This window comes from Ahaetulla prasina, chromosome 3, assembly GCF_028640845.1.
Source record: "Ahaetulla prasina isolate Xishuangbanna chromosome 3, ASM2864084v1, whole genome shotgun sequence".
NCBI lineage: Eukaryota > Metazoa > Chordata > Lepidosauria > Squamata > Colubridae > Ahaetulla > Ahaetulla prasina.
The window spans coordinates 191,335,422-191,479,600 of NC_080541.1; the positions used below are offsets into that span (position 1 = coordinate 191,335,422).

Sequence of the window (144,179 nt, forward strand, 5' to 3'; positions counted from 1 at the left end):
CATGCCCACCAAGCCACACCCACAGAACTGATAATAAAAATTAAAACCCAAGATAAAACCCACAAACTAAAATCTAACTCAGTCCTGCAATTAAATAGATATGTTTTAAGCTCGCGGAAGGTCCAAGGTCCGAAAGCTGACGAAGTCCTGGGGCAGTTCATTCCAGAGGTGGGAGCCCCACAGAGAAGGCCCTTCCTGGGCGCCGCCAGACGACATTCCCACGCTGACGGCACCCTGAGGAGTCCCTCTCTGTGAGAGCGCACGGGTCGGTGAGAGGTATTCGGTAGCAGCAGGCGGTCCCGTAGATAACCCGCCCTATGCCATGGAGCGCTTTAAAGGTGGTCACCAAAACCTTGAAGCGCACCGGAAGGCCACAGGCAGCCAGTGCAGTCTGCGCAGGATGGGTGTTATACGGGAGCCACGAGGGCTCCATCTATCACCCGCAGCCGCATTCTGGACTAACTGCAGCCTCCGGATGCCCTTCAAGGGAGCCCCATGTAGAGAGCATTGCAGTAATCCAGGCGAGACGTCACGAGTGCGTGGGTGACCGTGCATAGGGCATCCCGGTCCAGAAAGGCGCAACTGGCGCATCAGGCGAACCTGGTAGAACGCTCTCCTGGAGCGGCCGTCAAATGATCTTCTAGAGACAGCCGCTCATCCAGGAGGACGCCTAAGTTGCGAACCCTCTCCATCGGGGCCACTGACTCACCACCGATGGTCAGCCGCGGATTTAGCTGACTGTACCGGGATGCCGGCATCCACCCCCACTCTGTCTTTGCGGGATTGTGCTTGAGCCTGCTTCTCCCCATCCAGACCCGACGGCCTCCAGACACCGGGACAGCACTTGATAACCGTTGGGGTGGTCCGGTGTGAAAAGTACAGCTGGGTGTCATCCGCATACAGCTGGTACTTCACACGAAACCACTGATGATCTCACCCAGCGGCTTCATGTAGATGTTAAACAGTAGGGCGAGAGATCGACCCCGCGGCACCCCACAAGTGAGGCGCCTCGGGGCCGACCTCTGCCCCTGTCAACACCGACTGCGACCGGTCGGAGAGATAGGAGGAGAACCACCGATAAACGGTGCCTCCCACTCCCAATCCCTCCAACCGCGCAGCAGGATACCATGGTCGATGGTATCGAAAGCCGCTGAGAGGTCTAATAGGACCAGGGCAGAGGAACAACCCCTATCCCTGGCCCTCCAGAGATCATCCACCAACGCGACCAAAGCCGTCTCCGTGCTGTAACCGGCCGGAAACCGGACTGGAACGGGTCTAGATAGACAGTTTCATCCAGGTGTAAGGGAAACTGATATGCCACCATACTCTCTACAACCTTCGCCGGCGGGTTGGAGACCGACGATAATTACCTAAAACAGCCGGGTCCAGGAAGGCTTCTTAAGGAGGGCCTCACCACCGCCTCTTTCAAGGCGGCCGGAAGACGCCCTCCACCAAAGAAGCGATCGTAATCGCCTGAGCCAGCCTCGTGTCACCTCCCGAGTGGCCAGCACCAGCCAGGAGGGGCACGGGTCCAGTAAACACGTGGTGGCATTCAGCCTACCCAACAACCTGTCCATGTCCTCGGGAGCCACAGGGTCAAACTCATCCCAAACAATATCGCCAAGACCACCCTCGAGCATCTCACCCGCGTCACCGCAATCTTGGTCCAGACCATCCCGAAGCTGAACGATTTTATCGTATAGATAACCGTTAAACTCCTCAGCACGTCCCTGCAACGGGTCATCCCGCTCCCCCTGATGTAGGAGGGAGCGAGTCACCCGGAACAGGGCGGCTGGGCGGTTATCTGCCGATGCAATGAGGGAGGAGGCGTAGCTACCTCAATGCCACTAGGTAAGTCCTAGTATAGGACTTCACTAGTGTCCGATCAGCTTCCGAACGGCTAGACCTCCAGGAACTCTCTAGGCGTCTTCTCCGGCGCTTCATCCCTCTCAGCTCCTCGGAGAACCAAGGAGCCGGTTGGGACCTGCGCCGGGTCAGAGGCCGCAAAGGCACGACACGGTCTAAGGCCCCCGCCGCGCCCGCTCCCAGGCCGCAACAAGTTCCTCAACCGAGCCGTGAGCCAGACCCTCAGGAAATGGCCCAAGCTCCGTCCGAACCCATCCGGGTCCATCAGGCGCCTGGGACGGAACCAACGACGGCTCCGCCTCCCGCGGTGGTGAATGGCGGTCAGAAAGTCCAGGCGAAGAAGAGAGTGATCTGACCATGACAAAGGTTCAGTGACTATTTCCTTTAAGTCCAGATCTCTCAACCACTGACCAGAGAGAAAAATCAGGTCCAGAGTGCCACCCCCAATGTGAGTAGGGCCATCAACTACTTGGGTCAGGTCCAAGGCCGTCATGGAAGCCATGAACTCCCGAGCTGCCGTCGATGACGAGCCGGAAGATGGCAAGTTAAAGTCCCCCATGACTAAAAGTCTGGGGGTCTCAACTGCCACCCCAGCAAGCACCTCCAGGAGCTCGGGCAGGGCAGCTGTCACGCAGCAAGGAGCCAGGTACGCGACCAGCAAGCCCATCTGACATCTATGACCCCATCTCACAAAGAGGGATTCACACCCGGCAATCTGAGGTACAGTGGTCTCCCTCGGCTCCAGACTCTCTCTAATCACAACCGCCACCCCACCACCCCTACCCTGGCCCCTCGGCTGATGGAATGCCCGGAAACCCGGCGGGCACATTTGAACAAGGGGCACGCCCCCTTCTGTGCCCAACCAGGTCTCTGTAACGCCCATAAGGTCCGCGGCACCCCCCTGGATAAGATCGTAAATCAGGGGGGCCTTATTGACCACGGACCGTGCGTTGCACAACATCAGCCGAAGACCAGGGCTCTGAGGGTCCTGACCATCCGGGGAACGGGAGAAGTTTGAGGGCTCGGGACGCGCGATCGCCTGCAAACATCGAGCACGCGTCCCCATAACACGATATGAGCCCCCACTTCCGCCATATCTGCCCCTCCCCCTTACCGTGGAAATAGCACCACCTCAACCGATGGAACACAAACACCCCCCGTGACCCTCGGACCTATTAACTTACCGCCACGAGCATGCGCAGGAACTGGATCCCCACCCGACGGGTTTCCCCCAACACCCGCCCTTTCCCTCCCACCCCTTAAGAATGCCCTATCTAAAAAACCCCAAAGGCTCTTCCTCTTCGCATGCCACCTCTGTGGGTCCCAAAACCCGTCATAGTGGCCGGCCCTCGTAACGAGCGGGCCATTCCTGCGAGGCGGGGCACTGCAGGCGCAAGAGTTCTTGTGCAGCGAACGCATAGAAAAGTACGAATCGGTGAAGGATGATAAGATGGCAAAATCCCAGGTGGTAGGACATTGGGGATGGTAACGCCCAAGGGATGTCCAGATGTCAAGTGGGACAAATAAAAGCCGGAACTGGATAATAAGGATGATACAGCCAAATAGGTAGCACAAAGGCCTCCATGATTAAACCTATGGATAAAGTCCCTGCAAAAGGTCTTAACAAGGCAGAAACTACCATCCATAGTCACAGTCTGTAGTCCAGTCCAAAATCCCATAAGATGAAAATAGATGGCATCACAATCCCCCACCATCGGTGTCCGTTGTCGGTTTCTCCACCAGGCCCATCATATCACCCCCCCCAACTCCTCCGAGAATGGGCTGCGGACTACTGAGGCCCAAACCTGCCCACGGCCACTACTGACTCCAGAAGGCCACAGGTCCCAACGTGGACTTATTTATTTATTGGCCACCCATCTTACCATAAGGTAACTCTGGGCAGCTTATAGTTACATATAAGCTAAAACATAAAAAGTTAAAACCAAAGATACACGAGGGAGGGCAGAGGTGGAGTTGGTGGGGAGATGTGATCTGTTATTACTCAACCACCTCCATTGAGCTGTTCCCCCACTGGAGCCCCAAGCCAACTGGCAAAGCCATGTCATTATTAGGCCCTTACGGATAGGTAGGAGGGTTGGGGCAAACCTCACATTGGGGGACAAGTTATTCCAGATAAATAATATATTAGAGCAAGTAATTATATTTTCAAAATTTACATTTTAGCATCAAAATGCTTGTATAAAATTATGTTATATTTTGTTCTGTACAAGTGCTGCTATTACTTAGAATAGGAATATTATTAATTGAAAATCTTCCATTTTTTCTTTTTAAAGCAATGTTATGCAAGTTTCATTATTTCTAAGTTTGTCTAATAATTAAAAGAGCTTCTCAAATGGATAAACAAGCAAGATAAGCAGAGCTTATAAATACAAGGCCTAAACTTTGCCTTACAATTACCTGCTAAACCTCTGGTCTTACTTTGGTGTTTTAATTGTTTGAAATTAAATCTCTCTCAAGAAGAAAGACTGAGAGTCATTAAACAATTGTTAACTACAGGCTTGTAGCATGTATAAGGAAGAAACATTTATAAATAAGTTCTGTATGAGTAAGTATGAAATTTAATTGATGGAGTAAATTAATGGATATAGGAGAACAAAGAGTTCTGAAGTAAAATGTGTCTTTCAGATGAGAGGTGAGGTGGACCACATACAGATGTTCCTCATGTATGAGAATGTATGGGGGAAATGCTCTTTTAGAACATTTGATACTTTAGTTTCAATACTTACCTGGCTTATGTATTTTATATGAACACGAAATGATACTCTAAAATAACTACCTGCCTTATGTATTTTCTACTCTGAAATACGAGGCACATACAGCAGTGTCTTTGCTGATCTTAATGGTTGCCCAGGTCTATAACAGGGAAGGTCATCTAGCATGGATCTTTGGGGTTTAGATGTCAAAAGTAAAAGCCAGATCCTCTTTTAGTTTTAAGATAAACTTACAAAGCTCTTTGGTGGTGGAAGCTTTCTAGGATTTCAGAGAGTGTTTTCACAGCCCTTTCTGGAGATGCCAGGGATTTAACTGGAGACCTACATGCAAAACTGATAAGCTGCCAGGGAACAATAAAATGTTATTCTAAATGTGTTAGTTTCTAGTTCTTAATAAGTCATCCAGATCAAAGAACAGTAGATTATTTATTTAAAAGTAAGTAAATAACTATAAGATGTATAAGCCTCTCTCCCTAATTATGTGCATCTGAGCTCTTAACTATGTTTTTAACTACTAGACATTGCTGCCTCTATAAGCTACTACCGACAAGACTGTTTTCTTTTCATAAGAGTAGCAACATTTCTTAAATACAATTCATTCTAATCAGGCACAGTCACGTAATATGATAGTTATTTTAGTTCTTGGGTTTATAGAATTATATACTTCAGCTGTTTATCTAAATATCACCAAACCTTCCTGTTTGAAACTCTGCAGAATATTATTTTGTTTAGGTTATATTTATCCACACAAACCCACAATGGCGGCAGCCTCATTATACCATGGGAGCAACTCAGGGGTGGGTTCTACTTACCTTTACTACTGGTTCGCAACGGGAGCGTGCGCACGCTTCTGTGCATACGCAGAGTACCGATGATGACGTTGTGGCAGGTGGGCGGAACCTCCCGCCGGTTGTACTACTGGTTCTATAGGCAACCCACCACTGGAGCAACTGCATTGTAATTCAGGAGCCATGGCAAGATTTGACTACTCAGTTCTTAAAGACTCTGATCCTGAAAGTCAGTGAGAGTTACTCCCATGTAAACTGATATAGGATTGGGTTGTTAGTGAATGCCTCATCAACTACTATTCTGCCTTCAAATATTTCCAGTCTAGCATTGGGGATATAAAATTAATATAAAACGATTCTTTGAATTCTTTGGAAAGAGAAAAAGGAGAGAATCTCAAATGTAGCACGGGCAGAATGAGACAATATTTAATCCATTGAATCAAAAGCATGTCCATTTCCAAAGCAAGCCTTAACATGGGGAGAGATTTAAGCCACCAATATACAACAAAACAATGCATTGCCCTCATTTCTACTCTGTAGTCTGGCCTGGAAAAAAAATATTGCGGTTGGAAGTTCCAAATAAAACTGTTCTGCCAGGCAATTATATTTTGAAAAGTTATGCCCATTTATTTGATTTCTTTTTGTGTCTAGTACTTTTTGAATACTGGACAGTATTTCCCCCTCCCCCCAAACAGATTCTTCCTGTTTCTTGGCATTCATGAAAAAAAAGATTCGGCAATTTTATCTATAGGCATTTCTTTCTTTTAATTTGTAATGAAGAAAATTTTAACAAGATAAAAGCAATACCAATATTAGAAAAAAGAAAATAAATAATAGTGAATAAGTAATAAGGGGAAAAGAAAAAAAAGATTATTAAGAAGCAGCTTGTGATCTTTTTGATAATGTAGTTAGTGATTTTTCTCTAATCAAATGTTAATTTTGCTATCTTTGCTAGTTCTGTCATCTTCACCCATCATTCTGCTGTTGTGGGTATTTTAGAATCTTTGGTTTTTTTGCACATATAATAGTCTATCTGCATTTCTTTCTAGAGTCAAAAAATTCTTACAGTGCATTTATTTCTAAATACATAGCCTATTTATCCACTATTTTGTGTAATTAACGTAATACAATCTTCAACATATTTGAATCCTGGAAACATTTTGTTTCGTTTATGTATGTTTCACTTCAATCTCAATTTATCTGGATATCTAGGAATCTTGGGCAGTACCCAGCAGTAGCAGATATGAATCCGGTATCCAATGGGATCCACAGCTGGAGCCAAGAAAACTTAGAATGATCCAAGCACTATCACAACACAAGCCCTCCTCTTTTTCTAAATGGATTGTGACAAGGATCAGAGTTAAACCACTACACTATGGTTTAGAGCAGTGGTCACCAACTGGTGGTCCGTGGACCACTGGTAGTCCACAAGAAAATTTTGGTGGTCCGCAGAAAAATTATTTGCATTTTTTCTATTGCACTAAATACTATTTATCTTTTTAAAAAATTCATATCAGTGGTCTTTGGGATTTAAAATTATGAATTTAGTGGTCCCTGAGATCCGAAAGATTGGTGAGCCCTGGTTTAGAGTCTGCTCCATGAACAAACTGGATTTCTGAGAGCCATACGTTCCCCCACTTCATTTGTTTATTGTAATAGCATATCATATCAATATGATATTTTGATATTTTCCTTGAACACTGAGATTCCATAATATTTACAATGAGAAATGTGTGGCCAATAAAGAGTTCTGTTCTGTTCTGATCCATTCGGTTCTTTATTTAATTTGCTATTATATTTTCTAACTAACTTAATTTCTGCTCTTGTTTAATAACACGTTCTGCTAATTATTAAAATTTAGATTGTTAGTACTATGTAAGGATTGAGAAACATTTATGAATTACTCTTTAGTTGAAAGTTTCCAAGGTAGTCTTGGGACCCAATAAAAATCACAATAGAAATAGTAAAGACAATGCTGAAATTTATCATAATAAGATATAAATGTCAAAATGTTATCATGTCTTAATGAATAGATTTGTGGATTAGAGGCTACTTCATCAATTAATAGCCCCATTGTCATGTAAGTTATGTGATTTAACAGTTGCATGCTAGATCCTTAAGGATTTTTTTGAGCTTATGGATCAGTACATAAACAAAATAGGTTCTTGTATTTTCATCAAACAATTTGTTTGATTCCTCTAGACTCTTGTGGTTAAAGAAGATGATATTCAAGCTATGAATCCTCCAAAATTTGACATGATTGAAGATATGGCTATGTTAACTCATCTCAATGAGGCTTCAGTCCTGCATAACCTAAAAAGGCGTTACAGCAAGTGGATGATCTATGTAAGTTAGAAGACTTACACTGTTCATTACACTGTATTGCATCCTGTGTGTGAAACATGTTTTAGATTTATTCATTGTACCAAATAGTAAGATTGTGTGCTACAAAACTCCCAACTGCTAACTTTAATTTCATTAGAAATAGTTATTTTTTAAAATATTACATATTTAAATCCTAGATGAATTCGAAATACGGTACTAGAATTGAAACATTTTACATTACTTTTTCTTTTTTAAACTACATTTTAGTTTTAGTGGGGTCTTGAGCAACTTTCTATCTTTGGACATTTTCCCAGAAAAGATCAACCTTTTCCTTGTTGCTTTCACTGCTACCCCTTCATTTTTGCACCCTCTTTAAGCAAAGGAGATAATAAAAAGAATATGTAGTATTTTCTCACTTACTATTGTTTATTTGAAGAAACAGATGAACTGAACTAAGAGGTGGAACAGAGAGAATAAAAATCTCTTAAGAGTTGGCAATGTGCCCTCTACTGGAGGATGACCCTTGCATTTGGTTAATGAACTGTACTATTGGGGTCAGCCTGGTTTACTTTTCTCATAGCTATGCTGTTTCTTTCTTCTCAGACCTATTCAGGCTTGTTCTGTGTCACCATAAATCCATACAAATGGCTTCCAGTCTATACAGCTCCTGTTGTAGCAGCTTATAAAGGCAAGCGGAGGTCTGAGTCCCCGCCCCACATCTATGCCATTGCAGATAATGCCTATAATGACATGCTGCGCAGTAAGTGTCTAATCCAATTGTTATAAAAAATTGTGGGAAAGGAACTGAGCACCTGATTTACTCCTGTTCTTCACACTTCCCAGTCGGAGTCAATATGAAGGGGATTATGTACCAACAACATATGAAGAGCTATGAATTTTGCACAATTGTTTTTCAACTTTTAATGCTTTTTAATATTGGCGGAGTTGTTCATCTCTTCATATGTATCTAGCAGATCTAGTTATTTGAAAATAAAAATTCAGAAAGAAGAGAAAATGGTTTTTAGAGGTAGCACAGACTTGCATAATAATTTATCTAAAGCAAAAACATGCAGTAGAGTTCAGCAATTACTTCTATGATTTAAGAAAATCTTTGCCAATGTGAGACTAGCTGTTGAATTTTGGGTCTCCCTGTGTCACAACCTATACTACTGACAAGTATAGTCCTTGACTTACAACAGTTCGTTTAGTCACCATTCAAAGTCACAACGGCACTGAAAAAATGACTTATGGCCATTTTTTCCACTTATGACCATTGCAGCATCCCTATGGTCATGTGATCAATATACAGACGCTTGGCAACCGACTCATATTTATGACGGGTGCAGTGTTCCAGGGTCATGTGATCCCCTTTTGTGACCTTCTGACAAGCAACGTTAATAGGGAAACCAGATTCACCTAACAACCATGTTACTAACTTAAGAATTGCAATGATTCACTTAACAAGTGTGGCAGGAAAAATCGTAAAATGTGGCAAAATGCACATAACAAATTACTTACTTAACAATATAAATTTTGGGCTGAATTGTGGTCATAAGTCAAGGACTATCTATATAGGAGTGGAATAAGTTATGTATCATTCCAGCTTCATTTCTCTACCCAAATGTTCTGAAGAGACTATATACCACTTCAGAATCTATTGAGAGGTTGGTGGAAAGTGGCATACAACTGTAACAGAAACATTAAACTAGAATCCTTCTTTTGGATGTGCTATAGACATATTTTGGTTTTGATTATCTATAGTTAATCAAACTTAACATAAGCAGTCCTATATAGATTCTGAATCTAATATGCTGCCAGTGTATCAAAAAGACTCCTTTGAAAGAAGCTCAATGCATGAGCAGATCTATTTAGTTTTACTTAAAAAGTATACATTTTTCTGTTTTCTTCTTCCAAGAAGTTTCTGACTTTTCTATCTAGCCTACAGTCCTTGGATTTCCCAATTTTTTTTCTTTACCTTACAGATCGAGAGAATCAGTCTATGCTTATCACGTAAGTGCTGTCTCTTATCTGTGCAATTGATGTTTCATTTGTATGTGCTTTTGAATTAAGTTCTTTTTGTCCTGTGGTTTCTATATGAAATCAATTCTAGGTAGATCAAGTTTACCATATCATCCTGTTGAGAAAAGAAAGCTGAATTGTTTGGGCAGGCTGCACAATCTTTGAGGAACATAATGATCTCTTCCTGCAACTCCCTATCCTCTTTCAGTTTGTTATCTCAGATTTTCTGGCTATTATATGTCAGCGAACAGCTGCTACTATTGTCTCAGGGGGTATACAGCCAACCAAAAGTGGGACAGCAAATAACCCAGTCTGCATGGTTGATCATCCTTCCTATGTGCATCGTTTGTTTTGAGGGCACCATGTCATTGAGGTATTCTAGGGAAGCATTTTCTGTGAAAAACCCCAATTAAGGCAATAAAATTTCATTTATATTATTCCATTTTTCATATTCTATTTGGACATACTGCCAGAAACATTGTGGTGGTCTATGATGAGTTCAATTGGAAGGTACACTGTTGGGGAATCCGAATTAGAGCAAGTCCACATCACTTTTGTTTCATTAAATGGAACTAGTTCAATGGCCATATCTTACCTGTTGCTTTCATCAACCATGATAAAATCCATTGCACTAATGGACTACTAGATATGCCTTGGATATTTGCACATTTGCCTTCCATACATGAACAAGAGCTTAAAAATCAAAACTCTAATGTTAAATACCAGATCAAACATATGGAGGAAAAAACTGAAGAGTTTTAGTATCAGTGGACATTAATGAAAAGGATTATTGAAAAAGAATTGTATGACTATGAATGACCACGATTTGTAGATAAGAGAATGCCTTTTGAAAAGATCTGAGTATGGGTACAAAAAGTCTATGAGACTAGTAGCATAAAAGGGAAAGAATAAGAAATCAAAGCTGGAGAATGAGCAAGTGGGCAGGAATTATGAGAAAAGGAGATCCTGGAGAAAGTAGGCTGAACCCCATTTGTAAAAAGAAAGAAAGGGAAGAATTATTAACTGAAGCAGCCATGATGATGCTATAAAAAGCTTAATCTGCTCCCCCCCTCCCCAAGCTTCCAGCCTTGGCCATGGCCTAATTAGGTAAAGCAGGGGCTGAAAGCATGAGATGTTTGGCTCTAGGCCTGCAGAGACCTCACTCCTACCCCCCACCTCAGTATAGCTCTTTGTGTGCTGGGATTACAATGGAAGGGCAGCTAACTTTAGGCATGAAATCAATGCCAGGCCAGTGCCATTGAACTTTATTGATAGCACAGAAGACGATCCCAGCCTAAGTGAAAAAAGATTCAATATCCTGCTGAGCTTGAGTTCCTCTCTTTGGAGAGTTTAGTTTTACATGTGGTTGAACCAACCTTTCCTAGTTATCTCTTGAGATATAAAGAAACACTGTGATTTTACTTTTCATTCCTGAAAGCAATTAAAATAATTTTCTATGTGTGAAGCATGAAGCTGTTTGGTGTAGAACAGCAAAGGAAGTGCAGTCTTATGAACTTCTGCACTTTCTACAACAGAAAACTGTTTCTATTTAACACAAATTCTTGATTAAACAGCTTGTTTTTATTTATTTATTTGTCAAACACAACAGTATATATAAATATAAGCATGAAATAACCATATGAATTGGATACAATCAAAGGGAACATTAGGACAGGAACGGTAGGCACGCTGGTGCTCTTATGCACGCCCCTTACAGACCTCTTAAGAATGGGGTGAGGTCAATAGTAGATAGTCTTTGGCTAAAGCTTTGGGGAAAAGCTTGTATCCTAGCTTTTACTTTCTGGAAGAATACTAAAATCTACAGGCTGAGTCAATCTTACCCATTTAGTCAACAGTTCCTGGGAAGGGATGGGAAAGGGAAGACTCATATCAATGATGCCACCTTCTTTCCTCTTGCTAGTAAATAGCTTCCAATGCAGAAATTATCTCTAGATTATGTAGTGCAGAAGCTCTGCAGCTGCAGTTTTTCCAGAATCTCTTATTGCAGCATGTTAAGAGCATTTAATCTTCAACATCTGTTCAGATATTCCAGATGCATCTAGAATGTGTACATACATGTAGAAGCTTACAAATGCATTTAACTTGATCTTTCCCAACTTTTACTGCCAGATATATTGAAATGGCATCTCTCAGAATTTCCAGTCAACTCAAGATGGAAATCTTTGTTGTACAACAGATATTTTGATGTAATCAATGGCAGTTTATTTTGTATCTAACATTATGTTCAATTTATATGAAAAAAACTCAAATAATATTATGCTTATCATATTGATACCCTAAACTGTAATTAATACTGATAGAAAAAACAACCCAATCAGTTGATGACTGTGCTGCTTAGGAATCTCTAAGGAGGGGAAATTATATTTTAACAGATTTCCCTGTGTCTCATTCCATAAAAAGCTCAGATGCAACCATTAGACTTAAAACCATATTTTTCAAAGCAGCACAGGCCTTTGTCCATCCTTATTGCAGACAAGGCAAAGGTCAAGGCAACAGAGGCATCATACTGTCCAATCCCATTATTTTCAGGAGCAAGAAAAAGATAGATGTCCCCTCTGCGACATTGTTCTTGTTCATCCAGGCCTTTTTTGAAATATCTCATAAACACAACCTGTGTCCTGGGTACCACAAAACCCATTCATTAGTAAATAGTATTTAAGACTTAGCGGGATGGTTAATATGCTAGCATGTCTTTCTCCACTCTGAACTCTAGTATATTTCTGGGTGGTTGGGAGTTGACTGGCTGATTGTGTGAGTATGGGAAATTTTTGGTAATTGCTTCATACTCTTCATCTGTGTATTTCTATTACTCTAAGCGGAGAATCTGGTGCTGGTAAGACTGTAAACACCAAGCGAGTCATTCAATACTTTGCCATTGTCGCAGCCCTGGGTGACTCTCCGGGCAAGAAAGGAGTAAGGCCTTCATTTGCAAAAAATGTTTTTCTTTTTTCTTTTGTTCGTTTTTCTTTTGTTTTCTTTTGGACTTCTTTTATGTTTGGCAGTGTGTTGGACGTGGCCTTTTCTTTTGTTTTGAAACAAGCAAGGCTTGAAAAAATTGCTTTTGGGGAAAATTTCATGAAAAGAATGATGAAGCAGTGGTTGCTTCAAGGATTTTTTTTTTTAAATGACCAGTGTGTTTCCCTTCCCTCCATTATTTTTATTTTCAAAAAAAGAGGGAAGTTCCCCAAAGCAGTCTTGCAACTCTTTCTTTTAAGCCTTGCTTTTTGTGATTTCCCTCCCCCAATTATCTCTCTTGCTCCTTTTTATTCTTTTTCATCTTGTATCCTTCCTTATTCTGTTTCTTCTTCATCTTGCATTTCTTTTTTCTTTTCCCTTTTTTCTTTTTGAAATATCTTTGCAACTGCTTATTTTCTTATCAGTATTTTTTTTGACTTTGATTACGTTAAAAAAAAAATCACCAATAGTGTTTTTCTTTTTTGGATTTGTTTTTTTAACCTTCTTGCTTCTTGGTGCTGTTTTTTATATTTATCTAATATATTTAACATTTTTGATGTATTAAATATGTTACTTTTTATGAAAATTTAATCATTTTGGATTTTCTCATCAACAAAATTGGATTGTTTTCATCTTTGATTGGCATTTTCTGTGACTCTACTTTTGTATTTTTGAAATTCTAAATCTGTCTTTTAAAATCTTTTTTATAGCAAGCACCTGCCACTAAAACCGGGGTAAGTTTTTAAACAAGAAAACACTGTAAACTTAAAAAAAATTAAACATCAAAAACTTGAGTGAAGAGCAGGCAATGTGATTATCAAATTTAGGACAGGTTCTAGAAACAGATAATGGCTCCCTTTGGCCAGGTAGTTACCGTACATATGTGCATAAATTTGTTTTCCCTGGGGCAAAGTTTTGATCTATGAGTGTGAAAATATATTATCCATGATTGTTTCATAGGGTACCCTCGAAGATCAAATCATTGAGGCTAACCCTGCTATGGAAGCTTTTGGCAATGCCAAAACCCTGAGAAATGACAACTCTTCACGATTTGTAAGTATACGTTAAATCAAAGCAGCAATATATAACATATATAAAGGCGGCCCGGCCTTTTCCAGCGGCCGGGCCTTTTCCAGCGACGGCGACGGCGGCCCGGCCTTTTCCAGCGGCCGGGCCTTTTCCAGCGGCCGGGCCTTTTCCAGCGGCGCCAGCGGTCCGGCCTTCTCCAGGCCGGGCGGCAGCGGCCTGGCTGGGCGGCAGCGGCCCGGCTTTTCCAGCGACGGCGGCGGCCTGGCTGGGCGGCAGCGGCCCGGCTTTTCCAGCGGCCGGGCCTTTTCCAGCGACGGCGGCGGTGGTCGGCGGCCTGGCCTGGCCCTGCTTCGGGAGGGGCTTAGAACCTCTCTCCCCTTTGTTACCCCTCGTCTGTGGTGCCGGTGGTGTGAGCAGCCTGGCCTTTTCCAACAATGGCGGCGGCGGCCGAGTTCTTCAGTGGCGGCGGCGGCCTGGCCTGGAGGCTCCTTCCCCCCGGCAGCGGCAGTGGCGGTGGCGGTGGCGGCGGTGGCGGCCTGGCTGGACCGGCTTGGCCAGGGCCTAGCCTGTTGGTGGTTGACTGGGTCCGGCGAACCGTGGCTTGACCCAGCAAACCCGACGGGTGAGTGGCCTATTCCAGCTGGAGGCCTGGCTTGGCGGCCACGAAGAGGCCCGATGGTCGCCTTCTTTGTCATCTTGAAGGTTGTCCACGGGTCCAGGGGACGCCCTCGCTACCATCTAGAGGACGTCTATGGACCGCCTATGGGGGCTTTTTTGAATCCTTTGCCCCCCCCCCGGATTTGGAGAGAGATGCCTCGTCGGTAGGGGATCTTTTGAAGACCTTTGGTCCCCAACAGGGGGAATTGAGGATTGTCCTGGACAATCCTAGCCTGTCTATTGTAGGACTATATCCTCTCTCTCCCCCCCCGCGCCCATAGACCACCCCTCGGGACTGGAGATGAGGGGTTGGAGCTCTGACTGAATCATGGCGGTTTGTTCATCTACCGCCCAAGGCCTACATCCCGGCTGGCTTCTACTCGGAACTACTGGCGTCAATATCCATCTTGACAGGTCCAGGATGGGTCTGTTCGCCGGACTTTTATCATGCGGACATTTACAGCGGCTGACCTTCTTGCCCTGCGAGACTCCCCTCTCTCGCGGGTCTGGCCCTCCACATTATCGAGGGCCCATCTTGAGGACGGGTTTTGGAACCCCGAGAGATGGCATGCCAAAAATAGGAGACTCAGGGGATTTTTAATTAATTATTTTAATAGGGTTTTAAGGGAATTTTAATGGGACTTTTAAGGGAGGTGGGAACTGACGGGTCTGGGTTGGAAGGGGAGGTAGTGTTGGGTGGGGGTGGGAGGGTTAGGGTGGGTGAGGGGGGTAGCCCGTCGGGAGGGAAACCAGTTCCAGCGCATGCTCGTGGCGACTATCAATTGGGTTCGGAGGTTATGGGGGGGGAGTGTGTTCCTTTGTGTGAGGGTGAGTCTATTTGCACGGTAAGTGGGAGGGGCAGATATGGCGGGAGGGGGATCGACGACATGGGGGGTCACGCGTTCGATGTTTGCAGGCGATCGCGTGCCCCGATCCCCCTGACTTCTCCCGTTCCCCGGATGGCCAAGACCCTCAGAGCCTGGGCCTTCGTCTGATGTTATGCAACGCACGGTCCGTGGCCAATAAGGCCCCCCTAATACATGATCTGATTCAGGGGGGTGCCGCGGATATTATAGGCGCACGGAGACCTGGTTGGGCACTGAAGGGGTGTGCCCTGGTCGAGATGTGCCCACCGGTTTCCGTGCATTCCACCAGCCGAGGGCCCAGGGTAGGGGTGGAGGGGTGGCGGTTGCTATCAAAGAGAGTCTAGAGCCAAGGGAGACCACTGTACCTCAGATTGCCGGGTGTGAATCCTCTTGTGAGGTGGGGTCATAGATGTCAGATGGGCTTGCTGGTCGCGACCTGGCTCCTTGCTGCGTGACAGCTGCCCTGCCCGAGCTCCTGGAGGTGCTTGCCGGGTGGCAGTGGAGACCCCAGACTTTTAGTCATGGGGACTTTAACTTGCCATCTGCCGGCTCCATCGACGGTAGCTCGGGAGTTCCTGGCCTCCATGACGGCCTTGGACCTGACTCAAGTAGTGGATGGCCCCACTCACATCGGGGGAGGCACACTGGACCTGATTTTTGTCTCTGGTCAGTGGTTGAGAGATCTGGACTTAAAGGAAATAGTCATTGAACCTTTGTCATGGTCAGATCACTCTCCTTCGCCTGGCCTTTCTGACCGCTACCCAACACCGCAGGGAGACGGAACCATTACGGTGGTACCGCCCCAGGCGCCTGATGGACCCAGAGAGGTTTCGGACGGAGCTTGGGCCACTTCCTGAGGGTCTGGCTCACGGCACGGCAGAGGAACTAGCTGCAGCCTGGGAACGGGCTGCGGCTGGGGCTTTAGACCGTGTCGTGCCTTTGCGGCCTCTGACCCGCGCAGATCCCAACCGCCCTTGGTTCTCCGAGGAGCTGAGGGGATGAAACGCCGGAGAAGACGCCTAGAGAGTTCCTGGAGGTCCAGCCGCTCAGAGGCTGATCGGACACTAGTTAGATCCTATACCAGGACCTACCTAGTGGCACTGAGGGAAGCGAGGCGCCCACGCCTCCTCATTGCGCCGGCAGATAACCGCCCAGCTGCCCCAGCCTGGTGACCCGCCTCCTTCACCAGGGGAGCGGATGACCCGCTGCAGGGACGTGCTGAGGAGTTTAACGGTTATCTATACGATAAAATCGCTCAGCTTAGGGACGGTCTGGACCAAAATTGTGGCGATTCAGACGAGGTATCTGAGGGCGGTCTTGGTGATGTTGTGTGGGATGAGTTTGACCCTGTGACTCCCGAGGACATGGACAGGTTGCTGGGTAGATTGAATGCCACCACGTGTTTATTGGACCCGTGCCCTCCTGGCTGGTGCTGGCCACTCAGGAGGTGACACGAGGCTGGCTCCAGGGATTACGAGCGCTTCCTTGTTGGAGGAGTCTTCCGCCGCCTTGAAAGAGGCGGTGGTGAGGCCCTCCTCAAGAAGCCTTCCTGACCCGCTGTTTTAGGTAATTATCGTCTGTCTCCAACCCGCCGCGAAGGTTGTAGAGAGTATGGTGGCATATCAGTTTCCCTGCACCTGGAGGAAACTGTCTATCTGGACCTGCTCCAGTCCGGCTTCCGACCCGTTACAGCACTGAGACGGCTTTGGTCGCTGGTGGATGATCTCTGGAGGGCCAGGGATAGGGGTTATTCCTCTGCCCTGGTCCTATTAGACCTCTCAGCGGCTTTTGATACCATCGACCATGGTATCCTGCTGCGCCGGTTGGGGGTTGGGAGTGGAGGCACCGCTTATCGGTGGTTCTCCTCCCATCTCTCCGACCGTCGCAGACGGTGTTGACGGGCAGAGGTCACCCCGCGCGCCTCACTTGTGGGTGCCGCAGGGCCGATTCTCTCGCCTTCTGTTCAACATCTATATGAAGCCGCTGGGTGAGATCATCAGTGGCTTTGGTGTGAGGTACCAGCTGTACGCTGATGACACCCAGCTGTACTTTTCCACACCGGCCACCCCAATGAAGCTATCAAGTGCTGTCCCGTGTTTGGAAGCCGACGGGTCTGGATGGGGAGAAACAGGCTCAAGCTCAATCCTCCAAGACGGAGTGGCTGTGGATGCCGGCATCCCGCACAGTCAGCTGAGTCCGCGGCTGACTGTCGGGAGCGAGTCATTGGCCCCGGCGGAGAGGGTGCGAATTTGGGCGTTCTCCTGGATGCACGGCTGTCTTTTGAAGATCATTTGACGGCCGCCTCCAGGAGAGCTTTCCACCAGGTTCGCCTGGTGCGCCAGTTGCGCCTTTCTAGACCGGGATGCCTTGTGCACAGTCACTCACGCCTTGTGACGCCTCGCCTGACTACTGCAATGCTCTACATGGGGCTCCCTGAAGGGCATCCGAGGCTGCAGTTGGTCCAGAATGCAGCTGCGCTGGTGATAGAGGGAGCCCTCGTGGCTCCCGAGTGACACCTATCCTGCGCAGGCTGCACTGGCTACCTGTGGCCTTCCGGTGCGCTTCAAGGTGTTGGTGAACGCCTTTAAAGCGCCCATGGCATAGGGCCGGGTTACTTACGGGACCGCCTGCTGCTACCAAATACCTCTCACCGACCCGTGCGCCTCACAGAGAGGGACTCTCAGGGTGCCGCCGGCGCGACAATGTCGCCTGGCGACACCCAGGGAAGGGCCTTCTGTGGGGCCCCGCCTCTGGAACGAACTCCCCAGGACTTCGTCAACTTCCGGACCTCCGAACCTTTCGCCGCGAGCTCAAAACTTACTTATTTATCTGCGCTGGACTGGGTTAGTTTTTTAAGTTATGGGTTTTTAAATGGGTTTTACTTCCAAATTTTAATTATGGCCAATTTAAATAAGTTTTTTATTAGTATTTTAATTGTATGTATTGTGCATTTTACTTGGCTGTGAACCGCCCTGAGTCCTTCGGGAGAAGGGCGGTATACAAATTTAAATAATAAATAAATAAATAAATAAATTTTATGGTTGTTATGTGTATGCTTTCTTAGTTTGTTATGTGGTACCGTTAAGATGTGTAACAAACTGTTTCCATACCTGTTTTTTTTATTAAGCATAGTCTGATTATATACCTTTTAAGCTGAAAGGCAGGAATAATAATAATAATAATAATAATAATAATAATAATAATAATAATAATAATAATAATAATAATAATAATAATGATGATGATGATGATGATGATGATGACGATGACTCAGCTGACTGAGTTTCATGTTTAATGAATAAAGTACATAATAATAATGATAACAACAACAACAATTATAATAGCAGCAAACAATAACAATATCTAGGCTGCAAAAGATGGCAGCATGGAGATTTAGAAAATGCTAACTTTTTCTAGTATAGACATAGTAAGCTTACTATGATACACTGGAATAGAATAGAATAGAATAGAATAGAATAGAATAGAATTTATTGGCCAAGTGTGATTGGACACACAAGGAATTTGTCTTGGTGCATATGCTCTCAGTGTACATAAAAGAAAAGATACCTTCATCAAGGTACAACACTTACAACACTTAATGATAGTCATAGGGTACAAATTTAACACTTAATGATACAACACTTAATGATAGTCATAGGCTACAAATAAGCAATCAGGAAACAATCAATATCAGTATAAATCATAAGGATACAAGCAACAAAATTACAGTCATAAGTGGAAGGTGATGGGAAGGAAGACAAGATTAATAGTAGTGCAGATTTAGTAAATAGTTTGACAGTGTTGAGGGAATTATTTGTTTAGCAGAATGATGGCGTTTGGGAAAAAACTGTTCTTGTGTCTAGTTGTTCTGGTCTGCAGTGCTCTATAGCGTCGTTTTGAGGGTAGGAGTTGAAACAGTTTATGTCCAGGATGTGAGGGATCTGTAAATATTTTCATAGCCTCCTTTTTGACTCGTGAAGTATACAGGTCCTAAATGGAAGGCAGGTTGGTAGCAATTGTTTTTTCTGTAGTTCTAATGATCCTCTGAAGTCTGTGTCTGTCTTGTTGGGTTGCAGAACCAAACCAGACAGTTACAGAGGTGCAGATGACAGACTCAGAAAGCAGTATGTGAGCTCCTTTTCTTTCTACATATTTTAGGGCAAGTTTATCCGTATTCATTTTGGACCATCAGGAAAATTGGCATCTGCTGACATCGACATATGTGAGTAGTGAATCTAGAAGAAAATTGAATAAATTTATGTAGGATGAAGTTATAAATGAGATTACTGAATAAATGGGCAAGAGTTGATTTTTAATTATAATAATGTATGTAATAGTGTATACATGTAAAAAAGAATGACAATTTCCAGATGCCTCTGAATATCAGTTGTTGCACTTATATTCTATTTATGGGCTTTACAGAATAGAAATAGAATAACAGAGTTGGAAGAGACCTTGGAGGTCTTTTAGTCCAACCCCCTGCTTAGGTAGGAAACATTACACCATTTCAGACAAATGGTTATCCAATATCTTCTTAAAAACTTCCAGTGTTGGAGCATTCACAACTCCAGGCAAGTTGTTCCATTGATTAATTGTTCTAATTGTCAGGAAATATTTCCTTAGTTCTAAGTTGCTTCTCTCTTTGATTAGTTTCCATCCATTGCTTCTTGTCCTGCCCTCAGGTGCTTTGGAGAATAGCTTGACTCCCTCTTCTTTGTGGCAGCCCCTGAATAATTTGCCCTGTATGTCTACTGTGGAAACAAACTGCTGGATTGAATATGTATTTTGCTTTCACAAAACTCTACTTTTGTTCTTCAAGAGTGATCTCCTATAAAATCCAAGATTATCTTTCTTTTGAGTACAGTGTCATAAAGTAAAGTTGCCTTGCAACTGAATATTTTGCATTTTGTTTTCAGACTTGTTGGAAAAATCAAGAGTGATTTTCCAGCAGCCAGGAGAGAGGAGTTACCACATTTACTACCAAATCCTTTCTGGAAAGAAGCCAGAACTACAAGGTAATCAGCATTAAAATGGTATGTAAAGGAATTTGTTAGTAGCCAGCCTGGAAGACACATAAACCAGAACAGCCGCAGAGCTATGTTCAGCAGTCTGATAGGCTGCTGTATATCAACAGTTGCTATTGGTATCAATAAATCTGCATCTACAACAAAGCTATAAGTTCATACTTTTCTTCTTGTGAGCACATTCACGTCTATATCCATCTTTTGAGTCATTGTTGGCTCAAAGACTTCTAATAGGCTTCATAGCTAAACAGCAATTTTCAGCTCGGAACTTTCCCAATGACAATGCATGCTTATAATATTTCAGAAATTCACTGAAACTCTGCTTATAATAAATCCATAGAAAGCTGGTCTAACAAACATTTAACCAATAAAATGAATATGTTCAATTATTCATCTCAATTATATAATAATTAAACAATTTTCGGAGCACTGCTCAGGTTTGTCAGTTTAGCGTAGACAGTACTGTCAAATATCACTTAAAATTAGACGTTTATGATGACAGTAGACATTAAATAGAGAAGTTTTGAAAGTTGATGGTCTTATTTTTGCAGGCAGACTACATTTAAGTTGAATCCACTGCATGATCCTACTTCTTTTTTCCTTAGATTTATAAATAGATTAAATGAATTCCTATAATATATCCCAAATTATAAATGTTAATCTCTAAATTATTCCATTCCAGATATGCTTTTGGTGTCTTCCAACCCTTATGACTATCACTTCTGTTCACAAGGAGTAACAACTGTGGACAACCTGGATGATGGAGAAGAGCTCATGCTTACAGATGTAAGTATTTTTTCAGCAATAAAGCAAAACCGTGGAGTTCTCTTTATAAAGTGCCTCAGTGCTATTTACACTAGCCACGTAAAACAGAATAAATACTTTTTATTTCAGTAAAAAGTGAATATTGTCATTGCTTCATATCAATAAAAAAATAATCTTTTCTAAATTCTCTTGTATATTTTCATATATCACTGCTTTCATAGTAGTTAGTCATCCTTAATGGAATAATTTAAGACTAAAGGCAGATCATCTGAATCATATCTCTACCAAAAGAAATTTATATTACATATATTTATATTACAAAATGACTTGGAAAAAAATAAGGTCTGCAGCTTATATGCAGTTTATGTAACTGATAACAGAAAACAGAAAAAAACAGAATAACAGAGTTGAAAGGGACCATGGAGGTCTTCTAGTCCAACCCCCTGCTTAGGTAGGAAACCCTACACCATTTCTGACAAATGGTTATCCAATATCTTCTTTAAAACTTCCAGTGTTAGAGCATTTACAACTTCTGCAGGCAAGTTGTTCCACTGATTAATTGTTTTAACTGTCAAGAAATTTCTCCTTTGTTCTAGGTTGCTTCTCTCCTTGATTAGTTTTCACCCATTGCTTCTTGTCCTGCCCTCAGGTGCTTTGGAGAATAGCTTGACTCCCTCTTCTTTGTGGCAGCCCCTGAGATATTGGAACACTGCTATCATGTCACCCCTAGTCCTTCTTTTCATTAAACTACATATACCCAGTTCCTGTGATTGTTCTTCATATGTTTTAGCCTTCAGTCCCCTAATCATCTTTGTTGCTCTTCTCTGCACTCTTTCTAGAGTCTCCACATCTTTTTTACATCGTGGCAACCAAAACTGAAGGCTGTATTCCAAGTTTGGCTTTACCAAGGCATTATAAAGTGGTATTAACACTTCATGCGATCTTGATTCTATCCCTCTGTTTATGCAGCCTAGAACTGTTTTGGCTTTTTTGGCAGCTGCTGCATGCTGCTAGCTCATATCTCTAGGTATTCACTGATTTGTTGCTTGATTATCTTTTCCAGAATCTTCCCTGGTGTTGAGGTCAGGCTGATAGGTCTGTAGTTTCCTGGATCTATTTTCCCCCCTTTTTTGAAGCTGGGAACTACATCAGCTCTTTCCCAATCCTCTGGCAGTTCCCCGGTGCTCCAGGATCTTTGAAAGATATAGTTCAGTGATTCTGAGATCTCATCTGCAAGTTCCTTTGAAGTTGCTACTTGTTTGACCAATCTGACACATAGTCAAGGTCTTTTTGAAGGATAATGTTGAATTTTTGAATAATGTTGAATTCCAATATTGCATGATCACTCGCCCCCAAGGTTCCCTAGCTTCAACACCTTCTATCATTTCATCTCTGTTAGCGATAATATTCCTTCAGTCTCTGCAATCATAGGGGAAGAGGAATATGGAGTGATGGAAGAGGAGGTTTACAAATGCCAGTGACTTGAATGAAACAGACTGATTACACAATAAGAAATATATATTGAAATAGGATTGTTTCCAGAAAAGTCTTTGTTAAAACTAGTTGGCATCATTCATCAAATTCCCAAGGAATCCAAACAACATTACTGATAAAAAATGGAATACACCCAATATAATACATTTTAAATGGATGTTTTTAAAATTATAAATAATGTGCATTTAATTGTAGTAAAGTGAGCTTAAGCACTTCAGACATTTTGTTGGTGTCCTAGTAAATACCTAGTGAATTCATCTTCATTTTTTGCTTCTTAACAGAATGATTTTTTTAAAAATCTATCTTATCTGGTTCCTTTTTATAGCATGCTATGGACATCCTAGGGTTCAGCAATGAAGAGAAGTATGGCTGCTATAAAATAGTAGGTTCCATCATGCACTTTGGCAACATGAAATTCAAGCAGAAGCAACGGGAGGAACAGGCAGAGGCTGAAGGCACTGAAAGTAAGCATTTGCGCTGCTGCTTACTAGTGGCTAATTCCAGAGCAGTAACTAATTACTTAGCCCCTAATTACTAGTGGCTAATTCCAGAGCAGTAACCAGTAGTCTGCTGCATTACAAGCAATCATATACGCAGTGGTGGGTTGCTCCTGGTTCGGTCCGGTTTTTGCGAACTGGTATTAAAAGTGGCGGTAGGCTCGCCCACTCGCCTGGATGTCATCATGGATGATCTGTGCATATGCATGCGCAGAAGCATATGTGTGTGCGTGAACAAAGGGAGAGCGCAAACACGCTCCCATTGCAAACTGGTAGTAAAGGTAAGTAGAACCCACCCCTGCATATACGTGATGTTTAAAGTTCAGGCTTATGGAAGCTTACAGACAAACATTGATGTATGTTTATTTTATCTATTTCATTTAACACTTTTCAGCAGGATAGGGGCTAGAAAGGATAGAAAATAGCATTCTAATAAATATGTGCTTTGTACTAGGTATGTTCCCCACAACACACATTTTATCAAAAGACAGTCCTTATCTGTCCACTTTCTCATTTTGTTAGAGTGCCCACCAGGTTGTTCCATAATTCCAAATAAGTGGAAGACCTCTCTATCTCAATCATTTGGAGATCAAAATAATTGCCATCCGAGGCAGAAGAAAAACAAGTAAAATAATGTATGATAAAATGGGCTAAAATTTGGTTATAATATACAAATGGACCAATGGGAAAATATGTGATTGAAAGGACTAACATTTGCTTTTTGTCCGAGCACAGTGGATTTTTATAACATGGTGTATCATTGGCATTTGTTACTACAGCTTTGTCTAAGTGCATAAAGGCGCTTTGAATCTTTGCTAGAAATGTGAACAACATTAAGGGATATTTTAACATGCTTGGACATGTTACTTTTTGCATGAAGTTAAAAAAATGCATTTATCGTTTGTGATTTTGATGATTGGGGAAAAAACTAGATAATTAAAAAAATGCTTTTTTTGCAATCATAGACTAAGAGAGAATTTTGTAATTCAATTTATATTTGTTACAAAGAAAATCGGAGGCTTCTTTATTTCTTTTTATTCTTTTTTCTGCACTTTTGTTTTTCTCCTTCTTCCTCCCCTTCTTTATTGCTTTTATTCTTTATTATGGTAGTTTGTGTTGCTTTTTATGTTATTGTAAGACTTATAATAATTTATAAATAAATATAAAACAATTATCATCTGAAAAATAGGTGGCAGCCAGTTTTCCAAGGTGCCATTCCTTCTCCTCCCCTTCACCATGCTGTGATGTTTCACAGAGTATCACATGGTTAGCAAAATAAACAGATGACCACCAAGGTATAGGAGATTCAGTGGGAAGCACTTCACTATTAATTCTGGACCAAAAAGACTAATTGTCACTTACTTTTAAATAGCTAGAGAATAATTCTCATTTGAAAAGTTTAAATTTTGGAAACTCTTGTTTCTTTTTAATTTTGTTATTTTACAATGTTGGTATTTGCTCTTGTGCTGCAGGTGCTGATAAAGCCTCTTTCCTCATGGGGATCAGCTCAGCTGACCTCATCAAGGGGTTGCTTCATCCAAGAGTGAAAGTTGGAAATGAATATGTCACCAAAGGTCAGACCGTAGATCAGGTAAGCATTTGGGAATTGTACAACTTGGCCATGTGACTCCCATATACTTATATGATCTTTTAGTTGTGGGTCTAAAACAAAACTTTTCTGCAATTGTAAGAACAAAATAAATAATTATCTTGCTAGCTATCTCAAAGCATATGTTTTTAGGATTTGTTGAGCAGAGATTTATTTGTAAAGCAAAGTATGTTAGTATGAACGAAAGGCCTGCTCCAAAGTGTGAGGCAACGATGTCATCTGTAAGGCACAAGGCATGCTTTGGAGTCCCAGGAGAAGCCTTGTTTGTGAAGGCAACGTCTATAGGCGACCTGAAAAATCCTTGATGCCAAGTCTTCCAAACGTTACAGCTATCTCAACCCTTGGAGGAGAGATGCTTCACTCATGTTAAAATGCTTTGTGAAGTTTCTCTTGAATACTTTTCATAGCTCTATTATAAACAAAGCTATGTATTAGATATGAAGTTTAGAGGTAAAACAGTGGTTCTGATGAAATTTTACTATGTTGCAATCACAGGTGGTGTATGCAGTAGGAGCTTTGGCCAAAGCTACTTACGATCGTATGTTCAAGTGGCTAGTTATGCGTATCAACAAAACCTTGGACACCAAACTAGCCAGGCAATTTTTCATTGGAGTTCTGGATATTGCTGGCTTTGAAATCTTTGAGGTAGGTTTGGAAACTGGCCAAGGCTTAACATCTTCATATGAAAGCGATTTTATATGATTCTGTATTGGAAAAAGCAACAACTGAATATTGTTAACAATGAAATATACAGACCAGCATTGTTTACTTGATTTTTTTCCCTGTGAAGCCTATGGCTGGCAAGTTGCAAGATCTGAGGTGAAAATCCATTTGCACTTGAATTCTAGAGCACTTCCACAGATGGTTTGTGTTGTATAGCACAATAAGATTTTATGCTGTTGTTTCTGTTCATCAACTGCATCTGTAAATTTCTGGTTGCGCTGTAGTACTTTAAACAGTTTCTCCTTTGTCGTACAAAAGAGAGACTCTGGCTGATCTGGTTTTCTTTTGGCAGAGACTTTCCTTTCACTCTGACTCCTGGAATGGAGGATGAGAAAACGTAGCTTCTTCTCAAGAGCCTAATTTTAGAGCTCATTAAAAGACAACATGTGGTACTGCATGCTGTCTTTTTTTTTAGCCCTCCTACAGCTACTACAGCTACAGTGGCTCAGGGGCTAGGATGTTGAGCTTGTCGATCAAAAGATCGGCAGCTCGGCGGTTCAAATCCCTAGTGCTGCCGTGTAACGGGGTGAGCTCCCATTATTTGTCCCAGGTTCTGCCAACCTAGAAGTTTCGAAAGCATGTAAAAAATGCAAGTAGAAAAAATAGGGACCACCTTGGTGGGAAGGTAACAGTGTTCCGTGCACCTTTGGCGTTGAGTCATGCAGGCCACATGACCATGGAGACGTCTTCGGACAATGCTGGCTCTTCGGCTTTCAAACGGAGATGAACACCGCCCCCTAGAGTCGGCAACGACTAGCACGTATGTGCGAGGGGAACCTTTACCTTTACCTTTACAGCTACTACTGCAGGTGTTTCAAAAATCAATACACAGATGCTGGCAGCATGAAATATAAACGTTAACAGGTAACAAATAACCAATTAAACATTTTGTTTATTTATTTTTTAATTGACTTGAGGTATTGCAGACTCGTGGCAGCAGCAATGTCAGTGGGATGTGTGCATTTCAAAACAGGCAACATGGTGAACAATCTAAGCCCGTGATGACGAATCTATGGCATGAATGCCAGAGGTGGCACGCAGCACCCTTTCTGTGGGCACGCGAGCTGCCACCCCAGTTCAGCTCTGCTGCGCATACGTGCACACCTCCTGCTGGCCAGCGGGGTTTTTGGATCTCTGCTGCACATGCACGGGGTGTGGGGCATGTGCAGGGGAACCATGTGTGCATGCGAGGGGGTGGGAGCTGGGGGCTGCGTGCGCATGACCAGGGGTGGGTGGGGCATGTGCAAGGGTGCATGTGAATGTGCAGGAAGGCATGGGCATGCAGGGGGGGTGCATGTATGGGGCCGTGTGCACATTGCATTTTGGAGGTTTGGCTGCCCTTTGGGCACTCGGTCCAGAAAAAGTTAGTCATCACTGATCTAAGCATTGTCCCTTGGTATACGTGTATATACAAAAGGGCAAGGCTTGGATCATTACACTATATTCACCACCTTGCCTGATTTTGATCCTGTCTTGTGGATTTTACTGAATGACAGTGAAGATATGAAAGGTGATCTTCAGATTTCTTTGGGGAAACTAGGGAATGGAAATGGGAACCATGTGGAAGTGATATTAGAATTGGATCTTGTGTTGGTTGATTCATATGACTATTTTTTTAATATGGTAAAATATTGTAATACTGATTTTAATCTTTAAATATAGTTAAATTAATTTACAGTGAAGAAAATGCAACACAGGTCCTGACTATAGGCTTGCAAACTACTGTTCAATAGTTCATTTAATTAATTACTTTCACAAAGAGCTACTGAAAGCCATGTATAAAGATCAACAGCACTATAACAAGTGTGGTGTAGATAAAACCTAATATCCTGAAAATATTTTTAAAGAATCACTGAAATTTCAGGAGATTTCACTCAAGATGCCAAAATATTGGGAGATCTCAGCAAAGACAGCATATAACAAGATGGGCAATCTTTCAAGAAATACTGTGTTGTTACTGGAAACAAGTCAGGGCAGCAACAATGCAAGGAGCTATGTGAAGTATAAGCAATTTTAAAAATATTTTTTAAGAATGTAGGATAGTATTGGTTGGTTTTTCTTTTGTGTTTGAATTTGTGAAAAGTTCATTTTAGGACATATACTATAGTTTTATTGTCTTAAACATAGAATTTCAAAAATTGTGCCATAAAATTTGACAGCCCAACTATTAAAACTGTGTGCTGCTTACAAAAATATTAAATATTTCTTTGACAAAGTTTATAATTACATTTTTTTGTTCTTGCCATTCTGTTATATATATGCCTGAAGTTGTATAGTTACAAATTAGAAAGTTGCTATATACAAAAAGGACAAAATGCTTTGATGCTTTTCTGAAGGTGCTAATAATGATTATATCTTAGGTAGACGGTAGAGTCTCAAGTTCTTTTTGTTTCATTTCTTGCCTGCAGTATAACAGCTTTGAACAGTTATGCATCAACTTCACCAATGAGAAATTGCAACAATTTTTCAACCATCACATGTTTGTTTTGGAACAAGAAGAATACAAGAAAGAAGGAATTGAATGGGTCTTTATTGACTTTGGCTTGGACTTGCAGGCTTGCATTGATCTGATTGAAAAGGTAAAGTTGAGAGATACAATAGCGAGAGCTTTATGAATGTTGTATTAAAAAATAAATCAGCTATGTAAAGGAGTATATGACTACACTTTGTTCTGCTATTCTCTTACTTCTGAAATTTTTTCTATATGAACAACAGTGAATTTATCTGGCTAAGCTTTTTTAAAATAGGGCAGAATAATTCACTTTTACTGCCATCCCTCTTCCTCACTGTCTTTTTTAAAAAATTCTTAACTATATTCTAATTTAACTTATTCCAATCACTCTACTGATCATCTCTTCTTTGTTGTTTTGCTGAAAAAGAATTTTTTGTACTGTGCACCTACAGAGCTATTTTTAGGCATTTAATTCCCATTGGTGAAGTCCTTATTTACATTTTTAAAAAATTCTCCGGGTTCTCCTTTATTTCTAGATCTATCTACAAAGAAGAATAAAGCATATAATTTTACAATATCTTTTGAATGAGAAAATAAATAAATGTCCGACAAAACCAAATATTACATATTCAGACAGGAAAATTAAAACACTTTTAAAAGTAGAATTGAGGCAAAGAAATAACAAATAAACAAAAGAAAGCAAATACAGATACTTACAAATGAAAAGAATAATTTCAAAATCAGTTTCTTACCGTATGACAAAATAGTCTTATGAAAGTTATTTTTATTGATCCAAATCACCTTAAATATAGCTCAAAACTATTGTGATCTTGCCACACAAAGCTGTTTTCATACGAGTAGAATAGTTCTACTTGTCAAAATATACACAAATCTGCCATTGTTCTGAAAACTCTAACTTCATACGATCCCTAATTCAGAATAGGCAAAATTAATTATTAATAATTAATAATGTGCGAATTACTAACTATCTGTACTATGAGTGGTCCACCATTTTTTTGGATTAAATAAATATAAGACCAATTAAGATTGCTACTAAAATGTTGATGAATATCCTTTTCTTATAGCCACTTGGTATTCTTTCTATTCTGGAGGAAGAATGTATGTTTCCGAAAGCTTCTGATATGACATTCAAGGCCAAGCTGTATGACAATCACATTGGGAAATCACCCAACTTCCAGAAGCCTCGGCCAGATAAGAGGCGCAAATATGAGGCCCACTTTGAGCTGGTGCATTATGCAGGAGTGGTATGTAATAGTTCCCAACTTCCCACCTTATAAACTTTAAATTAATGTTTTATTGTTCTGATTGTGTTGTTTTTGGCTGTTTATCAACAGGTGCCTTATAATATAATTGGCTGGCTAGATAAAAATAAGGATCCCTTGAATGAGACAGTGGTAGGTGTCTTCCAGAAATCCCAAAATAAGCTATTGAATAGCTTATATGAAAGCTACGTCAGCTCTTCTGCATGTGAGTTGTATTGCCATTCCTGCTTATTTTATATGGTATTGCATATAGTATATGTATGAACATAGGAACAGTTATGCTACATCAGTGAAAGGTCTATTTTCAATTTCCAAAACTCAGGACTTTCCAGGAAACAATATATTTTCTCTATATTTCCCTCACAATTTTCTCTATTACATCTAAAATTTGATTTGATTGGCTCCTAAAAGACCACACACATCACTGAAAACACTGTTGCAGATAAGCAGTAGAGATCCCTTAAATAGTATTCAAAATCTTTGATTGGCATGATGGGTAGAATTTAATAAATAAAATATACAAACAGATCCATGTTATGGAATTTGATCAACTGAAGTGATCAAGAAAGATAAGGTATATACCACCTCATTGCTCAGATTAGGGTACAAAAGACATGATAAAATAACTTCTATTGTCAAATATTTCAAAGGCAATAGCATAAATAATTGTAAACCCAATAAGATATAGTTGGTAATCTCTCTTGAAAATAATGGAGGTACTTGCCTCTGTGGCGGTTGAGACCCCCAGACTCATAGTCATGGGGGATTTCAACTTGCCATCGGCTGGCTTGCTATCGACTGCAGCTCGGGAGTTCCAGGCTTCCATGACGGCCTTGGACCTGATTCGGGTAAATGATGGCCCCACGCACATGGGGGGAGGCACACTGGACCTGATTTATATCTCTGGACAGTGGTTAAATGATCTGGAATTAGATGATTTAGTAACAGAACCGATGTCATGGTCCGATCATTTTCTCCTTCGACTAGACTTCCGAACCGCCATCCACCATCGCAGGGAGACGGAACCTATACGGTGGTTCCGTCCCAGGCGCCTGATGGACCCTGAGAGGTTCCTGACGGAGCTTGGGCCATTCCCTGAGGATCTGGCCCACGGCACGACTGAGGAACTAGTTGCGGCCTGGGAGCGGGCCGCGGCTGGGGCCTTGGACCGTGTCGTGCCTTTGCGACCTCTGACCCGGCGCAGATCTCGTTTGGCCCTTTGGTTCTCCGAGGGCTGAGGGAGATGAAACGCCGGAGAAGACGTCTAGAGAGCACCTGGAGGTCCAGCCGTTCCGAAGCTGATCGGACACTAGTTAGGTCCTATTCTAGGACCTACCTAGTGGCAATGAGGGAGGCGAGGCGCTCATATGCCTCCACCCTCATTGCGTCGGCAGATAACCGCCCGGCTGCCCTGTTTCGGGTGACCCGCTCCCTCCTTCATCAGGAGGTGCGGGATGACCCGGTGCAGGGACGTGCTGAGGAGTTTAGTGGTTATCTATACGATAAAATCGCTCAGCTCCGGGATGGTCTGGACCGAAATTGGGATGATCCAAGCGAGGGAGAGGAGACACGTCTTGTTGAGTCCATTTGGGATGAGTTTGACCCTGTGGCTCCCGAGGACGTGGACAGGTTGTTGGGGAGGCTTCACGCCACTACATGTTTACTGGACCCGTGTCCTTCCTGGCTGGTACTGGCCACTCAGGAGGTGACACGAGGCTGGCTCCAGGAGATTATCAACGCTTCTTTGTTGGAAGGGGTTTTCCCTGCCGCCTTGAAAGAGGCGGTGGTGAGACCCCTCCTCAAGAAGCCCTCCCTGGACCCAGCTATTTTGGGTAATTATCGTCCAGTCTCCAACCTTCGCTTTGTTGCGAAGGTTGTAGAGAGTGCTGTGGCGCAACAGCTACCCCAATACCTGGATGAAGCCGTCTATCTAGACCCGTTCCAGTCCGGCTTCCGACCCGGGTACAGCACGGAGACAGCTTTGGTCGCATTGGTGGATGATCTCTGGAGGGCCAGGGACAGGGGTTATTCCTCTGCCCTGGTCCTATTAGACCTCTCAGCGGCTTTTGATACCATCGACCATGGTATCCTGCTGCACCGGTTGGGGGGATTGGGAGTGGGAGGCACCGTGTATCGGTGGTTCTCCTCCTATCTCTCTGACCGGTCGCAGACGGTGTTGACAGGGGGGCAGAGGTCGACCGCGAGGGACCTCACTTGTGGGGTGCCGCAGGGGTCGATTCTCTCGCCCCTTCTGTTCAACATCTATATGAAGCCGTTGGGGGAGATCATCAGTGGCTTTGGGGTGAGATACCAGCTGTATGCTGATGACACCCAACTGTACTTCTCCACCCCAGGCCACCCCAATGAAGCTGTTGAAGTGCTGTCCCGGTGCGTGGAAGCCGTACGGATCTGGATGGGGAGAAACAGGCTCAAGCTTAATCCCTCCAAGACGGAGTAGCTGTGGATGCCGGCACCCCGATTCGATGGAGGCGAGTTATTGGCCCCAAAGGATAGGGTGCGCAACTTAGGTGTCCTCCTGGACGAACGGCTGTCGTTTGAAGATCATTTGACGGCCGTCTCCAGGGGGGCCTTCCACCAGGTTCGCCTGGTTTGGCAGTTGCGCCCCTTCCTTGATCGGGATGCCTTGTGCACGGTCACTCATGCGCTCGTTACCTCTCGCTTGGATTATTGTAATGCTCTCTACATGGGGCTCCCCTTGAAGTGCACTCGGAGGCTTCAGTTAGTCCAGAATGCAGCTGCGCGGGTGATAGAAGGAGCTCCGCGTAGCTCCCATATAACACCGCTCCTGCGCAGACTGCACTGGCTACCTGTGGCCTTTCGAGTGCACTTTAAGGTGTTGGTTACTACCTTTAAAGCGCTCCATGGCCTAGGGCCTGGGTACTTACGGGACCGCCTGCTGTTACCACATGCCTCCCACCGACCCGTACGCTCTCACAGAGAGGGACTTCTCAGGGTGCCGTCCGCCAAGCAATGTCGGCTGGCGGCCCCCAGGGGAAGGTCCTTCTCTGTGGGGGCTCCCACACTCTGGAACGAACTTCCCCCGGGTTTACGCCAAATACCTGACCTTCGGACATTCCGTCGCGAACTGAAGACACATCTTTTTATTCGCGCGGGGCTGGCTTAAATTGATTTTAACAAATTTTTTAAATTCTTATTAACTAATTTTAAATGGGTTTTTTTAGCTTATTGCATATTTTTACTTATCAGGCCAATTTTAAAATAAGTTTTTTAACTGCATTTTAAATTTGTATATTGTACCGTCTGTTTTATTCTTGCCTGTACACCGCCCTGAGTCCTTCGGGAGAAGGGCGGTATAGAAATCAAATAAATAAAATAAATAAATAAATAAATGTAACTAGACATTGGGATTATAAGCAGAAAGAGAATTTTGCACAAAACTTAAATGGTTCAGGAGTAGTGGTTCAATCAAGCCTGCTGAATTTTTGTCTAGTCTTAAAACATGTAGTCCATCTGCCTGTCAATCTTTTTTCTTATTATAACAAGAGGAATAAACATTCCATATCTCATTTTAAACAATGTACACCTTAAGTATGTTCTGAGAACATATCATTTGTGGATATTATATTTTGGGTTCAATAGCAATAGTACTTAGCATTTTAGACTTATATACAGTGCTTTACAGCCCTCTCTAAGCGGTTTCCAGAGTCAGCACATTGCCTCCAACAATTTGGGTCCTCATTTTACCCATCTCGGAAGGATGGAAGGATGAGTCAACCTTGAGCCTGGTGAGATTTGAACCGCCAAATTGCAGGCAAATTCAAGTGAATCAAGAGTTTGAGAATAAGTTGTAGAAGCAAAGATTTGAGGAAAGGTGTTCCTTTACTCACCAGAATTGCCAAGAGGCTTATAGGCATGAGGCTAGGGGTGAAATGCTCCCAGTTTGGACCGGATCGTCCGACCCAGTAGCAATCTTGGCTGGTGGTTTGGAGAACCGGTAGTAATCGTGGTGTGAGGCTCTGTCCACTGGCCCGGCTATCGGTACTTCCTAGTTTTAATCAGGAAGTAATGTGTTTTGTACCATCTGCACATGCGCAAAAACGCTTTGTGCATGTGCAGAGGGTGTGTGCGCGCATGTGATGCACATGCACGAGCAAAGTGAGCACGTGTGCACGGCCCATGCACTTCCGAACCAGTAAGGAAGGTAAGTAGATTTGACCCCTGCATGAGGCTATATTTAAGGATCCTCATGCTAAAGTTATAGATTATCCTATAGATCAGGGGTGTCAAACTCGAGTTCATTGAGGGCTGCATCAGGGTTGTGTTTCACCTCGGGGGGGTGTGTGGTTAGGGTGGGCGTGACCAGCTTGATGTCACTTGTGTGATCAAATGTCATTTTTGCTAGATGTTTGTTTTGTTAGCACTTTGTGGGCAAAATCGGAGCTTAGAAGGGGTGCGCATGGCCCTCCTGGGCTCCATTTTTGGCTGTGACAGCCTCCTGCAGCCCTCTGCCAGTGAAAACTGGCCCTCCTGAGCTCCATTTTCACTGGCAGAGGCACCGTGGGGTGGTCTTTTGCTGTTTCCAGATCTAAGCATCCCCACGGGCCGTCTGTGCCCACAGGCCTTGAGTTTGACACCCCTGCTATAGATCGTTTAAAATATTTCATTACATAATTATGTAAATTGATTCATTCCTTTAGGTCTTCATTTTATTTGTATTCTAATGTACCTAGCAGATTTGAAAACAATATTTATTCTTGGCACTCTCTCATAAAGAAACCAGCTAGGCTGAATGATTAGGTAGACGTAAAATATTAATTGTTTAGAAACTCAGGCACTAGAGTTAATCTCCTAGCTGTTAAAAACTAAATGAGTACCCAAACTAAATTAATCTCACTAAAGTAATATACTGAACTTTTATTTGCTAGATGAGGTCCACAAGCCAGGTGTCAAAGAAAAGCGTAAGAAGGCAGCTTCATTCCAAACCGTGTCTTCATTGCACAAGGTAAGCATTTGATTCTTTGGAACAAAAATCATTGGTTAAACTCTACAGAATTGTACTTGATTCAGTTAATAGATATGTTGGACAGTTCTTCCAGGTAACATTCTAAAAGTCCCCAATTATAAATTTGAATCCCAGGCAGACACCTTAAAGCTTGGTTCTTCTCCCCAAATGGTCCAGTATTCTCCTTTCTTGACAAAAAGGATATGAGGGAATTCACACCAGTGATTGTCCCTGTGTTATAAATTCTTGGTGAACATCTTCATTTTACATTCAAATTGAATTGGAAGAATACTTGAAAGAAAACTAATTCCCTCTATGATAGGGAAATGCTTATTTCTGCTCCAGTGGTGTCTTTGTTCTACATGGTACCTGGCTGCTTTTCCGTTGCTGAGGGAGAGACAGTTAAGACTTGCAGTGATGTTTAGATAATTTATTACATAAACATCACTTTAAGTCTGTGCTATTTCTCTCCTCACTGTTGACTGCAAGAAGGAAAACCTTTGGGAAGAAGGAAACAAATGTGAATTTTGCAGTGCTTGGAGCAACTACTCCTCCCCCCCACCAACTTTTCTGCCTTGGGAGAGAATTAGCTAGACCTAATTCTAATTAAGCCAATGAATTGCATTCGTCTCTGTGAAGTCCATTTGACTGAGAGCCAGGGTTTCAGAATTTAGAAGAGAAAGTTCTTGAGATCATGGGCAGGGGTGAAATGCTCCTGGTTCGGACCGGATCAGTTGATCCGGTAGTGATGGTGGCGGGTGGTTCGGAGAACTGGTAGCAAAAATCCCTGCCCCCCCCCCGCATGCCCAGCTGAGCCACGCGATTGTCAGAGCCTTTTTTTTTTACTTTTAAAAGCATTTTTTCTACAATATCTTCGGCCGAAGAGCTTGTAAAAAAATGCTTTTAAAAGTAAAAAAAAAAAATTGCGCGCCATAGCTGATCACCCCCCCCACGCACACTGTTCTACTTACCGCATGCCTCCTTTTGGCATGCACTGTGCGCATGCACCTCACATTTGGTGCGTGGTGCGTGCATGCGCAGCCAGCAAACTGGTAATAAACCGGTTCAGATTTCACCACTGATCATGGGGTTTAAAACATAAATACTAAAACAATAGAATCATGCTGATAACACATTACTGTTCTTTACTATCTAACTCCAAGGATATTCTTGAATGTTGTCTATATTCAATAAAGAGCTGGATAAGAAAGAATGAGATAAATTTAAGTGAGAAACTGGACTCAGAGACTGAGATTCAGCTGTTTGGGGTGAATCGTGTCCAGTTCTCAGAAACTGCCTGGACAAGTCCCAGCAGGTGTTTGTTTGTTTTCTACAAGGTTTTTCAAAAGTGGTTTGCCTCTTTCCTGGGACTGAGAGAAAGTAATTAAGCCAAGGCCACCCAGATGGCTTTGTGCCTAAGGCAGGAGTAGAACTCACACTCTCCTGGTTTCTAGCCTTATGCCTTTACCACTACAGCAATTTGACTCTCAGCTCCACATTATGGGGATGGCTTTGTCATTTTCAACTGTCCCTGGATTTGTAAGTGGTGACCAAATAAAAAAGAAAACAGTTAGCACAATTACAACTAATGCATTAACAGCAACTTTTTCTGAGCACTCAGATTTGGCAATAGTTATTCATATTTTTGTATCGTATTATGTTAACTAATCCAATATGACCTATATGTGACTAAATATCTGGAAACACCAGTTGGTGCAGAATATAACTGTGCAAAGTACATGCATCACCCGATGCCTTGTGCTATCCTGAAAAATTTGTAGAAGTTCTTTTTTACTTTAAGAAATTAAGGTTTCAAACACCTTAAGACCTAAGTATCTGAAAGTCCTCATATCCCATTATGAGTCTGCACAGATGCCCCTGCTGTCAAAAGCTCACAAATGTATGATGTGGAAGAGTTTTTTCCTGCATTACTTCCAGCTCTTGGGTGCTCATTCTTGGAATCTGTATTTGGCCCCCACTTTTTTTATGTAGACAAGTTATTAAGATATATTTCTTTCTCTAGTTTTTTAATCACTTATCCTCCAGTGATTGATTTTATTTTAAGTTTATGTTATATTTTTGGAATAAATATTGTTTCCATTTTAATTATTATTAATTGTCTTGTTGGAACTGAATAGTAGTATGTATGTATGTATGTGTACTCTCATACATATGTATATATATATGTATGTATGTATGAATAGGGGACATGGTGGCTCAGAGGCTAGGACATTGAGCTTGTCAATTGAAAGACCAGCAGCTCAGCGGTTCAAATTCCTAGTGCTGCTGTGTAACGGGGTGAGCTCCCGTTACTTGTCCCAGCTTCTGCCAACCTAGCAGTTTTGAAAGCACGTAAAAATAGGGACCACCTTGGTGGGAAGTTAACAGCATTCCGTGCGCCTTTGGCGTTGAGTCATGCTGGCCACATGACCACGGAGACGTCTTCGGATAACGCTGGCTCTTCGGCTTTGAAATGGAGATGAGCACCGCCCCCTAGAGTCGGCAACGACTAGCATATATGTGCGAGGGGAACTTTTACCTTTAACTTATGTATGTATGATGTATGTATATGTGTGTGTCTCTCTCTCTCTCTGTGTACATATATACAGTGTGTGTGTATATATATATATACACATGTAGGTCTTTGGTTATTTGGGTTTTCTCCTGCGTAAAATTGGAAGTGTCTTGGAGACGTTTCGACGAAGTCTCCTTCATCATCTTCAGGCTGGTATTTACAGCTTCGTGCTTCTAGGAGCACGAAGCTGTAAACACCAGTTTGAAGATGACAAACGAGACCCTGTCGAAACGTCGCCAAGACACCTCCAACTCCACGTGGGAGAAAACCCAAACCTGCAGCACCACATACATCAGACAAACGAACAGAAGAATAAATGCATGCATTGAAGAACATAAGAACTCAGTCAGAAAAGAGAACCAACTTCTTCCCTGGTCCAACACCTTAAAGCCACAGGACATAAAATTGACTTTAAAAATACCAGAACTATCGCCAAAACTGAACACTTTAACAACAGAATAATAAGAGAAGCCATCGAGAGAGAAAAACCAAAGACCTACATACAAACACCCGCAAAAACCTCAGAAAACAAATGTATATGTATATGTATATATATTGTTTCCCCGAAAATAATACCCTGTCTTATATTTTTTTGAACCCCGAAATAAGGGCTTGGCCTTATTTTTTGGGGAGGTCTTATTATTTCGGGGTGTGTGGAGCAAGATGGGGCCCCTCTTGCCATCTTACCTGATTTCCAGCTCTGCATTTAAATATTTTCGGGGAAGGCTTATTTTCGGGGAGGAGGCTTATTTTAGTGCATGCGCTCAAAAGCCTGATTGGGTTTATTATCAGGGGATGTCTTATTTTCCGGGAAACAGGGTATATATATATATATGATGTATGTATATGTGTGTGTGTGTACTTTCTAAACATCTCTCTTTTACAAAATGCGTAGGATAATATGTATTATACATGTATGTATATCAGGGGTGAAATCCAGCAGGTTCTAACGGGTTCTGGAGAACTAGTAGCGGAAATTTTGAGTAGTTTGGAGAACTGGCAAATATCACCTCTGGCTGGCCCCAAAGTGGGGTAGAAATCGAGATTTTGCAATATCTTTTCCCTGCCGCGCCCACTAAGCCACACCCACAGAACCTGTAGGGAAAAATTTTGAATTTCACCCCTGATGTATATGTGTGTATCTGTATCTGTATATATGTCATGTTACTCATCTTGTAAAAGAGAGATGTTTAGAAAGTACAGATGCCATATGTTATCTGGAACTAATTACAGGAAAGTAGAAATTTCTAGTTTAGATAGCCAAATAGAGATAAGTTTGCTCTGGAGACATAATTGTCTGAACATTTATGTAGCTCTGTGAACTTGGCAGGAGCATTGCATAATAAAATTTTCATCAGGTTGAATCTGCAGTGCCACCTTTGTCACATATAAAATGAGGGGGATAAGTAAGTTATTTTCCAAGACATCTGTAGATAGCATCCGTAATAATCCAGATATGATCATAATAATCATGCTATGTCTACGTGCCTTTTTGTGTGTATGTCCATTCTGGGACAATACAAACAAAAAAGAATCCAAATTCTTCTCATAATTACCAATTATCTTTGTGCCCATCAATGCCCACAGAAAACTGCAATGAAATCCAAATGACAATATTATAATAAATGACAATTATTATACTGCCATTGTGTTTAAAGCTTTTCTCTGGATGTGAAGTTTAGAAGGAAGAACCTTTTTTGTCCTTTTTTCCTGACCAAACACCTGGCTTATTTCTAACAGAGGACACAGAGAGAAAGGGCTCAGGGAAGATTATAATATTGGGCCAGCTTTGCATTGAGGAAAATACGGCTGGTTCATGGCAGGTTCATGGCAGAAGTAATGTTTATTAAATTTTGACTTAAAAACGGAATGAGAGCAAATGAAGCTATTTAAATTTATATGTCTGCCTTACAGGAAAACCTGAACAAACTGATGACCAATTTGCGTGCTACCCAGCCCCATTTTGTCCGCTGCATTATCCCAAATGAAACAAAGACTCCAGGTACAGAATGTCAAAAAGATTACATAAAATAGATGTGATGAAATGCCCGGGGGAAGGTCCATATAGAAGACACTGTAATTTTTTTTAGCACTGACTTCTTTGTTGCACATAAGACAAAAAGTGGCATTAAGTTTTTTAAAAATATTGAGTGAGGCTGGCATCTTAACCATTTTGAAACTTATACCGGTATCTAGATAACTGTGCTTTCAGTCAGGGTGAAAAGGAATTTATTTCTTTTTTCACGTTTTAAATCTCCCATTTCCTTGTTTTTGGTAACTATGACTGTTTAATTGGACAGTATTTCATGTATTTTCCCTCCATTTTAGGACCTTATTTAGGATTAAGTTCTTTAGTTTGGAGAAGAGGTTGTTATTGCTGAAGACACCTTCTCTCTCTCTTTTTTTCCTGTGCAGGAGCCATGGACCCTTTCCTGGTGATGCATCAACTGCGGTGTAATGGCGTCCTTGAGGGCATTCGCATCTGTAGGAAAGGGTTTCCAAATAGGATCCTCTATGCTGACTTCAAGCAGCGGTAACCAGTCCTCTTCTTTCCTATGTAAAGATACTAGCATTTTCCCCCTGCTAGGAACATTAAGTAGGTGGTAAAGTTGTGGAATCTAGCCATTGGAAGAAAGCGTGGATTTCTGAAAGTATCCTCCTATTTATTTATTTATAAAATTTATTGGCTGCTCATCTTACTGTAGAGTAACTCTAGGTGGTTTGCAGTTACATATACAGTTAAAATATAAAAAGTTAAAATGAGACATTAAAACCAAGGACACCAAGGGAAAGCAGGGATGGAGTTGGGGGGAGGTGGGATTTTTTATTACTCAACCAACCACCTCCATTGCGCTGTTCTCCCACTGGGCCCCAAGCCGACTGGCAGAGCCACGTTTTTAGGCCATTACAGAAAGATAGGAGGGTTGGGACCAACCTCACATTGGGGGCCAAGATGTTCCAGCGGGCAGGAGCAACAACAGAGAAGGCTCTCCTCCTGAACCCCTCCAGCCAGAATAATCGGACTGACAGGACCCATAGCATGCCTCATCTGCTGGCATAAGTGGTACGAGCCAATCCCATTGGGTAAGACTCCACATAATAAATAAATATTACACATTTATTTCTCTTTTATTCTTGTTTTACTGACAGAATCCCGGAATAAATAGGGTCTAACTGTTAACAACAAAACTGCATTTCCCAGAATTCTGTGAAAAGAAGAAACAGTAGATAGTCAAATTGTCTGAGCATTGTGGTTTGGTTTGGGTAATTAAAGTTACCCAAAATGTCAGATTAGAACTATCATATATATTTTGGGAAATCATGAAAACTCCTTAAATGACAATCTTTTAAAGCTAGTTAGAGTATAGTAAACTTTATATTTAATGCCATTGTGTTTAAAGCTTTTCTCTGGATGTGAAGTTTAGAAGGAAGAACCTTTTTTGTCCTTTTTTCCTGACCAAACACCTGGCTTATTTCTAACAGAGGACACAGAGAGAAAGGGCTCAGGGAAGATTATAATATTGGGCCAGCTTTGCATTGAGGAAAATACGGCTGGTTCATGGCAGGTTCATGGCAGAAGTAATGTTTATTAAATTTTGACTTAAAAACGGAATGAGAGCAAATGAAGCTATTTAAATTTATATGTCTGCCTTACAGGAAAACCTGAACAAACTGATGACCAATTTGCGTGCTACCCAGCCCCATTTTGTCCGCTGCATTATCCCAAATGAAACAAAGACTCCAGGTACAGAATGTCAAAAAGATTACATAAAATAGATGTGATGAAATGCCTGGGGGAAGGTCCATATAGAAGACACTGTAATTTTTTTTAGCACTGACTTCTTTGTTGCACATAAGACAAAAAGTGGCATTAAGTCTTTTAAAAATATTGAGTGAGGCTGGCATCTTAACCATTTTGAAACTTATACCGGTATCTAGATAACTGTGCTTTCAGTCAGGGTGAAAAGGAATTTATTTCTTTTTTCACGTTTTAAATCTCCCATTTCCTTGTTTTTGGTAACTATGACTGTTTAATTGGACAGTATTTCATGTATTTTCCCTCCATTTTATGACCTTATTTAGGATTAAGTTCTTTAGTTTGGAGAAGAGGTTGTTATTGCTGAAGACACCTTCTCTCTCTCTTTTTTTCCTGTGCAGGAGCCATGGACCCTTTCCTGGTGATGCATCAACTGCGGTGTAATGGCGTCCTTGAGGGCATTCGCATCTGTAGGAAAGGGTTTCCAAATAGGATCCTCTATGCTGACTTCAAGCAGCGGTAACCAGTCCTCTTCTTTCCTATGTAAAGATACTAGCATTTTCCCCCTGCTAGGAACATTAAGTAGGTGGTAAAGTTGTGTAATCTAGCCATTGGAAGAAAGCGTGGATTTCTGAAAGTATCCTCCTATTTATTTATTTATAAAATTTATTGGCTCCTCATCTTACTGTAGAGTAACTCTAGGTGGTTTGCAGTTACATATACAGTTAAAATATAAAAAGTTAAAATGAGACATTAAAACCAAGGACACATAGGGAAAGCAGGGACGGAGTTGGGGGGAGGTGGGATTTTTTATTACTCAACCAACCACCTCCGTTGCGCTGTTCTCCCACTGGGCCCCAAGCCGACTGGCAGAGCCATATTTTTAGGCCATTACAGAAAGATAGGAGGGTTGGGACCAACCTCACATTGGGGGCCAAGATGTTCCAGCGGGCAGGAGCAACAACAGAGAAGGCTCTCCTCCTGAACCCCACCAGCCGGAATAATCGGACTGACAGGACCCATAGCATGCCTCATCTGCTGGCATAAGTGGTACGAGCCAATCCCATTGGGTAAGACTTCACATAATAAATAAATACTACACATTTATTTCTCTTTTATTCTTGTTTTACTGACAGAATCCCGGAATAAATAGGGTCTAACTGTTAACAACAAAACTGCATTTCCCAGAATTCTGCCTGTTTTTAAATGTGTTTCATGTGCAAAGTATATAAAAATATGTTGAGCTTTGATTGTATGGTCATGCTGCCATCTTGACTTTTTTGACTTTGGTACAGAGATGCAGACATCTCTTGGTACTTTTTAAAAAGGATGTTAAAAAATATGGAGAAGTTTATATTGTATTAAACAGGCATCTTCAGCTTCATTAACAATAACCTAAACAAATATTTAAAATTATTGACCTATAAAAATCATAGTGACCTAAGGTATGTAGTTGATATGTAGTCATTTAATGTATTATTTAATTCTTCACTGCAATAAAATCATGGTTTTCCAGATCTTTCTTTACCAAGTAAATTGTTTTAGAATCTAAGCAGCTTACATGAAGAAATACTCATGGTTCTAAACTCCTATTCCTTCAACTGTTAATTTTACCTCCTAGTTATCGTATCTTGAACCCAGCTGCAATACCCGATGACAAATTTGTAGATAGCAGGAAGGCCACAGAAAAACTGCTGCTTTCCTTGGACATTGACCACACCCAATATAAGTTTGGACATACCAAGGTATTTGCTGTGCAAGTAGCATTTATGAATGAGTGAGTTGATTTTACCATGAGAAAAAATGCTGAGGATGAACACAATATCTGTGTCTCAACTAAGATTCATTTATTTTTCCTTTTATATAATACAGTTTTCTTTCTTGAGTATTAGCTTCATGCATCTTATATTCAGTATCAGTACCATAAAGAAGAAAGCTGAAATGAAAATATATAAGCAAAAAATAAATTAAAACACCTCATAAGGAAATAAAATATAATATAAAATTCAGAAATATTTTGTTTCTAAATAGGACTATTTTAGAATCTCAAAGTAGCTTATGGTGAATTAAGCCTAGTATATTTTCTAGTTATGATTCATTAATTACTCAAAAATTAATTGCAGTTAGCACAAGGGAATTATTCTTCAGAATTGTTTAAATATATTATTCAAAATCAACATGAAATCAATTCCATCTTTAGTATATTATAAATCTTTCAGGTATTTTTCAAAGCTGGTTTGCTGGGTCTACTGGAAGAGATGCGAGATGAACGGCTGGCTAAGATTATCACCCTCCTGCAGGCGAGGATGCGTGGGCGCCTCATGAGAATTGAATACAAGTTAATCATCACCAGAAGGTATAACAACAAAATTACCTCTGCAGATACGTTTGCTTCATGTTATCCATTGGGATATTATGAATTTTATTGATTGGTGAGACATCTCTGTGAGGGAGGAACCTTTCTCTTTACTGTACCTGTAAATTTCAATAACAATATTTTGCTTTTCAGAAGGAGAAGCAACATTAAAGATCTTTTTCTTTAATCGGCATGTCATTTACAGCACAGTATTTTCAATTTCTTTCTCTATTTCCTCTCAGAATCTTCAGTTTCTTCATAAGTTTAGACAGAGGCATAGATGAACTTCCTCTGATCCAGGGCTGAAATGCTACCGGTTTGCACCGGTTCAGGCAAACCGGTAGCAAAAAAAATGCTACTAGTTAGTATTTCCAACGATCAACTATGTCACGTGATTTATATTTGCTAGAAAGCAGGAAATCCTACTTTCTAGCGAATCTAAATCATGCGGCACAGCTGTTCCACCCCCCCGCTGCTCTACTTACCTTCTTAAGCCTCCTTTTTCAGCGCTGCATGGTAGTCCGTGTTTGGCGTGCACCACATATGCATGAAGACCTCAGAGGATTTCACCACTGCTCTGATCCCATAGCTTTCCGTTTTCAATATGTTTTGTTAATTCCTCACAGAGAGGCACTCTACACCATCCAGTGGAACATCCGTGCTTTTAATGCTGTGAAAAACTGGTCTTGGATGAAACTCTTCTTTAAGATCAAGCCTCTCCTCAAGTCAGCTCAGACTGAGAAGGACATTGCTATCCTCAAAGAGGAATTACAGAAACTGAAGGAAGCTCTGGAGAAGTCAGAAGCTAAACGGAAGGAACTGGAAGAGAAGCAAGTCAGCATAATCCAGGAAAAGAATGACTTGTCTCTGCAGCTTCAAGCAGTGAGTAATTTATGTAGTTAAGCATTCCAAATGAGCTTAGGCATTAAATGCATATTCTATGTGGAAGCTCAGATTGAACCTGACTGTGAACATTTATAGACAGATTTTCCTTTACATACTTAATATATGTTCTAAACTTAAAGCACTTAATAGATGTTCTAAAGCATACTTAATAGATGTTCTAAAGCAGTGGACACCAACCAGTGGTCCGTGGACCACTGGTGGTCCACGAGAAAATTTTGGTGGTCCGCAGAAAAATTATTTGCATTTTTATATTGCACTAAATACTATTTATCTTTTTAAAAAAATCGTATTAGTGGTCCGTGGGATTTAAAATTATGAGTTTAGTGGTCCCTGAGGTCCGAAAGGTTGGTGACTCATGTTCTAAAGCATATTCTAAAGCACACGGTGCGATGTTGCCATCACATGATGTATGGTGATGTTTTTTCCCTTTGTGGAGGTGAGGTGGGCATGGCCTGCATCATGTGATGCATCCACCCCATGGACCACCAGTTTGACACCTCTGTTCTAAAGCTATAAGACCACTTCATATTCAGTGGCAGAAGTAGGAGTATGTGTCTACAAACATTTCTAACTCTGTACCTATGATGAAACTTTCACAAATGAATGGGCCAGATTTTTATTCCATGGGAAAGATGAAGGCACTCAAATGAAGTGAGTGTCCATAAATGTTCTAAATGTCCATAAATGACAACAACCTATAAAATAACCATGGCTTTTAACATTCATTTTCATACATCTATATACAGTTTTGAGATTTTTCTAACAACTATTAGAGTGGTAAAGTGCTGCTTTGGGTGTTCTTCACAGGAGCAAGATAATTTGGCTGATGCAGAGGACAGGTGTGAACTCTTGATTAAGACCAAAATTCAGCTAGAAGCCAAAGCGAAAGAACTGGTGGAGCGTCTGGAGGATGAAGAGGAAATGAATGCTGAGCTGACTGCTAAAAAACGAAAACTGGAGGATGAATGTGCTGAGCTGAAGAAAGACATTGATGACTTGGAGATCACCCTGGCCAAAGTGGAGAAGGAGAAGCATGCCACAGAAAACAAGGTGAGCAAAACTGGAAAAAATAACAACAAAGGCATAAACAGTCTTGACTGCTCGCATACTGCATAAAAATGTATATTTAGCTGTAGCAGTTGAAACTCTTTACTGCATCTAACTACAGAGATTAATTTACAGCTCAGGTAAATCCCTGAAGAGCACTAAGCTATTTCAATTCTTCATAGGATTCAGAAGCATATTACCAGCAAGAGAAAGTTCTGTTTTCTTCAACCTCAAATAGCAGAAATAATGCATTTTTGGTGTAGATTATGGGGTAGGTTGAGACATAATTGCACACATAGCCAGAAGCAGAAAAAATAATTGCTACCAACCTGCCTTCCATTGAGGACCTGTATACTGCACGAATCAAGAAGAGGGCCGTGAAAATATTTGCAGATCCCTCGCATCCTGGACATAAACTGTTTCAACTCCTACCCTCAAAACGACGCTATAGAGCACTGCACACCAGAACAACTAGACACAAGAACAGTTTTTCCAAGGCCATCACTCTGCTAAACAAATAATTCCCTCAACACTGTCAGACTATTTACTGAATCTGCACTACTATTAATCGTTTCATAGTTCCCATCACCAATCTCTTTCCACTTATGACTGTATGACTATAACTTGTTGCTGGCAATCCTTATGATTTATATTGATATATTGATCATCAATTGTGTTGTAAATGTTGTACCTTGATGAACATATCTTTTCTTTTATGTACACTGAGAGCATATGCACCAAGACAAATTCCTTGTGTGTTCAATCACACTTGGCCAATAAAAATTCTAATAAAATTCTAATAAGTTTGTGGCTCAGTGGCTAAGACACTGAGCTTGTCAATCAGAAAGGTCTGCAGTTCGAATGCCTAGTATAGGTCTCCTGTGTGAGCAGGAGGTTGGACTAGATGACCTCCAAGGTCCCTTCCAACTCTGTTACTGTTACTGTCACATTCTCTGTTGATTCATAAAAACCACTATCGAACAAAATCTGGAACTAATATGGTTAGCTTTACACTTTCGTTTAGATTTTCATTCTGCCATGTTATGATTATATCCCTCTAAGCTATCTGATCATATTCTAGGTGAAAAACCTGATTGAAGAAATGGCTGCTTTGGATGAGGTCATTGCTAAGTTAACCAAGGAGAAAAAGGCACTACAGGAGGCCCACCAACAAGCTTTGGATGACCTGCAAGCTGAGGAGGACAAAGTCAATACTCTAACCAAAGCTAAAGTCAAGCTGGAACAGCAAGTGGATGATGTGAGTTAACAAATGACAATGGACAGTCACAATGGAAGAACTCATGTCTAATCTTATTATGTAGCATGTCATGGGTGGACAACCTGTAGTATTATAACTAAATGCAACCCCATATCTTTTTTTTAAGGAACCTAGGAGCATTTTGATATCTATGTTCATTTTTCAATGACGTGCATTTTGTCTACTATTTTATGGTTTTTTGTGCTTTCTAGCTGGAGAGTGCTTTGGAGCAAGAAAAGAAGATACGGATGGACCTGGAAAGAGCCAAGCGCAAGCTAGAAGGTGATTTAAAACTAACACAAGAATCTGTGATGGATCTGGAGAATGATAAGCAGCAACTTGAGGAGAAACTCAAAAAGTAAGCATGTTTCTCAAAATGGTAAATAGACATTTAGGCAATCAAATCAGATACTCTGCTGTTTTATTTTGATTTATTTATTTGTATTCCATAATGGCAAACCTATTCAATACACCTTCCACCTTCTATTTCTCCCACAACAATCCTGTGAGGGGGGTTGGTTTGAAAGAGAGTGACTGGCCCAAAGTCAACAGCTGGCTTTCATGCCTAAGCCAAGACTTGAACTCACAGCTTCCCGCTTTCTAGCCTGGTGCCTTAATCACTAAACCAAACTGGCTCTCTAAATAATGTTCTCTATATAATATTCTTTTTACTTTTACTTTACCGTTTACTTTCATCCTTTCTTTACATTAATCTAATGGCAAAAGATATTGTGAATCAAGTACTATTATCTAATGTTAATATTTTAATCACTCTTATTCCACCTTAGAACTTGGAAGCAATACTAACAGACTAGAAAGAATTGTTCTTCTACTGCATTGCCTAAAGCCATCTTGAGATGATAGCTCTTGTATATGAGGCATTGTTCAAATGCACATGAAAAGAAGAGATGCAATAGAGCATGGCTCTCCAATATTGGCAACTTTAAGACTTGTGGACTTCGACTCCCAGAGCAAAGTTGGCTGAGCAAAGCTGGCTGAGGAACTCTGGGAATTGAAGTCCACAAGTCTTAAAGTTGCCAAGGTTGGAGAGCCCTGCAATAGAGTGTATGTTTTAGAGTTCATAACGATTCACATGATTTGAAAAACAAGCGTCTGCAAGGATTCCTGTTTCATCACTACTTTGTAGGAAGATCATTAACAGGAACTGGAGTACATCTCCACCCTAAGACATTTCAGGAAATGTGTTCAGTTTGCTATAAGTAATAATTCAGTTATTAGCAAAAGACACTGTGAAAATTTTGCTTGCAGGAGAAATATTCAATTTTGGGACAATAGCCAAAAGATAATGTTATGCACTACTGATTTCAGAGAGACTTAAGTATTTGTTGTTAATTAAGACTTGCCTCTCTTGCTTATAGCAATTTTCCCATTTTCAATTAAAAGTTTCATACAGACAGGTTAGAAGAATAGAGAAAAGATAAGGGGGAGGGTTTTGTAGTGCAGCTATTTAGCATGTTTATTTTGCCTTCGAGAAAATCAGAAGCAAGAGGCAAACGATCTTCCTCTTTGCCCCAGTCTTTAAAGTGAATGATTATTTATTTATTTATTTATTTATTTATTTATTTATTTATTTATTTATTTATTTATTTATTTATTTATTTATTTATTTATTTATGACTATCTGTAGCTCAGGGTCGAACTGTGGAGTCCTTGTTGCTTTCCGAGCTTGGTTGTTTGCAAGAGAGCAATAAGAACATCACAAATGATCACATTAGTTAAAGAATCAAGCATCACGAGTATAAAATGCACAAGTTACATTCCTTTTTTTTTTTCATAGGAAAGACTTTGAAATGAACCAGTTAAATTCAAGAATTGAAGACGAGCAGATTCTTGGAATTCAGCTGCAGAAAAAAATTAAGGAACTCCAGGTAAATATATAAATATAGGTTTAAACCAGGGGTCTTCAAACTTGGCAGCTTTAAGACTTGTGGACTTCAGCTCCCAGAATTCTCCAGCCAGCTATGCTTTTATGTTAAAGCCATTTGTCTGATTATATACCAATAATCTGATCAATTATTATAAGAGGAGCTGCAAAACACTGAAGCCACTTTTCCCTGTAAAAGACTTGCTAGGACTGAAGAGTCCTTGGTGCTTGTGCACCAATGATGGGTTTCTCCTGGTTCGGTCTGGTTCTTGCAAACCGGTAGTAATGGTGGCGTGAGGCTCCACCTACCTGCCCGGACATCATTGTGGACGATCTGCGCATGCGCACAAGCATACGCACGTGCTCCCATTGCAAACCAGTAGTAAAGGTAAGTGGAACCCACCCCTGTTGTGCACTGATGATTTTACCTAGTTTTGTAATAAGCATCTGCAAGAAAACAACAAGCTCAGAGAGCACCAAGGAGTCTCTGACTCTTTTTCAACCTTGAAGCACAAATATTCTTTTCTATCAGTACCTACTAGCACTGATGAACTTCAGAATCTGGGGTCATGAAGAACGGAAACAAAATATAATTTTGCTCTAGATTTGGGACATACAGTTGGTCATCAGACTCTATATCTTGACTTAGTTACCTTCAGCAATTCTTCATTTTGCGAATGACATCAAAAATTCATTGAACAAATGACTCTTCCTATCTTGAAGGGATGCAGTGGCTCAGTGGCTAAGATACTGAGCTTGTCGATTGAAAGGTCGGCAGTTCAGCAGTTCGAATCCCTAGTGCCGCATAACGGGGTGAGCTCCCGTTACTTGTCCCAGCTTCTGCCAACCTCGCAGTTCGAAAGCACGGAAAAAATTCGACTAGAAAAATAGGGACCACCTTTGGTGGGAAGGTAAAAGCGTTTAGTCATGCCGACCACATAACCATGGAGTTGTCTTTGGACAGTGCTGGCTCTTCAGCTTTGAAATGACTTTAGGGGGCAGTGCGAGGGGAACCTTTATATGTGCGAGGGGAACCTTTACCTTATCTCATTTAGTTTCAGTTTGCGGGAGCCACAGCCATCATAACAAATGGTGAGAGATTCAGAAAGTTGCAGTTCAGCAACACCTGGAGGGCTTCCTTCCGAGGAATATTGTCATGAATATAAAGAGACATTAACTGGAAAGGGAGCAATGAAAATGCTATTGCAGTAGCAACAGTAACAGGGTAACATGGCTTTCATTGGAACAAAATTCATTCATTGGAACAAAATAATACAATTGAAAGAAAAGTTGAAGTATTCCCCCACCTCTCCAGCATATTTATGGCAAAAGTCAAAATTGGTAAACATTCCATGTAGCTAATGAGGATTTTTAAGTAGCCCACTGCAGTATATTCTAAATATTCTGGTCATTGAGGGTTGTCAGTGGTGAAATCCAATTTTTTTTACTCCCGGTTCTGTGGGCTTGGCTTGGTGGGCGTAGTGTGGCTTGGTGGGCATGGCAGGGAAAAGATACTGCGAAATCTCCATTCCTACCCCACTCCAGGGGAAGGATATTGCAAAATCTCCATTCCCACCACACTCTGGGGCCAGGCAGAGGTGGTATTTGCCAGTTCACCAAATTACTCAAAATTTCTGCTGTTGGTTCTCCAGAACCTGCTGGATTTCACCTCTGGTTAATGTGATCCATATGTTTGTGAAAATCCAGGTAGAAAAGGTATAAGCAATGCTGGCAGAAACAGGACAGATTTTCTGGTAGTTCGTGTCATTTTTTATCTTCTTACAGGCTCGAATTGAGGAGCTGGAAGAGGAGCTTGAGGCAGAACGAGCTGCCAGAGCCAAAGTGGAGAAGCAAAGAGCTGAAGTAGCTCATGAGCTGGAAGAGCTGAGTGAGCGGCTTGAAGAGGCAGGTGGTGCCACAGCCTGCCAAATAGAGCTGAACAAGAAACGTGAAGCAGAGTTCTTGAAGTTACGCAGGGACCTGGAAGAAGCCACCTTGCAGCATGAGTCAACTGCTGCCACCCTGCGCAAGAAGCATGCTGACTCAGTGGCTGAACTGGGAGAGCAGATTGACAACTTGCAGCGTGTCAAGCAAAAGCTAGAAAAGGAGAAGAGTGAATTGAAGATGGAAGTGGATGATCTAGCTTCCAACATTGACTACCTCACAAAGAACAAGGTGAATGGCTGAGTCATGTGGAATTCTATTAAAACTTATTGTGTATTAATGGATGGCAGGGGAGAGTTATTGTGTGGTAAATGTCTCTTAAAGAGCGAGGTATCGGTATGGTGAAGGATTTATTCCTCCCACAGTTGCTACTTTGGCCTTTGTGTCAACCCTTTGCACTATGCTAGTTCTTGCTTTTTTGCTTAGACCCATATTTCTCAAACTTGGCAACTTTAAAATGTGTGGATTTCAACTCTCCAAATTCCCCAGCCAACCATGACTGTTGACACAGTCCCTTTGAAACTGGCTATATGTGAAGACATATATAATTCTAAGAATACATAGCTACTTTTGAAATGCATATCTTCGGTGCAAAAGACAAAGTATTGAGAAAATTTGTCTTCTCCCCTCATCAAGTTTATAGATTTAATGGCTGTAAAAAAACCCCAGCAGTCCTGGTATAAAAGTGTCATAATAGTTAAATAATCTCAGAATATAGACTGAAAACAGATTTTGGCTCAACATAATTTTAGCCAGAAATAAATTTTAGCTAGATTTTAGCTAGAAATAAATCTGTTTTTGTTTTTTTAAAAAACATCAATTGACATTAATTATAGAAATTACAAAACTTAATTTTTCCTAATGAAGAATTGTTATGATAAAAAAAGATGATAGTCTTCCCTCAGTCTGGAAGTACATATAAAATTTATTCAATGCAGAAATCAGGTACTATATTTCAATAACTGTTCTTCCAACTTTCTGTATGCCTTAGCTTCACTGCATTCCAGTAGTTTCTTTTACTGATCAGGACTCTGAATGACTGTACAGTAGCTAACTCTTCTTAGGATGCCTCATAGATCCCAGTTTTGCATTCAATTGGGAAGCTAACAAACCTACCATATGAATATCACACCAAAGCCTGAACCATGGAGTAGAATTCTTAATCTAGACTGGACCTGTTCCTTGATTATTTAATTCTTAGACAATTCCAGGATGTATCCAAACCTTTTCTTCCTGTTACAGGCAAATGCTGAGAAACTCTGCCGGACATATGAGGATCAGCTAAGTGAAGCCAAATCAAAAGTGGATGAGCTCCAGCGTCAGCTGGCTGAAGTGAGCACCCAGCGTGGGAGATTGCAGACTGAAAGTGGTATGTTATAGAAATACTTTATAGACCCTGGAAAACGACTAAGCTGTCAAATCTATCAGAGCTGTTTTTACACTTGAACAGCACCAGAAATGGGTCTCTTCAAGATGAAATCAATCTAGTAATATAGCATTGATCATTGATATCTTATGGCATATGAAGAACTTAAGCTGCTGCAGAACATTGAAGAAATGTGATTTGGTACAAAAAAACCCCCAAACAGGCAAACACAACAGGGAATTTGAGCAATTCCAGAAGTGGGTAGAAGAGGCTACTGTCATGGAAATGCTATCTTTTGAAATTATCAGAGGTATATGAATGTTGTTCTCTCTTGAATCTATGATTAGCAGAAGTTGTGGAGAAACCTTTATGTATTGGATTTGAACATAATATGTCGTTTCTCAGCCATAGAGTGGCTCACTGATGGAGCTTTTTAGGGGAGAAAATTGTATAAAATACAATTGCCAACCATCGTGGCGAGCATGATTAATAATGAAAACTACTGTATTTCATTAACCTCTGGGAGGGCATATAAAGTATCCACATTTGCTGTAATTGTTTCATTAACATTTCTTAATGATTAATTAAGAAGAGATGAATTACTAACTGATCTGACAGCATACTCATAAATCCCAGGATGATAACAGCAAACATGGCAGAGTAACCAAGAACTATGTATAATATAAGAACAGAATAAGAACTAGTTCCATAGCAACTAGTTTCACTTTCTTGAAAAGATACAGCTTTCGGTTTTTCCATTTAACTCACAGGATATCCATTGGAATTAAGGACCAATCCTGAAATTTACTGTGTCTGTCTTTGATACCAAAGCAATTGAAAGCTATGAGTACTAGGATGAAAAATTTAACCATGATATATATTTTTTTTTTTACAAAATCAGGCGAACTTAGTCGGCTCCTTGAAGAGAAAGAGTCTCTTATAAACCAGCTGAGTCGGGGCAAAACTTCCTTTACCCAAACGATTGAGGAACTCAAAAGGCAGCTAGAAGAAGAGACCAAGGTGATTATTTAAACATATAGAGATTAGATCTGTGGTAATGAGCAGCTGATTTTCCTGGATTCAGACTGGTGTTGTTAAAAACCAGGCCAAATCTCAGAGTATATGAATTAAACAATGAAATGAAGGGTTACTAAAGCTGTATACTACTTTGAAATTTAAGAGTGGGGATTTCTGAACAGATTGTACAACTTGAGAAAGATTTGCAATCTTGCCTTGTCATTTTAGAAATTGTTTTGCATAGCCACATTAAGACACGATAGATTCTGATTGCTTACCACATATGCACTTATTTTCTCCTTTGCTGATATCATTCAAATGATGTCAGTGAGTAAGCAAGAATCAGCAATTCTGGATGAGACAAAATGACTCTATAAACATTGGACAGATGCCTTCTCATCTCAAAGCCAAGATCAGAATAGCCAAATTCTCATTGATCTGAAAATGTGAAACAAAAAAAAAATCAAGTTAAAAATTATAGTGTTTTTTTAATTGTATGCTTCCCAAAGTCATATTTTGGGAGATGGGTGATTATATAAATGTGAAACGAATATGTGACCAGCTAGGTATGTACATAGTCTTTGATTTCTATGTTCAGCAGAAACCAGATCTGTGTACTGTACACATTCATATTCTTCTCATGAACCATGGCTATCCTAATAACTAATTACCTTCATAGAGTCATTATGGGAGTGGGCAGCACATACATCCAATAAATAAACAGCAGCAAGCCAGGCCTCAATGCTGGTCAAAATGCATCTATGGGAACATATCAAACCCCATTTTTATTTGGCATGGAGAGAGTTGGAAGCTTGATAAAGAATTGATTTTATTTTAATCCCAACAATTTTCAACTTTTCAGTCCAAGAATGCTTTGGCTCATGCTTTGCAAGCATCCCGCCATGACTGTGACCTTCTGCGGGAGCAGTATGAAGAGGAGGTGGAAGCCAAAGGGGAGCTCCAGCGCTCTTTGTCCAAGGCCAATGCTGAAGTGGCCCAATGGAGGACCAAATATGAAACAGATGCCATCCAAAGAACAGAGGAATTAGAGGAAGCCAAGTGAGTTCCTGTAATAGTCATTCACACTAAATATATTCTGAGAATCAAAATTCTATGATAGAGGGAAGCACTTTGGCGATGCCTATTAACATTTTTGCAGTGAAAGCAGGGGAAAATTCCATATTAGGACTTGTTGCAGGACACCATGCAATGGAAGTAGTAGGGTTTCTGAAGTTTTGTCTCCAGTGTGTGCACCAGTACCTTCCCTATCTAATCAGGATGATTGGCAAATTTCAGGAAGAAGCTGGCCATCCGTCTACAAGAGGCAGAGGAGGCTGTGGAAGCAGCCCATGCCAAATGTTCATCTCTGGAAAAAACCAAGCATCGCCTTCAGACTGAAATAGAGGATCTGTCCATTGACCTGGAGAGAGCTAACTCAGCTGCTGCTGCTTTGGACAAGAAACAACGCGGTTTTGACAGGGTCATTGCTGAGTGGAAACAGAAATATGAAGAAACTCAAGCAGAGCTGGAATCTTCTCAGAAAGAGTCTCGTAGCCTGAGCACAGAACTTTTCAAGCTCAAGAATGCCTATGAAGAGTCCCTGGAGAATCTAGAGACTCTCAAGCGTGAGAACAAGAATCTGCAAGGTATCAACAAGGCTGTTTCACTTCTCAATGGCACAATATATTTTTAAAAAAATTATCCTTAAGGCAGAAGCAGAAATGTAGAACAAGGCCTGAAGATAGAAACAGTAGAAGAAATAAATCAGCTTTCTAACATACTTTTTGTAAAGTAAGCCAATATGTTTATCCGTACCTAATTCAGCGTGGCTCAGAATTTTGATTGTTATACATTCAATTCTAGGTCATTTATTACTTGACTGTATGAATTGGCTTCTCTACAAGAAGGCAGAGAAAAATTTAAAACAAAGATGGTTCTTTTTGAGGTGATTTGTTTTTTGAAAAATAGTGGAAAATTGTCCTTTTGCGATTCAAAAGTTTATAGTCATATTTCTGTGGTACAATTTCAGGGGGAAGGTACAAAGATGGAATTGGGAGAGGTTACAGATGGGTTGCCCGTTAAATAAATAAATACATAGATAAATAATCTATTTATCCCAATCAGTTAATCAAAAAATAAGTAGAAAATCGATGGGCCAGTATTTTTAAAAATGTGTAAGTCTGATATCAATATTGTAGCTCCCTAACATGTTGGATAATGCTAGCCTGATGTTCTGTTCCCAGATAACCATGTCACCTTGGAACAGTTGCCATCTCTAGATGGGTATAATTCATAGGACTTTAAATAACAGGAGAAATCCTTTGCGCTCCTTGGAGCTAGTTGTGTGTGCATGAAAATCTTACATTCAACCAACTATATAAGACCAATCCAGCTAATAAACCAAATACTCCAGAGTTTTAGAATAAGTATTTTACTCTATTTCCCTTCTTTGATTGATTTTTGACTGCTTTTTCCTAGACATTAATAATTATTAAGGAAAGAAGAACACTTAGATATACTAGTTTGGTGATTGTTTAAGTGACTCTATTAATACAAAATGTACAAATACAGGTAGGAATAAACGGTAGCATTCTATAAACCAGTGAATGGAGCATAATGTGATCCAAACCTTCTATTACCCCTAATGACGTAAGATTGCTCTGATGGCATAACCGAATTTAACCTTATAAGCTAAAAGTTAAATTTGATTTTGAATATAGTAGAGAATGCAAACAATAGGTGGGGGTTACCCAGGTTTCCAGACTACAAATAAGTGTATAATATTTGTCCTGGTCTCTTCAGAGGAGATAATGGACCTAACTGATCAAATTAGCATGAGTGGAAAAACCATCCATGAACTTGAGAAACTGAAGAAAGGCTTGGAGACTGAAAAGAATGACATCCAAGCAGCCTTAGAGGAAGCTGAGGTAAGCTCTTGAATGATTGTGGTAAGCCTTGTTATTATTTAAACTTGATATATCAGCAGATATTATGCTTTACTTGGTTTGGATTTAACATGTTGAATGTATTCAACGCAGTGATCTGTAGACCGTGGATTATGATTTAACATAGTGTGTGAACCAGCTTGTTGTGCCATACTCAACAAATATTTAAATGTGATCTATGTACCAAGCAATATGAGTAGCATCCAAATCACTTCCCAACTACAATGGAGGTGGCAAAGAATTGGGTGTGAAGGGAATAGTGTAATATGAGGAAAAAATGAAATAGGAATTGACAGAACTGTGAAAGAGTACATTGGCTTGGTATAAAGATAATGAGTAAGTGGCTTGCTTTTACATAAACGCAAATCATGATTAAAAAAACAATTATGTTTTAAGTAGAGCAATTATCCAGTTGTTTAAGAATAATAGTCTGGCTGTTGCCTTTTGTTACTTGCTCCATGTGTCTTTGATCCAGTATTAAATAAATAAATAAATAAATAAATAAATAATAAATAAATAAATAAATAAATAAATAAATAAATAAAATGGAAGTCATTATGAGAATTGATCTCATAAAAAAATAGAAAAAAATTAAAAAGGAAGATAACGATCAGAAATGTTGATACTAATCCATAATCAGGATATAGCACATTGAAGGGAAGTGAACATCTGTTGAGATTTATCACTATTTATATTTTTTGTAATTTAAGGGAGCCCTGGAACATGAGGAGAGCAAGACCCTGCGCATCCAGTTGGAGCTGGCCCAGATCAAAGCTGATGTTGATAGGAAACTGGCAGAAAAAGATGAAGAGTTTGAAAATTTAAGGTAGAAATATGACATATTGGAGAATCTGTTACATACTTTATGGGATGAATTGTAGAGGTATTATCTTCTGAGATTTTCATGACAAGTGAAGAAATCTATTTTCAGAGGAACTGTTGAAAAAGCAAGGCCACATTGGTGGTTCAGTATTACTGGGCTAGTGAATTAAGTCATCATCTTCTTATAATGATTCCATAATCCCTTGCAGGGTGGAGTTTGGGCAACTGAATAGAGCTGAGTATTTACTGGCTAGATGCCCTTCCTGTCGCCAATGCAGAGTTTTGTTCAGCAGATATATTCTCACTGTGCCCAGAGAGAGAAATATCTGCCTCTATCTAGGACCGAACTCATAGCCTCCTTATTGTGAGGCGAGAGCTCCACCTCTAGGCCATTCCACCACTGGGGCTAATGAATTAAGTGCCTCGTACTAAAACACTCTTCTTTTTTCTTATAGGCGTAATCATCAGAGAACCATGGATTCTATGCAGGCTTCATTGGATGCTGAAGCCAAAGCCAAAAATGAGGCTGTCAGGTTGCGAAAGAAAATGGAGGGAGATCTAAATGAGATGGAGATCCAGCTGAGTCATGCCAATCGCCAGGCTGCTGAGTCTCAGAAACTGGTGCGGCAGCTCCAATCCCAACTGAAGGTCTGTCTTAATCATTTCTGAAGTAAATGTAATCAATCAGCCAGCCTGGGCTCTCTTTCTCAATCTTCTCAATGATTATCACCTTATATTAAAAGGTGGCAGTTTTATTTGGAAGTATCATGTATTATTATTTTTCTGTCTTCAAGGGCTGCAGAGAATGCAAAGCATTGTGCAGTCCTATACCAACTGTGGTATAGAAATAAAACTGTTAGCATTTTTTTTCCTATGGGGAATTTGTTTCTCTCCTCAGACTGGATTTATTAGCTAGGTACTGTTAAGAATGTTATTTCGGTCCCAAGAAGCTAAGTGCAATAGAAGGTCAGGAGTTTGTCATGAGGTAGTGATTTTGGGACACTCTGGTGGCTGGAAATCTTTATATGGCCCAAAAGCTGCAGGTTGCTGATCCTCTTTCTTTGTATTCACTACTGGGAATCATTGTTCGACATCTTTAGTGGTTCATTAAATTTTGCAAAAACAGCCTTTCCCCCCCTTGTGTTAAAACTGACTTCTCTTGATATGATCCACAGGATTTGCAGATTGAATTGGATGACACTCTACGCTATAACGATGATCTGAAGGAGCAGGCAGGTGCCTTGGAGAGGCGTAACAATCTATTGCTGGCTGAAGTGGAAGAGCTGCGGGCATCCTTGGAACAGGCAGAACGTGGAAGGAAATTGGCTGAACAGGAGCTTATAGAGGCAACAGAAAGAGTCAATCTATTACACACCCAGGTGAGCTGGAGAATGTAATTTCAAGCAGGGATAACAACTACTGGAATCAGTTCAAGATGGGAAATAAAAGAGGGAGCATTTTCATGGTTTACTGTTCTCTTCCCAACCAGAACACAAGCCTAATTAATCAGAAGAAGAAGATGGAGACAGACATTTCGCAGCTGACCACTGAAGTGGAAGACGCAGTGCAAGAATGTCGAAATGCTGAAGAGAAGGCTAAAAAAGCCATCACTGATGTAAGAGGCCTAAAGAGCAGGGATGGGAATATTGTGAGGGCTACACTGATTTTTCATATAGGCCTTTACTGGTATGGCAGTTCCCTTCCCCAGTGTTTCCCAGAATTCTTTTCTATGGCGCTTAATAGCAAATACACAATGAAAATGGGCAACTTTTGTTGATGGGGGAACTCAACTTTTGGCAATATCTACCTGTAATATCAGCAGCAAGATCAGGTACTAGTACTGACCTTATAGGCCATCTTATCTCAAGCTAGTGCCCTCCAGATGAATTAGCTGTAATTTTCATAATCGGTCATAGTAGCTTGATTTAATGCTACATGAATGTTTTGGCTGTTGTCCCTATCAGGCAGCCATGATGGCAGAGGAACTGAAGAAAGAACAAGATACAAGTGCCCATCTGGAACGGATGAAAAAAAATATGGAACAGACGATCAAAGACCTACAAATGAGGCTGGATGAAGCTGAGCAGATTGCCCTTAAAGGGGGCAAGAAGCAGATTCAGAAACTGGAAGCCAGGGTTAGTGTTTCAGAGAACATCTACTTTTTCTGGCAAGAACCTAATTTCTTGTGGATTATGTGGCCAATGTTCCCAATAAAACTAGACATGATGGGTTATTAAAAGTTTGGATTCAGTGAGGACTGAAACCAATAATCCCCCATCATGTTGTAGTCCATTAATATCCTACGTAGATTTCCAGTGCTTTGTGAAGCATGACAAACAATATAGTTCTTTGTTTTCTGAGCCAAGGAAGAAGGCAAAAGAACTAACTGTACTGTTTGGTCTTATTCAGGTACGAGAACTAGAAGGTGACTTGGATTTAGAACAGAAGAAGAATGCAGAGAGCCAGAAGGGCATTCGCAAATATGAGAGAAGAGTCAAAGAATTGACTTATCAGGTACAAGTTTCATCACCTTCATGTTGAATCCTCAAATCCATTTTCATTAACACACAGGGTGAAACCAAAAAACACATAGGACGAAAGTGAAACTTTCTCTTTTGCCTGCAAATATCCCACCATTTTAGCAGTAATTCAAAGTTCTTCAGGAGATAGCAAACACCAAGATTGTTTCATTTGGAATGAGAGCAAGAAGTATTGTCCTTACTCTAATTTGGATTTGTTATTTTATTTCACAGACAAAACTGATAGGCATCATATCATGTCATCACTTTGGCTACATGATTATCAATTGGTTTGCACATCAAACAAGATCAATTCTCCTTTAAAGCTATTGACCAAAACACTTAAGTTTGAGTAAATAGTACAAGAAACCAAGATTTAGGCTAGAGAACTTTCACAAAATTCTCGTTGTATTCCCAAATCAAACTGTATTTTCCCATGTCATCTTCTCCAGTACATTTCTATCAATTAAAGGAAAACTAGTACTAGGAATCAAATTTGAATACTTTGCTCAAAATAGCAATCTGGGTCCTAAATGGGCACCTATGTATATATAGATAAATCAGGAAGGGCTAGGACATATTTCCAACAAGTGAAAGAGTGCTTCAGAAATATCTTCTATGGAATATGAGTAGAATCTGTTTAGCTGCACAGTTAGAGGGAGGGTATGTCTATTAAATCCAATTATCTGTTAAACTCGTTATGTTAAATCCAAATGTACATCCTTTGAATCAATTTATTTGTGTAATTACATAACTGATGTAAAATGACATCACTTGCAATAAAACAAAACCTCAATTTAATGGATGAGAGGGGGTGGAGTTAAAATGAAAGCAAAAAGCCCATTATTTTGGAAATCCACTAAACCAGGGTCCACCATATCAAGTTTATCAGAAAACTCACTCTTTTATACAGTCATGTGGTAGTAGTAACATATATGGGATGAGCCAAATATCTGATTATTCCATTTCAGACTGAAGAGGACCGGAAGAACCTGGCACGAATGCAGGAACTGATTGACAAGTTGCAGAGCAAAGTCAAGAGCTACAAGCGTCAGTTTGAGGAGGCAGTAAGTAGGGATTCCAGCACTTTAAAAGGCATCAAAATGCTAGTCCTAGTCAATTCCAGTTTCCTTTGGTTCTATAATAACCCATAATGATCTATTTGTGTCTGCATTACTCCTGTGCCATTACTCTAATTTAAACATACAATTCCAAAATGACATTTTAGAAATTCAGACTTCTCCATCGAACTAAGGAAGACCAGCTCCCTTGGCTCTACACCTTATCTCGCTGGATTACAGGCATTAGTTTCCCTACTACTATCAAAAATATGCCAAATGTTTTGGGTGCCTAGAACATTGTTTGCCATAATTTTCCAGTCATTCAGTGTAGCCAAGAATCTTTCCCATATCTGGTTCCACTACATCAAATTCCATCTTCTATTCATAGGAGCTACAAGCAAACTCCAACCTGGTCAAATACCGCAAAGTACAACATGAGCTTGATGATGCTGAGGAACGAGCGGATATTGCAGAGACACAAGTGAACAAGCTGCGTTCTCGCACTAGGGAAGTTCCTCTGAAGGTGAGAACAATATTGCCTGAGGTAAAGCATGGTAATTATCTCCCCACCAGTCTCATTTCTTAATGGATAAATTGTTGGGGAACACACATTAGCTCTTTATGTGATGTTATTTCATTGGCTCCACTAAAGGCTACTCAGCCGTAATTGATGTATAAATCAGGAAATAGATAGGAGGAAGGATGGGTGAGACATAAGATTAATGTGTTCTCTGTTTTTGCTTGCTTAGTCAGGCAAAAATAATTCTTTGTCTCCAAGCATGGAAACATAATGCATCACAGGATTTGAGCTTTCAACAATGTAATGTGTAATCAGAATACAATAATGATAAACATCATTGTATTCTGATGTGGAAGATCCAAGCCACAAAACAATGGAAAATACTTTTCATGAAAGAGGGAGATGGGGCTGAGAAGCTAATCTGTAGCAATCAAATCTGATAACTTTTTTATTATTGTTAACAGCATGAAGAATAAGAAACTTCAGTATAACATCTCTTCGATGAATATGTCTGTGTAATGGCTGCAACAGTCATTTCTGTCTCTGTAGTGAATAAAGTCTAATGCTCACGATGGCAAGTGTGTAACTTTTTTTGAGAATATTCACCTGTAGGATGTCTTTCTATGAGGCTTTTTAAAAATGGAACTTTTGTCTTACAATCTTATTTACGGACAAACCTCAAACGTGGAAAGAGTCTGGCAGCATCTTTTGAGATTAACATTATTATTTAAGGAATAAGTATTTCTAAAATAAAGCATTTTATGACTTGCAAAAAAAGAAAAAACCTCCGGTGTAACCAGACTTTCAGCATCTGGCTATCACAGCCTAATACAATGCGACAATGATGAACGTACAACAGTCTCGGAGACCTAGGTGCTGCTATAGATAAATTGAACTACCTTTTTACAAACAAGCTCCAACTGCAGTTCTTTGAATGATATTTCTCGAGACATGTTTTAAAATAGAATTCTTTATTCCATTTAATACATTTATGTTGTGTTAGTAAGTCATATTAATCTGGGCAGCATGAACATTAATTTGTGTGAAATAATTAAAATGTCCAGAAACATTTGCTGGCTAGGGGAGTCGCCTTTTTGCCACAAAACAGTTCCATTCCTTCAGCGATTTCCCATTTTTTTTACAGCCACATTTAAATGTGATTTGCCAGTTATTACTCCTCGACGTAATTTATATTTAATCCAAGGCTACTGTAGTTTCTCATCATACACAAAGAAGACCTACAGCAGTAGCTGTGGAAGAGGAACTCAGGTATCCCTGTAAGGAACCAAAAAGCCAATAATGCACCCTGAGCCAAAATTCCAATTCCAACTCTTTGGAATTGACTACACTGAAAAGCCAGAAATAAATACATAGCATGATAGGTAAATCATCCTTGGAGTAGCTAAGTATTTTTTTTTTTAGTGAGAGCAGTCTCACTGAAAGCCAAATTGATTAGTAAAAAGAAGGATGGTCATTCAAAGGCAAGACATATGTATGAATTAGGTACTTAGAATTCATTTTTGTAGACTATGGCCATACTGTGCTGATGTTTCAATTCTAATCAAAAGGAACCCCAGGCATTTAAGTCTTGAATGTTTACTACAATTACAGAGTCACTACAATGACCTAGGATTGAGGGTGAGGATGTCGTAGAAGGAACTGACTCTCTCAAAACTTGTCCCAAATTAAAATTCTTGAATGACATTCTCCAAAGGCATCAGATGTATAATGGAGTACAAGGCCACTGGGGACGCCAGTTTAAACATACCCTTAAGAGGTTCCTTTAAAGCAAGATACATGATTTACTGCAAAGTTTCCATTTTATTTCTGACAAGCCATAAAGGATAAAACAATAAAGTGCTGTTTTGTTCAGGTAATAGATTCACAATTAGACAATTATGGAGCAGTCAGGCTTTCGGGCTCTTATTATTAAAACAAGTGGACACTGTCTTTGTCTCCGGTAAATACCTTAATAATTTTGTATGCAAATCAACCACAAGAGATCTGTTATTTCTATTACTTTTGCTTAAAAATAAGGTGCAATAGCGCATGCAGAGCAAATGCAAATGGGGAAATAGCTATTCAACTACATCTTACTTTCAAGTATTGTAGGTTTCATGGAGATTTCTTGCCATTACTTTTCTAATAACATTTCTAATGGTCAATTCTAATAAAAACTTTATCCTTTAAAGGATAAATTTTTAACAGAATACAACCAAGATATCTTCTTCTTATTTTTAACTTGAGGCTTTTCAGGGATCTATTCTGTTTAAGGTAAAATGCTATAAATTGTAAATGCATATAAAAGAATAGTTGACAGTTGAAGGACAAAAAAGGCTGTTCTAATGCTTGATAAATTCCATTAAGTGCCCGAGCACAATATTGTAATGAAGCTTTTATTAAAAACAAAGTTTCTGGAATCAAACACCAGCTGTCTTCAACTAACTTATTTAAACACTGGCAGTTACAACAGCAAGTTCCATATTTACTGAATAATTCACCCCATATGAAATACAAGTATAAGTAGTAGACTAGACAACTTCCAGTTACTATTACACATTAGGAACAATATATATATTATATATATTGTTCTGGTGTGTGGGCACATACACATCAGAACGGATGGTGCTAATTTTGTTGTTTTAGCTGATGCCTCTGTTTCCAGAATGCAATTTAGTACACCTTTCTGTTCAACAGTAGGTTTTATATTCAGCAAAAGCAATACAGTATTGTGGAAGAAAATTCCATTTGCATTGTTTATTAACAAAATGGCCAGACTGCCAAATTTAGAAAAAAAATGTATAAATTTTTAATTTATTTGCTCTCCTTCCCTTTTTTATTAAATTTACAGATACAATCAAATGGAACAATAAAAAGAAAAGGAGATGAAAAGGAGACTTGAAAGCATTGTAAAATTGATTAAAATGCTTCAAAAATATTTTGATATAAATCTATATATTAGACTAATATTTAATCTTTTTAGGATTGGTTAAATTCACATTTCTTAGATCAGGCAGAAATTATTGTATTCTTTAATTTACAATTTGATTCAAACTGATTACTGTTGTTAATTATTTCATAAAAACCTAATTTTAATATTCTGAAAACGATACATAGATTTATATCAATATCATTTGGAAATATATTTGGTTAATTTTACAAAGCTTGTAAGTAAAATCTTTCAATTTCCTTTGTGTTCTTTTTATTCCTCCTTGTTTTTCCACTGATTATATCTGTAAACCTAATAAACAAGCAAGCAAACAAACAAATAAAGCCAGGGAAAAAAGCCAACTACTTCCATCACTGCAATATATACCTGTTCTAGACAGCACTGTAAAAGTCCATTGAAGACAAATCCACAGACCAGAGAGAGATACTTCTGAATGCAATAATACAGTGAACCAAAGAGGAGAATGGGACAGTTTAGTAGGAAACTTTTCTAAAATCATTTGCGGAGAAAAAGGACACGCCATTATTTTTATGTATTTAAAAGTGAATTGCACACACGATCCTCTTGAAATGCAAAACAAAGAAAAAGATGTGAAAAATCAGGAGTCAACTTTTTATGATGACTTAAGAGTGGCTGGTGTACCTTAGGTGTGCTCATAAAACCAGCTTGTTTCAATGACTTAGGAAATTACCTCTCCTTTTAACTTCTAATTTGGGTTACCAGAAGGAAAATTACAGCTAACCCTTGCATATTGGAAAGATCCCACCTACCAAGCTCAAAGGCTTCTAGTCATAACGAGCATGGAAAAGTGGATTTTTTTGCAGACAATTCCAAACAGTATGCAGATTTCCCTGAATATGTGATGCCTTTCAAGTTTGTGAAATCCTGTTCTTTAAAGAGGGCGGTGGGGCAAGGGGAGAAAATACATCAAGATAGTAATATTCCATAGTTCCAATTTTGTGCACACAGCATATCCCTGAAAATCCAACGTCTGCAAGATTCCCTCTGAGGTATTGTCCACTGGAAGTGAGAACCGGTGGTGTTACTCTTCGGTGAAGTCTCTGTCAATCTCCATGTATGCCTCATCAATGTAGCTAACTATGGCACAAGGTGATGTCTGATCCGTACTAAGCAGAACAGACACAGTCTCTTTCCAATAGGAAAAACTAATGCACGAACTCTGTAAAGGGAAAAGAAAGAAAAGTAAGTACAAACAAAACAAATGTCTTTAGAACATGGCTTGCTAGTAGTACAAATGGGGTTCTATATGCTCTTGAAAAGGATCTGGAAGCTTCAGCTCGTTCAAGATATGGCAGCCCGCCTAGTTTTATGCAAGTCTAGATTTGCACATGTGCCATCTCTATTGCAGGAACTGCATGGATTGTGGATTTGCTTCTGGATCCAATTCAAGGTGGTGGTTATTACCTTTAAAGCCCTACTTGGCTTGGGGGTCGAGATTATTTGAAGGGCTATATTTTTCCAGTTACATCAGAATATAGTGGGGAAGCAGGTTATTTTACAGGTCGCCCTCAGTTAAGGAGGTCTACCTAGTGGGGCCAAGAAAAGGGCCTTTTCTGAGCTAGCTCACTCTCTGTGGAACATGATCTCTGAAGAGATAAGACTGGCTTCCACCTTGATATTCTTCCGAAAGGCCTGAAAACATTAATTTGCCAATGGGCCTTGGAACCCATCAAATGGTTTGTTTTTCTGTTGCCAGGGTAGTGTGGGTATCTCAGATATTTCCCTGTAAGTTGTTTGGAGTCATTATGAGTGAATTGGGCAGTCATCTAAATTTCCTAAATAAATACATACTTTAACATGCCATCAACATCTCATTGCTAGCATTTGAAGACACCACTAAATACTTTGAGTTGATATTGTAGCACATATGCAATTGCCCCCACCCCCGCCACAACAGTAATGAAAAATGCCCTGTAGAAATGTTTAGCCCCTTTTTGAAGAGAAGTGTTGAAGGGTATTTTGAGGTACAACAGATGTAGGAACTGTTAAAACATAACCCACCAAACTGATCTCCATCAAAAGTCCATCAAAAATTAGCAATTTGCCACCAAATGTTGGAGACTCAATCTTGTTAGGTTGGGGTGTTACAGGAATTAATCAACAATTCATCACTCTACTCTTAACCTGATCTCCCAGAAAACTAGATGCTATAGAGAATCCAGATCAAAACACTTTCACGTATACATTAACCCAGGGATCAGGGCCCCGGTGTAGTTTAGAACAATTTCAAGATCTTTATTGACTGAGTTTGTGCAATCAAAACTTGCTTTGGGCTTTGTTTCTTCTCTTACCTGTGGATACCTATAGTGGAAGCTGAAATATTACTATACCTACCACATAAAATTTAATGCCTAAAAATGGTATATATTTTGCCAAAATATAATCCCATGGAGGGATCACAGAACTTCATTTATCTTTTAATGTGCTGCAGAATTACAAATTTTGAGAACCCCTGATATAATCCATTCCACATTAGGAATATATTACACCCTGATGATACAGATACTGCCAGAGAATTTGGTCCAGTACTGTATAAACAAAATAGGCTAAAAATGGTTGAGAAAATACAGCGGTACAAAAGAAAAATGAAGCAAGAGTGAATTGAAACCCTGAAAGCTTGCTAAGTTATCCTATGTATGCAGGTGACTAAGTAAGAAATTATTTGCTTCATGTTTAGCAGACTTTGACTGATGTCATATTTTTAGTTACTGTATTTTTCGGACTATAAGACACACCTACCTTTTTTGGTGAGGAAAACAAGCAAAAGAAATCTGCCTCTGCCTCCCAGCAATTTTGCCTCATTGCAGCAAACAGCAAATAGCCTGCTTTACTTTCGTTTTCGTTTTCAGCATAGCTTGATTAGCAGAAGAAAAAAAATCTGTTCCCAGCAATTTACCTCCTTGCAGCAAGCAGCAGAGGCCCATGCAGCAATAGGCACTGGCTATCCCTGCAGCCTGAAACAGCTGAGAGTCAGGGACAATCAACTTGTGCTAATTAGGCTATGCTGAAGCTGAAATGGGCTGTTTCTTCTTGCTGCTTGCTGCAAGGAGGTAAATTCTTGGAGGCAGAGGCTAAAGGGTGGGGGCCAGTGGGTGGGAGGGGCTACATTCGGTGTATAGGATGCACCCAAATTTTCATCCCCTTTTAGAGGGGGGAAAGGTGCATCTTATACTCTGAAAAATATGGTAGTTTATGTAACATTCTGGGCCAAGAAGAGCTAATTTTGGTAGTACATAAATTAAATAACCAAAGCTAAATAAATCTGCTCATTTTACAGAACATACATGTTATATTAAATAATCAGGAAAGCTTAATTTTCTGGCCAATGAAAATCCTACATTCTTTTTTGGAGTCCTCCATTTCATGTACTATATTTTATACTCTCGTAAAGCTAGTTTCCTTTATCACAGAAAGAAATAGGCTTTTAGGTTTGACATTCTGGATGCAGTATTGGTTTGAAATGGAAGCACAAAAAGTCCATCCTGGTTAAGAATATCACACACAAATGTGTCTGTCTGGTTGCACTGGAATATTTAATCTAAGAGTTCAATTACCAGTATTCTCGATACAATCATTTTAACTAGTCTAGGATGCATGAATTTTATTCTCAAATATTTTAGAATTGTTTATATCATACTATAATGCATTCTGAAATGTGGTGGTCATTAATAACCATCTTTGGTGGAAGATTGCTATGTGCTAATGCTGATCACTGCATAACATAAAGGACCTGGTTCTTGAAGGCAGAAATGGGTTGTTCCCTTGCAAAGAACACACAGATTGTACAGGAGTTTTCTAATGAGGCAGCATTTTCCTACAGCTAAAACAGTAAAACTTATTTGTATTAAACACAAACTTTTATAATGCAGCAATTCTGGTTTGAAAAAGTCTGCAGTAAACATTTACTTGGATATAGTACCAGAATGTTCCTATACCTATTCAGGCTTACAAGCAAGAAACACTACAAAAACAATGAGTGTTTTCCATTGTTGAATGCTCAAACAAGACATCTTAATTTATTTTCACTTCGCGGTCAGTGAAATACAGCCCACCATGCTAGGCATTACCATTATACTACATTCTTCATGATTTAACATGTTTTATTCCATCCAAAGCTTTCTCCTCTCCTCTGCATCACAATTTTGAAACACAAATATCTGCAAGGAACTTAGGTTGCAGGCTTACATTTTCTAAACAGGTGCTGTCCTTGTCCTTATTGAGGTAATGCTGCTGCCAGAAACGAAGAAGACTATGAAAATTGTTCAGTATGAAACCAGGATATTTCTTCGTATATTCCATCTCTTGAAGGGTACGCAGATAGAATGGAAGCTTGTCTTTTCTTCGAGCTAACATTAAGATAACTAGACTTGTGTTCAGACAACTTACATTTTCCTAAAGTTGAAAAAAAGAATCAAGATGAGAAACCGTATTGTTAGTTATTCTACAGAATACAATCGACAAGGTATAAAATATCATTTTATAAATCAATATAGACATATGATTCCTGAAATCCAATTGCCGTATATTACCTGGGTCAATGTTTGTACATGAATAATATTAATGAGTCGGAAAAGAAAGGACATCCTCATGGACATCTGTGACATGTATGATAATAGGCGGCATTCAGACAAGACTTCTGCAACTACAAAAAAGGAAGTGTGTTAGATTTAAAATGATGAGTCCTGAATGAGTTATAATTCCAAAAAGGGGCGGGGGGAGCACTGTTAATATGACTTCAATTCATAACTGGTTGGAAAGATAATTTCAGAATGATAATTTTGGTCTCGTCAAAGAAAACCTGGCATTAGCCAATGTGGTATCAATGATGGGAACTAATGGTATTTAGACAAGGGGTACTTGTTTCTTATGGCCCAACTATACAAACCTTGATTGCACAATGGGCAGTAAAATTGTTGGTTATATTGGAATATTTGCTTCAAGGAAGATATCGCTGTTCATCAGAATTTAAACAGATTAAACTACACTTATGAATAAACCATGTTAATGATCTCAAAGTATTTCCAAGATGTAAAGGTAAGCTGCAAAAGGACATATTTGCGCAGATTTTTAATGTTATTCCTTGGCCTCAAAAAATTATTTTACCTTTAATATCTGATTGGCTCTCAAATCGATCCAGGGACAAAGTAATACAACGAACCAACATGTTGGAATCAACCAGTGAACTGTTGATTTGATTCAAAAATATCTGAAACTAAAACATTGGAATCATTAGGCTCTATCAAGAATACTATGTACAAATAAATAAACAAACATAATGCAAAAATTGTATTATAGGGATTCTAGGATTTCAGTTTTACCTTTTCATCTGAATTGATGTACTTATTAAACCTCTTGAAAGCATCTATGTTGAATTTCATCAATTCCCCCAGAAGATCAAAATAACTTTGAAGTACATCTCGTGATTTGCATTCACTGTCAACAATGCAGTACAGAATATGCTGGCAAGATTAAACGGACTGTTAGTATAAATTCAAGATATTATATTTTGTACTACAACAACAGCAATAGCACTTAGGCTTATATACTGCTTCACAGTGCTTTACAGTCCTTTCTAAGCAGTTTACGGAGTCAGCATATTTCCTCCAACAATCTAGGTCCTCATTTTACCAACCTCGGAAAGATGGAAGGCTGAGTCAACCTTCAGCCATGAGAATTGAATTGCCGAACTGCTGGCACTTGGTAGTCAGCAGAATTAGCCTGCAATACTGCATTCTAACCACTGTGCTACCATGGCTCTTAGAATACAATTAATAATATAGTAACATGACATTAAAAACAAACAGTCACTTAGCAACAAGATTTTTTTGTTACATACTACAAAAATATGTTTCATTACTTGAGAAATTATTACAATTAATAATGTACACTTGTACATTATTACAAAACCAAAATAAATTATAAACATTCATACAGATTCATAACAGTCTTCTGATAAAAATTAATTTCTTGAATACTGATGCTAAAGCAAATATTTAAATTACCTCTAAAAGCCCCCTTTTTAGCAAGAACATCTGATCTGCATAGGAAGTAGCACCTCGTAAGAAACTTTCAACTGCTCTTGCTTGCCAAAATCTGGTAAAACAGAATAAAATTAAGCACATTTTCCTTCTTTCTCCATTGAACACATAACCAGCAGAAAACAAAAAATAACTTTTTTATTCATGCTTAGACAGAATGTATAATTCTTCTTTGGAGGGAAACAGGAAGAGGAAAAAGACCAATGAAAATACTTAATTTTTCAATCTTGGGCCATTATGTGGAGAATAAATTTGCTCATCATGTAACTGAAAGTTTACCATAGCAAAAAATCATACATTTTTATCACCTCAGAATGAAAATGATATTTGTGCATCTTCTTAATAAGGGAAATCATTAGGGAAAAAAATCTCATAGCTATCTCTGACTACATGCATGGATCTCACTCACAAGAACATTTTATTTTGGATCTAAGGCTTTGTTAGTCAATATCTCTGGAGACTAAGCAACTTTTAATGTCATGGTAGGGCTGAAGCATCGCAGGGTAAAATAATGAGTTTACTGTCATGTTCTCAATTTAACTTTTTAATAGAGGATAATGAAATACATTCTCTGCAGGCCCCAAAGATCAGATTCTCTTATGACAAAGCACTGTTTTATGTAACAAGAGCAGAACTCACCTGAATGATGATTCTGCTGGTTCTTTCTTCATTACTTGAAGAAGTCTGGTTAGCAAGCCTCTTTTCCCATCGCAAATTAAACTTCTAAAGTGTAGGAAGGTGTGACAGTGAGTAAACTAGTGGGCTGCCATGCAAAGCCATAAAGTTACTATTCAGCATACTCATCTTCGATACTGTACAGTACATTGCCCACATTTATATAGAAAGTCAAGGTACACATGTCAGATTTCACCTATATAGCTTTCACATTTGGATTGTATAGAAATTTCCAGCAATATAATACACTCTACAACATCTTTTCTATCTGAATTATAAAAATTGATGTCTTTAAGAAAACCAAGTCCTCTCTGCAATCAGAGTGGCATAGATTTATAGTTAGGCTGCAATGAGTACAAGACTGACTGCTGAGTATTCACAAGAAAGACAAGGTAAAATGGACCTATTATACAAAGATTACTTTAGGAAACAAATTATGCAGAAAAATCTACAGTTTTGTACCTGTCTGTGTTGACAACAGCCTCGACCTCAGGGATGTTGGCTTTTAGAGATATTGCGCTCAATTCATTAAGTTCTTGGCTGTTTAAAAGTAGATACTTGTTCCTAATATGAATATTAGAACAGATGAATACCTCCATTATGTAATGCATTATTTATTTGCTATTTCCAAAATTGCCATTGTCTGCAATAATGTCAAGACATGGTCAGTTTATAAAAACAATATTAGGGGGTAAAGACTGGCAAAATATATTGTGTAACCCCATAGCCCATTCAGAGTTCAGGACATTGAAGGTTCAGGGAATGGAATTAGTAATCTCATTCTAGGTATTTATATATAAAAAAAACTGACAAGAACCCACAGAACCTGTTGACATTCCGTGCTTCCATATTACTCCACCTTACTCATACCTCTTTCCTGCTTAAGCATCCTCTGATTAATTCTACATTTGATTTTGTCTTCTTTTATCGCTACCAAAACAGTTCCAATAGGATTTCCATGTTTCAGCTCCTGAATTTCTATGCAAGGTGTTCTGTGCATCCCTCTTTGCCTGTAGGATCTGTCTCTTTCTTTTTTAAATGAATGGTATCTTCTACTTTCCATATGCTAATTATCTCACCAAGGTTCAATCACTTGTCTTCCTGATTTACAATCTCTAGTTCTTCCTATTTTGTTCTTATACTTCATGCATTGTGGAAGAAGCATCTTACATTTTGAATAACACCACCTACTGGACTCTTAATAGTTTCCCAGAGTCTCAGCAATGAATACTGCAATGCTGAAGCTCCTCAAGTCTCTTCTGATAAGGACACAAGATTGCAAATGCAGTAGGTATAGTTTTGTCTTGCTAGGCAGAAACATGATGCTTCCTTTACTCTCCTTACTGCTTGGAGCTCAGTCATCGGTTCCCTTAAACTGGGTTTTCATGCAAAAGTTCCCACCAAAGTAATTTCTTCTTGACCTCTACCACCAAACTCTTTTCCCAAATTCTTATTTGCTCTTCCCGTTTTCTTGCTCAGTGTATCATATTTTTCTGCCTCTAAGATGCACTTTTCCCTCTCCCAAAGTGGGTGGAAATGTCTGTGCATCTTATAGAGCGAATACTGCGATGGGGGGGAGTGGAGTTAGTGCGACGATGAATGCCGCCGCCACCACCTGTCACCGCCGCTGCCGGGGAATGATAGAGCCTTCGCTGCCAAGCAGCTGATTGGTGGTTGGATTGGCCTTCCAGAATACCGCTGATCAGCTGTTCTAGGCAGCGGGGATTGCCGCCACTGTTGCCACCTATCGCCGCCACTGTTTGTCACCTATCGCCGCTGCTGCCTGTCGCCACTGTTGAATGGCAATGGCAGCGATCGGTGGTAGCAATCCCCGCCGCCTAAAATAATTGATTGACAATATTTGGGGAGGTCGATCCAACCACCAATCAGCTGCTTGGCAGCGAAGGTTCCAACATTCCTGGCGGAGGCAGCAGACATAGAGGAGGCAGCAACGGCAGTGTTTCTGGTCGGCCAGCCCACTGATCGGCGGGGCTACGGGAGGTCGGGATCCTGCTGTCGCTCAGCTGACCGGTGGTGGGCATAATGGAGCAGAGCCCTGATGAGCCATGTGCTGGGGCTGTGATAACATGCTGAAGCTGACCAGGCTGTTTGCTGCAAGGACGCTAGCCAGACAAATACCGGATGGATGCTGGGAGGCAGAGGCAGATTATTTTTTCTTGTTTTCCTCCTCTAAAGCTAATGTGCGTCTTATTGTCTGGAGCATCTCATAGACCAAAAAATACTGTTTTAAAGTTTTAAATATGTGACACGTATAAATATTGATCAAAGGCAATTATTGTTTACATGATTGGCTATGTTGTTATTTTTGAGGAGCTTCTGACTATATTAGAAGTTAAAATGTTCACTGTTAAACTGTACATACAGAGAAATTGTAACAAGGATGACAAACATATACTCACTCATGATGATCACTAAAACTCTGAAGTAGTCTCAAAAACTGAATTTTCAAGGTAATATCCTGCAGAAGGAAGGTTAATTACTTTATAAATAAAGTTAATGAATTGCAGTTATCAGTATCAGCTATTGAGGCACTGCCCAACACTGACAGAATTAAATACAATACGAATAATGTAGGGAAAGCCAAATTAAAGAACAATAAAATTGAGAACAAGAGAAACTAGCTAAAATACAGAAAAATACATGCATGAATTCTACAAATGAATTCAACAAGGGGCTCCAGCTGCCCTAGCCCAGGGCCTAGAACATGGGTGTCAAACTTGATTGCGTCACGACTTAACAGGACGTATTGCGACATTTTTGCCACTGCGGAGCCGGGGTGGCCATGGCTTGCAAGTGACGCATCCAAGATGCAGGCCACCAGTTTGACAGGCCTAGCCTAGAAGAACAGTCAAGTCTTTAAAGCCTTCTATCATTATGGGGAAGCCACCTGGCTCTCACTTCTCCTCATTCCAGAGAACAGGGGACAGAAAAGATGCACTTCCTAGGTTCTAAAAGATGGTTTAATCAAAAGGAGTGTGCCAACTCTATTGGCTTCTATCAGCTGGGCAGACATCATGGGAGAAGGCAGATAACTACATATGGCTCTCTAAGAAATAACCAGCACTTTCAGTTGCACCTGGAAACAAACTGGCAGCCAGTGCATTTTGTAGAGCATGGCTGACACCTACCATACCACAACATGGTGTTACCTTTCTGGTTGCTTTTATAACCCAGGATGGACCTGATCCAACAAACAGGTAATGCAAGCTATGGTTCAGAAAACCCTGTCTACTTCCTTAAGAGTCACCAAATCATACCACAAGACTGAGCTTTGGGCATCTTGGCCACAATGCCATACCTGCCTAGTAAAAGACCAACTTGGAGAGGAGCTGAAAGATTGCATTCATTATTACATTACTATTAGTAATAGAAAATACAATTTACTAATAAAAAGTATCCCAAGGCTACATTTGACATTACACATATAAGATTTCAGAGGAATCTGCCTTTTTATCTCAAATATGCCAGGATTCTTCCAAACCTAAAAATGAATTCTAGAGATTTTAGAATTACTACCTATGGTGGATTTAAAATTGGTTAACACTCCTAAAGAAATGTTGTTAGCTAGATAAAGTCTTGGCGTGGTAATAAGGAAAATTAACAATTATCTGTGCTCATTCCTAAATCATGAAAACACTTCTCCTATTTTCTACCCCTAAACTTTTCCACGACCTGGAAATCAAAGAAGACTGAGACTGCTTAGTACTTAGAAAAAAAAAGCCTCCAGCGAATGCTAGGAATGTGAGCTAAATTTATAAATAAAACAAAAGAAACAAATAAAAAATTCTAGAAAGCAATAGCAAACAATTTCAGTGTGACCAAGAAAATATACTGATATAGTCATTTATCACCATGACAGAACTCAATATAAAAAGGGTATTTTTATAGTTACAGCTTTCTTGATATTTGGTGACCTGCCTTATATCTAGGGCAGTCATATGGTAATGTTATTTATGGCAAATTTATCACTAGGATAAAACTAATACTCACCGGGCTACAGTCACAGTTCTGATTATGCCCAGGCAGAACAAGGGCTGATGCTGAATGTTTCCGCCATATTAATTTATCAAATAAATTATTAAGGCCAGGGATCAATCTAAATTCAGCAATCATTTTATGAACCTAAAGAAGAAGAACATTCAGTTAATTCATCTTATCTATCACTTCAAATATTGAAAGAAAACAATATTTATCTCCGAACCTTGTTAGCCTTTTGTAGAGCTCTAAAAACTTGGTCATCTTCCTAAGCCTGGGGTGCTAAATGTGCTAAGGGCCCTGTTTCCTGGCTTTATAGTTAATTGGTCAAGTATCTCGGCTGCTATGTATATTTATTTTGGATGTTTTTTATTGTTTTAAAATGTTCTTCTTTTTGAAGTATATATATATATTTGAATTAGAAGTCACTAGAATCATTGTTTAAAATGGGAGGCTATAGAAATTGAATGAATGCATAATAAATAAATACCTTTCAGACATTACTGATTAGAAACAAATTAGTTATAAGTCCTTAAGTGAATCTGGTATCATCTTAGTTAAAAGAAGGTGTAATGCTAAGCTATATATTTGGTATTTTCCTATTAAATTTTTGTTGCTATTAAAATAAGATAATGGTACCTGATTTAGGAGATATAAACTATTATCTAAACTTTTTTCTCAATGAGTAACAGTAAAGGCATATTCCAATTCATGTTTTGTTACTTTACCCAAAAGCCCTTTATCTAATGGTTATGTAAGACACATGAACTGACAGTGACTCAGAGCATTTTTATTTTATCCCAGAGAATAAAATTTGCGGGTTTAAAAATAAGTACTTAAAAAAAGATCAACAGTGTCCTGAGAACTAAACTAAGCTTAGTTTTTAAAAGGTTGTAAGAGTTCAAGGAACAGATTTAGAGAGAATACCTAAAAAAAATAGTAATAATATGTACCTGATTTCTTTGTCTTCCCATTAAAAGCACACAGAGCACATATAAAACTTCCAATTTATACATAATTTCATGCATAATTTTCATGGACTGAGGAAGCTGATTCCTTGTTGAGGTGTTGGCAAATCCACTCTCATCTGAAGATTCTAAAAGCAGAAAGATGTTCAATGTAGAAGCCTTCAGAAGACATTGCATCACCCCTGTGTGTACTTCCTTTTATGAAGTCTCTTGGATCCCATCCCATTAACTGTCCAACTGTGCAATCATGTATACATGTCTCTTTCTCTGGAGTGTGATTTAAGTTTTTCCTTACTGGTGATAGTTCTGCTCTTCCCCAGCCTCAGTACTTGAGAAAGACTCTTATTCTAAAGGATAGCCATGTATTTTATTGGTTATGGTTGTTGGACTAAGACTGGGGAGATCCAGGTTCAAGGCCACCCTTGGATATGGAAACCCTGAGTGAGTTTGAGTAACTTAGTTACTTAGACCCTCTCTGCCTATCTCAGAAGTCTGCTCTTACAGGAATAAAATGAAGGAAAATCCCTACAGAAGTCAACTTGGGCACTTAAGAGAAAAGGTAAAATACAAACGTAACTATAATAACTAAATACAAATAATGGCAGCAGCAGTGATATGCTATGTATAGGTAGTCCTCGACATACAACAATTCATTTAGTGACCGTTCAAACATACAACAGCACTGAAAAAGTGACTTATGACCATTTTTCACACTTATGACCAATGCAGCATCCCCATGGTCACGTGATTTACCTATGGATACTTGACAATTGGTTCATATTTATGACAGTTGCAGTGTCCCAGGTCATGTGATCCCCCCTTCTGACAAGCAAAGTTAGTGGAGAAGCCAGATTCATTTAACAACCGTGTTACTAACAACTGCAGTGATTCACTTAACAAATGTGGCAAGAAAAGTTGTAAAACGGGGCAAAACTCACTTAACAAATTTCTCACTTAGTAACATAAATGTTGGGCTCAATTATGGTTGTAAGTCGAGGACTAGCCATGAGTAGCTACTGAGTAGCTTTGGGTATAAAGGAGGAAAGAGAACACAACGGCAATGGAAGAAATAGAAATCTTGCCCAGATTTAATTGAAATGACTGAATAGGAAAAAGCTATTAAAAACTATTCCATCTCACTATAAGATTAGAACACTGTCAGTTAAGATGTTTAAATGCGGTGGCTTAGAGCTACTAATTTCAGGGTAGACCCTTCAAAAGAATTGCACGTTAAGAAATGGCTGTTTTAGTGCATGCTGAATACCTGTGCTGCTTTGCTCTGTTTCTTCATCTGCCACACGCATTAGTGCATCGAGAACTAGTGCATTGTCTAGCCAGGTGTACCATTCCTCCAGCTCCTGAAGAAAACTGGAAGTTCCCGTTGTTTCTGATACTTTTCGGGTTGCTAGTTTACACAGCCGTTCAATGAAACCTGGTATATTGAGAAGGGTAGCTAGGGCAAAGGGCAAAGAGAACCATATTAAATTGCTGAAAAACTTATGAATTATTTTAGCTAACATATTAATATTCCCATCTTAAATAAAAGAACATTACAGAATGTGAGTAGGCAGGACATTTATTTTAGCAAGCAAGCAAAAAAGTGAAAACTTTAGGTTGAATTTAAATGAGAACTTATGCTGTTAAATTTCCCTGGTGAGATAATTTTCATCCCCCTTTCTCTCCCCCCACCCCCCCCGAAAATGCTTCTGATATACCTCACAACCACATTTGTTGGCCCCTAGCACTCTGATATCATATGATGAAATTTGGTAAAAAAGTAGTTTATTTTTTTCAATTTTCTATTTAGTAACAATGTTAGATTGATAGCAGGAACCACCTAATTGGCAAAATATTCCACATCCATTTGTGGCCCTCCCCAAAATACCACCAGCAAAATTTGATGATACTGCCACTGAATTTCTACAGCACTATTTTGAGCTGGGAGAATGAAAGTATAGAATTAAGACAGAAATGGAAATAGCTGCCTTCCAGAAGCTTTTCCCTCCCACTACCATTCTTAAAAATAAAAAGCAGTCCCACCCTTTAACTGAGTCATCACATGAGCTCCTACAATTCTCCAAAAGTTCAGATGGTTGAGTTGTGCCTGCTGATTCCTTACAGATTACTTATCTCTACAATATGCACACTTGCAAATTTTAAAAAAAAGCACATCATTCTTTCCAACTTTTCTATTTTCCTGAGTGTTCTTGTTTGGAATATTTAACAATGAAAGGAAACATTTTACCTTGATTTATTTCTGCTCGAGAAGGACCCAAGTTTTTTTTCTGTTGAGCATTTTTAGCAAGTAGTGTGTGTTTATCATCGCTGCCAGTGTCAAGCTCTGAAATTGTAACAGCAAGGATCCTGCAGAAATTTGCTAGCTGCTGTTGGTCAAAACTGGAGACCAAATTGGCGAGATTTGGAATATCCTCTAATTGGATCATTTCCTAAAAGAAGGCAATTCACTAGTTAATTGCTAACATTTCTTACATTCTGTTATTTAACCAATCTGAATAATTTAACAACATCTAAACAAATTGCTTTCAGTATATGGAATCTATTTTAGTTTTAGTTGAAGCATATTAGAAAGTCTACAAAATTCCTTAAAAAGATATCAGGTGTGCAAAATTCAAAACATTCCAAAATCTTTGGAAATTTGGCACTGTCCATCTCCTTTTACCACATCTGTCATAGCATGAGTAGAGTTTCTATGTGTTACTAAGCGAAAGAGATGTCCATGGCAACTCAGTGATTGCAGGTAAGACTCTCATCCTGTGTGGATGTGGCATGGTTCAGTCTTCTCTCCTCTCCTATTTAATGTCTGCATGAATGTCTGGTGGGAGAAGTCATATAGTAATTTTGGATGAGGCATCCTCGATATACCGATGATACATACCCTGGTGGTGCAGTGGTTAAAGTGCAGGGTTGCAGGCAAACTCTGCTCACAGTCTGGAGTTCGATCCTGACAGGGCTCAAGGTTGACTCAGCCTTCCATCCTTCAAGGTCGGTAAAATAAGGACCCAGATTGTTGGGGGCAATATACAAAATAATGCTTTACATTGTAAACAGCCCAGAGAGTGCTGTAAAATGCTATGGGGTGGTATAAATGCGATTCCTATCACTATTCAATTGTCAGCCTAAGCCCAGCTGGAGGTGCTACAGAAATCTTGTCTTAGTACCCAAAGGTTCTTACAAAGTCTGGAAGAGAAAAAACTGCGTAGCTATCCCCTGAGACAGCCACTTTTGCATGTCACAGACCACCATCCACCATCGCAATGGTGTCTCTCAAGGAGATAGCACTGCTTCTGAGGAAGCAAATCTGTGATTTAGAGATTCTCCTGAAATGACAGCTACTAATGGAAAGGAAACTAAAGCCTATAGTCAGGAGGTCCTTTGACCAGCTTCACCTAGGATGCCAACTGCAACCCCACCTGGAGTGTGAGGACTCATACAGATCGTTGAGTTATGAAAGCAATTGGGACCAGGACTGTCGTCATCATCAAGCGATGTGGTCATGAAGTGCAGTATCACATGACCGCATCATTTAACCATGGTGATCCTGGCAGTCCTGGTTGTAATTGTAACCCCAAGGTATGCAGGTTCTTAAGCGGAAAGTGGAGGGAGTCCCAGGTAAGGAACATGAGAGTGCCGCAGGGAAGGGCAAGAGGCCTGGGAAGCCTGGCACAGGTCTCCAGGGAGTTGGGGTGGTGCTGGAATGTGAAATGAATTCAGGGAAGCTGAGAAGATGGCACAGGTGTATGTTCCTGTGCAAGAGCAAGAAGGCCCAGGAAAAGAGAGTGTTGGTAGGTAAAAGTAAGTGATGGATGGGTGTGCTGCAGGCAACAAACGAATGCTGGGGGAGATGACACTTAACCAAGTGCCTTGCCATCTTCCCTGCTGGTTTACTCGTTGATTTTGTTTAGGCAAAGCTGGCAGACAAGTCAGTGATCACATGACTGAGGGATATTGCAAACAGTTATAAGTGCAAGTTGGTTGCCAAGCATCCAAATTTTGTTCATGCGGTGCTTAAATGGAGGGAACTCTGAGGGTTGGTTGTAAGTCCCTTTGTTCAGTGCTGTTGCAACTTCAAAGAGATAATGAATGAATGGTCATAACTCAAGGGTCACCTGTATCCCTAGCATAATTTGCTTGGACTGTTGCCAAGCATTCTATATGATGCTGCCTTTGAAGATCATCAGAAAACTGGTTAAATTTTGAATATAGTTGCCAAGAAGGATGATTTTCTCAGTTAACTAATGAATTAGTACATGGGTAAAGGATCCAAAAACTTTCCAAAATTAATGATCTCTTTGCCTATATAAATCATTGATAGTTTCCAAGGATTATTGACAAACCTTTTTAACTCCAAGAATGTCTTCAATAAGGGTGGCTGTTTGCAGGAATGTTTTTTTATTTGTCATCAGAGTAAACAAGAACAGCACAAAATCATTTCTTTCTGCCAATCGTTTAGTGACTCCTTCAGTCTACAAAAATAAGAAAGCATTTATACCAATTATTTATTGGCAATATCTCTGAATAAAATATCCACAATGGTATTCCTCAATTGATAATTCTTACGAGTGTATTAAGGAGGAAAATAAACCTATAGTAAAAACAAATAATGAATGTATGTTTCTGGATTCTAATTAAACTGTTCTGGATGACTGAATGGAATAAGGGAATCATTAATAGATTTATGCTCTACATTTAATTGTTTAAACTCTTCAGCACAAGGTTGAAACTGATAAAGTGCTTTTTAGAAGGATTGATGTTATAAAACTAAATATCTGTCTCATATCTGTTTTGGAGGATTCCTTAAAACTCTGATGCCTATATTATTTTATTTGTGTATATTTTTAGCAGAATGACAATATTGTCATTCTGCTTAAAATATACATGCATAAAATAATATAAACAAAATTTTTGCCAATAATGCTGATCATGTTTATATTAGGAATAGTTAGCTAATTAAATTAACTATTGTTATTGTTATAGATATTGTTATTCTTATTATTTTATCTATCCCATATTTCTGTATGTGGGGCATTTAAGGCAGCAACATAAATATAAAACAAATACCTAAAAGACTAGCTTCAACTGCAAATATCTGATTGAAGAGGAAGATCTTGATTCCTTTCCTAAAAGTACACTGCTTAGAGAGGGCTGTAAAGCACTGTGAAGTAGTATATAAGTCTAAGTGCTATTGCTATTGATGGAGTAGATTCCATAGCTTGGGAACACAGTAGGAAAGTATCAAAAGCAATCTCAAAATAATCATGGTGATGCATTTTCTAATCTTATTTGCTGGAAAATAACTTTCAATCTGGAATTAAAAACATCCAAAATAGCAAAGAATTCCATATTACTAAACTCCCACAACTAATCATATATGAACAAATCCTCTTTAAAAGATAATATTGAGATAAAATGCAGCTGCCAATGTGTTTATGTCTACCGTATTATGTAAAATCCTATGCTTTATTTTTTTAAATTAAGTAAAAATTTTAGGTATAATAAAGCAAAAAAATTTAATACACAGAATATGACTTACACAAATGCAGGAATTGTACAATATGCTTAAACAGTCCTTGATAAGGTCATCACTTACTGTAAAACATAATATTCTTATTAGTGTTTTTTTTGAAATACAGTAACTTGATCACTCATTCTGCCTGTATTTCAAAATATTTTACATAATATCATAAATACAAAATATACTGAAGAAAACAGGTATTTCAGCTGTTAAAATCCAATAAACCTAGGGTTAATGGTATACCTGGGGAGGATTATAAGTTAATGGCTAACAAGCTACCATCGGTCGCCCATCTCAATGGTAATTCCAGGATTATTATTATGGTGCTTACTTTTATGCATTTTAGATACCAGAATCCCCCTTTAAAAAAAACAACAGCTATATTGCTTTATTCATGCTTATCCCTTCATAATGATGCTCTACACATATATTTGTAATTTTTTAAAAAATATTAGTTCATTAATTCTTAATGGGTAGAATAGAAATAACCTGTCTAAAAGTAAAAACAAATTTAATGAACGCTCAATGTAGATAGATAACAATTAGAGGTACTAATTTAAATTCACATAACAAATATAAGGCATGTTTTAAATTATTTGTGTAAATGTTTCCACAGTAATTAAACCAGGGGTCTCCAACCTTGGCAACTTGAAGACTTGTGGACTTCAACTCAAAGCAAAGCTGGCTGAGGAATTATGGGAGTTGAAGTCCACAAGTCTTCAAGTTGGCAAGGTTGGAGACCCCTGGACTAAACTATAGTTTATCTTGCAATCTTTTGGAAATAATGACAAATACCAAATTACTGGTATTAAAATATTGACTTCATTTAATGTTTTAACATATGACTCAAAATATTTAGGATCTATTAGCTTAAAAGCTGTAAATTTTAGAAATTCAGAAAATGTACGGTATTGGCAAACTACCACTACCAAACCTGCACTTGTGACTGACACTGAATAAAAAAGAATTCATGACAGAGACAAGACTTCTACTTACTCTTTTGTTTCTTCTTCTGTGTAATAAATGTTGGCCTCATAAGTATTTCTACCAGGAGCTGTGAATTAGATAATTACTTTATTTACTTTAACAAAATAGTATAACAATTATTTGAATAGCAAATTCAATTGATTTTACACAAACTCTTCTTTTTTGTTGCGTGCACAAAACTTCCATTCAACTACATGGAAGGCACCTGGTTGATCCCCTCCAAATAAGAAAGGCAAGGGCAAACTTGGTTAATATTTGGATAGGAGGCCATGAGAAGATCCCGGGGTTGTAACTAGTGTGGGAAACTGAACACATCCCCCAAGTTGATATCAAACCACTTCTTTTTCTAGTATCTTTGCCAACTACTACAAAACTAGTTATATGTCTGTAAAATCATCAGCCTGATTTGAACAAGACTACCTTACTTTACAAAACACCCAATGCCCAAACTTTACAATAATCTCTTCATAAAATTTACCATGTTTCAATGGAATATTTGTCTAATGTTTGGGCTCATACTTAAATACACAAGCTTTTGGCTTTGTGCTCTCTCTTCTAATACAGAAGTTATAAGAAGACGATAGAAACTGTTGTGAAGTAACTAATGTTTCCTATTATGCCTGGATCAGGTCCAGCTAGGTTTAAGGTTCATTAAACTAGAAAAACAAACCAACTTCAAGGTCTAGTCAATAATCTTTTTCCATTTCAATAAATTGTATTGTAATTTTGTGTGGGGTAAAAAAGAATATTTTGACAACCACTTGACATTATAATCAGCGAAATATAGATAGTTTTTGCTGCTCTATGAGCTCCCGTTACTTGTCCCAGCTTCTGCCAACCTAGCAGTTTCGAAAGCACGTAAAAATGCAAGTAGAAAAAATAGGGACCACCTTTGGTGGGAAGGTAACAGCGTTCTGTGCACCTTTGGTGTTGAGTCATGCCGGCCACATGACTATGGAGACGTCTTCGGACAGCGCTGGCTCTTTGGCTTTGAAACGGAGATGAGCACCGCCCCCTAGAGTCAGCAACAATTAGCACGTATGTGCGAGGGGAACCTTTACCTTTACCTTATGCTGCTCTATCCTTTCCTCTGTCAGAAGAGGTAAATGGCCTAGTAACCTTTTCATATCCAATTTGGAATTATAATTCTTGGCTTCCATACCAGCTAGCACAGGGAAGCTAATTTTAAATCATGTGACACTAGTTAGCCATGGCTTCTTAATGTGATCTATTAGGATCACGTGTACATTTAACAAGAAGTACTGCCCTATTTTAAATACTTTTAAACTATACGTAATACAAAATACTTGCTGAATATATAAATCCTAAATATGTTGTGCTAGTTAGTTGGGGGAAAAAATCTCATTGCCTCCAAATTAAGCATTATATGGAATTTGTTTTTATTATATTATCAGTTTTTAGGGTAAGACAAGGCTACACAAGAGCCTGAGTTAGTGAGCAGCAGATTTTTTTGCTTGTTATATCAAAGCTATTGAGAGAAATAGATACTTCTGCCTTTATAAAACACATTCCTGCATTTTTTAGGAATTATCGTCTCTTCCCTATCTTCAAACCAATTAAAAACATCCTTGTAAATTTATATTTAATGAGATAAATATGCTGTTTCCCTAGTCTTGACCTTGTACTAAATTTATGGATGATTTTTAATTGAGTCTGTCTAAGGCTATTATAATCATAAATCACTGTCATCTTCTATTAGCATGAAGTTATATTTAAGACTGAACATATGATTATAATAGGTGTAATAAAAATGATACATCGTACAGCCAATCAATTGCATCCTATTGACTAGAGACAAATTGCATATACTTCCAGATATCCTACGTTCGTGTTGAGTTGTGTCACCCGTTAACTTTACTAGCATTGAAAAAGGTTTCCCCAGAAGCTACCCAAGCCCAGATGATTGGTTGGCAAACCACATTAGAAATTAATGAACACAGGTTTGAAATTAATGAACACAATAACCTTTGAACACAGGTTATTGGCTTGAATTAGAGGCAATAAAATTGGGTGATACCAGATGGTTGGCCACATGGATAAGATAATAAAAAGACATTTTAAGTAACGTTCAAGAACTCCAGTTACTTGAGTGACTACATCAGAGATACTTTGCTAATAGTACTATGCTACTTTTTATTATATTTGTTAGGCTAGGACAAAGTACCTGGAGAATAATCTTCAAACTGCATTAGATAGCATAAATTACAAGTATATTGGACAACTTTATAAAAAACTTGTATATTTCTATTAATGGTTTTCACTCTTCTCAGATTTTGCACTATATAATCTCACTGGCTTTTAAACATATGTTCTTTTTTCCAAGAGAGATTTCAGAAGACCAAAATCCTTCTTTATAGTTCAAAAGATGACAGAGCATAGTGAAATTGCCAAACGTTCATCTTTATTATCCCATGGCCTCCTACTCTTATTTGATACGTTATATGCAACTATGTCTCTTTTTAATCTTTCCTCTTCTAAACTAAAAGATGATAGATTGCGTTCTCCAAATTACTGTTTCTCAGGTGATGAGCCTTCACTTCTTGCCTTGAACAAACATTAATATTTCCTTTCACCACCATGGATTAGAATGTCCCAGCATTTGAGAACCTGTTTCTGTACTGAAGGCAAAACTGATTCAGAGTATCACTTACATCAACACCTCCAAATAGGTCAAATGTATATGTATTTGGAAAAGTAGATTCTTGTGCAGATTTTCTTTCTTCTGTGACAAATGCCATGGCTTCCATAGAAAGAAGGGGAGAAATTTCCTGGCAGAAACGAAAACATATTGTAGTTATGGTACATTAATATATTAAATTTCAAAAGGCCAATACTTTAAACTATTATTTTTAACTGTTCTACAAAATTTGGATGGCATGTCCCAAAATAATGTGTATTCATATGAAAAATGCAGCTCAATAAAAGCAAATGTAATGGTTTCTTGTTAAGCAAAGACCCCTCCCCTCCAGTATCTAAGCTAGTAATGAGTGACCAAGAAATAGACCTTGGAGTTATGATAAACAGTCCAATACTGAATTTCTTTTCTTTTCTTTTCTTTTCTTTTCTTTTCTTTTCTTTTCTATTCTATTCTATTCTATTCTATTCTATTCTATTCTATTCTATTCTATTCTATTCTATTCTATTCTATTCTATTCTATTCTATTCTACTGAATTTTTTCCAAGATTGTTAGAAAAAATATATTAAAAGGCTACAACAGAGCTGAAAAAGGCACAGAAAGTAACAGACAAAATGTTCTAGTATCTTGTTAAACAAGGACTGATGCTTGGAAATTGCTGGAATTGAAATGCTACAATTGTACATAATTATGTTTTGAAGTAAATGCACATGATTTAGTTTTAACAATGTAGAATGAGATTTATTAAATTAAGTTTCATATATAGATATACCCTATATACATATAAAGGGGCATGATAACAAAATCATTCTAGATATGCTAATAAACAGAAATTTTAAATTGTTTGTATAGCAATGATAGCCTGGACTAGTCAGCATCATCTCTATTATCAATAGTTTGAAACATTTTCACCATAAAGAAAGGCTAAATAACAATGGGGAATGTTTAATTCATGAAAAACAACTAAATAAAATAACATGTAGTATGAACAGAGCAGTATGAGTTGGGACATTATGCTGACATTATGCATACAGAATATGCTACAAATTAAACGTTACAAATTACACAGTAACTGTTGTTTAATCCATGTATTCTAAATATATGAATATTATATAAAATTGTGATTTTGTAGTACAATGAATCACACAATAATTGATACTGTTGATGATTGGCTTGCGATTAAGAACAGATTTAACACAATGATGGTTGATTGAAAATGAGCAATAAACTTACCTTTAAGATGCTCTGACTTTGAGAAAAATCACTATTAGCATGGCTAGTCTCATAGAGCTTTTGTAAGAGCAAAGGAATTCCATTCCACTTTGCTTGTTTGTCTCTTTCTTTTAACAAAGCTCCTGTGATCTGCAAGACAGAGTTTCAGATTCCAAACATTTTATCAATAAAGAATACTTATTACAATGCTTCCAGATTATTTAAATTGACCACTTCTCCAGTTTTCCACTGCACCAGAAATTAATCCAATTTCTGGTCTCATTTGAATTTGGGGTGCCACACATATATTTAAGTTTCTATTTGTGTTAGTGGAAACACAGGAGTTTACAAATTAGTTCTAACTTTGAAAGACAAAATATTGCATTGAAAATGATCGCAACATACAGTGTTCTTTCAGTTCTTTGGCGTATGTTTCACATATCATCAATTCATCACAATTCCAAATATTATTGATTTTTTTCCCTTTTTCTTGGAAATAAATTCAGATGCATGGTTATAAAAAACATTTGGTCTTATAAGCACTCTACACTGAACAGATGATGGGAATATTAGCTAGAGTAGTGGTGTCAAACTGGTGGCCCATGGGCTGGATGCATAGGCCACATCCACCTGGCTCTCCAAAGGCAAAACACATCGCGATATGTCATGTGATGTCACATGACACAGTCGAGTTTGACACCCATGTAGAATTAGAATTTTCATTAATGATAATTTGAAGAAATATTTTGCTTTTTCACAATTTAAAATCAAGAAATGTAGACAACTAATGAAAACATTTTAAACAGCAAAATCAACGTCAGTAGCAGAGGATTCTTATACTATTTATTGGGTTCTATTTATGTATCTATCAATCATCAGTAATTTCCCTCTCGTCACACTTTTTTCATTAAAGTAACTTTTGCTTATAGAAGACAATATTACAATTTGGTGTTTAGGGAAGAGTAGAGAGCTAGCAAAGAAAGTAAAGAAAGTAATCCTTCCCTTAATTTTTGCTGAATTAAATTAGGAAAGTTATCATTTCTTGTCCTATCATAATGTGACGTCAGCCATTTTTGAAACGTCGGTTTATTGCATTAGTTACTAAACCCCTATAAAATCCATTCTTTGTTTGTTAAAAAAAAGTAAGCAAAGAAACGTAACTAAGAATAAATAAATATAGCAGACAAGGTAAGAGAAAGTACTGGAAAGTATTTCTGTAGTTCACTATAATAAAACAGCAGATTTCATATTTGCAAGATGTATAATACATTTAACATTCTCACAGACTCCACTTCAAACAGAACTCTTCCATTGACCTGCTACTTATACCTTAAATATGCACGTGCCATTTTTCCCCTTAGGATAGAGGGTTAATATCAGGGGTGAAATGCTCCCAGATCAGACAGGCTCACGCGATCCGGTAGCGATGGCGGCTGCTGGTTCAGAGGACCGGTAGCAAAAATCCCTGGCCCCACCCCCCGCCTCTGCTGAGCCCCATCATCAGCAGAAGGGCTTTTTTTAACTTTTAAAAGAAGGTTTTGCTTCAGCCGAAACCTGCCTTTAAAAGTAAAAAAAAAGCCTTTGAGGGTCCCGCCCCTCAGCTGAGATCGGCAGCCTTTAAACTTAAAAAAAATAATAATTAAAGGCTACTCTGGGGATCTCACCTGAGTTCCTCATCAGCAGAACCTTAAAAAACATGTTTTCTGTAGAAAACATGTAGAAAAACTCCTTTTAAAAGAGTCTAAGCCACTTACCTGATTACTGATCGACCTCATGGCTTTTCTCATAGCCGGAAAGCCCCAGTTTCGCTTTTAGCACCAGACTGAACTAATCTAAACTTAGCTAAACTATTTCACCTCTGAGTGATTAATGCTGTCTGGCTGAGGAACTCTGGGAATTGAAGTCTATAATAAAATAAAATAAAATAATAAAATAGTTGTGCAGCTTTCTGAGATTTGGTATGTTTCTGTAGTGTTTCACTCTAACTACACAAACACACAAAATCTCAGAAAGCTGTATGTGGTATTTGTGTGTGTGTGTGTTGTGTGTGTCAGTTGTGTGTGTGTAAAATGTGAAAGTTGGTTTTTGAGCTTTTTGTGGCTGTGTGAAGTGTGAAGTGCAACTGCTTTTACATTGTGTGTGAGTCAGTTGTGTTGTGTTGTGTGTGTGTAAAGTGTGAAAGTTGGTTTTTGGTACCTCTTATTGTTTTTTTATACTTTGTTTATTATTTTTATTATTTATTGTTATTGACCACGTCCACCGAGTCATCTGACCACCAAGCCACGCCCACAGAACTGGTAGGGAAAATTTTACCCCTGGTTAATATTTAGACTTTAGAGTCAACCATTATTTCTGAAGCCTTTTTGAGGTTCAGGATTGTTTCAATCATATCAGTCTCAAATTTGAAAACTTATATTTGCTATCCTTAATGATATTGTTCATATCAATGTGTCTGAGCCGTTTCTGATAATAAGCACAGTATTACTTCTAAAGTTTATTTTCTATCTCCCCAGAGAAGAAATAACTGCAGGGATTTTTCTTCACAAAGGACACTCAGCCCCATTCATCTGTGGCAGTGAAACAAGAATAACATTTCTTCCTCCTCTAAAGGGCGTGAGCAATTGATTGCTATTTAATGCAAGGATTCATTTTCTGAAGTTTTATTATTAAAGTTTTATAAAAAATAAATAAATGGAAAATTCAGTCTTGCATGAACAGAACATAAATGCCCATTTAATATTATCAACTTTTTGGGGGGATATTCTGGCAGAACTCATATTTTTATCTATCTTTGAACTCCCTTTCTTTGCATGTTCTTTCTTTGTAATTTGCTGGCCTAATGATAGAATCTCTTTCTTGCGTTTGCAAAACATCTTGGACACAATACTTATCAACAAAACACAATTAAAAATATAGTAAATAAATGTTTCTTTACAAATCTTCCTCCCCTCCCCAGAAAAGCAGTAAGAACTTTGATTACAATATCTCAAAATCATGGTCCTTGCTGATACAAAATATCTCTATGCAATACTTTGTAACACTATGCAATCCTTCACTTTAAAAACTATTGTAACTCCCCAACAATGGAGCTTTATCTCTGGGCTGGCAACATAAGGTCCACTGGCTTTTGCAAACTGTACTTGATTTTCTTGGGGCAAAGAAAATTCCACAATATTCAGCGCACACAAGTTTTATTTATTTTTTTAAAGGGACTTCATCCATCTGGTGAACACAAAGGAAATGCCAAGAGCATATATGAAAAAGGTAATATGAGATTGGCAGGGGCTATGTTTGAGAAGGGAAAAGCATTTATTTGTTTATTGTGCTTATATTCTGCTGCAATTAATACCAATTTTGAGTACCAATTTAACACCAGAGATTAACAAAACAAACCACTAAAAATAAATTCACAAATAAAATAGCTCAACTTCCATCAGCCTCCAGGTGATCAGCGGGTATACTTCACATTAGTTCTGCCCCCAAGGCCTGCAGAAAAAGTCAAGTTTTATTGGCCTTTCTAAAACCCAACCAGCGCCATATAAATCTAAAGAGCATGTTGTTCCAAATAAGGAGGGCAGGGACTGAAAAGACTACTTTTAGGGCCTTCAAATTACAAGTCTTTGAGTGAGAATCCCTTTTATTTGGTTTTATCAGATGGATACAAATGATTGGGAGAAGATAATTTTGAGGCATCAGACGCCAAGAGACTGCTGGCACCAGGACAGAATTTCAATTATATCACCTGTTGGTCAGAGGTCTAGGTGCAAAGATGGGTATTATCAGTATATGGATGACACTAATAACCGATTATCTCCCCTGGTGCTTTCATATAGAAACTAAGTAAGACTGGAGAAAATGCTAACTATCTATAGCACCTCGAACACAAGGGACTTAAGACTATTTTTTTTCCTTTTCTATTGAAAGGAACTGCCCCACCACAGAGAACAACGGCAATTTCCAGCTCTTGTAGGTGGCTCAAGAAAATAATTATGATTGCTGGTATTAAAAGATGGTCCTCCTCCCTGCAGAGTTGCTAGCGTTGATCAACTCAAGGCCAATTAGAGAATGATCTGACCCTGACAAGAAAGATGTGGATGTCCTATATTCAGATTGCATCATATCAGAGCAAAATCAAGTGTTTTTTTAAATGCAGTACATAAACAAATTTAATACACAAGCCTACAGTTATATATGTGACCTGGGCAGTTATACAAACTAACTAACTGACTAACTACATACATACATACGTACATACGTACATACATACACAGAAAAAGAGTAGTGCCTTAAACATTTTGTGAACAGCCAGAACCTGTATAGTTCTTACATTTTGTTGGTGTTCAGGATATACTCAATGTGGCTCAAAAAAATGGAGATCCTTACTTTAACTTTATTCAATCTGAATGCAATTGCTTAAGCAATCAAAATACGATCCAAATAAAACTTTCCACAAAACAGCATCTATAAGTTGACTAAATGTAGACATATGAAATTATGCTTCTTTTTAATACCATCATTTCAAAGTGAGAGCCATCAGAGAATCTGTGGCACTTAGATGCAGCAAGCAATCCTACTGCCAAATATTCTGCATTCACTATTGGAATAAAAAGTATTCTAGGTAATATTTCAAGTTTATTCCCTTCAAAGTAATATTACTATACATATTTATTCTCTTATGCCAACAGTGCTTGCACATAAATGTAAAGTTTTCTATAACATGCAAGACTTGAAAATACAGTTGTTATTCAAGTGCTGTTTCAAATACAAAGAGGTTCTGTATACTGAGATAAACTATACCGTGTGACCTTAATTACAACTGCCTTCAGTACCAAGCAGATGGGAATCATTTACAGAAGAGAGCCATTGATATTTATTCAGGGAAGTTTAAAATGACAAATACTTTTACTGAAATGCTGAAAATTATAAATCTAGTAATGTAGTATTAATAATGAATTAAACAGATTTAAGGTACACTATAAGTTTACTGCTGATATTAGATTACCTTGATGAACGTATCTTTTCTTTTATGTACACTGAGAGCATATGCACCAAGACAAATTCCTTGTGTGTCCAATCACACTTGGCCAATAAAATTCTATTCTATTCTATTCTTCTTTGCTCTTTATTTTATACGGTTTCAGCTATCTTGGGGTTCTTTCTCCAAAATATTTCTGCCCATTCTGTGATAACGTCTAGGGAGTCTCTGCTTGTGATGCTATCCCAAGGAGAAGACAGACAGCTATAGATCAGAAGATAGGCTTTCTATAAGATATTGAAAACACATGTATGAAAGAGATGTGTATTTTGAATTTGTACAAGAAGATTTGTAAACACCCAGTCAGCACAATGTAATGGTTTGATGTGAATGTTTTTGTTTTGTTTTGTTTTGTTGTGGAAAATAAAAAAAAATTCTTATAAAAAAAGAAGATAGGCTTTCTGATGTCAGGAAATAAACTGCCTTAAAGATGCATTTGGTCCCTTCTTAGCATTCAGGAAGGCACTGAACTCCTTTTAAAACCAATATTTCAATTCCAACCAACTATAACTTTCTCTAACTTTTCTTCCTTTCCACCATTCACTTTTCCTTCATGTATTTTTGTAAATATACAACAATACAGTACTAAAAATTAAGCAACATCAATTCTTACTTGCTTTCTGATTTAATATTTTATAAATTATTTCCTTTTTAGAATAGATAGAAGAGACCTTGCGTCCTAGTATTTTAGAGATGAGAATTGTTGGAATTATAAAGACATATAAAGATGATTTCTAGGCAATGAGAAATACTAACAACAAATTAAAAAGATAGATATCTAACACAACAAATAAAAAACTCCTAAACTCCTAAAATAATATATCTTCAAAAGGAAGATATATTACTAATGTTATTAATATTAAACTAACCTATCATAAAGCAAGATGGAAATGGAAAGACAATAAGGAAAGGAACCAAAAAATAAAATTCTTAATTTTTATTCATTCATAATATAACCTAACACACCCAACACAACGCTGATGGCTATAGGGAGTTAGAATTATTTTTTGCTGACCATCTGTCAGAAAAGCACTTTGCTCAGGTGGACAGACAGCTACCAGTAATAATACCTACAAAGGAAATGGAAGAAGTGGAAAGAATTTTTGATCATTCCACTGATAGTTTTTAAACCGAAGACAGAATAAAAAGTCTTGCAAAGTTGCCCCTTTCCACCATTTCAGGTCAAGAAGGCTCCTATAGCTCCTCTCTCACTGGATTCACAGGGGTTTTAACTGCCTGCATTTTATGCACTGAGAATCTAATATATAATTTATCAATAAATTGAGAATACATTTTTTTCAGAAAAAAACGAAGAACAATTTCTTGGAGAATTAAACACTGATAATTAACTTTGGAATGTGGCAATTTTAATGCCATCCAGATGTTGGTAAAAGACTCTCTAAAATTCTAATGTAGAATGGGCTCTGAAAGAAGCAGCCCATGGCTAAAAATTATGAGAATATTTTGATATACTAGTATTTTCATCTTCCTTACGGATGATTAAGACTTAATCTCACTTGTAATATCCAAAAGCATGGAAACTAAATCAAATACATTGGTAGAACACTGTTATGTGTGCATCAGACATATCAGTACAGTAAGGTTAAAATGACTTAGTCAGCTAAAAAGTTTAAACTTGTAATTTGAAGATATATTTAAGACTTAAGGGGGGGTGTATATCTTTTTTCTAAAAACACAATAGTGTATTCACTGAGAAATAAAAATAGAAAATAGTTGTGTGATTGATCAATACACAATACATAATATATATAGATTTCAGCTATATCAGCCATTTCAATTTTCTATAGCTCAATCTTTAATATTAATCTTTCTGATTTCTATATGAAAATGTCTTTAAACTCAGAATTCTGTTCTGGTGGAATAAAATTAATGCTTTAATTTCTCCCATTTTCCCACTTTTCTTTTCCAATCTTTTAAACAAAGCTATCAAGAACAGATTCATACAGGTATTACAGCAATGGAAATCTAAAATAGGAGTAATGTAATTTACAGCCCACTTATATAATCTAAAAAACTAAGTGGTAGAATTTATTGCTCTATCACCATTTGCAAAGAATAATTATATGCACTATAAAAGATTATGGCTGCAAAGTAAATACAAAAGAAAGTGTCAATATCTCTAACAAAAGGTAAAGCACAATACAATCTGAACACCTGTGGGGAAACATATTCCATAGGTATAAAAACCATTTTAAAAAATTAATATCTTAGGAGGAACTAACACGAAGTATGTCAGTTTTTCCATACTGCTTTAAAATGACAACTTTTGGCAGTTGTAACTTAAATCATGTCTCAAAAGTGGCTGCATATGATCAAAAAAATGAACGGAAATAAGTCTTTTATTATTACAACCATTTGCTAAATTTCAGTATTTCATTTTGAGTGTAATCAAAAACCAGGTAGATAAAATGAAGAAATAATAAGAATTTACGTGTGAAAGTAATATTAAAGAGCTTACGGTTCATTGCCATTGCAATGTAACATACAATTAAAGCAAATTCTGTTTAATTAATTGAATATCACTATTATTTTGGATTTTTTTAAAATTGAATTTTGAATGTATTATTTCAGTGACAGAATTATATCTCTTTTCATATGAACTGTCCATTGATCTATGGATCATTCTCAGTTTTGGATTACATATAACCTGATGGCATGTCTGAATGTATCAGAGCAAGACTAAACGAGACACGTCACCCATCAATTCCAGCTGACCTGAACACCTGTAATAAGATGCTGAACATCTGTCACTGCCAACATTCTGCTCTGGTACATAAACATCAAGCACAAATCAGAAGCAAGTCACAGCAGCAATTGCTGGGAGCTCAAGAAGCAGGATGGGTGACTTTGGGCAAGTCACGGCCCAACCCACTTCCCAGGGTTATTGTTGCGGGGGAAACAGGAGACATGTCCTATTTTAATATCCCAGTTATTAGGTATGTTCACCAGCTTGAGTTTTTTACGTTATATGAAAAGTGGGATAAAAATATCATTGTCGTCAACAGGAAAGGGAGTTAGCATGCAGGCACCTATTTATTTATTTTGTCGAATACATGTTAAGTAATATATATAAGTATAAACATGAATCGAATACATAAAATGAATACAATTAAAGGGAACTTTAGGACAGGGACGGTAGGTACGCTGGTGCCCTTATCCTATTGTGTACCTTGTATAGAGTAGGATGCCAGCAATTCTCACAACCCCAATTCCATCTACCGTATCCTTATTTATTTATTTATTTTAAAAAAGCTAGACTCGACCAGGTTCTCACCTCCGCACAAAAGCTACCGCCCTACCCATCATCTGAAAACGGACGGAGTCCAGCCGAAGCATCTCCTGTTTCTGCTCATTATTTCCCTCCGAATAAGGAGGGCGTAGCCAGGGACAGCGCAAAATCCTCCGAGGGAGGAGGCCTGTCGTCCCGAACCCCCCCACCACCCACCCCGGCTTTGGCCCAGCCACCCCGCAGAGTCCAGCCGAGCCTGTAATACCTGTGACCCCCGCGTCAGGCCCCGGCCGCTGAGCTGTGCATGCCGAAGCTGGGCCAAGATGTTGATCGGCCCTCGCTTTGCTTCACGCCGGCCGAGCGTGCAGGAAACGGGGTCCGCTGCTGGTGATAGTGCCGGTAATGCAGCTCCCGCACCCCCTATGGTGGATGCCATAGTCGCTCTTGCCCCGGCCAGACGCAAACAGGAAGCTTCTCCCCTCTCGGAGCTTTGTTCGGAGACGCCTTCCGGTCGAGGTGAGACGGCGACAGGAAGTGTTCTTATTTACCTAACGGATGATGGGAAATGAAGTCTTTGGGAATAACTAGGTACCAGTACTGTAGCGTGCTGTAGAATAGATTAGAATTTTTTTATTGGCCAAGTGTGATTGGACACACAAGGAATTTGGTGCATATGCTCTCAGTGTACATAAAAGAAAAGATACGTTCGTCAAGGATTCTAAGGTACAACACTTAATGATAGGGTACAAATAAGCAATCAGGAAACAATATCAATATAAATCGTAAGGATACAAGCAACAAAGTTACAGTCATACTGTATACTAAGAGAAGGGAATCGCTCTGAGCAATGTCAGCAAAGAGAAAAACGCTGCTGTTACATTGGGAATCAAAGATAGCACTTCAGATTTTATGTCATCCAAGTTGCCTGGGGGGACTGGGGGGGGAGTGAGATCAAAGTTGGTATTCTCTAATCTTTCTTGGTTTTTTTCCTGTCTGTTGCTGATTAGTGGTCGTCCTGAGTTTTATCACCCTGATTTTATTTATTATTTTATTTTATTTTATTTGTCAAGAATATATTACATAATATTATATAAGCATGAATTGAATACATAAAATAGATACAAATAGGAAACATTAGGACAGGGACAGTAGGCACACTGGTGCTCTTATGCACGATTGAAAGATCTAAAATCCATTAGAAGGTTTCGGTCTGTTCCCCCAAAGAAACTTCATATACGAGGAACTGGGACCAGTTCTGCAAGGCTACTGTTATTTAAGCTCTTCTTTCTTTTTATTATTGCTGGATTATTTTTTATGAATTATGAACTATGTTTATGTAGTATGTATATTAGAGGTGATGACCCGCTGCTAGCTGTATGCAATGAAATTTCATTTTAATTTATGATTAGTGTACATTCAAAACAACAATAAAGTTATTCTAAGTGTATTCCTGGTGATGCACAGGTACAGTATATGTAGTTCCTTGCTCAACAGTAGTAACTGTGAGAGGGATCTTGGGAGTCCTACTGGACTCATTTAAATATGAGCCAGCACTATGCTACAGCAGCCAAAAAAGCCAACACAGTTCTAGGTTGCATAAACAGAGGGATAGAAGCAAGATCACATGAAGTGTTAATACCACTTTATAATGCCTTGGTAAGACCACACTTGGAATAGTGCATTCAGTTTTGGTCGCCATGATGTAAAAAGGATGTTGAGACTAGAAAGAGTGCAGAGGAAAGCAACAAAGATTAGGGGACTGGAGGCTAAAACATATGAAGAACGGTTGCAGGAACTGGGTATGTCTAGTTTAATGCAAAGAAGGACTAGGAGACACGATAGCAGTGTTATAATATCTCAGGGGCTGCCATAAAGAAGAGGGAGTCAAGATATTCTCCAAAGCACCTGAGGGTAGGACAAGAAGCAATGGGTGGAAACTAATCAAGGAGAGAAGCAACTTAGAACTAAGGAGAAATTTCCTGACAGTTAGAACAATTAATCAGTGGAACAACGGGTCTGGATGGGGAGAAACAGACTCAAGCTCAATCCCTCCAAGACGGAGTGGCTGTGGATGCCGGCACCCCGGTACAGTCAGCTGCATCCGCAGCTGACTGGTTGAAGCAGTTAGTCGCCCCAAAGGAGGTGGTTCGCAACTTGGGCGTCCTCCTGGATGGACGGCTGTCCTTTGATGAACATCTGGTGGCCGTCTCCAGGAGGGCCTTTTACCAAGTTCGCTTGGTCCGCCAGCTGCGTCCCTTCCTTGACCGGGATGCCTTATGCACGGTCACTCACGCTCTGGTTACGTTTAGGTTGGATTACTGCAACGCTCTCTACATGGGGCTGCCCGGAGGCTACAGTTAGTCCAGAATGCGGCTGCGCGAGTAGTAACGGGAGCCGCTCGTGGCTCCCACGTGACATCACTACTCCGTAGTCTGCACTGGCTTCCTGTGGTTTTTTGGGTGTGCTTCAAGATTTTGGTTACCACCTTTAAAGCGCTCCATGGCTTAGAACCCGGGTACTTACGGGACCGCCTGCTGTTACCCTTTGCCTCCCACCGACCCGTACACTCTCACAGAGAGGGTCTCCTCAGGGTGCCGTCCGCCAAACAGTGTCGGCTGGCGGCCCCCAGGAGTAGGGCCTTCTCTGTGGGGGCAGCGACGCTCTGGAATGAACTTCCCCCTGGCCTCCGTCAAGTGCCTGATCTTCAGACCTTCCGTTGTGAGCTTAAAACACACCTATTTATTCAAGCGGGACTGCATAATAGTGTAGAATTTTAAATTTGGGGTTTATTAATATTTAAAAATTTTAAAATCTAAATTTTAATTTATCAGCCTTTATAATTTGCTATGTTTTAAATGTTGTTTTAATTGTATATATTTTGTTTTATAGTTGGCTGTACACCGCCCTGAGTCCTTTGGGAGAAGGGCGGTATAAAAATTTAATAAATAATAATAATAAATAATAACTTGGCTCCAGAATTGTGAATGCTCCAACACTAAAAGTTTTTAAGATGTTGGATAACCATTTGTCTGAAGTGGTGTGGGGTTTCCTGCCTAAGCAGGGGGTTAGTAGAAGACCTTCACTTTCACCCCAATGGGACAATATAGCAAAATTTGAGAAAAGTCCCTATCAAATCCCCCAAATATGCTGAGTAAAGACAAGCAGAGACCAAGCAATTAAGTCAGTGAAAGCAAGGAGGAGTTGGGTCAGGAGATTCTGGATGCTGATTTTCAGCAGATGCTTGCCAAAGTCAACTTCGGGCAAGATTTCATAGAACTATGTATAGTATTAAAAGATTCTTTAGGCCATCATTTCCAAATCTTTGCTCCAAACCCACATGACCACAGAGACACTGCAATGGCTGAAACTTTTGAGGACCTGACATGTCCTTGTTGGCATGCCATTAACTTTGAACAGTTGCTGAATGAATGGTTGTAACACAAGGACTACCTGTATATGATTAGCAATCAAAATTGATTTGAGATTATTGAAAAAGGAATTGGGTCACGCTCAGCTGTCTCTTAAAAGCAACACTTAGAGATAAATGGGCACTCTCCTCAACACAGTTCTTGAATTAAATCTTTCCTGTGCAGGTTGTCTCTTCCTCCAACCTGTTTTTTTTTTGGTGCTTTTCCTACGGTTCTACTTAATGCTCATTTTATACAGCACTCCTCGGGTGAGATGAGCAGTTTAAATTTGATAAATTGGAAGAAGGGCGTTTATACTGCGCACCTCCACATTACAGTGCTATTTCCAGTACTGTAAAGCTCATGTCTCCCATTATACAGCATTTGTAGTGATTAATCAGAATGAAGTTACTCCTAGTACTAAAGAAGAAACATGAATCACATACCGTAGTGTATTTTGCAGAAATTTTTGTTGATATCTTTTAGCGTAGAAAGAATAACCTGTTGCTTGGATATTCTCCAAGATTTTATATATAACATAAAATGAAACCAATTTTTCCCCCAGCTTTTAAATCAATTACCGTATATACTCGAGTATAAGCCGAGTTTTTCAGCACGTTTTTTGTGCTGAAAAACGTCCCCTCGGCTTATACTCGGGTCTATACGGCTTATACTCGAGTTTTTTTTTTTTAAGCCCCTCGGCTTATACTCGAGTATATACGGCTTATACTCGAGTTTTTTCTTTTTCACATTTTACCGGACGGGAAGCCCTGCTGGTGCAGTGAGAGGCGGGCGGGGAGCCGCCAGCCTTCTCAGCTGAGGGAGGAGGTTTCCCCAACCGGTAGGTGCCTCATTTCCACCTCGCTTATACTCGAGTCCCCAGTTTACCCCAGTTTTGGGGTAAAATTGGGGACCTCGGCTTATACTGGATCGGCTTATACTCGAGTTTTTTCTTTTTCACATTTTACCGGACGGTGGGAAGCCCTGCTGGTGCAGTGAGAGGCGGGCGGGGAGCCGCCAGCCTTCTCAGCTGAGGGAGGAGGTTTCAACCGGTAGGTGCCTCATTTCCCACCCTCGGCTTATACTCGAGTCCCCAGTTTACCCCAGTTTTTGGGGTAAAATTGGGGACCTCGGCTTATACTCGGATCGGCTTATATTCGAGTATATACGGTACTTCTGAACTACCTCCCATTTCATTTCCATCTTTTTTGCCCCAGTCTTAGAGCTTGTTTGCTCAATGAGCTCGTAATCACTTATAAACTTCTTAAACTCTCCAAGATTATATTAATAGTTTTACTATATTCAAGAATGAATAACAATGAAATCAATGCTTAAGAAACTAATTATAGTATATAAACATTTAATTTGGAAGGTGGAATTTAGCATCTCTGTATCTGCAGATTTCTTCAGGTTTGATGGGCAAATTGTCAAGAATACCTGCATCTTTTCCTGAGTTCACACAATAGTTTTTGCAACCGACATGATTTCAGTAAGGGCACATTTCACTGAAATTTAACAACTGATAATATGTGCTTACTCATTCACACTCAACATCCTGTTTTGTCTTTCAGATCTGGATTTCTATGCAACTCTACTGAGCACAGTTTGAGATCTTCTGAAATTTATACGAGTGGATGAGGCCCATGTTGGCAATCCTTTAATGGCATTTCAGGGTGCCATCAGCGAGACAGTGTCGTCTGGCGACACCCAGGGGAAGGGCCTTCTCTGTGGGGGCTCCCGCCCTCTGGAACGAACTCCCCCCAGGACTTCGTCAACTTCCGGACCTCCGAACCTTCCGTCGCGAGCTTAAAACTTATTTGTTCATCTGCGCAGGACTGGATTAGTTTTTTAAATTCGTGGGTTTTTAAGGGGTTTTAAATGGGTTTTGAATGGGTTTTAATGGGTTTTATTATTTGCTAAATTTTAATTGCGGCCAATTTGAATAAGTTTTTTAGTGGTATTTTAATAGTATTTATTTTGTAATAGTACTGTCATTTTATCTGGCTGTAAACCGCCCTGAGTCCCTCGGGAGAAGGGCGGTATAAAAATTTAAATAATAAATAAATAAATAAATAAATAAATAAATAAATTTCATGAAGGAAGAAATCCTTAATTTCACAGATAATCTTTCTCAATTTATGCCAAAATATTTGTTCAAAAATTGCAAGAAGTAGATTCTTAGCTATATCAGTCTTAATTGGTCCTTTTTAGTAATATAATCCTGGCAAATAGATGGGGAAGAAATGGAGGTAGTGACAGATTTTATTTTTCTGGGCTCCAAGATCACAGCAGATGGGGACTGCAGCCAAGAAATTAAAAGACGCTTGCTCCTGGGGAGGAAAGCTGTGGCAAATCTAGACAGCATACAAAAAGCAGAGACATCACCCTGCCAACAAAAATGCATATAGTCAAGGCTATGGTTTTCCCAGTTGCAATGTATGGCTTGGACCATAAGGAAGGCTGAGCACCAAAGAATTGAGGCCTTTGAACTATGATGCTCAGTCCTAGAGGAGATCAACCCTGACTGCTCTTTAAAAGGTCAGGTCCTGAAGATGAAACTCAAATACTATGGCCACTTAATGAGAAGGAAGGACTCATTGGAGAAGAGCTAATGCTGGGAAAGATTGAGGGCAAAAGAAGAAAGGGACAACAGAGAACGAGGTGGCTGGCTGGAATCACTGAAGCAGCAGGCGTGAGCTTAAATGGACTCTGGAGGATGGTAGAGGACAGGAAAGCCTGGAAGAACGTTGTCCATGGGGTCGTAATGGGTTGGACACAACTTCGCAACTAACAACAATAGTAATATATTAGTACAATGAAAAGGAAAACACAAATTCATTCTATGTAATTAGAACACCCATAAAATAGGAGCTCTTATGATTTTTTTCAGAACCACCACCATCCTAGGTGAACTACCAATATGAAGCACCACATTTTGAATATTTCAGTGTTTGCAGCACTTTCAGCATTCATTTATAATTTAAGTAGGAGACATTGGCCAAAAATATAAAAACTTACCAATATTGTGGCGTAACAAATGTGAGAAGTTAAGAAAACAGTGTTACCTCATACAGAATAAGCATACACTTGTGTCTAAAATTTTTAATTATTCAGGAGTAGAAAAGTAAAAATGCAAAAAAGAAAAAAATATTTTTAAATATCTTCCTGCATATGCATGAAGCTGCAGTCTTGCAATTTATTGCAGCCTCTTTGATTTTTTCCCCTCTGGCAGCTCCGTTTGCTAAGAGGTGATTTGTGGAGGGGAAAAAAAACTAGTGAAGCTTGTTTACTTATCCTTCCTTAAGTGGGATACCTCACCTGCATTGAATGCTATCTGTTCATTCTGTACAAAAGAATCGTTCTGTTCAAAGAATTTAGATGCATAATTAACCCAAAGGTGCAACTGGACTTTTGTTTTTTCTTTTGAAGATGTTTTGCTTCTCATCCAAGAAGTTTCTTCAGCTCTGACAGGATAGTGGGGAATAGGATTTCTATTACTTGCAGACAGGTAGTCATTTGCATCCTTTTAGAGCAGGGGTCTCCAACCTTGTCAACTTTAAGACTTGTGGACTTCAACTCCCAGAGTACTTCAGCCACCTTCAGAGTTGAAGTCCACAAGTCTTAAAGGGACCAAGGTTGGAGACCTCTGTTTTAGAGGATCATTAAAGCACATGGAGGTTTATCTGTGTCCTCAGGGTCACCTGAGTAGTGCTCCTAGTTTCTGTAATCTGCAATTTTTCCTCTGAAAATCCATTCTTACTTCCAGAGGAAAAACTGTAGACCACAGGAACCATTTGGACTACTCAGGTGACCCCGAGGGCACAGATAAACCTCCAAGTGCTTCAACAATCCTCTAAAAGGATGCAAATGAGCAGCTGCTGCAAGGATTATAAATCCTTCCATTCCCCATTATCCTGTCAGAGCGGAAGAAGCTTCTTGGATGAGAAGTGAAATGTCTTCAAAAGAAAAAAACAAAGTCCAGTTGCCTCCTGAAAAACCACCTTTGGGACAACCATGATTTGGATGACTGAGAATCTCTACAGATCCATAATTGACTGAAAGAACACCCTTGCTATCACTCCTCAAATGTTATTGAAGCAGCCCAGAATAAATGTTTAAACAACACCATCACAGCGCTTACCTTACAGCACTACCAATAACCCAGACATCTTTGTCTTTTATTTCCCTTGGTTTAGAAAAATAAAACTAGGAATGCAGTAGGAATCAGGGCCTAGTAAAATCAGAAAATACTTTAACTTATTTTTCATTTTCAAATACTTTTGCTTTCCAAAGTGGACCCACATTAACAAAATGTATCCTACAGATTCCTGTGGCATTGTGTTGTGTACTCCCAGAGAAACAGTGACCAAAATGCAAATAAAATTCAAGTTTAGTGATTTCAACACATCTGAATTTCAGAAAAGAAATCATGCATTGTCAAAGAAAACCTGTCCCATAACAGCTAGTTTTGAGTTGAATGATTGACTGGGGCAGCTCAGTAATGGAACCATCCTTTTTTCTTTCTGGCCTGAGCCTGCTTGTCTCTTGTAATCTTCAGAGGAAATATCAGTAGAATCTTTTTGTCTTTTTCCCATTTTCTCTGAAGTTCTTGTGAAAGGAAACTTACTCTTATTCAAAGAGTAGAATTCCCTCATTAAGTTTTCAACCTCCCATTGTTCTTCTTTTTGGTTCCGGCAACAATGCAGGGCAGCAGGATCTATAGGATGGGCTTCTGTGTTGAAAATATATCCCCCAGCATCAAGAATGCATTCTCCATATGGTGTCAGTAAGACATCAAAGGATGATCCATTGTTATGAATGAAGTTATCACGGTCAAACAGTAGATACAGATATTTCACTGTTTCAGCCAAGAAGAAGGACTCCATACGGTTATCTAATCTGTGATCTCTTAGGTCTTTGATCTTAAAAATAAAAACAAAGAAGTGGTTATGTTGAGATGTGAAAACTTGCCATATAGCACTAACATCTTACCAAATGATTGAAGCCAGTGGTGGAATTCAATTTTTTTACTACCGGTTTTGTGGGCGTGGCTTGGTGGGTGTGGTATGGCTTGGTGGGCGTGGCTTGGGTGGGCATGGCAGGGGAAGGATACTGCAAAATCCCCATTCCCACCCCACTCCAGGGGAAGGATATTGCAAAATCTCCATTCCCACTCCACTCTGGGGCCAGCCATAGGTGGTATTTGCCTGTTCTCCGAACCACTCAAAATTTCCGAAACCAGTTCTCCAGAACCCGTCAGAACCTGCTGGATTTCACCCGGGATTGAAGTTGGATTAATGGCCAATTTCTGGGGCAATTCTGGTATTTCTACAGTAGAATCAGAATTCAAATTGCTTATGTACTACAGAAGAAACAAGTAAGATGCTTTTGCTGGTAACAAGGAAGGCTTGCAATGAATAAACTGACCCCCCCTACAAAAAAAGTTTGGAAGAAACACTTAACTGTTGCAAAGCCACATTCAACTTTGCTGATTTTTTCTATCGACTCCACCACATCTCTGCCCAGCTCTAAAAGAGTTGGATCTTGCGTAGCTCGATACAGATACATTGCGCTCTCTATTAGTTCTGCAAAGCCACAGACAAAAGAAATGAAAGTTACTTTCCTGAATATGTACTGAATGTACATATAATACATATAATAGCCAGTTTGGTATAGGTGTTAAAGTGCTGTCCTAGAAACCAAGAGATTGTGAGTTCTAGTACTGCCTTAGAGGCATGAAAGTTGGTTGGGTGACTTTGGGGTAGTTAGTCTTTCTCAGCCCAACTCACCTCATAGAATTGTTTTTGTGGGGAAAATAGGATGAGGACCAGTATCATGTACGTTTGCTGCTTTGAGTTACTTATAAAGTAGTAAAAGCAGGATTAAAAAAACCCCTAAATAAATATAGTATATAATGCCTAAAATGCTAATTGCTCAGTCTTATAAACACAGTTCAACACAAAATTATTCAGTATAGTGCTTTCTTACTAGCTAAAGCTTGATAGAAAGGAGCACATTTTCATTTATGCACTTTTCACCTTATTATTCAGTTATTCAGTATAAGTGAAAAGCTTATACCTTGAGCCAGATGAGAATAAATCTATTTGAGCCATTTGGGCTTTGTTCACTTGGCTTTCTATAAATTTGATAGAAAAAATTCTTTGGGCCACTTAAATGTAAAGTATAGCATCAATATTATGGTCTAAGCCAAATCAGGTTAGTACCCTGGAATTTACTCAGGAATTCCAGAACTATTGACTAGATTGATAATATAAAATAAACATTCTGGAAGAAGGTAGTAACAGAATATTTCTACATTGCTGTCAAAAATGTCCACATTGTCACCAAGAAGTTGAGGCTACTTTGAGGAAGACTTGCCTTTTTAGTGTAAGAGAATGTATTTCTAACATGTTCATATTTACCAGGTCGAAGGGGGTATCCCTCACGCTTTTCAACTGTGTAGCCCTGAGGGATATTGTAGAACTCAGGCAGCCCACCAAACTGCTTCCAAACAGTGTAATAATTGAGAAATGTTCGCATTGCACTATCTATGTCTCCAATAAGGCTCTGGGAAAAACAAATATGTAATATATACTTTTTCCTTTAGCAAATAAAACAGCTACACATTACGATCTCCCGAGATTATGAATGATGGCATCTGAAAGCAAATTAGGATTTTTAAAAATTGTCAAAAGACATACTTAGATATTTGGGTTTAACAGCTTTTTTAAAATAATTAATTTCTAGTCAAAAATACTTCCATTGGATTCTTCATGAGAAAAGCAGGGCAGAGTTTGGTAGAAAGGCAACAGACATCTGCATTATAATTGTAAAATTAATATTTATGTTTAAGTTAAATTACTCAATTTATATTTAGAACACAATCTACAGCATTAGACACTCTAATAATATTTATTTATATATATATATGCTAATGAAGTTTAGAGCAATTGTTACCTGTAAGCCAGGCCAGTAAGCCTCCAAAGATTGAAAAACTGGCATTGAGACAGTTCCTTTGTACATTTGAACCCAGAGATACCAATCATCAAATTTAGTGTAGTTTTTTATAGCTTTGTTATAATCTAGAGTGAAAGTAAAGGTAAAACCAATGACAACTATTGGGTAATTCTAAAATTAAGTTTCAGAAGTGAAAACGTTCGTATTCTCTATTCATACATATTCTAATTTCTATTTGAATTTCTAGAAACATTTAATAAATAAATATTTTATTATACATCTGTTCAATGTATCTTATGATAAAATGGAATATACATTAAATATTTAATGTGCAATCTTCCTTTTATGCTTAAACAAAAGAACAGTAGCATAAGGAATATCCAAAATTAGTATAAAATCTGCTCACTAACCAGAAATTTTCAAGACAGATGCTATTCTAGGAAGGAGAGGACAAAACACAAAATATCTTTAAAGCTGATATATGTAAGGAAGATTGGGTTAAGTAAGTTATATAGTGAATGTAAATATTTGTGTCCCTGAGGTTTATGTACATAAATCTTAGTGAAGGTATCTTATAAGAGGCTAAGGCAGAATGTTTACCCTGAATGTTTAAAAGGCTTAAATGGCCAATAACTGGAAATAGGGGAAGAATGACTGAAGGAGAAGACATAAGGACTGAGTAAGGAATAATGAGAAACATATTCTTTTCCTAGTTTTGTCTTTGGTTTCTTATTCGATAGTGTATTGCACTAAAAAATAACTTGAAGTACATATCACATAACCATAGGAACTCACCTAGAAACATGGACATCAGCTCCTCATCCTGCAGCAGAATGGCCCCTTTAACAAGGTATTCAAAGTAGGAATCTACTCCTGCTCCGATCCCAGCATCCTGGGCTACCCATTTGGCAGTAATCACATCAATGTGATTACCTACCTGAAGGAAAAGATCAGTTATTAAAGGTTTGGGTAAGATTAACATGGCCTTGCATTTCCTTTCCATTCAGCAAAAATAGTGTTTTGCTAATCAATGCAAGCTTAAAAAAAATCTAATATGAAATACAAATGATTCACTTGTAGCCCTTTAAACAGCATTTTCATTTTGCCACTGTAATCCTTAAGAATTAAATCTTGGTTTAGAATCGTGGGTTTGGGTTACTCACCAAGCCAATATCAGACCGATTTTTCCAGAGGGTCTTAAGAGCCCTTCTGGCAACATCTTCAAATACTGTGTCCCCTGTAAGATAACTTAAAGTAGCAAATTCCACTATAAATGTACCAATCCCAGCAGTACAAGTAACTGGTGTCTCTCCTGGATTTACTCCATGTAGTAAATTCACTGTTCCATATGGCATTCCAGTTGGAGTCTGAAAGGCTTCAAAACAAAGTTTTGAATATTATTAAATATTTACAGGGCTTGAAAAGGTATTATCAAGGCCAACTTTCTACCCTATGACAGAATTAAATGCACCACAATATATTTTATAAAGCCATCACACTGGCCCCAAAAATACAGGCTGCTATTAATCAAGGCAAGATGCACTCTGTTTTCACAGATTGTCGTGTCCCACTCCTCCGCTGACGGTCGGGTCAGGGAAATCCGAATCAGGCGTGCCTCTGCAGCTCTGCCAAAGTCCTAGCAAAGTTCTCAAGGCAGGCAGGAGACCAGGAAGTGACTTCAGCAATATAAGGTAGACTTTGCCTGACTCAGAGAATGCCAGAAAGCAGATCCTTTATATAGGCCATGGGGTGTGGCTCCATGACTCAGCACTTATCCAGGCCTGCCCCTCCATTCCTTCTGCACCTAAATTTTCACCCTCTTTTAGGAGGGAAAAAAAGTGAGTCTTATACTCCGAAAAATACAGTAGTCCCTTGCTTTCACCAAAGAAAAGCCAAGGCAGGTTTTAGTTTCCGCCAACAAATCAGATGAATTAAATGTAAAATATTCATACAACGTGGTGGTGTGTATGTGGGGATAACTGGTTTCTTCCAAAATTAACACTTATGTATTTATTCATCACTTTAAGTGCTACTATGGTGCAGTCAAAGATCACTGGAAAGGCAAGGAGATTTTTTTATCCCCTAAGTTATTTAACTACAAAGTAATAATGCTATTATCTTGACCCACTTTCCACCAAGCTTAGCTTTGTCTAGGGTTGGATGCAGCTGATGAGTTGCCCATCCTGCTGTAGGTGATTGATACTTTTAATCACAATTATAAAGCTACTCTAGAACAGGACTGAAAGAACAGACTTGATATGCAATACCTACCGTACAACTATTTAACCCATTTATAAACATAGCAGATATGTCAGTCCATGCCAACTTTTAGTAAGTTTTTTCAGTATACTGAGGGCCACAATTCTTGTTTTTCAAACAATGAGATGGCCATCTCTATTTGGCACCCAGTGAACTATTGGGAAACTTTAGGAGTTTCTGGTATGTGTTACTCACAACTCTATTCTATTCATGTAGCATGTAGCCTACTATGGGGGGAGGGGGAACGACACAAGAAATGATAAGCTTCAGCAAGAATGCTCACCTGGCAAAAGTTTTCGAGCAGCATCCTCTGCCATCCTTAAGAGGGGGCCAGAACACGGCCATCCTGCTTCTACTTTAACACCAGCCTTCTTTGACAGCAAATGAGCAGATAAGAGGCCACCAACCACTACAAATACAGATCAAGGTTGTTTGTGGATTGTGCCAAGGACAAAGGTTATACATCCAGCTGACTTTCAGTTTTGTCTTGGCATATTCAAATGAACCAAAGAGGTAGTGAGGCCTGCAAAAGTCCCTTGCTTTTCAATAAGGATAGAAGAGCAAGGTATTCAATTCTACTTTTCTGAGGTGATTTTAGCTCAACAACAATTTTTCCTTTGATAAAAAAATAAAGGATTTTTTAAATGAAAAAATTGAAATTTCATTATGTTTATTCGAAAGCCATATATAAAGAACAAGCATTTTGAAAAATCAGACAAAGGTAAAAGCAATTTACTAGTTTAGACCAAAGATTTATAACAAGCCTCCATCCCTAAATTGGTATCCACCATATGTGCTGGAATTTTCTCCCATAATCCAATAGCTGTGCTGCCTAACCATTATGGAAATTGAATCTAAAATATCTGATAGACACCAAGTTTGAGAAGGCTGCTGGCTGTTTATGGTAGGCGATGAAAACTGTGCTCTTATTAGTTAGGGAAGTTTTAGAATCTTCTTTTAGAATCTATATTGCAAATCAGAGATAATCCATATTATTTTGCAAGATTCTTTGCCAACTCACCTCTGATATTGGTTTCAAAGACAGAAGCATTTACATCAATATCAAAATTTATGCCCTCCTGCAACACACTAACAACTCTCTGGAATTCAGAGACATTCCCCAAAATCTGGAAAAAAAATAATGATTTGTAAGACATAATCTTATTAAAGGACGAGAAGAAAATATTACAAGATACAAAACACTGCACAGCAATAATCCATCTTTTCATAATCAGGGATTGAATGTGACATCTAACTCCTTCATGCTTTCAAGACACAAACCATCAAAATGTATGGAAAATGTATCATTCTTAATCTCCCAAATGGAGAAACAGAAACAACAAGCATGGAGAACAAAAGCTATCCTTTGCTATCTAAGGATATGTGTAGAAAATGAATGAATGAAAAATGAAGTTATTATCAACACTTACTAGCAGTGTATCCAGGGCATCAATCAATGTGAGAGAAAAACTGAAAAAGAAACCATGAGGAAAAAAAAGCAATAGCATGAGGGAAGGGGACATGTCAACCATAAGTAACAAGATACATACACATTTTAATCTTAACTATGTCAGAAAAAATCCACTTGTTGCATGAATAAATTTTAAACTGTTTTGATATGCCCAACTTTCTAAATAAGAAATCATAGAGCTCTCTGAGATTACCTCACAATAAAAGTACATTTTTACAAATAACGTTCATGTATGAAAGTATACACTTGAAGTTGTTGTTAATACACCTGTCAATGCATTACAGGTAGACTCATATCATAAACAAATACTACATATTCACTGCACATAAAAGCTGGAATAACTGGCTTGGACACTGTCCATGATAGGATTAAAAGGCCTTTACATAATGAATGTTGTTCTGTGTCATATTCACAGATTATCTCAGCCACCCAGGCTGCTTCTGCTTTACTGGATTTATATACCTTCTTTCTTTCAGAACCCTGTATAATCCTATAGAAAGGGCATATGTAATAGCATCTCCAATTTCCCCCCAAATATCCTGTGAGGGAGGTTAGCCTGAGAGAGTGAATGGCAAAGTCAACCAGTAAGCTTCCATGGCTGAGGATGGATTTAAACCTGGGTGTTTCTAATCCATTCCAGAGTAGCTTTTCATAGCTGAAGCTATACAACTATATATACAGCTATATTAATAAGATAATCTCTTGTTTTCATTGCAGTTCTATGTGGTTCGTAGCTTAATATCAGCTTCCCCTAACCTAGATGTTTTCTAGGTGTGAGTAACTTTGACTTTCAGGATTCTGCAGGCAACATGGTTGTTGCTAAAAACCTTGGAACTGAAATCTATAAATTGGTCCAGGTTGAAAAAGGCTAGTCTAAATTTTCTCTGAGAAGACGTGACTATGTTGTTTTCTCTGCCGCAAGCCCCAATTTCTTTTCTATAGGAATATAGTCTGAGAACCACCTATGGTCCCCCCCAAAGGAAAATGATTAAACCAGGGGTGTCCAAATTTGGCAACTTTAAGATTTGTTGGCTTCAACTCCCATTCTGGAGTTGAATTCTGGGAGTTGAAGGCCACAAGTCTTAAAGTTCGGACACCCCTGGATTAGACAGACTAATGAAATTACTTAATTTAACATGCATGCAATTTAAAAGTAAATATGCCCTTTGGCTTGACAAAATTATAGACCCTGTCCTAGCAAGTTGAGATGTTCTCTAGCAAGCTGCTGGTTCAAAATTTCATAAGTGATCAATGATATTGATTTCCCAATACCTTCCCCAAGTGTCCTGCCCATCACATGTCAAAGGACGCAGCTCATCGTAGGGAAAGGCATTTACCAGATAGTTATCATAAGCATGATAAAACATGGATTTGACTCGGTCTCTAAGGAAGAAAAGAAAGATATAATTGTAACCTTACTGAACATGACTAATACAAAACATTGTTTTCCCTCAAAATGCTAGCATGCTTTCAGGGTTTCTAAGGACTTCATACTTAAAGATCAATTCAGATATAAAAGTCAACCACCTTACATGCACAACATAAAAGCTATATTGTATGTAATGAACAGTGTTTCAAACACTGCTATTCCTCATCATCTCATTTTCATATCACAAAACTAAGGGTAATGAAGAATTGTTCAGGACTACATTTAAATCAGAGATTCAGACACAATTAATACACAAATTGGGTTATTGAGAGGATTGCTACTGGAAGTGGAAGAGAAAGGAGCCTAAAGAGGAGTTACAAACCCATTTTATAGATTTATGCAAGTTATCCCTTCATTTGATATATTACAATAAAAATACAATCACTGTGCAAATTGATACATGTATTGGAATGCGTACAAGGGATTGGATTTTTTTGCTATATGATATATCTTTTAAATTAACAATTTCATTAACTTTTTAACATTGTTACATTTAATCCACTTTAACTGCTTAGTCAACAAATTATAATAGAGACTAAGTAAGAATAATTCGATTTAAAACAACATGGTTGATGTAGTAAGTACCCCTGATTAAGCTTCTCCTAGAATAAATTCAGCTTTTAAAATAGCATTTGCTGCAAGGTGTATGTATAAAACAGTGGTCACTTGGATGTGGCAACTCCATTCATAGAATAGAATTTTATTGGCCAAGTGTGACTGGACACACAAGGAACCCGTTCCAATCACTGAATTGGAAAAAAATACTAAGGACATTTTTAAGCAGAAAAAAAAATACTGTGGGCAAATTATCTCTCAAAGGCCTGCATGAACAAACATGTTTTTGTCATTTAAAATTCCACAAGGGGAATAGTTACACTTCTCTTGGGAATGAGTCCCACAGTTAAGATTCCCTCATCACAGAGATGTGACCTTCCTCTATCATGAAATATCAGATACGGGCTGCTGGATGGAAGCAAGAGTTACAATTATCTGTATCTCTTAGTTGCCATATGTTAGTTGTGTGAATTTTTGAAGTTCCTATCTAGTAACCTTGTCATGAATTACTCACGGTGGTAGGGTAACTTCCTTGCCCATTTTAAAGCAAAACATGCTTTTAACCAGCAAGGAAAAATAAGCTTTGCCCATCAGATAGGAAAACACTTTATGATATAATAGAATCTTAGCATTACAGATAGTCCTCGAGTTACGACCAAAGTTGAACCCAAAATCTTGCTAAGTGAAATATTTGTTGAGTGAGTTTTGCCCAATTTTACAACTTTCCTTGCCACCGTTGTTAAGGGAATTATTGCATTTGGTAAGTTAATGAAGTGAAACTGGATTCCTTTGCTTGTCAGAAGTTGCAAAAGGTGATCACATGACCCCAGGACACTGCAATTGTCATAAACTTGAACCAGTTGCCAAGCATCTGAATTTTGATCACATGACCATGGGGATGCTGCAATGGACATACGTGTGAAAAACGGTCAAAAGTCACTTTGTTTCAGTGCCGTTGTAACTTTGAATGGTCACTAAATGAATTGTTGTAAGTTGAGGACTACCTATATTATACTTTTGTACTCTTTCTATTTTTTTCTTCCTTTTTACTCCAATTTTTAATTTGTAAACCTTAAAGTCTCCATCAGTATCCTGCCAGATGTCTATTCTAGACATTGCCTTCTAGTTTCAGAAGACAAAATTAGATTTCAGGCAAAAAAAAAAGTTTTAACTGAATAGCAGCAGTATGAAGAGCTTGCTTTCATTGCACTTGTAAGCCTCCTGCAAACTGTAAGGAAATAGATATATTGAAATACTAGAATTAGTAGGAACTTATTTGTTTCTTGCAACATATATATATATATATATGTATGTATGTATGTATGATATATGATGATTTTGTTTCCTGTGACACTGACATATATATTATGCCCTTTGTAGTTATAACATGCCACATTGACTAATTTCCTGGACTGTTATTGGGGTCTGTTGTGAAGTATCTGTCAAACTATATGGTCCGAGCCTTATCTCTCTCTCCCCCCACCCCCAGAATGTATCAGATTGGAGATGCTAACACTCAATCTGCCTTGAGTTCTGTTTCCTTCACTCCAAGAGGTCAAGTGCTCAATTGTGAGAACAAAAGAAAGAGGCAATGATGCTCATTAAGAGGCTCTACCCTGTTCCAGGGGATATACAAACCAAATTCCAGGGATACACAAAACAAAGATGACAGAATTGGAGGTTTATGACATTCCTAAAGCATATAAAATTGTTTTTATAAAGAATATAAAAAAAGAGGCATTCAGATTCCCTCCCTGCATGTATCTTGTATGTGTTTGGAACAGCTAACCATTTAAGCTTGATCAAGATTAAATGCTAAATTATTCAAGCCTCTGTTTAATTTTCTTGATTGGCATTTATGAGCTTAAACATATTATTATTGGACCTTACACTACCATATGACAGACAGACTGGGATTTTTTCCCCCCTGTTAATCTCCATCTGGTTGACTATCTGAAAAGAGCTTTTCCCCAGTTTTTTTAAAAAAGGCTTTTGTGTCGTCATCTTTCTATCAGAATTAATTAACGGCCCGCCCACCCCCTCTTTGTAATATTGATTTCATTCCCTCTGTTAAGGGCGCTCACACACCTTTCTTGGCAACTTCCGAGAAACAACTGGGGAATTTACACAAGCGAAAGTTCAGCAGGTCCAGTTTTGCCCTTCAACAGAGGAGCACAAGGCGCTTTACAAATCCTGCCTGCCCTTAAAGCCGACGAAAGGATAACTCTGGGAGACCCGTTTCTTCGGGACGGTGGGGAAGCAGAGCTCCTGAACCCAGAGCCCCGCGCCCGGCTCACCTATAATGGTTGACGTCGACCTCTTTCCCGGCGGCAAGGGAGGGTTGCCCAGGCAAGTGCAGCACCCCCAACAAGAACCAGCCCAGCGAGTGGAGTGAGCGCAGCATCTACGAAGCGTTCGCTACCGAGGCTTCCGAATACACCGCTCCGCAGCCATCTAGAGAACTACCGAGCACACACTTCCGGGTTCCGCCTCCCATCCCTGGCCACACCCCCAGCTCTTTTTTTTCCGACGCTCCAATCAGGAGCATCGGCGTAGTAGGTGCTGGCGTTAGTGACGACGTAGGATGAGAGGATTGGCTGTTCTGTTACTTTGGCAATGCGGCTGCGCGAGAGAAGCTCGGCTGCAGCTGCTTAGTTTGAAGGGGGGGTCTTTATTTATTTATTTATTTATTTTGTCACACAGTATATATAAGCATAAGCATAGAATAGAATAGAATAGAATAGAATTTTTATTGGCCAAGTGTGATTGGACACACAAGGAATTTGTCTTGGTGCATATGCTCTCAGTGTACATAAAAGAAAAGATACGTTCATCAAGGTACAACATTTACAACACAATTGATGGTCAATATATCAATATAAATCATAAGGATTGCCAGCAACAAGTTATAGTCATACAGTCATAAGTGGAAAGAGATTGGTGATGGGAACTATGAAACGATTAATAGTAGTGCAGATTCAGTAAATAGTCTGACAGTGTTGAGGGAATTATTTGTTTAGCAGAGTGATGGCCTTCGGGAAAAAACTGTTCTTGTGTCTAGTTGTTCTGGTGTGCAGTGCTCTATGAAATAATGAAATAATTGTACAATATATAAGCGTATGAAAGCGTATGAAATAATTGTACAATATATAAGCGTATATATGAGTATGAGTATGTAATGACTATATTAAATGGATATAATGAAAGGAAACAATAGGACAGGAACGGTAGGCACGTTTGTGCTCTTATGTACGTCTTTGACGCCACGTCTTTGGTGCTCTCTGACCTTGCTTGTTTTGTTTTTTTGCAGATCTTCTCATTACCCTGAATCATTACACATCACTGATGATGTTACCTGGTTTGGGTAATGAAACGTCTGCAAGAAAACAAGCAAGCTCAGAGAGCACCAAGGACCCCTCATTTCAACCCTGAGCTACAGATATTCCCCTTGATTGGTACTTAGTTTCAGTTGTCCCAAAGGTGTTTTTTCAAGGGGCATAGACATCTAGTTTCAGTTGCACTGTAATTCGTTCCTGTATTGGGACTGGGGTGGCGTTTGTAACTGGGGTGGCGTTTGGAATTTGAGTGGAATCAGAATAACCTTGCTTTCCCTGGAACCAGTGTTCTTCAAACTCGTCAACTAACTTGGTGATTCCTGGGGATTGAAATTCATACAATTTTGAAGTTGCCAATCAAATTTGAAAGACACCAGTCTACATCTGTTAGTTTAGCACGATTGTATTGTATGCCACCTGGAGCCGCATTTGTGAGAATGGCTATATAGATTGAATGACTAAATAAATATAAAATTTGGCAGAATTGTTGTATTTAAATTTCTTTAACAAACATTTGTTTTCCAAAGAGGTACATCTGAAAGCTATGGGCTACAGGATGGTTTAGTGGCATTATGTAAAGTTTCTAAGAACTCTTGGAAAGGAGCTGTATCACTCTGATGATTAAAAACAAAACAAAAAAGGAGCTTGTTGTCAGATGAAGTGAGCTGCAGCTCAGAAAAATGTATTTTTTAAATACCATTAATCAGTTGGAAAAGTTGCTACCAGATTCGGAACTTTTTTATCTACTGGGAATTATGGTCTAAAAACGTTGAAGAGCTATCCACCAGGTGATATTTTCAGATGGGGCAAGGAAGCCTCCAGATATGCATGTTGTATTAAGAGAAGCAGAAATAGGGTTGGGTTGCACAAGTAAGGGCTTTTCTAAAGGTTGCTGTGAAAAAAAAAAGCAATGAAAGTGGCATAAGGTCCACTTGATGGTTTTGAACACAAATTGGCCTGCCCTATTTTTAGCCTTGAATGGACAAACCCAGACAGTGGAGTTAAATTACAGTTCTCCGTTGTGTGAATCAGAAAAAATGGGTTGCTTAAATATACTGTCATGTTTTACTGCAGCAGATAACTGTGTATTGTATTCCAGTGTTTTAAATCAAAAGAGTACAGGTCCCCGCTTCCCTATGCAACATAGGGAAGGATATTTATATAACAAGTAGGTAGGTATGAAGAACTGCAGTTTGACTATTAAAGTTTTGCTTTCTAAAGATCATAAGCATTACGGCAATCAGTTGAGGGTTAGTAAATAAGTAAGCAAACCTTGATTTTATTAGCTGAATTTAAGTGGGATGATAATGAATCTGAAATGCCACCATTATTTGAATTTATATCTGCTGATAAGCTACAGATCACTAGTGTACTTCAGTTTTTACAACTACTGCTGTTTAGCTGTATTGGATCTATTCATGGTACAAATCTCATTCAGCATGGTCTCATGAAATCCAAATTATCTGGAATATATCAAGTTTGAGAAAGCTACCATATATATATATATAAAATCTTTGGATAAATGATTGGTGCTTTTGACAGTACTGTTTCAGATTTGGCTGTGTATGCAGGCTTTATTCCATATTTTAAACAATTGGGTATATGAAGAGTAATGTATATTGTCCTCATTGTGAGATTTATATGAATACAACTGCTGGTGATGTTACAGATGTCTCTTCTCTTATATCAAAGGTACCAAGACATAGAAAAAGTGATGAATATTGCGAAGTCCTGGCAATCCAGATATTGTTTAGTTACAATATCTATGCCCATTATCTATGGCCCTTGACAAGTCCATTTCATATCATATCATATCATATCATATCATATCATATCATATCATATCATATATCATATCGCAAGATCTAAAATGGACAGTTAACACCAAAAACATCATCAAAAAAGGACAACAAAGACTGTTCTTTCTGCGCCAACTCAGAAAGCTCAAACATCCCAAGGAGCTACTGATCCAGTTCTACAGAGGAATTATTGAGTCTGTTATTTGCACCTCTATAACTGTCTGGTTTGGTTCTGCAACCCAACAAGAAAGACATAGACTTCAGAGGATAATTAGAACTGCAGAAAAAATAATTGCTACCAACCTGCCTTCCATTGAGGACCTGTATACTGTACGAATCAAGAAGAGGGCCATGAAAATATTTACAGATCCCTCACATCCTGGACATAAACTGCTTCAACTCCTACCATCAAATTGACGCTATAGAGCACTGCACACCAGAACAACTAGACACAAGAACAGTTTTTTCCCGAAGGCCATCACTCTGCTAAACAAATAATTCCCTCAACACTGTCAAACTATTTACTAAATCTACACTACTATTAATCTTCTCATTGTTTCCATCACCAATCACTTTCCACTTGTGACTGTATGACTGTAACTTTTTGTTTCTATTATTAAGGGTTAAATTGTACCCTATGACCATCATTTATGTTGTAAATGTACCTTGATGAAGGTTTTTTTTTCTTTTTCTTTTATGTACACTGAGAGCTTATGCACCAAAACAAATTCCTTGCGTTTCCAATCACACTTGGCCAATAAATTCAATTCAATTCTATTCTATTCTATTCAAAGGTCATCTCAAAGGCGTAGATCTTGTGTTAATATACTTATCCCTACCTCTACCAAAAACAACGGATGTTTTTATGACCATGTGAGATTTCCCATCTTATTTATATGCTAGGATACTGAATCCAAATTGTATTTACTATGAGCATTAAAAACTAAATAAGTTTAAAGTAATTGCATTGTCTGTCTGTCTGTCTCCTTTTGCTCTTTCTGGTATCATTTTCAGTAGGATGAAAGCTGACACGAACATTTTTTTACTACACCAGTTGACTGTTTCTTATTATTTTCTATATTTCCATTTTTTCTTCAAACCACTTTCCTATAGCAGGGAGATTTAGAATTGAATAGAATAGAATTTTATTGTCCAAGTGTGATTGGACACAAGGAATTTGTCTTGGTGCATATGCTTTTAGTGTACATAAAAGAAAAGATACGTTCATCAACAATCATAAAGTACAATATTTAATGATAGTCATAGGGTACAAATAAGCAATCAAATCATATTAGGAAATAGTCAATATAAATCGTAAGGGTACAAGCAACAAAGTTACAGTTATGCAGTCATTAGTGGAAGGAGAGGGTGATAGGAATGATGAGAAGATTAATAGTAGTGCAGACTTAGTAAATAGTTTGACAGTGTTGAGGGAATTATTTGTTTAGCAGAGTGATGACATTCGGGAAAATACTATTCTTGTGTCTAGTTGTTCTGGTGTGCAGTACTCTATAGCGTCGTTTTGAGGATAGGAGTTGAAACAGTTTATGTCCAGGATGTGAGGGGTCTGTAAATATTTTCGCAGCCCTCTTTTTGACTCATGCAGTATGCAGGTCCTCAATGGAAGGCAGGTTGGTAGAAATTGATTTTTCTGTAGTTCTAATTATCCTCTGAAGTCTCGCATTCTGTTCCATACTGACCACAAGGAAACACCACAAACAGTGATGAAATTACTAATTGTTCAAAATTTGTTGTATCATCAACTTTAAGATATATGGACTTCAACTCCCAGAATTCACCAGCCAAAAATCCACACATCTTAAAGGTGCCAAATTTGAAAAGCACTGGTTTAGATGAATTAAACACACTTCAATTCCTTTGCAGGCTGCATGGGAAAAAGCTCTAAAACTGGGTAAAATGTTCCTGGCATAGAGCTAGCACTACATGGGAAACATTTACTGTCCACCAAGCCAGAGTCTCTTGATATTTTTGATGGTTGTTCAATTGCTGCAATTTATTGTAAAGGTGTTCAAAATGTACAAGATGTATTTTTACACTGGAAAAAGTTGGTCAACATTGATCCCTCCCCCATCCCTTTTAATAAGACTGAGATCAGGTGCAAACAAGGAAATAAATTGACTGCAGAGAAGTGGCCTCTTTTCCTGAACTGTAGCTGGGGGAGTTAGGCAGTTTTCTCAAGAGGACACAAATGGAGTTGAGTAAGCAGGGGGAGATGGAAAATGGAACAGCACCCTCCCAGAGATATGTATGGTACCCACTCTCTGGAGTTCCAGAAGGCTCTGTTCCAGGACCTGGTTAGTATGCCTAAGGAGCGTCTTTTGTGGGGCTGGAATCTTTATTGGATCTGGGGCCTTTATTGTTTTTATTGGTATGGTTGTTTTTGTTTGGGTTGCCTCTTACAGATTTTTAACTGTTTTTTTTTACATTTCTTTGTAGTCTACTACCAGCTGCCCAGAGTCTTGTAGGCTGGGGTAAAACTTCCATTTTAGTTTTGAGGGCCATAATTCTTGATGAATAATCTGCTGGGGTCTTGGCAGGTGGAGACAAAAGTGGTTAGAGACAGTCACTCTAGTTGACATCCCTTGATCTTTCTCCATCCAGCATTCTTGACGTTGAAGTCCACACATTTTAAAGTCCCCAAGGCTGAAAAAACGATGGACTAAGGAATTTATCAAAACAGGGCCTTGGATGGCCACAAAAAGTTGAAAACATAATATGCCTTTTAATTACCATATTTTTGGAATATAAGATGCACTCCACCCCTTAAAAGTGGGTGCAAATTTCGGTGCATCTTATACAGCGAATGTTGCGGCAGGGAAGGGGAGAGGGGTTGGTGTGGCGCTGACCAGCTGTTCTAGAATGGGCCGCGGCAGTGGCAAACGGGTCGCGGCAGCGACAAATGGGTAATGGCAAATGGGCCTGAGTAAACAGGCCGTGGCAAATGGGTGGTGGTGGCAAATGGGCCGCGGCAAATGGTACACGGCAGCAGCAAACGGGCAGTGGTAAATGGGTTGCACCAAATGGGCCCTGGCGGCAGCAAACGGGCTGTACTAAACAGGCTGCGGTGGCAGTGAATGGGCTGCAGTGACAAATGGATGATGGCAAATGGCAGCAGCAGTAAATGGGCAGCAGCAAATGGGCCAGATGAATACCAGATGGATGCTGGGAGGCAGAGGCAGATTTTTTTTTCTTGGTTTCCTCCCCCAAAAAGGTAAGTACGTTTTATAATCCGGAGCATTTTATACTCCGAAAAATACGGTATTTAGCAAGGCATTTAAAGTGAAAAATACAAATTATTTTCAACTAATGTATTTACTGATTACTTATTTAACATTTGACTGCCTTGGTTTCTTTAACAGATTATGATCTCTGTCATAGATTACAGTACATATAAAAAAAACCCTACATAACATTATAAAAGCCAAATTTTGTGAGGTCTAAACTGTGGTTTACTTAGCTTATGTTTAAATTGAGCATGGCACCAAAGGCAACATGAATTTAAGTCTATGGGGAATAAGTTCCCCACCATTTAAAACATTATATGAATTTATGATGTTCATAATTTAAATGCTAATAGTAATAATAGCATTTTTCTAGCTCCAGGAGAATTTAAATTGAAAAAGGAAGGGAGGGATCAACCTTTGCTTTCCTTTGACTCTTTAGTGTTACCATTTCTCTTCATATATGGATTTAATCCTGCTGTTCTATTTCTTAGAGGAAACCTCATGATATTTTATTGTTCTTTGATGTATCCATTCTGTTGTTTAGGTGAGAGACATTTTGCCTGCAGCAACCTTGAAGCTACAATCTAATTTCTTCTTTGGGGTCCTGTGCCCACTAGGTGTCACTGTCGCTTTATAGAGAAAACTAGTAACACATCATTCCTGCCAGCTGTGGTTGCAACAACAACAACAAAAAGCCACCAAAATAATTTGGACATATTGTTCATTTGGTGCAGTTGTAATTTAGGTTTCTAGGACCATTTATCATAAAGCTGTCTGCTTGCTTATTCTGTGGCTCAAGGCTGCTTGAGTATATCTCACTGCATTCCTGGGAGAATCAAAGAATTGAAGCTGATTTCTCTAAAAGCTGTCACAGTGCATTATTGGAGCATATTTTATTAAAGTTCATTTTCAAGACTTAAATTTAACAGTGTTCTAGACCATTATCATTTGCCATACACTGGAACAGTAATTTCTCTATCAGTCAGTTATTGAATTTTAAAAGTTGACCTAAGTATTTTTGAAACACAAAATATGTGACTAGAAAACAAAATGGAAGGACCAAATATCTTCAAAGCAAAAGATGTTTTTCAGCATTTTTCAGACTTCTAATACTAGCCACAAGAAAGATTAGGGGCAATTTTAATACACAGAAATTCTTAATCAGTATGGGAACAAATGTGAAGTAGATATGGTATTGTATGGGGTAGCCCTGCTTATTTAAATGGCCTGATTCAAAGTCAAAACTAAGGCATAATACATTTGTTTATTTAGCTTTAACAAGATATGTGAACCCAGCCAGTATAGCTTAATGTAATGTATGGACCATTTTGACTGCAGGCGACAGTTGTCAAAAAGTTCTGGGCTTCTGCAAAACCCACAATATTTTATACAGGTAGTCCTCGACTTAGGCCCACAATTGAGCCTAAATTTTCTGCTGTTAAGTGAGACATTTGTTAAGACATTTTGCCCCTTTTAATGACCTTTCTTGCCACAGTTGTTAAGTGAACCACTGCAGTTGGTAAGTTTTTTCAGTGCTGTTGTAACTTTGGTTAATAAATGAACTGTTGTAACTCGAGGACTACCTGTAATATGAAGAAATAATTTTGGGATCATTAACACTAATATGGAGATATTGTGGACATATCCAGAGCTAGAATATATGACATATAACTGGCTCCTGCAACCAAAGTTTCTGGACCTTGTGGTGTGGCAGACGTAAAGTACTACTTTAAGGAAAGGTTGTCCTCCTGATATTTATGTCATGCCTAGCCAATCCAGAAACTTCATGCCACCTGTTAGGGGGCTACGGCCATATGTTATTTTATTTTTCTATACCTAAAAAGAGGGCTTTAACATTTGAGCCTCCTAAAGATCCAGTTAGATATCCTGATTGGACATTTTCTGTTATGGTAATGCAGAAGACCATTGTATTTTGAGATGTTTAAAGATATATTTTGATTTCTCCTTCATATTAAGAACAGTCTAAAGATTTAGAGCTCATTCTGAGCCAACATTTGTTTGCTGAATATAAGAGATGGGCGGCGGAGGGGAGGGGAATCTTCACATAGCTGCAAAGCTTTTCTTATTTTTCAGATCCAGGAAACTACAGACCTATCAGCCTGACTTCAATACCAGGGAAGATGTTGGAAAAGATAATCAAGCAAAGAATCACTGAACACCTAGAAGCAAACAAAGTAATAACCAAAAGCCAACATGGGTTTGTCAAAAACAGATCATGTCAGACTAATCTCATTGCATTCTTTGACAAAATGACAAAATTAGTGGACCAGAAGAATGCTGTCGATATAATTTACTTGGACTTCAGTAAAGCATTTGATAAAGTAGACCATAACCTACTACTAGATAAAGTAGAAAAATGTGGGTTAGACAGCACCACCACCAGATGGATTTGTAACTGGCTGACCAACCGCACTCAACGTGTAGTCCTCAATGGAACTACATCCACATGGAGGGAAGTATGCAGTGGAGTACCCCAAGGCTCTGTTTTAGGCCCAGTACTCTTCAACATCTTCATCAATGACTTGGACGAGGGGATAGATGGGGAACTCATCAAATTTGCAGATGACACCAAGCTGGTAGGAATAGCCAACATTCCAGAAGATAGCCTCAAGATACATAAGGATCTTGACAGACTTGAACATTGGGCGCTATCTAACAAAATGAAATTCAACAGTGAAAAAAGTAAGGTTCTACATTTAGGCAAAAAACCAAAATGCACAGGTACCGTATATGTGGTACCTTGCTCAATCGTAGTAACTGTGAGAGGGATCTTGGAGTCCTAATGGACAACCATTTAGATATGAGCCAGCAGTGTGCAGCAGCTGCCAAAAAAGCCAACACAGTTCTGGGCTGCATAAACAGAGGGATAGAATCAAGATTACGTGAAGTGTTAATACCACTTTATAATGCCTTGGTAAGGCCACACTTGGAATACTGCATTCAGTTTTGGTCGCCATGATGTAAAAAAAATGCTGAGACTCTAGAAAGAGTGCAGAGAAGAGCAACAAAGATGATTTGGGACTGGAGGCTAAAACATATGAAGAACGGTTGCAGGAACTTCTGTAAGAATCTAGCAACTGGCTGACCTTGAGGTATCTCTGCTGTTTATTATTAAGGAAATCCTGACAGTTTGTCAGAGATTTGGGAGTCATCGTGCTTGGTACCGTATGTATGCGTTTTATTTTTGCTTGAGTTAAAAATAAACTATAAAGTTTTTTTATTCACCAGTGTGCTAATTGTCTCTGTATGCAGCCTGGGCACCTGGTCACTGCTCTGACACTTGGCAAAACATAGCCTAAGTCAGTGTTTTTCAAACTTGGCAACATTAAAATGTGTGGACTTCAACTCCCAGAATTCCCCAGCCAGCAAGAAAGTTCCTTCCAACCTTCTTAAATTAAACACAATATACTCTGATTTTTTAAAATATTGGATTACCATTGGGGCTGAATTTGAAATAAATCTTCCTAGAAAGGACTGGTGTTTTTGTAGATTGCAGTTTTTGGTACCATGAAAAAACCTTTCAGAAAGATCTTTGTATAACATATAATCAATTCATTATTGACTAGATTTCCCAAAGTATCACTCCATAGGTTATTATCAATTTATGATATACTCAAAAGTTGAAATATAGATTAAAATTATACATACATACATACATACATACATACATATATATTTGTTTTCTGAGGTTTTCGCGGGTGTTTGTATGTAGGTCTTTGGTTATTCGGGTTTTCTCCCGCGTAAAATTAGAAGTGTCTTGGCGACGTTTCGATGAAGTGTCATTCGTCATCTTCAGGCTTCAGCTTTGTGCTTCTGGGAGTAATGTGTGATTGCAGCTGTTTCTTCCTTTTTAACTGCTAGTGGGAATAACCCAACTGATTGGGTGGGAGCTTGGCTGTGCTCTGATTGGATGGGGTTTTTTTTGTGCTCTGATTGGCTGGGGGTGTGTCCTGTTTGGGTGGGGGCTTGGTTGTGCTCAGATTAGTCTGTGTTTAAGGGGGATTTGAGCTAGTGAGCTCCATTGCTGTTGTTTGGCTTCGTGTTTGTGGTCGTGCTACATTTTCATAGTGAGTATCTGTCTGCTGCATGTATGGATTGGAGGGGTTTGAAATGGCTAATGTTGCAGCTGCAGTCTGGCTTCTGGTCCTTGGTCGTGCTTCATGATTAGTGTGGATTTGGGTCTGCTTTCTGGGTGGATGTGTGGTGGTGACATCCTGTGTGGACCTCGTGAATGTGGGTCTGGTGTCATTCCTCATGTTAGGGACTCGTTTGTCAATAAGGGCGGGTTTCCAAATGGCTGGTAAGCGGGAGGTATCATCTCTGTTCATGCTGTGTGGGCGTTTCTCTCTCTCGATGGCTTCTCTGATTATTCTGTTGCTAAAGTGTTCAGTTTTGGCGATAGTTCTGGTCTTTTTAAAGTCAATATCGTGTCCTGCGGCTTTAAGGTGTTGGACCAGGGAAGAAGTTGGTTCCTCTTTTTTGACTGAGTTCTTGTGTTCTTCAATGCGTGCACTTATTCTTCTGTTGGTTTGTCCAATGTATGTGGTGGGGCAGGCGGTGCATGGGATTTCATATACTCCTTGATTTTCTAACTCAATTTTGTCTTTGGGGTTTCTTAGGATGGTGGATATTTTTTGGTTTGTGCAGAATGCTGTCTTGATGTTGTGTTTGTGGAGTATCTTGCTGATTCTGTGGTGCCTTTTATATATGGGAGGAGGGCTGTGCCATTTTCTTGTTCTCTGTCTTGGATTTTAGTGGGGGGTTCTTTTTGGATTAGTTTGGTAATCTTATTTCTCTGGAATCCATTGGATGAACAAGAAAATGGCACAGCCCTCCTCCCATATATAAAAGGCACCACAGAATCAGCAAGATACTCCACAAACACAACATCAAGACAGCATTCTGCTGTCCTCTTAGGAATGGGGTGAGGTCAATAGTAGAAAGTTTTTGGTTAAAGCTTTTAGGATTTAAGATTATGTGAGTACTTGTAGATGTATAATTCTGACCTATGTGATAGCAAACTGTTAAAACATCTTCATTTTTACTTTAGTTTTCCATAATGTTTAATCTGTTCAGTTGTTTAAAAAAAAGCAAACCAAACTGAACTGAGCAATCCAATCAGCCATGCAAGGTAGAAAGAGCAGTATGTGAGTGTTTCCTTATTAAATAATTTATTTCATTTATTTCTCAAATGGTGAATGTTACTCAATTCCGTAATGATGTTCGTTGGCATACATTATTAAAACAATTAAAAAAAACATTATGACCAATAAAATATACAGATGTCCTGAGAGAGCAATGAAAGCATAATCGTCAATTCTCCATATCCTCCAAAGTGGTCCACAGCATTCTCTAAGGACAGGCCGATGAGAAAGAATGGTGGGTGAGGTGGGGGGGAGCCATATCTTCGAGGCTCAATTGAATGAGGTCTGGTATGGGCCATTTGAATGCTTGGGAACATGTGGGTTTGTGTGTGTGTATGTGTATCTGTGTCTGTGCTATTCCAGAAGGCAAACATTGATTGGATTAAGAAAGTAGGCATAGCCCAGGGGTGAAATTCAGAGAACTGGTAGCAGAAATTTTGAGTAGTTCAGAGAACCGGCAAATACCACCTCTGGCTGGCCCCAGAGTGGGGTGGGAATGGAGATTTTGCAATACCTTTTCCCCAGGAGGGGAGAGATTGGAGATTTTGCAGTATCCTTCCTTGCCACGCCCAACAAGCCATACCATTGCCCACCAAGCCATGCCCACAGAACCGGTAGTAAAAAAAATTGAATTCCACCACTGGCATAGCCTAATCATAAAGGATGGACATAAATTATATTTGCTACTTTTTAAAGTTAAGAGACTGAAGTTAAAAGTACTGTAATATAGTACTCTTAGTATAGCAGATTGATGATACATAATTTTGAATGAAAATGTAAAACATACTGTATTTTTTGGAGTATAAGATGAAAAAGGGTGGAAATATTGGTGCTTCTTATACACCGAATACAGCCATTTTTGGCCTCTTGACGCCCCGCCCCACTCATCGCATTTTTGCAAAAAATGGACCTGTTTTTTGCAAAAATGGGGTGCGTGAACGGTTTAGGAGACCTGCAGAGTGCTCTTGGGGGCTGGGGAGGGCAAAAACTTTTTTCCCTCACTTACCTCTTTGAAATCGTAGTGCATCTTATACACCGGTGTGTCTTATAGTCTGAAAAATATGGGTATTTCAAATTTTAAACCAGCAGATTTTAGCAGTTAACCAGTCCTAAATTGGTATAAAGATAGAAATCATTTTAAAAGCTACATTTCTTCAAATACACATGCATCTTAATTGGCATCCATTAAATTAAAATCTAAATGGACACCTTATGTTTGGTATAGCAATACCAAATATTCAGTGTTTTGAATGAGCAAATAAATTTTAAAAAACTGTTGAAATACTTGATAAATGTTGTCCTGGACATTTGTGTACCATATCATTTGTTATTTACCATGCATGTTCTATAACAATAACAATTTTCCTAGAAAAAGAAAAAAATAAGAAAACTTGCTTCCTTGAAGAGCTGACTCATAAGAAACAGCAGCATACACTTATTGGAATATATATCTATCACATGAGGATTTATATGGCTGTGCAAATTCTTCAGAACAGGTACTTTGTAGCCTGTGAGAGGATATACAGAATACTTCAATGCTTAGTGCATCTATATTTTTAGAAAATACAATCAGACTGAAATAAACTTCCTATGACTGCAGCAAGGTGACCTGTTACCATAGTGTAATACAAGCTTAGGATTTCCAATTTCAACTCCCAACCCTTTGAGTTCTGGTGTTCCTGGGTATTGCTAGTTTTTTAGCTGCACTAGAAGATACTGGTTATCACCCTTACAACCCTTCATGGTACAGGACCAGGTTACCTGTGAGACTGCCTCTTCCTAAGGATTTTAGCCTGTCCTGCTAGGTTAGATGGAGTGGGCACATGCCAGATATCTTCTCTCAAATGTTGCAACCTAGTGGGACAGGCCTTCTTTGTAGCCACATAATAAGGGCCACAGTAGCTCATATAATTAGGACACTGAGTCAGAAGACTGTTGAGAGGGCAACAGCTTGGCAGTTCAAAACCCGAAAGCATGAGCCACTTGATGGAATAATCTTCTGCCAATATAGCAATTTGAAAGTATGCAAATGCAAATAGATAAATAGGTACCACTTTGGTGGGAAAATAACAGGGACATTAAAGGAGCTCCTTGGGCGTCTCCTAGACAACAATGATATCACTGGCTAATCCTTTCAACGTGGAAGCACCTTAGTAGGTGCCTCTGACAGGAACGTAGCAGTAGTAGCCACATAATACTTTGGAATAGCCTCCCACCTGAGATTTGTATGTGGGGGAGGTACCTATCTAGCCTTCTGGAAAGCCCTGAAGACCTGATTCTTCCTTTAAGCATTGGGCTAGAATGGAATTGAATCGGGTGTGTGTGTGTCAGTTATATGGATTATGGGAAGGGTGGGAACAATAAGTATTTTATGCTATTGTTTTTATTGGTTACTAGGATACACTTGGGTTCACTATGTGAGATAAGTGGCTATAGAAGCCCTTTAAACAACAAACAAACAAACAAACAAAAAACACTGTTCCCCTAGTTTCAACTAGGGCATGAAATTATGCTTGCATAGCTTATTGTTGTTACCTCTCCTCTCCTCCCCTTACCTGACATCTGAACAGGGTAGAAAATGAGATCCCTAGAGTTAGGCTTTTAAATAAATGGCACCTGTTTCCTGCTTTAATTGATCAGGTCCAAGCAGTTTTGGTGGGGGTAAAACCGATAAGGGAGTAACAATGAATAAAGAATATAATATAATGAATACTAAAGAAACAAATAACATAGCAAAATGATAGCAGCCCAAGATCTACTTATGAGACATTAGCAGTTATTAATAATCAGAAAGATAAAGAAATACAAGAGAAATGTGGACAATAGTCACATTTAAGCAGGCAGCATGAAAATAAATAAGGCATCCTTAAACTGGACTAAGAATGATGAAGAACAAACAGCTATTGTAAGTAGCTTTAAAACTGACAATAAAAGTTTTGAAGTGGTGGACAGCTTATGCTTTCTTGCATCATCTATCATCAGTAAAGGAACCAGCAGTCAAGTAATATGCCTCACAGTAGCACTTGGTAGGGTAGCAATTAAGGCCATGGAAAAGATATTTAGATGTGTCTTACTTACAGAGATTGGAATGGTTTTTCCTGTGACACCTTTAGGAAGTGAAAGTTGGACTTCGAAGAGGCAGGATAAAAAATATATTGATGCTTTTGAACTTTAGCATCGGAGAAGTCACACAAAATACAATAGATAGCCACGAAGTTAAATAAATGGATTACCCAGCAAATCAATTCAGAGCATTCACTCAAGACACAAACGAGCAGGTTCAAATTATCATACTTTGTATGATAGGCAAAGTCTTAGTTCTCTGGAGAAGTCTATAATGACGAGAAAATAATGACCAATAGCAGTGATGGTTATACTGTTGGAAGTTTTGAAGGCCCAGATTGTGGCCATTAAGTTTTGACATTGATTAGATGGCATATAATCATCAAGCAGCACTTCAGACTATACCTTTCTTGCCATTTTTATTCTATTGATTACAGTTTTCCCATGGCTTTTGGGCAGGGAATTCCAGGCCCAGTCAAGAACTCTATCATAAAATCCCTGCTTAGCACCTGCAGCCAACATAGACCGGGGGTGGGTGGGGGAAAGAAACTTCTAGATGCCTCTCCCTGATTCTAATGTCCTTCACTTTAAGGCCTCCAAGGCCTCCCTCATATGGAGCAACATCACCCAAGATTAGAACTATTTCAATTCTATTGGAATTTAGGAAGGCCACTAAAATTCAGATGTACCAGGAAGCCTTTGAGGACTGAAATGGATATGGTCATCTTATTTGGGATCATTTACATTATAAGAATGTTTTTCTGGGTACAAAATTACATGATTATCTTTGTTATTTATTAATCTTTGTGATTCCTATGGTGTGTACACTACTTACAGCTGGCTGTAATTGAAGTGGCTAATCATAAATAATACAATTGTTTTTGATATTATTATAATTACTTTTTTATTTCTGCCCAGTTGGCAATATTGCATTTATGAATAAACAATATGGTATGGACTTATTGATTTGATGAGAGAAGACTGAAGCAACATCATGTAACTTTTGCTCTTACAACAAATATAATATACTGTATGTGTATTTTCAAGCTAAAGAAATTGCCTGAATGTGCAGAAAATAATACTTTTATACATGAAATTATTATTTGTGAAACAATCAAGATGTTTCAAATAATTGAGCAACCAGCAATTCCATGCTGTTGTTGGACATAGAAGAATCTTTTGTAGAATGTAATATTTTTGATTTTGGAACTCTAAATCACAGGCTAATCATAATTAAGTCATTATAGTTTAAATTAGAACTGATGAATGGGGTCCAATGAATGTTACACACTTTTATGGTGTTAATGCTTTTATTGGAAAGGATTTGTATATACTTGCATCCATTTGAAACAAATGGGATGTGTATTTTGATCCCATGTTATTTCTTAGGAAATCTGTGTTCATCATGGCTTAATATCACGCTTGCATGTATGGTCTTAAAGGAATTAATATCGGTTGAATTGTACTAGTTATCCTGCTACACACACACACACACACACACACACACACACACACACACACACACAGAGTGTACCTTTGTCTGCACAGAATGCTGATTCTGCTATTTTGCTATTAGTTATTTTTCAGTGGACACAAGACTTTGCTAAAATATTTAGGCTAACCTATTCTAAATGCTTTCAGAAACATCTTGGTACCCAGCTCAGACATTCTTCTCTAACAAATGCACTATCCATAAATTAATGCAAATTTCTTAGAGTAATGGCAGTCCTGGTAAAGATAATACGTAATTACTATATAATCAACCTTTCAGTTCATTATGTTTTAAAAGGGATGATGGTTTGTTTACTTTATGCCATTTACCATAAGAGGTTTTGTTGCCCTGTTTGCAGTTTTGTTGCCCATTAAGATGGAAACTGTATGTAAATTGGGATCATCCATTAATATCTATAATTCATGTTGTGGTGGAAGAGATTGCTTGTTATGGAAGGAACTATAAACAGAAGTTTTATGAACAGTAAAATCTTGCAAGGTAGTTCTCTAAAAATATTTTCCCGTAGTAGTCTACCATAAATCCTTAATTTTAGTTGCACATATAGAAGGATGAAATGATGATTGATTTTTTTGGAAGTAGTGTGGGCTGCCACAACAGAGTCTTTGCTATAAAGGACTAGATATTTTCAATTGCTTTTTATCACTGCAGAATTGATTTTATTTGCCTAGCACCTGGCACAGTAGTAATGGGGAAAAAAGAAAAAAACCTGCAAAATACTGAAGAAGACAGTTCAAAAGATCCAACTTTAAAAAAACAATTTTATTGAAAGTTTAACAGTAATGATAAGAACTAATACAAACAAAAATAGAACAGAGAAAAAAAAATCTAAAGTGTAATAAAAAGTAAAAGTAGAAAAAAGTAGACCACAATCTACTACTTGTTAATATAGAAAAATTTGGGTTAGACAACATCACCACCAGATGGATTCATAACTGACTGACCAACCACACTCAACCAGTAGTCCTCAATGGAACTGCATCTACATGGAGGGAAGTATGCAGTGGGGTACCCCAAAGCTCTGTTTTAGGTCTAGTACTCTTCAACATCATCAATGGTTTGGATGAGGGGATGGATGGGAAACTCATTAAATTTGCAGACAACACCAAGCTGTCAGGAATAGCCAACATTCCAGAAGATAGGCTTAAGATTCAGAAGGATCTTAACAGACTTGAACTTTGGGTGCTATCTAACAAAATGAAATCCAATGGTGAAAAAAGTAAGGTTCTACATTTAGACAAGAAAAACCAAATGTATAGGTACAGTATACATTTATCAATAGTAGTAACTGTGAGAGAGATATTGGAGTTCTAGTAAACAATCACTTAAATATGAGCCAGCAGTGTGCTACAGCTGCCAAAAAAACCATCACAGTTCTAGGCTGCGTAAACAGTGGGTTAGAATCAAGATCATGTGAAATGTTAATACCACTTTATAATGCCTTGGTAAGACCACACTTGGAATACTGCATCCAGTTTTGGCCACCATGGTGTAAAAAAGATGTTGAGACTCTAGAAAGAGTGCAGAGAAGAGCAACAAAGATGATTAGGGGACTGGAGGCTAAAACATATGAAGAACGGTTGCAGGAACTGGGTATGTCTAGTTTAATGAAAAGAAGGACTAGGGGTGACATGATAGCAGCATTCCAATTACTCGGGTTGCCACAAAGAAGAGGAAGTCAAGCTATTCTCCAAAGCACCTGAGGGCAGGACAAAGAAGCAATGTATGGAAACTAATCAAGGAGAGAAGCAACCTAGACCTAAGAAGAAATATCCTTACAGAACAATTAATCAGTTGAACAACTTGCCTCCAGAAGTTGTGAATTCTCCAGCACTGGAGGTTTTTAAGAAGAGATTGGATAACTATTTGTCTGAAATGGTAGAGGGTTTCCTGCCTGAGCAGGGGGTTGGACTAGAAGACTTCCAAGGTCCCTTCCAACTCTGTTATTCTATTCTATTCTATTCTATTCTATTCTATTCTATTCTATTCTAGTCTAGTCTAATCTAGTCTAGTCTAGTCTAGTCTAGTCTAGTCCCTATCCTATCCTATCCTATCCTATCCTATCTAAAAAGATATAATAATAAAAAGATATAAAGAAGTATACTGATACTCTTCACACCAGTTATAAGTACAATTGTATTTTTATTTATTTTTATTTATTATTATTATTTATTTGATTTTTATACCGCCCTTCTCCCGAAGGACTCAGGGAGCAGGCAACAATAAAATACAGACACTACAGTATACAATTTAAAATGCAAGTTAAAAAACTTATTATAATTAGCCTAGAACTTTAAAAATTTATAAAAACCAAAACCCCATTTAAAATTAGTAAAAAATTTAAAATCGATAAAATTTATGTAATTTAAAATTTAAAATTTAAAATTTAAAAATTTAAGCCAGCCCCGCGCGAATGAAAAGATGTGTCTTCAGTTCGCGGCAGAAGGTCCGAAGGTCAGGTATTTGGCGTATTTTAGCTTCTTCTCTAGTTTCTAATATTACATCATAACTTTCTTCTTTCTATAAGTGATCTTGTCCAATCATCAAAATCATACACCAGATTTTTTTTCATTTTTATGCAAAAAGTCCATAAGGAATTTCCAGTCACTAATAAATGTAGACATTGTCCTTTCTCTAATCAAAGAAGTCAGCTTGTCCTTCTCAGCAAGTTCTGTCTATTTCACCAACCATTCCTCTATTGTGGGTAGTGCTGAATTGTTCCATAGAAAACTTACAGCAGAAAAAGACTTAGTGATCCATTGAGTTTATCCTTTAAGGTTTTTAAAATTTTTTTAAAATTTTTGTTGAATGATGGACTTATATTTATCCCAAGCATGTTTGAACTCAGTTACTGATGATGGACCCACTACCTCTGCTGGAAATTGGTTCTAAGCTTTCACTACTTTTCCTGTGAAGTAAAACTTCTTAATCTTTTTGCATGGATATTCTCACTGCAGTAATCATATATTGAAATAAGCTTTCATGGCTTTTTTCTGTTTATCCATCAAATTCTGGCTTCCATTGAATATTAATATTTGAAGTTTTCTGTATCAATTTATGTATTTAAATCCATTTTAAAGCTTTTTTACATGTGCACCAAACATGATAAAATATCCCTTTGTGCTGTTCACATTTCCAACATACATTTGAAATGCCTTTATACATTCTAGATAATTTCTCTGGTATAATATAGCAACAATACATCATTTTATAGGGCCGGAATAGCTCAGGCTGTAAGGAGCCTGTTATTAGAACACAGTAGCCTGCAATTACTGCAGGTTCAAGCCCGGCCCAAGGTTGACTCAGCCTTCCATCCTTTATAAGGTAGGTAAAATGAGGACCCAGATTGTTGGGGGGGCAATAAGTTGACTTTGTAAATATACAAATAGAATGAGACTATTGCCTTATACACTGTAAGCCGCCCTGAGTCTTCGGAGAAGGGCAGGATATAAATGTAAAAAAAAAAAATTTTTTTTAATAAAAAATCTCTTTGAGATCATAATGTAAAATAAATTTAAACTCTTTAGCCACATATTTTCCCATTGATCCTGATACGTTAACCCTTTGTCTTTGCCTGCTATTTCTCTTCTATAGAATGCTTCCTGTGCTGAAATCCAGAGAAGTGTTTTCAGGCACAGTCTGGGTTTAGATATACTGTAAATCTATTCCACATTCTCAATATGACATTCTAATAAAATGATTTTTAAAATCTATGTTAATTTTAACTTTATGGTACCATAAGTATCTATCAGTAGCAGTTTTCACTTATCTTCGCTACCAGTTCGGAACTGTGACTGCACGCGCATGCGCAGAGCATCCATAATGACATCCAGGCAGATGGGTAGAGCCTCCTGCCACTGCTCCGCTTCGCCTGAACTAGGCGAACCAGTAGAAACCCACCACTGGTATCTATGCTATCCAAATCTCAAATTGTAGGTCTTTGTTAAGTGAACTGGATCAAATTTTACAGCTTTTTTTGGGGGGGTGCTACAGTCAATAAAAGAATCACCATGCTTTTTAAGTGAATCACATAGTTGTTAACCAAGACTGACTTTGCTGATTGGAAAGGTTACAAAAGGCAATCATGTTATCCCAGGACACAGAAGCCAATATACATGCCAGGTGCCAAGCGTCCACATTTTAATCACTTGACTGCAGGAATTCTATGGTGTTTGCATGTGGGAGGATTGGTTGTTAGTCACTTTGTTCAGAGTCATCATAACTTTGAAAGGTTGCTAAAGGAATGGTTACAAATCAAGGGCTATCTGTATTATAAAAGCCTGGCAGATGACCTGGACCTGGCACCTTTTTTGTTTTAATTTTTTTAACAGCTTCCCATACTATTTATTATTATAGGTCCATTCAAAATTTGTCCCTGATGCTTTGTGATTTTTCATATATTCTCAAGGCTCAAGTTCATCCTTGCATAACTCACACTATTGCAATCTAATCTATCTCACAGGCAATTGGCTTTGGAAATTGTCTACTGTGCTTGGGGACAGAGAAACTGGGTGAAAGTGAAAGAAATATAACAAAAAAATATTCTGATATATCATAACAGCAAACAGTTACAATTATATATATACTTTTCTAATTCTAATACTATTAGAAAATTATATGTGTTCATTTTCAGAGGATATATTTTAAACTATACACAAAGGATCTTTTGGCCTTAACCCTTCATAATGTTTCAGTTATGACATTCTTGATATTCTATTTGTGGTGAAGTTTTTCAGATCTTTTGGGTACAGAGTTCTAATTAATACAGAGATGAAAAGAAATTCCTGGAAACTGCACATTGCACAAATTTTGATACAAACAAAAGCAGTGTACAAGATGTACGGAACCTTTGAATTACTCATTTTGGCTTGTTTTTAAAGATGGTGAAATAAATAAAGTTATGTGACAGACTTGTCTTCAGGACTTCTTTCTGTTGTACAGATTGGATAAAATGTGACTAACTGTAAGAGATCCTTTCGTTGAGAGAAGTCAAGAATACTGGATTAGGACTGCACAATTTTTGAAGTTCTTTGTAAATACAAAGTTACTAAGCAAATCTTATAATGGTTTGGATAAAAGGTGCTTTCCCATCTATTTCTTAGCAATTCTATTTATTGTCTATGAAGGCTGTTATATTAAAAGATAAAAGCTTTTTTTTATTTTGCTATGACCATTGTTCTTACTTTAGACAGCTATAATTTTCCCTGTACTGTTATTTTTTTCCACATGTTTTGTTTAGAATAATAATCTGCCTAAATTAAGTGAATATTATCCTTTAGGAAATCACTGGCAGATAAATAATTGTTAATTTTGTGACAGAAAGATTGCTGTAAAAAAAAGCACGAACAGACTTTCTTAACTGTTCTTCTGAAGTGATATGTCATAATCAGTGCTTTGCTGATCCACAATTGTGCTTTTCAAAAATCCATTTTTGGCCTAGAAACCAATTAGTCTTTCCCCCTGAAGAATTAATTGAATGTAATAATACCAACACTGTCGTAGATATAAGCGGAACCTCTTCTAAGATATAGTCAGCAGAATGCACTCTGTTCTTTCCAATGAGTACTGAGATGTGAGCAAAAACAGCTGGGCACCATATTTTTTTTTAAAGCATCTTTGCTTCAAATGAAGGTGGGCAGTCTGTGGCCCTGGAGCCATATGCTGCCCTTAGCTTAATTTCAAAGCTATTGCCAGTAATCAGTGTAGACCTCTGTCAAGAACAATTTCTGTGAGTTAGCTCCATGAAGAAGAAAAGAAAGAGACAAGAGGATACAAGGAAAAGATTGCTCACTTTTACAACATCCAGGGACTTGATAATAGAGGTATATTCATATAGTTTTTGTGTTAATTTTATATGGTCCTCAGTTTAACTTCAAAAACTATTTGCAAATAAATTAGTTAAAATCCTTGGGAAGAATGATCCATTTTGGTAGTTGGCAACCTACTGCATGCAGCGGGACGTAATGCTGAAAAAGAAAGCCAAAGAAAGAGGAAGAAGGGTGCAAAAAGGGGAAGGACAGCCCGACTCATATTTATCTCCTTCACCAGATTCACTACTTCAGCGCCACCCAGCCTTTGAGGCCACCCGAAACAGATTACATTTGCAGGAACACAGTTCAGATAGATAACAGTAAAAGAGTTGGAAGGGACCTTGGAGGTCATCTAGTCTAACCCCCTGCTCATGCAGGAGACCTGTACTAGGGATTCGAACCACCGAACTGCTAACCTTTCTGATCAACAAGCTCAGTGTCTTAGCTACTGAGACACCTAGTCAGCCCTAGTCAGTTCTCAAATCACCACAAAGAAAACTATGCATATCATGGTGTATACAGTCATCAAAGATAACATCCAGTTATGGTATTATATTCCACAATTAGTAGAATGCATTGAAATAGTAAAACACTGAGAATTCACCAAACCTCATTTAAGGCAAGCTTTGCAGTCATATTTGAAGGCGGATCTTCCCTTGATTTAAAAACAGATTCAGGATTATCCACGGAGCAATATTTCTGAGGGAATTATTCTACAGAGGAATTCTCTTCAGCATGTCACCATCACTGGGAAAAAAACCATTCAAAGTTGAATATTTTGCAAACTTTACCCAAATTGTTTACAGTACAAAAGCTTGACTACCTGTCATCACCTTGACTTACGGCCACAAAACTCCCCGTTCTTCTTATGACCCTACAATCCCTTAATTCAGGGCCGGGGGCAAAATTTCTGTCGCTAAGCAAGGGTAGGTCAGGCCCAATTTTATGACCCTTTTTCCCATGGTTGTTGACTGAATCACTACATTTGTTAAGTGAACCGTGTGGTTGTTCAGCAAATCCAACTTCCCCGCCTTGACTTTGCTTGTCAGGAGCCAGCTGGGAAGGTTGAAAATGGTGATCACCTTTGGATTCTGCAGCCATTGTAAATTCATGCCAGTTGCCAAATGTCCGGAGTTTAATCATGTGACAGTGGTGATGTGTCAACAAGTGTAGATGCACAGACCAGTCACAGATCACATTTTTCAGTGCTGGTGTAGTTTGGAACAGTCGCTAAACAAATAGTTGTAAGGTTTTTTTTGTTTTTTGTTTTTATTTACATTTATATCCCGCCCTTCTCCGAAGACTCAGGGCGGCTTACAGTGTATAAGGCAATAGTCTCATTCTTTTTGTATATTTACAAAGTCAACTTATTGCCCCCCCAACAATCTGGGTCCTCATTTTACCTACCTTATAAAGGATGGAAGGCTGAGTCAACCTTGGGCCGGGCTTGAACCTGCAGTAATTGCAGGCTGCTGTGTTCTAATAACAGGCTTCTTACCAGCCTGAGCTACCACAGTTGAAGACTTCCTGTATGTGCATGAGAACAATGACAAGCTTTGATTTTTTAAAAAATGAAATCTTCCACAAATTATTACAAAAGTAGTCCAAGAAGGCTGTCATGAACAACAGAAGTGGGTTTCAGCAGGTTCTGACCAGTTCTGGAGAATTAGTAGCAGAAATTTTGAGTAGTTTGGAGAACTGGTAGTAAAAATTCTGACTGGCCCCGCCCCCATCTAGTCTCTGTCTCCCGAGTCCCAGCTGATTGGGAGGAAATGGGGATTTTGCAGTATCCTTCCCCTGGAGTGGGGTGGGAATGGAGATTTTACAGTATCCTTCCCCTGCCACGCCCACCAAGCCACACCCACCAAGCCATGCCACACCCACCAAGCCACACCCACAGAACCAGTAGTAAAAAAATTGAAACCCACCACTGACCAACGACATGAAACGCATTCTAGCCACCTTCTCCATGTTTGATGTTTCAGCTACTTTCCTTGCAAAACTAGCTACGCATGAAAGCAATCTCCTTTATTATAAAATTGTGTTCTTCTTAAATATGACTCAGTTCATTTGAGATTCTTTGGCTTAAAGTGGCTCATCAGAGCATTTTGTTCAGACCGGAGGCATTTGCTTTGTTAGTGGATAAAGAAAATAAGCCCCCTGGTGCTTTCAGACTACGTAAATCCAGTTGTCAATTAATAGGTTGCTAGTGAACAGAGCTGTCATTTTGACTGCTTTGACACAGTTTTTACAGTGTTATGCTTTCTCATGATGTGCATACCAAATCCCCTTTCTACCATCACTCATACTGTGATGCTGCTGCAGATGTGTATATATTGGTGCTTTATGCTGGAAGATGTAGCAGAAGCAAAATAATTCAAGGAGGTCTCCTAAGGGAAATGGCATTTGCACCTACAATGTGTTGTACATTTAGGAAACGTAAGAGCATTTAGGAGTCACATTAATTATAATTTACTTAGTTTGCTCAGCTTAGAACTTAATTAAACTACATAATCTAGAAAAGAAACCTGCATTGTAATTAAATGCTAAAATGCTAGTAATGAACAACAATGCTAACTGTTCATTCTTAGTACACAGCTGAACTGGAATTTTTTTTTTTAGTTTCTCTTTTATTTCTTTCAAGTCTCCTGTGCAGACAATTAATTGGTGTCTTTGAAAAACATTTGAACTATATATATTTTTTGGCATCTGATCCCTATTGCAGTAGGGATCACAGGGGGAGAAGGATAATAGCAGTATTTCTACACCATAAAACTACTACTGGACCATTGTTCATTATAGTACTAACTCTACAAATGTCAGGAGAATAGTTGAGATAACATTACACATAGAGAGACGGATAGAGGTTCAAGGGCCAAGCAGTTGGGATTATGATTATCATTACATCTGATGCTGTCTAGCCTAATGATGTTTCAGGATTCAAGGAAAGAGGTGCTATGACCAAGGAAAATCAAGTTCTCATTTGGTTTTTCTTTAAAACTCTATTTCATCAATAGGACAAAAATAATAATAATATCCAAGCACACTTCAAGGGCCTAGCAAAGGGAGTCCAACAAACAAGCAGAGAGAGGTTAGGAAAGACCAACAGAGAACTAGTATTCTAGAATTCTGAAACAATGGGCTTTTAAAATTAAGTATTCCAAATTTAAAGGACATCATCAATTATATCAGCATTCAAATACATACAATCTTTTAAGGAGCTCTTGCTCCTCACATTATGGCTTATTGGCTGCCATGGGAAGACAGACCTTTTAGAAATATTGCTTGCCCCAAGGGATATATTTTAAGAACATTTCTAAAATGTTGGCTTTTCCCAGATATGATTTCCTAACTATCTGTTAAATAAATACATTATTTAAATCCTGTTCATGGTTTATGCTTTTATGTTGTAAACTGCTTTGGAATTTTTTAATATAAGAAAAAATAGTCTTCACATTTATATACCTATCAACCTTTTTTGGCAATGCTATGGACTGATTCGCCATTACTTTTATCCAGGATTTTTTTCCAGTCTAGTCAAACTCCTAAAGTCTACTGGAAGTTTGCCATCAAAGTACTGGTCCAGATCAGCTTAACTTCCCAGCCCAGATAAGGCCAGACAAGTGCTCTCAAGATCTAATTTATATTTAGTAAATAAACTGCATCACATGCTGATCTGCATGAGTATCAGAATTGTTCCTAATTGTGATAAACATTTTGCTTCTGAGTGGACCATTACCTGAGTTCAGCTTTTTTGACAATTGTGTCTTCCTTGTAGAGCTACCATATCTGGAATTTTGTAGAGCAGATGGTTTATTGACCTTCATATCTTCTACCACCAATATTTAGTATCCTGGGTATTGGCTTGAATGGCAGTTCAGTATCAAAAGTAAAATACCCAGCACCTTTGGGGCCATGGTAGCTCACATGTAAGATGCTGGACCTGTGCACCGCTGAGGTCGGCAGCTCAGTGGTTTGATTCCTGTGAGCAAATAAACCACGGAAGGGACAAGAAAAGAGCCTCCCCGATTGCCTACCAGCATTCAGGTGTCCCACATGTAAAAATAACGCCACCCAAAAAAATTCCTTTCACAAAGGCAGCCAGCCACCTCAGAGATCCTTGGCTAACACGTGCCATATGCTAAATAAAAATAAACCCTGCACCTTGAGGGAATCAACCTACGAAAATCTCAGGCAGTAGGAACTATTCCATCCCGAGGTTTACAGAAACATACTGCTACCTACTATAATCTGGATCTATATCTTCCGCCAAACTGATCTCTTCTTTGGGTCGTGACATAAAGACCACCCATTTTTTGATGAATACATTAAAATCATGGAATTGTATTTGCTAGTGGCATATGTAGCTTAGGGATGGACAGTCCTGATACTTTTTGATATTTATTTATTTATTTATTTATTTATTTCACCGCTGTGAAGAAAAAATATCCACACTGTCAAAGAATGTTTTATATCAGGGGTCTCCAACTTTGGTCCCTTTAAGACTTGTGGACTTCAACTCCCAGAGTTCCTCAGCCAGCTTTGCTGGCTGAGGGACTCTGGGAGTTGAAGTCCACAAGTCTTAAAGGGACCAAGGTTGGAAACCCCTGTTTTATATGGTATAATAGAGAAAGATTTCTCCTAAGTCACTCACACCCCTTAGGAGTTGCATGTGGTCCCATTCTTTCCTTTAGAAGAAAAGCCAAGACATGCCTCTTTACCCGCTTTTGAACTGTTAACTAATGTTCCAGCTGGTTTTAATTTATGTTTTTGGTTTTTAAACTTTTTAAAAATTCTGTATTGATTCTTAGCTGCCTTGAATATGGAAACTGAGTAGAAAGAGAAGCTGTAAAATGAAATCAATCAATAAGCCATTGTCTCATTAAACATGAAGAGTGCGAAATAATAGATTTATGGGGGACTATCAAACATCCATAGCGATAATGTTTTATTCTTCAATATTCTGATCTTACCATTATGAAACATAAGTATCCTATCCATGTGTGCACAGAATCTAATTTGCCCTTAAGTAAAACTGGAATGTAAAACTCCAACTGAGAACTAGGCAACTAATCTAACCAAACCCTAATTTGCTGGTAGTGAGCAGATGTCCATTGTACCAGCTAAAGGACTCTTTGCCATATTTTGCTTTATAGCAATGAGTTAAATCCATATCATAGAATCAAAATGAGGCATCATTTACCAAAGGAATTAATACAGCTAATTGCATATTTAGCCTAAGGATGCCAATCTGTGACCAGCATACCAAAGGCTGTTTGTGACCTCCAGAAATCCCAAAAATCCCACAATCGAAATTCAATGGTAAAATGGTACTTTCTTTTTGCAGTTTTAAAAAAATATGAAATAAAGGCTAAAATAGGTATACAACACTTCCACTAAAGAAAACCTATTTTCCTTAATCCTTAATACCGCAAGAAAGTACTAGAAATATTAACCCTGCCTCTTGCAGTGATATAATGATATCATCATCACATCTTCTATAATTCTCGGAGGAATAGAAATTTAAAGAAAAAGTGTAGCTCTGACAGAGCCATAGCCTAGTTAGATAAGCTACATATGTCATTCAGTTGAAAAGCTAGAATGCCCAATTCATTTCTTATGTTTCAAAAATAAATGGTAGTCATTGCACTTTAAATCAACTCAATGCTTTTAGTAACATCTTTGTGTGATTACAAATAATTCCAGAGACAGACATTTTGGTGAGAGGAAAAGACCTCTTTTTATGAATTAATGGTCAGGCTGCATTTTGGTTTCAAACTATCTCATTTATATTTGACGAGAGGAATCTGAACAACCTACTTATTTTAGCTAAAAAGCTTTCAGCTAGTTACAGATTCCAAAGAACAAGAATTCATAGATTCCTTAGAAATGAATGAGAGGAAGAGTTAAATTTGATTATAATACATATAATGTGAGTCTATTCATGTATGTATATTTATATATGTATGTATTTGCCTGTCTGTATCACTGTAAACAATGTTTCAAAAATAAAAGCTAAGAACAGAATTTTCACAGCCATTCTGATGCAATTTGCTTCTTTCCACAGTGACTATATTTTCAATAGCATAAAACATATGCAGTTCAGGGTTGAACTGTGAAGTACTTGATGCTTTCTGAGCTTGGTTTTTTTTCTTGCAGACATTTCATTACCCTACTAGCTAACATCATTGGTGTAAATCAACTATATTTTAATGTTGCAAGAAAAAATAGAGGCTATAAAGTCATCCTGTATATTAGTATAACCACCCTTTCTTTCCCTACCCCAGTTCAACTGTCTTGTCTTTACAAAGCCTGCATCAATTCAGCCACTCCATATGTCTCATGAAATGAGTTATGACTCACAAAAATGTATACCTTTCAATTAAAGCCACTATTCATACTGTAGAAAGTTAGCACCCACCCCTTTCCTGAAATATTTTAGGAAATATTAAAAAGGCAGAATATTATATTTCCCTAAAGGAGTAATGGAGAAACATGCTCTTGGAGGCAGAAAGCAGCCCCCAAGTCTTTCTTAATAGCCCCAGCAGACATTTAGGTGCCCATTAAGAAAGACTGGGCCAGCCTATTCAGAAACCAAACTGAGGAGGCACCTTTTAGACATGCAGATTTGGTAATCCATCCAAGACAGGATATTTTGAAACAAAGGAAAAATGGTAGGATTAGCCCTCACTCAAGATCCAACATAGGACAAAGCCATTAAGCCACAATAGAAATTATTGCATTACCCTCAGAGCAGTCCAAACTTCAACCAAACCTAGCTCAGACAAACACCTAGGATTTTTACTTTGCATATAGAGCCAGCTATGACCCCTACATAACCCCCACATGACCCCATGGGAGTCTGACAAAAGCCAATAGAATACATGTTCTTGCACAGGAACAGGCAGCTCAAGTACAAAGCTCAAAGAAGGTATAAAAACCCTCCACTCTCAACTCTATTTTGTCAGCTGCACCAGAACCACAAACATGTGGTTCTGTTCATCAATAAATGGACCCTCTTTCCATTTATTGCCTCCAGCCTCCATTTTGTCTCCAGTGTATTTCCCTCAGCTTGGAACTGAACCAGGTGGATATTTCTTCCCACAATACAACATAACAAGTCCAAATCAACTACATTATGGTTTATTATCCAAATTTAATAAATAAATAAACCATAGTGTGTTGATTTAGACTTATATTGTATTGTGGTAAAAAATAAAGGAAGCCTTCTCTGGCACACGCTCAACAGCTGTCTAACAACTTTGACATCAACACACAGTAGAAAGTCAAATGGGCTGCTGAATGCCTGGACACGAGCAGTTATGTAGCTGACCCCACAAAAAAGGTGCCAGGTTTTGACCTTCCTCGCCAGCATTGGTCAACTCTGAACAGGATCCGTATCCAATATGGTGTCTGCCAGGACTTATTGTTTAAGTGGGGTCTTGTCTTTACCCCTCAGTGTGATTGTGGTGCTCCTCGACAAAATATCTACCACATTGTGTCCGAATGTCCATCAAGAGCTTACACTGGCCCAATGTCTGATTTTTTCAACATAGACCATCCTGTCCCTGAATGGCTGGGTGAACTTGGATATTAACATTGGAACAGTCCATGTTCAAATACATGTTTATACAGTTCATGTATTTGCCATATGTTAAATAAAAAAATAAAAAATATGGTTTATTATAATGTATAAATCCAGAGACTACACACACACACACACACACACACACACAGAGAGAGAGAGAGAGAGAGTCATTGCCCAAACAGTGGAGATAAATTCACTGTACATGTACCTCCAAGTATGACCTCCCTTTCTTTCCTTGCATTCCAGCTATAAACGTATTGATCATTTCATACAAGAGTATTTGGTTATAAGGCTTAAAGCATTTATAGCTTGTATTTCATTTGAAAGGTAGCAGCACAATGAGAAAGAATAATGCATTCATGCTGTCTAGCTTCTTGGTGTATAACCCCAACATCTAATGACCTGTTATCATGCCTTCCTCAAAGGCTATTTGTGCCATTGGAGCATTTAAATAGTGCTAATTGCTTGTTGTTTCTAAGGCAATTAAATGATTATCAGTATGCATTCATCTATTCTCTTGGGCTGGGAAAAGAAATGGCAACAATTTAGTGAGCTTAGTTTAGAAAATGAGTAGCTTTGTAGAATTTCCTAGGACAATCATGGACTTAAATTGGTACTGCTGAATTATAGTGCTCAGGTTCTTGAGAGAGCACAGGGGAATCTATAGATGTAGGTCTTGTGGTAGAATGAAAACAAACATACAATTTAACAGGAGATGCAGCAGAATCTCTGTCTGGGGTATGATTCCCGCAGCATTGCAATTTGCCTTATGCTAAATCTCATACATATACCAGTAAAATAAATGTAGATTCACAGGTCATCTTGGTCTTCCATTTCAGGTTAGCTCTTCGCTATTGTTTAAAAAATGAAACATTTTCTTTTACTTTTTTAAAGATTCAAACAATTGTGAAATAACTTTAGAGATTGAGGGAGAGATGGGCTATTGATGAAATAGATAATATAGCTCACTGATGCCTTCCACAACTTGCTTTTGTTATAAATGTAATTAACTATTAAAGATAAGAACTCATTCTAGGAAAGAAAATGATACAGAGAATGTACTTTAAAATGTTGCAATTCATGCAAGTTTATCTTTTCCCCGTATGCAGTATATGTAGAGATATGTCAAGCTTTAAAAGTTCAAGTTTTAAAAATTAACTTTTGGATTAAAAATTTTCAGAAATTTGCTACAGGTCCAAAATAAATACAGCCAGTGCTGTCAGTCCTTTGAGGTACTACAGATGGGAAACCAAAACAAATTTGGTCTAGTTGTTAAGGCAGCAGGCTTGAAACCAGGAGTCTGTGAGTACTAGAACCACCTTTGGCATGAAAACCGCTTGGCCAATCATTTTCTTTCAGTCCAATCCACCTCACAGTTTTGCTACTGTGGGAAAAATAGGAGGAGGAAGGATTATTATCCTGTTTCCCCCCAAATAAGACATCCTCTGATAATAAGTCAATTGGGCTTTTGAGTGCATGGCAATAAGGCCAAGTGCTTATTTCAGGGTTCAAAAAAATAAAAGGCAGGGTCTTATTTTCGGGGAAATATGTTAGGTATGTGTCAGGCCCAAGTTCAAAGATGACAAAATGATTCCAAAATCTAATTCTTTTTCTGCTTACACCTAATAGACAGAATCTTACTGGATTGTAGCTATAAACTTCTATTGTAATAGATATAGCCTGAGAGGTTTTAGGGTGTGGTTGCCATGAACCTCTTCCTTCCTCTCCCATCTAGTTCATGACTGCATAGTCTCTTGTTTTGGGCTTCTCTCTGGAATTTACTGCCTCCTCCCTGGGAAACTGGGGTGCTCTCGCCAAGGTCCCCCCCACTCCTTCTCTAGGTGCCCATTACATCACAGTATTGTTTTTCCCCCCTTTATTTCTTTGTCGGTAAAATATAAATTCAGTACATCACAGTATGTTTTCTGCCTTGAGTTATTTTCAAAACAACTATGTAAATAAATAAAATACTTTTATTTATAACATTCTGTTATTACCTATAAATTGACTACTAAATTTTAGAATAATTGTGAAATAAAAGTTATGGATGCTACTTGGGCCACTTTTTTATAATGTAGGCAGTTATGAAGGCCAAAAAAACAAAATGCACCAGTACCGTATATGTGGTACCTTGCTCAATAGTAGTACCTGTGAGAGGGATCTTGGAGTCCTAGTGGATAACCATTTAGATATGAGCCAGCAGTGTGCAGCAGCTGTTAAAAAAGCCAACACAGTTCTGGGCTGCATAAACAGAGGGATAGAATCAAGATCACGTGAAGTTTTAGTACCACTTTATAATGCCTTGGTAAGGCCACACTTGGAATATTGCATCCAGTTTTGGTCGCCACGATGTAAAAAAGATGTTGAGACTCTAGAAAGAGTGCAGAGAAGAGCAACAAAGATGATTAGGGGACTGGAGGCTAAAACATATGAAGAACGGTTGCAGGAACTGGGTATGTCTAGTTTAACAAAAAAGAAGGACTAGGGGAGACATGATAGCAGTGTTCCAATATCTCAGGGACTGCCACAAAGAAGAGGGAGTCAGGCTGTTCTCCAAAGCACCTGAGGGTAGAACAAGAAGCAATGGGTGGAAACTGATCAAAGAAAGAAGCAACTTAGAACTAAGGAGAAATTTCCTGACAGTTAGAACAATTAATAAATGGAACGACTTGCCTTCAGAAGTTGTGAATGCTCCAACACTGGAAATTTTTAAGAAAATGTTGGATAACCATCTGACTGAGATGGTGTAGGGTTTCCTGCCTGGGCAGGGGGTTGGACTAGAAGGCCTCCAAGGTCCCTTCCAACTCTGATGTTATGTTATGTTATGAAGAATGAAGAAAGAGGGAGCAAGTAAGCAGTACATAGCTAGACAAGGTAAAGAAAGGGAATATATATCTGTAAAAGAGTTATTAATAATCTTTGTGACAAATTAGTCTCTAAATAAGCATGAAGGAAAAATTTTGTAGATGTATTGTTTATCCTTACCATCTGTTCAAACATCCTTATTATTAAATGGTTAATTGTTCATAATCAGCTGGTCCTCTGAATAAATAAGAGAATATAATAAAATCTCCCCCTCCAGTCCCACATCTAATTGCTATGCTCTCAGAAACAGAACCAATAAAAAAGAAGATAAACATAGAGTTCTTAAATTCCAGTTATCATATTGAAATTGTGCCAGTGAGATTTTAAAGTAT

General features: G+C 38.7%; 3 protein-coding genes across 3 annotated transcripts; 1 reads left to right on the plus strand and 2 right to left on the minus strand.

Annotated features, from left to right (window-relative positions):
• The first annotated feature begins 7,590 nt into the window (after positions 1-7,590).
• MYH7B (myosin heavy chain 7B) lies at positions 7,591-60,641 on the plus strand. The gene is made up of 40 exons (XM_058178704.1): positions 7,591-7,732; positions 8,315-8,471; positions 9,694-9,721; positions 12,568-12,664; positions 13,417-13,440; positions 13,667-13,759; positions 19,417-19,480; positions 20,175-20,273; positions 20,965-21,068; positions 22,867-23,005; positions 24,511-24,629; positions 25,143-25,292; positions 27,779-27,949; positions 28,908-29,087; positions 29,178-29,310; positions 34,013-34,089; positions 38,579-38,666; positions 39,080-39,197; positions 42,043-42,166; positions 42,641-42,777; positions 43,404-43,659; positions 44,491-44,733; positions 45,812-45,988; positions 46,201-46,346; positions 47,787-47,877; positions 49,659-50,048; positions 51,060-51,186; positions 52,085-52,203; positions 53,063-53,259; positions 53,497-53,846; positions 55,003-55,127; positions 55,856-55,971; positions 56,423-56,615; positions 57,143-57,346; positions 57,457-57,582; positions 57,932-58,102; positions 58,377-58,481; positions 59,458-59,553; positions 59,936-60,070; positions 60,532-60,641. Exons 1-40 carry the CDS (start codon positions 7,622-7,624, stop codon positions 60,541-60,543), a joined length of 5,592 nt encoding a protein of 1,863 aa, XP_058034687.1. The 5' UTR covers positions 7,591-7,621; the 3' UTR covers positions 60,544-60,641.
• Positions 60,642-61,021: 380 nt separating this feature from the next.
• TRPC4AP (transient receptor potential cation channel subfamily C member 4 associated protein) lies at positions 61,022-93,877 on the minus strand. Its single transcript, XM_058178702.1, has 19 exons — positions 93,655-93,877; positions 85,126-85,254; positions 83,908-84,024; positions 81,245-81,302; positions 80,267-80,322; positions 79,071-79,199; positions 76,961-77,162; positions 75,980-76,168; positions 74,701-74,843; positions 73,763-73,894; positions 72,172-72,230; positions 70,214-70,315; positions 69,716-69,799; positions 69,041-69,131; positions 68,357-68,497; positions 68,142-68,250; positions 67,568-67,680; positions 67,224-67,430; positions 61,022-64,197 (listed from the first exon to the last, which is right to left on the minus strand). Exons 1-19 carry the CDS (start codon positions 93,823-93,825, stop codon positions 64,060-64,062), a joined length of 2,370 nt encoding a protein of 789 aa, XP_058034685.1. The 5' UTR covers positions 93,826-93,877; the 3' UTR covers positions 61,022-64,059.
• A 7,291-nt stretch (positions 93,878-101,168) lies between these two features.
• On the minus strand, positions 101,169-111,955 carry EDEM2 (ER degradation enhancing alpha-mannosidase like protein 2). The gene is made up of 11 exons (XM_058178703.1): positions 111,765-111,955; positions 108,756-108,866; positions 107,443-107,482; positions 107,034-107,139; positions 106,296-106,421; positions 104,917-105,128; positions 104,549-104,690; positions 103,754-103,878; positions 103,219-103,363; positions 102,260-102,381; positions 101,169-101,718 (listed from the first exon to the last, which is right to left on the minus strand). The coding sequence occupies exons 1-11, from the start codon at positions 111,869-111,871 to the stop codon at positions 101,224-101,226; spliced, it is 1,731 nt and encodes a 576-aa protein (XP_058034686.1). The 5' UTR covers positions 111,872-111,955; the 3' UTR covers positions 101,169-101,223.
• Positions 111,956-144,179: the final 32,224 nt, after the last annotated feature.

Bases quoted from the DNA above. Each gene is read 5' to 3' on its own strand.
- MYH7B (XM_058178704.1), top strand. From the start codon at position 7,622: ATGAATCCTCCAAAATTTGACATGATTGAAGATATGGCTATGTTAACT. The intron at 9,722-12,567 runs GTAAGTGCTGTC...TATTACTCTAAG, and splicing joins AATCAGTCTATGCTTATCAC to CGGAGAATCTGGTGCTGGTA. The intron at 57,583-57,931 runs GTAAGAGGCCTA...TGTCCCTATCAG, and splicing joins CTAAAAAAGCCATCACTGAT to GCAGCCATGATGGCAGAGGA.
- TRPC4AP (XM_058178702.1), bottom strand. From the start codon at position 93,825: ATGGCATCCACCATAGGGGGTGCGGGAGCTGCATTACCGGCACTATCA. The intron at 81,303-83,907 runs GTAAGTGATACT...TCTAATTCACAG, and splicing joins ACCTATTTGGAGGTGTTGAT to CTCCTGGTAGAAATACTTAT. The intron at 72,231-73,762 runs GTGAGTATTAGT...TTCCTTCTGCAG, and splicing joins AGAACTGTGACTGTAGCCCG to GATATTACCTTGAAAATTCA.
- EDEM2 (XM_058178703.1), bottom strand. From the start codon at position 111,871: ATGCTGCGCTCACTCCACTCGCTGGGCTGGTTCTTGTTGGGGGTGCTG. The intron at 105,129-106,295 runs GTGAGCATTCTT...TTTGTTTTGAAG, and splicing joins TGCTCGAAAACTTTTGCCAG to CCTTTCAGACTCCAACTGGA. The intron at 102,382-103,218 runs GTAAATATGAAC...GTGGCTTTGCAG, and splicing joins GGGATACCCCCTTCGACCTG to AACTAATAGAGAGCGCAATG.